At 40.0% G+C, this 139,600-nt stretch overlaps 9 protein-coding genes, 5 long non-coding RNA genes and 21 other non-coding genes across 39 annotated transcripts; 21 read left to right on the top strand and 14 right to left on the bottom strand.

Moving 5' to 3' along the window:
* Positions 1 to 18,329: 18,329 nt before the first annotated feature.
* LOC124189961 lies at positions 18,330 to 19,858 on the top strand. The gene is made up of 5 exons (XM_046582475.1): positions 18,330 to 18,628; positions 18,692 to 18,991; positions 19,052 to 19,204; positions 19,264 to 19,778; positions 19,845 to 19,858. The coding sequence occupies exons 1-5, from the start codon at positions 18,330 to 18,332 to the stop codon at positions 19,856 to 19,858; spliced, it is 1,281 nt and encodes a 426-aa protein (XP_046438431.1).
* Positions 19,859 to 21,681: 1,823 nt separating this feature from the next.
* Positions 21,682 to 24,214, bottom strand: LOC124189917. The gene is made up of 9 exons (XR_006872712.1): positions 23,703 to 24,214; positions 23,211 to 23,633; positions 23,037 to 23,144; positions 22,744 to 22,979; positions 22,485 to 22,684; positions 22,329 to 22,422; positions 22,043 to 22,246; positions 21,820 to 21,978; positions 21,682 to 21,757 (listed from the first exon to the last, which is right to left on the bottom strand). It is a non-coding gene; the product is annotated as an uncharacterized LOC124189917 (long non-coding RNA).
* Positions 24,215 to 38,009: 13,795 nt separating this feature from the next.
* On the top strand, positions 38,010 to 38,800 carry LOC124189939. Its single transcript, XR_006872723.1, has 3 exons — positions 38,010 to 38,173; positions 38,233 to 38,499; positions 38,562 to 38,800. It is a non-coding gene; the product is annotated as an uncharacterized LOC124189939 (long non-coding RNA).
* Positions 38,801 to 52,602: 13,802 nt separating this feature from the next.
* LOC124189960 lies at positions 52,603 to 55,713 on the top strand. The gene has a single exon (XM_046582474.1). The coding sequence runs from the start codon at positions 52,603 to 52,605 to the stop codon at positions 55,711 to 55,713; it is 3,111 nt and encodes a 1,036-aa protein (XP_046438430.1).
* A 6,575-nt stretch (positions 55,714 to 62,288) lies between these two features.
* Positions 62,289 to 65,280, bottom strand: LOC124189988 (scoloptoxin SSD14-like). Of its 2 annotated transcripts, none has more exons than XM_046582497.1 (10): positions 65,016 to 65,280; positions 64,557 to 64,742; positions 64,264 to 64,484; positions 64,001 to 64,193; positions 63,735 to 63,932; positions 63,411 to 63,660; positions 63,147 to 63,337; positions 62,835 to 63,075; positions 62,659 to 62,772; positions 62,289 to 62,582 (listed from the first exon to the last, which is right to left on the bottom strand). In XM_046582497.1, exons 1-10 carry the CDS (start codon positions 65,024 to 65,026, stop codon positions 62,415 to 62,417), a joined length of 1,773 nt encoding a protein of 590 aa, XP_046438453.1. In that variant the 5' UTR covers positions 65,027 to 65,280; the 3' UTR covers positions 62,289 to 62,414. The 2 variants fall into 2 exon arrangements, with proteins under 2 accessions (XP_046438453.1, XP_046438454.1); XM_046582498.1 differs by having other exon boundaries at positions 62,441 to 62,582; positions 62,659 to 62,780; positions 65,016 to 65,198.
* Positions 65,281 to 66,255: 975 nt separating this feature from the next.
* Positions 66,256 to 67,612, bottom strand: LOC124189989. The gene is made up of 5 exons (XM_046582499.1): positions 67,081 to 67,612; positions 66,951 to 67,008; positions 66,755 to 66,880; positions 66,526 to 66,690; positions 66,256 to 66,451 (listed from the first exon to the last, which is right to left on the bottom strand). Exons 1-5 carry the CDS (start codon positions 67,099 to 67,101, stop codon positions 66,357 to 66,359), a joined length of 465 nt encoding a protein of 154 aa, XP_046438455.1. The 5' UTR covers positions 67,102 to 67,612; the 3' UTR covers positions 66,256 to 66,356.
* A 611-nt stretch (positions 67,613 to 68,223) lies between these two features.
* LOC124190087 lies at positions 68,224 to 68,817 on the top strand. The gene is made up of 2 exons (XR_006872819.1): positions 68,224 to 68,374; positions 68,459 to 68,817. It is a non-coding gene; the product is annotated as an uncharacterized LOC124190087 (long non-coding RNA).
* Positions 68,818 to 70,571: 1,754 nt separating this feature from the next.
* Positions 70,572 to 71,126, top strand: LOC124190088. Its single transcript, XR_006872820.1, has 2 exons — positions 70,572 to 70,694; positions 70,768 to 71,126. It is a non-coding gene; the product is annotated as an uncharacterized LOC124190088 (long non-coding RNA).
* Positions 71,127 to 71,838: 712 nt separating this feature from the next.
* On the top strand, positions 71,839 to 72,751 carry LOC124190120. The gene is made up of 2 exons (XM_046582690.1): positions 71,839 to 71,945; positions 72,021 to 72,751. Exons 1-2 carry the CDS (start codon positions 71,937 to 71,939, stop codon positions 72,489 to 72,491), a joined length of 480 nt encoding a protein of 159 aa, XP_046438646.1. The 5' UTR covers positions 71,839 to 71,936; the 3' UTR covers positions 72,492 to 72,751.
* A 155-nt stretch (positions 72,752 to 72,906) lies between these two features.
* Positions 72,907 to 78,026, bottom strand: LOC124190118 (scoloptoxin SSD14-like). 3 transcript variants are annotated; one of them, XM_046582689.1, is made up of 13 exons: positions 76,479 to 77,146; positions 76,202 to 76,296; positions 75,794 to 76,151; positions 75,393 to 75,709; positions 75,199 to 75,306; positions 74,917 to 75,137; positions 74,656 to 74,848; positions 74,379 to 74,576; positions 74,067 to 74,316; positions 73,803 to 73,999; positions 73,490 to 73,733; positions 73,305 to 73,418; positions 72,907 to 73,228 (listed from the first exon to the last, which is right to left on the bottom strand). In XM_046582689.1, exons 3-13 carry the CDS (start codon positions 75,800 to 75,802, stop codon positions 73,064 to 73,066), a joined length of 2,016 nt encoding a protein of 671 aa, XP_046438645.1. In that variant the 5' UTR covers positions 75,803 to 76,151; positions 76,202 to 76,296; positions 76,479 to 77,146; the 3' UTR covers positions 72,907 to 73,063. The 3 variants fall into 3 exon arrangements, with proteins under 3 accessions (XP_046438645.1, XP_046438644.1, XP_046438643.1); XM_046582688.1 differs by having other exon boundaries at positions 75,794 to 76,142; positions 76,202 to 78,026; XM_046582687.1 differs by having other exon boundaries at positions 75,794 to 78,025.
* A 328-nt stretch (positions 78,027 to 78,354) lies between these two features.
* LOC124190117 (nuclear factor NF-kappa-B p100 subunit-like) lies at positions 78,355 to 85,836 on the top strand. Of its 2 annotated transcripts, none has more exons than XM_046582685.1 (20): positions 78,355 to 78,566; positions 78,692 to 78,822; positions 78,891 to 79,066; positions 79,498 to 79,676; positions 79,749 to 79,863; positions 79,958 to 80,096; positions 81,057 to 81,161; positions 81,229 to 81,340; positions 82,328 to 82,452; positions 82,847 to 82,972; positions 83,027 to 83,106; positions 83,178 to 83,588; positions 83,673 to 83,798; positions 83,868 to 83,893; positions 83,954 to 84,288; positions 84,369 to 84,538; positions 84,656 to 84,907; positions 84,980 to 85,154; positions 85,224 to 85,381; positions 85,453 to 85,836. In XM_046582685.1, the coding sequence occupies exons 2-20, from the start codon at positions 78,693 to 78,695 to the stop codon at positions 85,546 to 85,548; spliced, it is 3,036 nt and encodes a 1,011-aa protein (XP_046438641.1). In that variant the 5' UTR covers positions 78,355 to 78,566; position 78,692; the 3' UTR covers positions 85,549 to 85,836. The 2 variants fall into 2 exon arrangements, with proteins under 2 accessions (XP_046438641.1, XP_046438642.1); XM_046582686.1 differs by having other exon boundaries at positions 78,370 to 78,566; positions 78,664 to 78,822.
* Positions 85,837 to 89,106: 3,270 nt separating this feature from the next.
* Positions 89,107 to 89,190, bottom strand: Trnar-ucu. The gene is given in 2 exon segments: positions 89,107 to 89,142; positions 89,154 to 89,190. It is a non-coding gene; the product is annotated as a tRNA-Arg (tRNA).
* A 120-nt stretch (positions 89,191 to 89,310) lies between these two features.
* Positions 89,311 to 89,392, top strand: Trnas-uga. The gene has a single exon. It is a non-coding gene; the product is annotated as a tRNA-Ser (tRNA).
* Positions 89,393 to 90,386: 994 nt separating this feature from the next.
* Positions 90,387 to 90,459, top strand: Trnar-ccu. The gene has a single exon. It is a non-coding gene; the product is annotated as a tRNA-Arg (tRNA).
* Positions 90,460 to 91,263: 804 nt separating this feature from the next.
* Trnai-aau lies at positions 91,264 to 91,337 on the bottom strand. The gene has a single exon. It is a non-coding gene; the product is annotated as a tRNA-Ile (tRNA).
* A 264-nt stretch (positions 91,338 to 91,601) lies between these two features.
* Trnar-ucu lies at positions 91,602 to 91,685 on the bottom strand. Its single transcript is given in 2 exon segments — positions 91,602 to 91,637; positions 91,649 to 91,685. It is a non-coding gene; the product is annotated as a tRNA-Arg (tRNA).
* A 1,194-nt stretch (positions 91,686 to 92,879) lies between these two features.
* Trnar-ccu lies at positions 92,880 to 92,952 on the top strand. The gene has a single exon. It is a non-coding gene; the product is annotated as a tRNA-Arg (tRNA).
* An 804-nt stretch (positions 92,953 to 93,756) lies between these two features.
* Trnai-aau lies at positions 93,757 to 93,830 on the bottom strand. Its single transcript has one exon. It is a non-coding gene; the product is annotated as a tRNA-Ile (tRNA).
* Positions 93,831 to 94,094: 264 nt separating this feature from the next.
* On the bottom strand, positions 94,095 to 94,178 carry Trnar-ucu. The gene is given in 2 exon segments: positions 94,095 to 94,130; positions 94,142 to 94,178. It is a non-coding gene; the product is annotated as a tRNA-Arg (tRNA).
* A 979-nt stretch (positions 94,179 to 95,157) lies between these two features.
* Positions 95,158 to 95,230, top strand: Trnak-uuu. Its single transcript has one exon. It is a non-coding gene; the product is annotated as a tRNA-Lys (tRNA).
* Positions 95,231 to 95,738: 508 nt separating this feature from the next.
* On the top strand, positions 95,739 to 95,811 carry Trnar-ccu. Its single transcript has one exon. It is a non-coding gene; the product is annotated as a tRNA-Arg (tRNA).
* An 804-nt stretch (positions 95,812 to 96,615) lies between these two features.
* Trnai-aau lies at positions 96,616 to 96,689 on the bottom strand. The gene has a single exon. It is a non-coding gene; the product is annotated as a tRNA-Ile (tRNA).
* A 264-nt stretch (positions 96,690 to 96,953) lies between these two features.
* On the bottom strand, positions 96,954 to 97,037 carry Trnar-ucu. The gene is given in 2 exon segments: positions 96,954 to 96,989; positions 97,001 to 97,037. It is a non-coding gene; the product is annotated as a tRNA-Arg (tRNA).
* Positions 97,038 to 97,650: 613 nt separating this feature from the next.
* Positions 97,651 to 97,723, top strand: Trnak-uuu. The gene has a single exon. It is a non-coding gene; the product is annotated as a tRNA-Lys (tRNA).
* A 508-nt stretch (positions 97,724 to 98,231) lies between these two features.
* Trnar-ccu lies at positions 98,232 to 98,304 on the top strand. Its single transcript has one exon. It is a non-coding gene; the product is annotated as a tRNA-Arg (tRNA).
* Positions 98,305 to 99,650: 1,346 nt separating this feature from the next.
* Trnas-uga lies at positions 99,651 to 99,732 on the top strand. Its single transcript has one exon. It is a non-coding gene; the product is annotated as a tRNA-Ser (tRNA).
* A 411-nt stretch (positions 99,733 to 100,143) lies between these two features.
* Positions 100,144 to 100,216, top strand: Trnak-uuu. The gene has a single exon. It is a non-coding gene; the product is annotated as a tRNA-Lys (tRNA).
* A 508-nt stretch (positions 100,217 to 100,724) lies between these two features.
* Trnar-ccu lies at positions 100,725 to 100,797 on the top strand. Its single transcript has one exon. It is a non-coding gene; the product is annotated as a tRNA-Arg (tRNA).
* A 1,144-nt stretch (positions 100,798 to 101,941) lies between these two features.
* On the bottom strand, positions 101,942 to 102,025 carry Trnar-ucu. Its single transcript is given in 2 exon segments — positions 101,942 to 101,977; positions 101,989 to 102,025. It is a non-coding gene; the product is annotated as a tRNA-Arg (tRNA).
* A 120-nt stretch (positions 102,026 to 102,145) lies between these two features.
* Trnas-uga lies at positions 102,146 to 102,227 on the top strand. Its single transcript has one exon. It is a non-coding gene; the product is annotated as a tRNA-Ser (tRNA).
* Positions 102,228 to 105,076: 2,849 nt separating this feature from the next.
* On the top strand, positions 105,077 to 105,149 carry Trnak-uuu. Its single transcript has one exon. It is a non-coding gene; the product is annotated as a tRNA-Lys (tRNA).
* A 508-nt stretch (positions 105,150 to 105,657) lies between these two features.
* On the top strand, positions 105,658 to 105,730 carry Trnar-ccu. The gene has a single exon. It is a non-coding gene; the product is annotated as a tRNA-Arg (tRNA).
* Positions 105,731 to 109,864: 4,134 nt separating this feature from the next.
* Positions 109,865 to 112,749, bottom strand: LOC124189959. Its single transcript, XM_046582473.1, has 7 exons — positions 112,457 to 112,749; positions 111,863 to 112,288; positions 111,735 to 111,794; positions 111,435 to 111,602; positions 111,023 to 111,335; positions 110,500 to 110,511; positions 109,865 to 110,425 (listed from the first exon to the last, which is right to left on the bottom strand). Exons 1-7 carry the CDS (start codon positions 112,747 to 112,749, stop codon positions 109,865 to 109,867), a joined length of 1,833 nt encoding a protein of 610 aa, XP_046438429.1.
* A 7-nt stretch (positions 112,750 to 112,756) lies between these two features.
* On the bottom strand, positions 112,757 to 114,844 carry LOC124189957. Its single transcript, XM_046582472.1, has 3 exons — positions 114,623 to 114,844; positions 113,505 to 114,354; positions 112,757 to 113,436 (listed from the first exon to the last, which is right to left on the bottom strand). Exons 1-3 carry the CDS (start codon positions 114,842 to 114,844, stop codon positions 112,757 to 112,759), a joined length of 1,752 nt encoding a protein of 583 aa, XP_046438428.1.
* A 1,456-nt stretch (positions 114,845 to 116,300) lies between these two features.
* On the top strand, positions 116,301 to 117,077 carry LOC124190116. Its single transcript, XR_006872831.1, has 3 exons — positions 116,301 to 116,363; positions 116,448 to 116,750; positions 116,870 to 117,077. It is a non-coding gene; the product is annotated as an uncharacterized LOC124190116 (long non-coding RNA).
* Positions 117,078 to 139,600: the final 22,523 nt, after the last annotated feature.

Below are 139,600 nucleotides of genomic sequence, written 5' to 3'. Positions count from 1 at the left end.
AAGAATTTTGAATATCAATCAAACATAAGATTTATTATATTGTTTTACTTTCGCTTAATTTGAATTGAATTTAAAACAAATTTGAGTTGTAGATCCCTTTGATTTAACTCAAATAATTCGATGCTATGACTTCATTTTAATTAAAATTTTCAAAAAATAACACCGTTGCCAGTTGTATTTTATTTAATTTAAAAAACTTGGAAATGAGCTTGAGCGAAAGTGAGGTTGAGTGAAGCTCAACTTTTTTTTGTGAGCTTGAGCTTCACCTCCGCTTACTTTGAGGCCATGAGCGGATTATTTCATTGCTAATTCAGCGGTTAAATATAAAATTAAAATTAATATAAAAAATAAATATATAAAAATAAATCATTAAAACGGATTGTCTTTGATTATATATACTACGGGTTAACAGTAAAATAAACTTATACAAGTTTATTTAATGTTCAAAATTGAGGTTCGCTACACAAGGAACGAGTGATAAAAAACGTTAGCTATATTTAATAAATGCAACTCGGCATCCAATTAAGGTCTATATAATTAATTCGAAATATTATGTCAAATTCAGGGTGTAAATAGGTTGGAGCAACGGTGCCAAGTAACAAAATTTGGAATAGGCTTGCTAAAATTTTGTGAAATTTCTGGAAGCACAATTTATCTTAAGCATTGTTGTAACTTGGCAACGTAGCACTTTCCCTCCAAAAAAGTGAGTAGTTCAGTTGGTCTTGAATCGCTGGTCCAGCAAACACACAACTTATGATGCTCTTAATATGTTTGTGTTAATTCTGTATAGAAATATAAAGGGATAACTATTTTCAAATGTGATGAAGGATTGCATAAGTTTCTTACTCGTAAAAACGGATACATTTCGAACACATTTGCAGTAAAAATTTACTATTTACACTAGCAAAAATTTAGGAGCACTACTATGAAGATAGTTCATGCTAAACAAGTTCAGGTCTGCAACAGCTCCATCCTCAGTTAGATGTGCGCCGAAGGTTTTTCCCAAATTTAGAAAATACCAAATTACACAAAAAAGTGCAAAAATACATATTTATAATGTCATGTAGGTCCATTTCTTCCATGTGAGTCTTGTAGTACCGAAAAAGTCTCTCCACCATGTTTGAAATCCATCAGTGGTTTCATTGTAGGACCCGGATTAGCATAACCCTAAAATTCATTTAGGCTTTCATATCATTAATTGAATTTACTCTAGGAGTTGGATACTCTCAAGTTACGCTACCAGATTTTTCTGGTAGGGGTTCTTCATGTTGTAGAAATTCTGATTGGTTTGGCAGATTGCTATCGTAGTAAATATCTGACATCTACATGATCATACATGACATCTTCCTTCTTGAAAAGATTTCCATTTTTGCTCTTGAAAACCACTTCTTCATCTTTTAATGCTTTTTGAAACGAGCTGGGACTATCCACTGCACGAAGATTCCTCTTTTCCATTTTCACCAAATCGCCTATTTAGATTTAAAGAATTAATTATAAGTTTCAATTTAGAGTACAATATTGATAATTTAACTAACCTGGTGTTATTGTCGTATCTAGTAGACGGTCGAGGATTTTGCAAAGTATTCGGGAGGGGGGCGGTTTTTTTTCAAGCCTTTTTTGCGAAAATATGGCTACTCCCCCTTGGCGTTGCCAGGTGTTTCGAAAACGTCCTTCAAACCAAGAAATCTGAGTTTGTACCATGGGGAATAAATAAATGGGACAGCACAATAGATGTCTAGTCTAGAATGTCTAGATGCCTGATATAATGAGAAATTAGAAAAAGGATCAAAACAAATGGATGGATGAATTTGAATCGATTTTGAACAAATTGATGCTAGCTCACCTGGATTTTCCACCTTAATGATCGGTTGGTTGGGTACAAATAAAGTCCCTTCTTCACCAGCTCCAGGGCCATCCAATAGGATCACCGAAGGATTTGAATTTCTAAAGATAAAAAATATGTTTATTTTAAAAGTTTTAATAATTATATTTATAAAAATTACCTTTCCATGTATTGACGAATCAAAGCGTCACAATCGCAGCTCTGCGACTCGAAAAAAGTCTTTGTTACTTTTGGGTGGAGTCTCCGTGTACTAATTAAATTTAATTCAATTAAACTTTAATACTCGAATTGCAATTGTTGGAGATTGAGAAAAATACTTTTTACAGCTCGGTTCTACCGCACTTTTCGTAGTATTCGTGTAGCAGCTTTTTTAAGAGCGCTCGCAACCGTTCAGCATATTTGTAAGACACAGTAAACAACAGAAAATTGAAAAACACGGTTACATTTCTTTTGAAGTTCCTTAAAGTGATCAAAAACAAAATAATATTGTGAACATGAAGAAGATAATTTATAAAAAATATACCGGCTGTGCGTCCGCCAGTAATGGTTGAATACCTTCGCGGAATCATCCATCGAAGTTCCCTAAAGTTATCAATTAGAAAATAATATTTCTACAAATAAAAGGCTTCGTGTATCTATAACATATCTCTTGGACAACTGTATGTTCAAAGTGATCAACGCAGCGAGAGATAACATTGAAAATGTTAATTTCGTATATTAGGTATATAATGCATAGTAATTATACCATATGCTGGTTTGGTCAACTAAAGAATCCCCTGAATTACCTTAAATATGGTGATCGTGAAAATAACATGTTTAAAGTTTATAGTGTTTATACAGTTTAAATATTTATAGTGAAAGTTGTTCGTGGTTAGAATTTGAAGTTTCTGTAAGGAGTAGTTGTGGACTCACAAAATGGTGTGGATTATTTTCCTAAAGAGTTAAGAATTAATATGTGTTTTTTATGGATTCATACATTTAGACATTCACGATTCCTCAGAATTAATGGTGCATTCGTCACTTACTATCAATTTTGTCATTCAATATTCCATTAATGATTATACATGACAATATAATTATTAATACATACCTTCCACTTTACTTCAACTAAGGGAACAATGTATTTAATGGTGCCTGGTGTAGGCGGTGCTGGGTGAGCTGATGCTTTATGGTGTAGGTGAATACATTTTGTTTTTCGTGATTTTCCTGATTGGTGTGTTGATGGTGGAGTATCAGAAAAATGAATGTTTCACTTTGAATCTTTGGGTAACATGCCTAGTTGGTTATTCGGTTCAATATTAACAACTTAAGTACTTGAAGCACATGAATTGACCCGTGGAAAAGGAAATAATCTATGGATTCATATGGAAATACACTTAACAAAACACACACTGATACTGTTATATTAGCAATACAATTTACCAGAGAAAAAATTTATTGATATAAAATGTTTTATTGATGGCTTTTTGGATGCAATATTTATTAGTTATTCTTCAATTTGCTGCTTATCATTTTACTTCAAAGAAATCTGTTATTTATCGTAGACCTTTCAGGCAGAACTGTTTCTGTAGTGTTGCACTCAGACATATTGTTATCAAATTGTTTCAACAAACAACTGCCATTTTCATGTTGTTGATCACTACTAAACTGATGCACATTGGCTAATTGCTGCAACAACTGACTGACCAAAGTACTCGCTGGACAAGATCACACCAAAGTATTCTGCTGAGTATCTGTTTTTGCTCTTTTGCGAGTGATTTCACCTATAAATAGTAAAGAAATGGATACGTCGTATTACATTTCAATAAACAAATAATTATTGGTTGCTCGAGGGATGGCTCGGCCATCCCGATGGGCAACCTGAATTGCACGAAAGTAAGAGAAGAGAACCCTTAAGGGTGTTGATACTGTATTAGCCAGCTCTTTCATAGATGGCGCGATAGCGCACTTTCTTTTCTTCTGACATGGGAGGCCCCAGAACCATCAGACCTGTGACAGTCCGAACGTTTGGGTAAATACAAACAAAAAATGGGAAGAATTCCCTTACAAAATCAAAGAAATGAAATGCGAAAGATGCGCTTGCGCTTGAAAACAAAAACATAAAGTTAGGTGAATCGTTCTGCAATCTCCGCGTCTTCTAATGATTGGCGGGATGCTGGCCTCCCTCGGCCGCGTCTTCCTCTGCCACGGCTTCTTCCTCCTCTGTAAAAAAGAGATAAAAGGGAGGCCAATTAACAAACCGAGCAGAATAAAGACAGAAGAACGGAACACTATACGGGTGGAGAGGGTGGGAAATAGAGACCCTTAAGGGTTTTCTTCTCTTACTTTCGTGCAATTCAGGTTGCCCATCGGGATGGCCGAGCCATCCCTCGAGCAACCAATAATTGCACTCAAACGTTCCGTTCCCCTTAAGGGTGATTTTAAAGCTGTTCGCTGCTGCCGTTATCTTGAAAAGCGATTTCAGATGGGGCAATGGGTCTATGATAAAATCTAGCGAAGGTAGATTCTCTTGACCACTGGGCAGCCGTAAGAACGGATTCAATTGGCACGCCCGAAGCGACTGCCTTTGAGGCCGCTGTACCTCTCGTTGAATGCGCAGAGAAGGTTTGTGTGTCCACTCCGGCCCTCTCCATGTAAGATTTAATCCACCTCGCTACTGTAGATGCCGAGACCGGGCGATATGGGGCGATGTTGCTAATCAATAGCCTGTCTACATTGCCGGCCGGTCTGATGGGGTCTGTGACGTAAATGTACAACCCTAGGCAGTCTACCGGGCAAACTATTTTGTCCGGGCATCGAGGGATCTTGATTGAGGAAAGCAGGCTCTGGTGCTGGGTCTTTCTTGGCTTCGACAAAAAAAGAGTTGCGGCTCCATCGTCGAATCGAACGGAGCTCCTCTCGATTGCCGCGATTTCGGATACGCGCAGCAGGGAAGTGAGCGCTATTAACGTGGTCAGTTTGGCCGACAACCTATTGAGGCGGAGTGATTCGTTCTCACCATCCGCCTTGGCGAAATCTAACACGACATTAGGGTCCCATGTAAAGCTATATTTAGGTTTAGGAGGGTTTAAATTATAGGTGGCTCTTAATAATTTGACTACTAGCGGATGTGAACCTACTTGGAAGTGGTCGATTGGCCTTAAGGTCATCGACAGCATTGATCTGTGAAGATTAATTGTGCTGTATGACTAACCCATCTCGAAAAGATGAGTCAGGTACGAGAGGACTGAGCTCAAAGAGCTAGACATGGGATTAGTATGATGTTCAGCACACCAATCTGACCAAGAGTGCCAGGCGGCCTGGTATGCAGTATTCGTGGCTGGACGGCTTCCTGCCAGCAAAAGGTTGACCACTTTTGACGGAAGGCCTTGGTCTGACAGGCTTGTCCTGATAACATCCAGGTGGATAGAAGAAGCTGACTTTTCTCTGCCAGTGGATGGTAGTCGCCCTGGGCTGAAAGCAAAATATCAGATTTGGGCGGGAGGATGCGCGGGGTATCGCACGCTAATTCCAGCAGCGACGGGAACCAAATTTGGCTGGGCCATACTGGGCAGATGAGAAGCAGTCTTGCTTCTTCTGCTTTCACTTTGGCCAGGCAACGGGAGATCATAGAGAAGGGGGGAAAGGCGTAAGCTTTAAACTCTCCCCAGTTCTTCGAAAAGGCCTTGACTGCCCATGCTCCCGGTTGAGTCCGCCAAGAAATGAAGCGGTCATGCTGGTGGTTCCAACTTGCCGAAAACAAGTCGACGTCTGTCGCCCATATGTTATCGATCGCCTGGAAGGATCGACGGCAAAGCATCCAGTCGCTACTTTCTGACGCCGCTCTCGACTCTTCGTCCGCCTCGACATTAAGTTTCCCCGGAAGAAAAAATGCTTCGAGCGAAATGCTGCGTTCCTCACAGAATGAGTTGAGCAGATTAGCCAGAATCGATAGACCAATCGATCTTGTGCCGCCCCCTTGTTGATATAGAAAACGGCCGTGCTATTATCAAGGTAGAGTTTGATTGCGATTTTCGATGAACTGCCGGCGAACGACTTGACTGCGTGAAAAGCAGCCAAGATTTCGAGCTCGTTAATGTGGCGATTTATATCTGCTGCGGTCCACGGACCTCTGGTTCTAACGTCGTCGCAAATAGCGCCCCACCCTGACAGTGATGCGTCTGAATAAATTTCTAAATGAGGGGAGCGTGGGAAAAAAGGTTTTCCGTTTACAATTTGCAAGTTGTTAATCCACCAATCCAAGTTGCTCCGCGCTTCCGCCGGGAGTATAATTCTTTTTGACAAATCAAGGTCCCATTTGTGCAATTGTTGTATATGGAAATCTTGAATTTGTCTGTAGTGCATCTGCGCTAAAGGAATGGAATGGATGGCCCACGCGAAGTTGCCTAAAATTTTAGAGATATCCCTTAAGGTGATGTCTTTACTTCCGAGCGCCTTTTTGCAGAGTTTCAAAACCTGGTCCATTTTTTCCTGGGGGAGCACGAAGGAAAGTTTGGTGGAATCTACTACTACACCTAGATAGTTTATGCGTTGGACTGGCTGCTTGACTGATTTTGCTTCGTTAATAACGAAACCAAGTGAGGTCAGCGTATCCGCCACCACCGCGCAGTGGTCTAACGCTTCCGAAAAGGAACGGCTCTGAATCAGGATGTCGTCCAGGTAGATGATCAGCCTGATTCCTTTTGCTCTAAGATGGCCCATGACTACCTTCATAACCTTAGTGAATACCCTTGGTGCGGCCGACAGTCCGAAGGGGAGGCAAGTAAATTGGAATTTGTTATCCCCCCAACAAAAACGGAGAAATTTTTGTGCTCTTTTAGCACCGGGATGAACAAATAGGCGTCTTTAAGGTCTATTTTGGTCACAAAGTCTCCCGGTTCTAAAAGTTGCTTGACTGCGTCGAGGCCTTCCATTTTAAAATGGGAGTATGCGACGAAGTTGTTGAGCGCTTTTAAGTTAACAATGGGCCTATAGCCCCCCGCTTTTTTTGGTATTACAAAAAGGGCGCTAAAAAATCCGTCCGAATTGGATGTCTCCTCAATGGCCTTTTTTCTAATAAGCTAACCACTTCCTCGTCGCAAACCTTTTCCATTTCCTCTGCCATACGAATTATCGGTGGGGGAAAAGATTGAAAAGGGACGGACAAAAAATCAATTCAAAGGCCGTTTGAAATGGACGAAAGAACCCACGGGTCCGAATACAAACGCCCCCAGTTTGTTTGAAAAAAGCGTAGTCTTCCCCCGCAAAACGAGGCTGGAGGGGGATGGGGCATGCTAACAATTAAATCATTTTGAGTGGTTACATACCTTCTCCCACGTCCGCCGCCTCGATCGTTGTCGAATGGAAATTGCCCTCTGCCTCCTCTGCCTGATTTTGATCGTGTTACCGGTCCTGCAGCTGTTTTTGGGGCTGGGCCTGGTGGACCACGACGGCTTAGCTTTTCGTCTTGGTCCGCTTCTTTCAACATGGCTTCGAGGAAGCGTATGCCAAACAGTGACGAAACTGTTTGTTTGCTTGAAAAGGATTTGGGGTCTTCCAGCAAGTAGTCGGAGCGAGGGTCGGTATGGTTGAGGATGTTCCGTCGTCTTCTACGGTTGATGTCGTAGGACGCTGCGGCTGTTAGCTCCAGCGCCACCTTAACATTTTCGGACACCTCTTCCATGTCCAGCGGGCGACCCTGCTTCGTCAGCTGGTGGAGATAGACAAGCGGTCCTGCTATGTCCAGCACTTTAAGCTGTACCGAAAGCCACGTTTTCTCTGCCGCTTCGGCTGGTTTGTGGGCGGCGGACTCTTTTAGTTGCCTGGTCATCCAGTCGTCCAGACGTGGAGGAGCCAGGCTGAATTCTTTCTTCTCGAATTCAATTGGGTATTTGTCTGCAAATCCCTTCAGTTCGGCTGGCGTGACGCTCTTGTTCAGCCAGTCGGCGAGGTTTCTCGAATCTTCATTCGAGACCAGGACTTTCCTTGGATGCTGAGATCTTTCCGATGTCCCGGCTGTCGGCGGCGGCGACGGTGGAAGTGCATTTCTCGTGGCGGGAGGCGCCGGAACTACGGGGGTCTGGGACGGTCTGGCTCGGTGCGGGGACCTGGATCTGGATCTGGGACGTGCATCGCGGTTGCGACGTTCTTCCCTCGAACGACGATCGGCCTCTTGCTCTCGTCGAAGGCGATCCTCACGATCCCGCTGCTGGTGGCGTTCTTGCCTCTCCCGTTGACGTCGCTCCGTTTCTTCCTGCCTCTCCCTGTCACGTTGCTGCCTCTCAATTTCCCGTTGCTGCCGCATCCTCTCGATCTCTGCGTAGGCTCGGCGTTCCGCCGACGACTCACTTGGCACTGACACTTCATCATCTTGACTAATTTCACCAACTTTTTCTACGCCAATTAAATCTACAAAATTATTAACGCGAGGGTCCAAGGACGGGACGGCAGACGGTGCTCTTCTACGCCTGCCATTCCCGCCTCTGGCCTCGTTAGGATCAATTGACATCTTAACTATTCCGGAGCTGAAACAGGTCTGAGGGTTCTGGGGCCTCCCATGTCAAAAGAAAAGAAAGTGCGCTATCGCGCCATCTATGAAAGAGCTGGCTAATACAGTGTCAACACCCTTAAGGGGAACGGAACGTTTGAGTGCAATACGTGATTTTACAGCGCATTGGATTTCATGCATTGCAATAATTGATACCTAATAACATAATCAGAAGAAAGTCCTGCCCGGTAGCGATCACTTACGCTGATTGAATGATCCATTAATGAATGAGTCATACATTGTTTCGTTTTTTTAACATCATATGTTGTAAGTATTCATGAAACGACTCAGTATAGTTGTTGTGTCCAGTATCCACTAAATATGAAAACATTTTTGATAACTTTTTAAGATGAAAATCCCAATTTCCTGTTTTTTCTGGTCGTATGAACGTCTGGAAAACATTTCCATTCAAGCTACTGGATCCACATTTTTGCTGTCCTTGACGTCATTAAAGTTGTTAACTTTGAATTAGAAATGGTCTTGATATTGTTAGCATTTTGAGATTCTTTATTTTGAATTTCTTCAATAGGAGTAGGCTCTGCTAATAATTGTTTGATTTCTTCTTTCAAATGCAGTTGTGCTTGAAAATTCAAAGTCATGATTAAATAATTGTTATCTTCAACTTTGAATACATAATTTGGTAGCAGTACGTGTAAGGCAGCGTCTAAGATGAAATGGACACGAATTGCACGTGGAACAGCTTTCCGCTTAAAATGTGGAAGACAGAGTCTTCTACGTAAATTAATCTCATTGTTTCTGTTATCCCAGAACCATCCATGAAATGTCCAATTGATTATTGATCCAAGGAAGTTTAAAACAGTATTAAATCCACACAGCCTTACGACGATGGTTTCTATTATATCGGATTCCTTTATAGTTTCACCATTTTCATTGCTTTTCAATAGAGGGATTGGTCAAACGTAATAACGGGTTTTATTTCATATTTCTCTACTTGATTTATTATAAGTGATAATGTGGAGTACATAGTTGTTTCGTCACTAGCAGGGAAATCTTGAATGAAATAAACACAATAGTCGCCTTTACATGATGATTTTCATTCAATGATCCTTGCAGGATGAATACTATAATATATCGAAAGCTGAAGCTTTGTCTGAAAGTAAATGAAAGAACTTAATTTTGTATTCATTTATGTAATTAATATGTAGTACGCTACTGCTAGCTTCAACTTCATATGCAAATCCATGTAAAGAATCTTTCAAAACAAGTTTTGGTAAACTGCATAAGGTATCACATTTATTTTCCCAGCTCCGTTGATCTCAGCTGAAGATATTTTTGTATTCCCAGGTAATTTTTATCTCGTAGAAATTTTTAGCAGGTGTCATTACAGAAATTATACTGATACCTTTTGAGACTATTTATTAATACACAGAGAAATTAAATACCAGTTATTTCTTTTTATATTTGTTATGAAAAGGTCCTTTCCCATCTAGATTTGCACAGTTGTGGTCTGCATTATTAGAAATGTAGTGGGCGAATGATTTTTCTGTTAAACCATAAAGGTTTGATTTGCTGTCAACTGCTGCATGAAAAAAAGCAACTTCGTTATAGGAACTATAAACCCCAAATTTGTTGAATTGCTGAACTAGAAAAAGTGATGGTGATTGATGATGCAACTAAATGGTAAATCCTAGTTGAAGTAGTGCAGGGTTACTGTGTTAGGCCGAGATGCAATTACAATTTCTTTTTCTTACAGACGAATATTGAAGATTACTAATACATTTTGGAATAAAATATAATAGCTTTTATCTACGCTTTTTAATTCATGGAACACGTTAGTTATTTGATTGCTGTTTGGTATAAGGCCCATAATGTCATTTTTCAAAATTTCTGTAGCTGTATTTCAAATTTATTCTTTACATACTTCGTCGATTTTACTTGCATTTTTTTTCGTGATATGACTTCATCATTTTTGAGTTGCTGTACGAAGGCTTTGCCGAATTTGTCAATTCGGTAATCTGATTAATTTTGGCGTATAAAATGTTACCATCGTGGTAGTGTGATTCTTGTTTTTTTAACAACAGTTATACTTCTATCTTTCCGTCAAGCGATTGCGTATTTACTTCACTGGTTTGCTGCCACCACACCGAGAATATCACGGACTCTTTGGAAATTTTAAAAATAAAAGCGTCAAGCATTTCAACTCCAGTTTGGTAATTAATTATATCCACAGGAACGTGAAAGACGTTATGGATTAAAAAAAAAAGAATTGGGAATTCAAATTCTTGCATTCGCTCCACATAAGATTTTATTTGGTTCCGGATTGTAACAGCCGAGTAAAGCACAGGCTGTAAAAGGAGCATCAGGTTTTCTAGCTGTTTCTGCTTTACAATTTTGTGAAAAACTGGATACAACAGAAGATAGTATAAAAACTGCTGAAAATCAGCGTCTCTCTAGTTTATTACGTATCAAACTCTAATGGTTTATTGTATTTTGCAAACAATCCAAGGCGACCATCGACGGCTTCTAATAGTTCTACTTAAATTTTCCCTCGCGCTTACTAAAGATATTCCTTTTAGACGTCTTAAAACGCACCATAGACTCTGTGCATGCTTTCAATATGAATCCAGAAACCATTTTATAATCAATATCGCTGAACGGACTTCATTCGTTGAAGTTTATTACGTGTTCATCTTCCACCGAGTCGGACAATCGGACTTGCAACAAGTGTTTTCGTCAACGCGTGTTGGCGTATTCGTTTCACGGAGTTGATTAATTATTTTAAATTTTTTTAAAGGTTTTGTTACTTCTTTAGCTGGTCGTTTTGAAGCTTGCTCTTGGGAAGCCATTGGCTGCAATGGCCAATGAACTCCTCGCTGTATGCCGTAAAGGATTTTCTCATCGTCGATTAAAAAGAAGCTAAGTTGGAATTACAGGAGAGCATGCTGGCAGAAATCGGTGGTGGTGGAACTAATAATTACAATATCTTTAGTGACGAAAATACATTTTCCATCTTGAATTAAACAGATTTTTTAAAAACAAATTTTTTTAAGTCAATTGAGTCAAAACGTTAGTTAGTATACCGCAATAATGAAACAAAATTTCAAACAAATGGAACGAAATTCCATCCTTACCATACATATCTCATTAAATGAAGCGACAGGAAAACGGACAATGTATTGGTTTTGAGGTGAATCCAATAGAAAATACATTGGCCGAAATGGTGACTTCTATGGATACTCGATCAGCATGTTGTCACTGACTTCGAACTATGCGGAAACATTTCCCATCTTCCCTTCGATTTATGTCGTGGCGCCTCTTAATGACGGTTTCCACGAGCAATAATGGGAGAATTTATAACAGATACATCATCAACAATTGACAAAATTTACATATTTGTGTAAAAAAAAACAGGTTTCCTCATTTAACTATCCACTCCTCCTGCAAATTCAATTGTTGTTGGCTGTTGGAATAATGGTCCGGGCTAAAAAGAAGGACTTCTGATGTGGAATCTATAACCACTTTAACAATTGAAACCAAACTAGGGGAAATGAGTTGAGGTAAAACATTAATTCTAATAGTTGTTTCACCTTAGTGTAAACGGTAAACACCGACGGCGTAAAAATTTTTCACTCATTCAAATTCTCTGTGTGGTCTTTATTGCTCTCCATTAATGAACTTAATTTTGATGAAAAAGCTAAACACATCGTCATATGCTGTCTGTGGTTCGGTAATGGAAAGCCAAATGTTAATACTTTTCTTGAACTCTTAATAGCTTAGGCTCGAAGGCTTACTAAGAAGGGTGTCTTCAATCTTTCAATTGAAAGATTCATCTAGCAGGAGTTAAATTTCTAAAGTAGCTTTCCCCTTGTTAGTAGCCGATGTTCCGGCCAGAGCAATGTTAACTAATTTCCTGCATTACAATGGCTTTTATGGCTGTGGATTTTGTGAGTCTCTTAGGGTAATGGCACTGTTCAAGTGGATTCTTTTGTCCATCCCATAGCTACGTCCTAAAAGAACACGCGATAAATCGCACGTACAAGCCAAAACTGCAACCATTTCAACATGTTTGCGGATAGTGAAAAGAATGTCACTGTTGTATATGTTTCCATTTTTTCATATCATAAAAGGTGTAGTACCGTCCTAAATGCATTGCATTCTGCTTGGAATAGTCAAGCAATTTCTGAATCGTTAAAGCATATGCTCTTGAAGAAAATATCTCACGCGAAGAAATTGAAGTAGTTAGTTATAACGTTCACCTGTAACAACACATTATTGTAGATTCTATGATTTATTGGGAATGCCCATGGGGTTATTCGCCATTTATGTACGAAGATATAGGCGGGAAACTTAAATAAGTTTGTCACGGGTCCACACAGATCTGAAAACAAATATTCTTCTCCATTTTGAAAAATTCAAAAAACTTCTAATTTCGTTCGCGGAAGAAGTTGTCACAGAAACAGTAGATATAAGTAGATATAAGTAGCAGATTAGATCTCCCCGTGTCAGAAAACCGTAGAGCAATACGAGTGCTGGGTAAAAGTCTACAAACTTCTGCAGAGTCAGCCGGCATTTTGGCAATTCAAAGAAGTTAAGGAAAATAAATGTTTTGCACGTCATGCTTAAGTTATAAACGGCTGGCGGTCGATGGCAAAATATTCCCTTGTATGTCCTATTCCTTGCGTTTTAAACTTAATAACTGTTTTTCATTGTGTTGATTGAAAGACTTATAATATTTTCAGAATTCTGAAATTTTGTTTTTCTGCACTTGTGCAACTGAAGATCGTCCTTGCTCGGTCTCCAACCAATCTAATTGTCTTGAAATCTTTTATGTTTTTATTGGGGAAAAAATTCATTTTAAGAGACACTCTTCTATGCTGGACGAACATACTTTAATCGATTTGGGCACTTTTATAACCAAAATAATTCCTAGTGTCTCCCTTTCCCTAAAAAAAATAACGCCACAAGATGTCATTTCCAAATCTGCTCTTCTTTGTTGTGACAATGAAGTTTATGACAAACGGCACAAGGTTTGAAAGAGAGAAATGTCAAGTTTTTGAAAAAAAATTAAACTTGTCTTTCGCATATACAGGATTGTTATTTTTATTTGATTAGTGAATCTGGTGTATGCAGTGAATATAGTCATCATTTTATTGTAGCGCAACCTAGTACTTTTTTACCTGGAGGCCATCGGAAAATCCATATACAGCAGTACTTTCAGACCGATCGGTTCTTTGAAGACATAATAGAGTGGTTGAATTTTGGCAAGATTAGGAGCTGGTAGTCTTGACTTTATTCTGAAGGACCTAAAAATGGCAATTTTTAAGGGTCGCTGAGTGGCACGGATGAATTTAATGCACAAATTTTGTCTGGATTATCAACCCCAGATGATACAGCCAATATCGTAATTTGGAAAGGAATATGAATTTGTAAAAAGTAGTTACTTTATCTCGGAAGTTGCCTTACGCGAGTTAAAACAGGCAAGGTTCCTGAGTGTTTCCAGTGTTGTGAGAAAAAATTATATTAACAGTTGTTTCCACGTTGTTGTCAGCTAAGCGGCTGTGTTCAATAAAATTTCAAAATCGATCATAGACTTCAAGTTCATATGAGCTATCTCTGAATCATAATGCTACGTGCAGAGAACCAAATCGTCCACGTAGACTATGATTTTGCTGGCGAAAGGAAACTGCCCATCGAGAAGGCTGTACTCCAATATATTTTACAGAAATGGTGACTCCCCTTTGGGCAGTCGAGATCAACCGTATTTAATAAGGTAATGCCGTCAAATGATAGCTCTGCTTTACGTTAGTAAAAGAAAACTGGAGAAAACTGCAAATAATTCATATAATGTGGATTGGGCAACCCTTTCTTAACAACAAGCCACTTAGGTTTCCAAGCAGCGTCAACGCGCTTTTAATGTCAGGAAACGGACAGCAAGTGGAAAATTTCTTTTTTTGAATTGCCTTAAAAAAGGCTGACAAGTGTCGATTCGGCTGTTTTGAAAGACGATAGTGACCGTAGTGATACGGATAGGTTGATAGCAGTTTGGGTCCTCGTAGTGCCAGTTTCATTTAACACATCACCCACCATAAACGTCCTTCCCTGACACACCTGTCGCCGGAAACTTTTGGTGAACATATCCGATGTTGGTCGCTTTTGTGATGTAGCCAATCAATGTTTCCCTTTTTGTAAAATGGACATTTTTTAAATGGTTTTGCAAAATCCTACAATCACACCCTCACCGCCAATTCAAAATTGTTCACGCAATGATGTCATTGCAGTTATTTTCATAGCGTTGGCGTTTCTGTTTTGCGCCTTTTTGCACTGATTTGGCAGCGTAAATGTGTATAAACAGTACACTAAGGTTAAACAACTATTAGAATTCATTTTTTACCTGGCGTATTTCCTTGTCTATTCTTTACTTTTATCTCTACGCCTTGAAAAACGAGAGTGCGTGCAATGGCTGATGTACCTCCTTCCACGGCATAATGAAGAGCGGTGTTTCCTTTTTCGTCTTGCACATTTAGGCTTGCTCCGGCTGATATTGTTTGCATGGCTAGGCGGTAAGCTCCAATTTTCGTAGCCATAATTAATACTGTTTCACTTTGATGGTTGTGATTTCGATTTTCTTTTTTTTCCACCTTTTTAAAAGTTCAGTGCTTGATAGGCCTCTTAGTTTCGTTGACATTCTTTCAATTATTTCACTTTCACTTTTTACTGCAGCTTGCTGCAGCGGTGTTGAGTGGTTGAAGAGTTTATCTAATTCTGCCTTAATATATGATTCTGAGATTTCGTGACTTACTTGTGATGACCTTGAAATGTTCTTCGTGAAAACCTTAAATTATTCCTGCTGACATCCTAGAATTATTCCGAAAACCTTAATCCAGGTCCTTAACCTTGGATCAAAGTTTTTTTTTTTGCATCTTAGAAACCAATGCTTAACGAAATGAATATTATTGTTCACACTGCTGCAGTCTTAAATTAACTTTATTTTCATTCCTGAAACATTAAAATATTTTCACGAAATTTACGAACATACATGTTCGCAAAAACGCGAACATTTTTCTTAGAGAGTATTCGCGGCAAACGGTTGAAATAAATCTATTGTCGATTTGAGAATAATCCTGAAATGACGTCACTCAGCGGAATAAGCTAGACGTCGATGAATGAACTGAATGTATTAGAGACGTGTCAAGTATGGAGGGGCCTAAGTAACGGGTGTGTACTGGGCCTCAGTCGTGTAACTACGGTGACGATGAGACAAAGGGTAATGTCAAGGGGAGGATGAAAGGCTGTCAAGTAGCCCACGGGCAATACATTGTAGCAATATCGCAAGTCATCACAATCCAGTCTGAATAAGATAGCCCATCCCAAACCAATTTCTTGGCATACATGAGAAACCAATGCGTAGTTGATGTAGACAGTCCATGAAGAAAAACAATTGAGGACATTATGGTCGACACGTCACTTAGTAGCTTTCTTCGGGAAAGGCTGATGAGGCGTAGTCTGGGTACCGAATAAGATGTATTAAATATCGAAACTAATTTTCTTGCATTAGAAATCACTGTGGCAAAAAATGGTAGCCCAAAATGGTAGCCAAAAATGACATCCTGTTTCAAATGCATTGCCACATTACTACGGTGAAGGAAAATTAATATTTTAAATAGGAAATGGATTAGGTGGTACGAAAAATTCTTGGCGTTCATCACAAGGGATTTGTGGGCTTAAAGCTGGTTAAAATGACTCCTTCTCAAGATTTTCGGATATTCCAAGCTGTCAGAGTGCAACCTATCCCATCACTACAAGAAATTGAAGGTAAACATGAACCATAGTCTTTGAAAATTTATTAAAAATATATTATGGCCATATCACTAGTGATTCCAGTATTTATAGCATTATCTTTATTATGGATTTATGTCAAACTTTGGCCGATTGCTGTTCCTACAATTCCTGGAGATGAAATAGAGGTGAAGTCTACGGGAGAGTTCTGGCCGTAAAATATTTTCTTATACCCGTCAAAATGAAGCAGGTTATTGGTATTCACAAAAGATTATTCTGGCAGAATAGTGGAATGGTGGAACTCGTTATCCTTAGTAACCAAAAGACATTTGAGTAAATATTTGTTTCTTAAATTCAATTCAACATATTTTTTACAAATATCAATTTTTTTAGGTTGAATGAGTCAAAAAGTTCGTTCTTCTAACACACGAATGGAACAAGATTATATCCTGGCCACAAAAATCTCGTTGAAAGAAGCGACAAGAAATCGGCCAATAAATTGGCCTGGTTTTAAGGTGAAAGCACTCCACCTCATTCAGGGCCGACTTACCGGAAATTACGTAAAAATTCTTGAAGACTATCTGGTGCAATATGCATGGGCTCGTTTTGGACCAACAAAAGATTGTCCAAACTCTATTTGCCCAAGATCGATAACCAATTCATACCAGTTATTTGGTGCAAGCCTGGTTCGAAGTAAAGGGGAAGGAATTTGACGTTTAACCCTGGCCTAAAAAGGAGTTGACTTAAATTCAAAGAAAATGTATGACACGAGAAATTGACATCAATTGATACTCATCATGTTGCCACTGACTTCGCTTCAACATTTCCCATCGGCCTTTCGATGAAAATTGGTGGTTTCTCTAAATTTTGGTTATCACGAGGGATTATGGTAACAATTATCGGAAGATCAGCTTTCATTCATTGTTTCTTGTTACGCATTTCCGGAAATAATTGAAATTATGACCACATATGTTACATTATTCGCGACGGCTAGGGTGGGTTGGGGGTTCATCTATTTCTTTCCCTTTTCCATTGGTTATCGCAATAATTTACACCAGTCTTCCAATCAACAAACCAGTCAGTTAAGGTAAAATCTCTACATTTTTTCATTTTGTCTTTGTATCGTTTTTCTATCGGAAGTTGGTTCGACGTTGGGAAAATATTCCTTGATTTGTTTTAGGTGATATTATTTTTAGTTGTTACTCAACTTTTGACCTCAAACAGTTGTCTGCAGAAAATCCATCAGCAGGTTTTGCCGAAAAATCAAAACTTAAAAAATTATCGCCCGTTTTCATGTTCTTTCAATTTTCACCAAATTCATTAAGGAATTTCGGTGATTGAATTTAGAGATCTCCATTACTAACAGAATGCAGATTAACTTGGTGAAACGGACTAGTGCACTTGGTCACCATAAACCATTCTTTACTCGCATTTCAATTTCGAAGCCTACACATTTTCACCAGTTGTTTTTATTGGTTTTCCAGAGAGATTTGAGCGAGACTATTCCTCTCTTAAATGTCTTTTCTCAACTTTCTTATAACGATTGCGCCTTTTTTCTACAGTGCAATGTTGTGTTTAGAGACGTAGTAGTCGGTATTTAGACTTGAAAGGAAAGTTCCATTTACAGAAAATCCCCTTTATTTCAAAAGTTCTCAACTGTAAACTATTAGACAGTTCCAAACGTTTTGCAGATGTTCGGTGTATCAGACTTGTAACCTTTTCAGTAATACCATTCATTACGTGACAGTGTTAAATAATCACAACGTTAATTTTCGAATTTGAAACCAAGCTGTAGAAACATACAGATTAGTCAAAAATCCTCCTGCATAGAAAGGACCTACCTCGATATTGAAATACCTCGATATTGAAATAAAATCACAAATGATTTATGTAAGCTAAGTCACGTCTGTTGTTAGCATATGCTTCGTGGACAATTCAATCTCTAAACTATTAAACTTAAAATTAAACATTTGGGTAAATTATGTAATCCATTGACTTGACCTATGTTTTGGTGTGAGCATTTTTTTCACTCGTCATACTTGGGTACAATGGCATCATTAGTGGGGAAAAAATTGCGATTTTTTCCTGGTTATTTTTATTTCTTAAATATCTCAGGAAAAAACCAAGGCGACGTCTCACGGAGACCACAATGGCTTTTTTTTGGCTACGACCCTCGTTTACTTTCTGTTTAATTGAATTCTTTTTAGATTACAATCGATCGAGATGGAATCTCCAGACTCAATAACTCCTGTTATTAATGAAGCTCAAGAAGAATTATCTACTAAAGTCGTATCTACTGGAAACAGCGCTTCTCAAGATGCTGCGACAAAAACTGTTTCGGTTAAAAGTATTTTGAAAAAGAGTTTGCCGGTCAAGCCCGCCACGGTGAAAACTGTTTCAGCTCAAATTACTACGTCCAAAACTGGGTTGCCCAAACCCATCTCGACGGAACTGATTGTGACTAAACCCGTTGCGACCAGCAGCACAATCGAAATCCCCAGTTCTCGTGGATTGGAAAACAAGTATGTTAAAATATTATTGAATCTTCTGTAATGATCACTTAATTTAACTTTATATTTTATTAGGTCGGAATCATCTATTATTGATGAAGCTCTAGAAGAATTATCTACTAAAGTCGTATCTACTGGAAACAGCGCTTCTCAAGGCGCTGCGACAAAAACTGTTCCGACTGAAAGTATTTTGAACAAAATTATGCCGGTCAAATCCGCCACGGTGAAAACTGTTTCAGCTCAAATTACTACAGCCAAAACTGGGTTGCCCAAACCCATCTCGACGGAACTGATTGTGACTAAACCTGTTGCGACTAAAATCGTTGCGACCAGCAACACAATCGAAATCCCCCGTTCTCGTGGATTGGAAAACATGTGTGATAAATATGATGGGGTCTACTGTTATTATTATTTAATTCAACAATATTTTCTTAGATCGGAAACATTTGCTCCACAAGAATTGGTGGCCAACACCGTCGTTACCGAAAATTTGATTCCTGGCGTTGCGAATATAAGTGTTCCTGACAAATTCTTGGCGGCCGCTATGGTCGAAATCCCACAGGGAATCGGATCAGAACTTGACACTTTGTATGTGTGTATTGTAGAATCAAATTTGCGATCACTCGATTTATATAGTTTTTTTTAAGGCCAGAAACGTCTGAAATTGAAACTTCGGAACAAAAATCGGACAAAATGGATGCTGCGCCTGAAAACCTTGCTGCAAAAACCGTGGTGACTGAGTCTGTTGCTCCCACAAACGTTGCTAAAAATGCTGCTCCGGTCCCATTCGTTCGTTTCGTTGCGGCCGAATCAATTGCATCGGTAATCGTTCCTCCCAAATCCGATGAAGCAATTAGTCTTGCGGCTAAAACTGATGATCCCAAAGACGCTGTTCCAAAAATCCTTTCGGCAAAATCGATTGAACCGAGAACCGTTGCAACTAGATCTGTTGCAACTAGAACCAAGTCGGTCAATTCTATTGAAACTGAAACAGCTGAAAAAAAGGTGCTGTCAAAATCACTAAACCACGTAAGGAACAAGAAATTGCAAAAGAGAGTGGGCATAATGAGGTTTGCATGGCAGCAACATGTCTTGAGTCTACTACGGCTACGGCCGTCAATTGGGTTCAGTGTGATGAGTGTTCAAAGTGGTTTCATTACAAGTAAGATTTTTCACCATGTCCACACATAAAAAACAATTAACTTAATTTTTGGTTTTGTACTTGCAGGTGCATTGGAGTGAAGCGGGTTTCAAGAAAAAAAAGGTTTCTTTGCCCCGTATGCAAGGTGTAATTGAATGCCATCTGAAGAACATTTTCAATTTTTTTGAAACTCAAATTTTACTAACTCGGATAAATAAAATGGCTTTTAAAATTATTTATTTTTTTTTGTTTTTTTATGAGTTTTTACTGTATTAATACTGTGAAAGATTACAAAACACAATGAGTAAAAATTACGTAGAACACAATGACATTGATTGAAACGAATTACTTTGATATTCACTAAACAACTGTTGTAGTATAAAGTAGGGATATTTGGTAAATCCATTTTTTTGAAACGGTTTCTTCATTTTTCTTTTCATTTCGGAATAAAAACAAGCACAAAACAAAAAACTTCTATAAACTTCTGCAACTCTTTTTTTATTGTTTTCTTGAACAGCAATTGACGTTGCCAAACCAAGCAAATTCTCAAAATTGTTGGTCAAGTAGCCCAAGGGGATATCATGGCCTCGGCCGAACTTTTTGAAACAAAAGTGCCGACTTTTTCCCACTGAATTAAACACAGAACTACGGGGTTAATAATTCTGTCGACAGGTCACTTTATGCAGCACATTACAGTTTATTGAAATATGCAAATATTAATGCCATACGTTATGTAGATACATACGAATGATTCCTTTCAAAAATATGCAATTCGGTTAAATTTGAAATAATTAAATATAAAAAATAAAATACTTTCGTGCATCTAACGACAAAGATTTTTACACCAAAAAATTCAGAATCAAATTCTGATCAGAAAATATGTAAATAAAAAAAAATCGTTTTACGAAAGATTTTGGTTTTTGTGTGCAAAGATTTTGAGAAACGAAATCAAGCCTGCACTTGTATGGAAAGTAGGCGACTTTACGGTGAAAGAAAATTTGTTCCATAACTTCCTGTTGGTCCTGTAATCAACCGATTTTTATGAATTTTTGGATTCTAATGCTATTTTGTATGCTCTTCGATTCTAATAAAATTAGTTTGATTTCTCTTAAAATAATCGAACCAGCGCTTTTACGGAAAGCGGACGGATTTGCGCTGGAAGAAAATTTGTTCCATAACATCCTGTTGGTTCTGTAATTAACCGATTTTAATAAAAATTTGGATTCTAATGCTATTTTGTATGTTCTCTTCGATTCTATTAAAATTAGTTTTAGTTCTCATTCGATCCTTTAAACCATAGCTCTATCTTTTTCGTAAAGTCGAGATCATTTTAATCTGGAAATATTTCTGAATTTGCATATTTAAGTGTTTGAAAACCCATGTGGAAAACCTTTCAATTTTTATTTTTCCGCGACACATTGCCGCCATACTAGTCAGGGTGCGGGGGGGGGGGGGCATTTCGCACCATTTCTAGGCTGAATATTTAAAAATAGCTTTGTTCTTTATGGAATGTGTTCTAATTTTAATAATTTCTAATGTACAATTAATAAAGAAAAACTTTACAAACACAACATATTTCAAATTCGTTTATTGAAACCACACTATTTACACCTTCACTAGAGAAAAATTTCTTCTTCCTCATCCGAATCATCTGAAACATCGCTATCTTCATCATCATCAAACAAGGAGTCTGAACAAGGAATGGGGTTTGAATTGTTAAAATAAGGACCGTAACATAAAGCATCTTCGTGCAGTACTTTGAGACGTGTTAATTCGGATTTTTTTTATATTAATAGCTGCATGATGGATTCTATTCTCCAACACATCTAGAGAGTTAGCCTCTTTATTCAATTCGTCAATTTCTACTTTGATAGAAGTAGTATGTCTTTCAATACACTTAAGAAACTGATCCATTTCTTTTTTCGACTGCACAATTTGTTCCGCATTTCGCTTTCGCAGCATCCAGCAATCCACAATTTTAAAGTTTTCCTTAAAGGAGACTATACGGAAGATACGCGATAATAAAAACAACATAGATAGAATTTTGAACATAGAAACATACGTTGATTGGCTTCGTTCAATGGGAAAACTCCTTCGGAGAAATGTTCCGCCGTGACTTTGAACTCAGTCGAAATATTATTAATTTCGTTGATTACTTTGGCAGCTTTAGTTTTAAGCACGGTCACGCGCCTTCTCATTTTTGTTCTCCATTTACAAGAATCTGTCAGAAAAATCTCGGCAAATGTTTTAATCAAAACCTTTATTATACGCCAAGTACAGCCTACTTGCAACGCTGCTAATGCAATCGTGCACGGTAATAACTTCAAAATGTATGGCTTCCAGTTCGTTCTGTAGATCCGTAAGGTGGGACGGAGCTCTAGTTTTGCTACCTTTGCAAAATTATTACTTTAGTAGCGCATTGACACCTCTTTTGAAGCTTGGAATTCCGAATTTCCACAGAGTTGACGCGAACCAATTGATTTCTTGGACTAAGTAAAACAAACGTTAGTTAAAGCTTTAAACTTTTTTTGTTTTGTCTTTTATTTGCTTTATTTAAATATATGGTTTTACCTGGGGTTTCACTTTGTCAATAGACTCTTTTAGTAGCTGGAATTCTTCCCTCTGAGGAATGACCTCATTCCCGTACCAGGCCCTAGCAGGGCGCCTGTTAAATGAAAATTTCAAATACAATATATATATAAAGAATGAGTCAAATATTCTGCCTACTCGTTTTTGCGGTTAGTCCTGGTAAGCTTGTGATTTCCATCAGGATGGCCAGAGAGAAGGGCAGGCTCCCCGGTATCTAAATCAACACAAACTCGACACAAAAGTTTATCCATGTTCTTAACGCGTGTGTCAACCAAATGCCTCGTAAACTCATGGGCCTGGCTGGCTTTGGCAAACATGGGGCCATTAACTGTTGGACACTGGAAAAAAGGCATGGATTATTCTAGCTCAATAGTACATACAAGATACTAGAATTTACCCTTGATCCTTCCGTTGACATTGCTGATAAACATTCAAGGAACTTTCGCTCGGAAGTACCTGGTGTAAGCAGTTTTAAATGGTACCACATAGTTAAGAGATTAGAACACACCAGAAAAGTAATTTTGTCGGGAACAGGGGGCCAAAAACCGGAGATGATGTAGTCAGCCATTTCGGCTTCTCCGGTGATTTTGCATTTTTCACAGTAGAAAGCGGCGGAATTTAAATCAAATCTTCCTGTCAATTATGGAGATTAGACCATGCAATAGACTAAAATTAATCATTTAGGCCTACCATTCGATGTAATGACACATGAAAATTGTCGTCCTGCAACAAGCGAAACTTGTGTTCATGGAAGACATCCTTTACATGCTGGTGGTTTGAATACCGGCACAGGAACCGCTGAGCATTGCATGAATAAAATTATAAAATTCATAACTGTCTAGTTTAAAATGACAACATATATACCTAGCTGATAGAGAGACCCCTTTGAGTTAATAAATACTTTCAAGTCCAACACTCTTGAGTTCTCATTTTTGTAGAAAATTCTTTTGTGAAAAGGTGATTGATAATGAATCAAGTTGTCACAGCTCCAGCAATAATGATGTCTGCAATCCTCACAACGTATGTGATGGTCTTTGAGCATATTCTTACATCCAACAGCATCACATATCCGTTCATGGCCAGATGAGGCATGTGATGTTAGAACTGTCACATAAACCTCTTCTTGTCTCTCTTCCCACATGTTGTCAGCCTTTGTAAATTCTACATCAGCTGTCTTTTTCTTTTCACAAGAGAAAACATTCCTGGATGATTGGGCTGCCTCAAGTTCAGCACTGGCTTCAACTTCCATTTCCTTCATGCCATTTCCTTCATGCTTTTTTGATGGTCCTTAAATAATGTGAAAAAGGAAATACATAAGCTGTGTCAAGTGCTGAAAACCATAATGTTCTAGCTTACTTTGGATTGGTTTTTTGTCATCATTGTCTTGTTCATTATCCTTGAAGTCCCCATACAGAGATCGTAATGGAAGATTGAGTGGGTTACTGAGCATTCGACGTTTTTCACTTTTACGTTTTAATCTTTCAACCTTCTTTTGCTCTGATAAAGCTGCCTTTTTCTCTGCGGAAATTTTTACTTTATTAACTGCCCCATAATTTTTTTGGAACAACTTTACCCATTCTGTTACACAAATAGGTTTTATCAATGGCGTAATGAGTAATGACCGGTAAATTAATGACAATGTTTTATACAATGTAGACCAGAACAATAACAAAATGAACAAAATTTCGAACAAGTGCAACCGTTCACACAAGTGCAAAGAGTTTATGCCCTTCCACCACCATGAGCGCTAGTTGTATAGGGTTGACAGCGAGAGAAAAAGTGGCGCAGCAGTCACGCAAACGTGTGCACAAGTGCAGCCCAACTTGAGTTGTAGAATTCTCTAACATACCCGAATTGAAGGTAAACGCCTTACTCCAGCGATAGCATTGCACCACAGACCACGCTATTGATAACGCTTGATGTGTTGGCGTCTGCTGTGTGTGTGAATCAATTTGGAATGAAAATGATTCAGAATCGAATTCTTACAGATCAAATGAACCGAAAATTGCAATTCAAATTTTAAAATGATTAAAAATAAAATGTACACATGTTGAAGCTATTTTAATTTTTTTATAAGATTTCTATTTCTTATTTGTAAATTAAACGCCGAAGTTGACGATGAGCAGATGACGCCATCTTCATAACGCTATTGAACCACGCTAGTGACGCCACTATCACCGATAGATGGAAATCTTCAAAACCACATTTGGTATTCAACTATAATAGAAATTTCCTTTTCGTGCTGTATATTAAATCAATTAATGTATATATCATCAATTAAAAAAACAAAACACGATCAATTTCGCCAGGATAGTTCCACACCGCTTTATGCTGTTGAGCTATTAATTGTTCTAAAATATTTTGTAAATAAAATTCTTTATCGACATGGCCGAGATTCGAACACCGGCGCTTGAGATTCATAGACCGAGTATCTTACCACTAGACCAACCGTCGTCATATACGGAGAAGGGAAAACATGGGCGTGTATGGTATGGCCCAGGTAAACCCCCCTTCACTCACCCCACTCCCATGAGTGCTTTCAGCCTCCCCCGCTCGACCACCCTTCTGGCCGGCTTGAGCAGCACCTCGCGTCATAAAACAAGAAACTTAAAAGTGATATCCGTTTGTTGCTTTAAAAAAAACATGAAATTGTTATGGATATGTTTGAAATCAATCCGTAAGATTTATTTAATCAAACATGTTCATTTCCTACTTCACCTGAGTACTGGCATAGGTAGAGGGGGGAGACACGTTCAAGGCTGAGCCGCTGAAGGGGAGAGACGCGTTCAAGGCTGAGCCGCTGAAGGGGGATCGAGCTACGGAACAAATAAATGGCGAAGAAAACACGGAAATTTGTTCATTTTTTTTTAATTAGCGATAGTTAATAAGTGAAAACGACGTTTGTAACAAATGAATTTTACAGTTAAGATCAAGGGGATACGTTCATAAAAAAATAAAGACGGAAATCAGCTACCTAACATGTGAAAAACGAAACGGCAATTTGTGAATTCACTCATCGTGGTTTGAGCTACGGCAATGAATATAAGCGGTGGCGGATCTCTCGTTGATTATTCAGCCATCTCGCTTACGTAGAGTAGGTCGAATTTTTTATTGAAAATATTTCAGAGTACCTTATGGAACTTAGAAATAATTGGGAGAAAAAGGCCCACTTTGACCGCGAAATAGGACCGCTTTAAAAATATTTTAAAAGTGGGCCTATTTCGTAGGGTCCTATTTCGTCCGGTCCTATTTGCCGGTCCTATTTCGTCGGGGTCTATTTAGACCGGTCCTATATCTCCGCCAATTCGTCATGAACATGATCAATACGTCCTGAGCGTATAAATCTCGGTTGGTGTCACGTTTTTCTATCATGCTTTCTTTGTCTTTATCTAAATCTGAATATTTCGGAAATCGATGACAATATCGCGCGTAATGCCCATTAGTTTTAAAAACAGGGTGACAGGATTGAAATCGATGTTGTCCGGTTATTGGTACAGTCTCTTTTCTTGTCGTCGTCTGTCAGAATAGCGCCGCATTCGTCTGTTATGTTATCGTCGTATTTTTTTGCGAAGTCGACTTACCTAATGGGCATTGTTCTTGAGTGGCCACGAATTCCATGTTCATAAATGAGAAAGACGAATCATTGGTAGTTCGGTAAACGAAATCGAAAACTGCGGCCATAATTATTCTATTCCTGTAACAAGTAGCATTCAAATGACTTCCGTTTAAAAATGCTAAAGGCTGCAGTATACGATGCGGAAAAAAGGAAAAAAATAAAAATATATTTGAGTTTCTTATCGAATATTGAATGTACATTTAATATTGGACCCCAAAATATAAATTCTTTCCTGAAAGAAAAAGGATAAATAGAAAAAGGCGAAATTATTGAAATAATTTTTAAAAGGCAGCCTCGTTCTCATGAAGGAAGAAAAGAAAACAACAGATCTAAACTTTAAGATTAAGAAGGTGTGATTTTCATTTAATTTTTGAAGAATTTTGGTTCACTTTTGATTTTCCTTTTTTGTTTAGGAACCAAAACCGACCAAACATCATGATTGTTCTGAACATAAACTAAAAATAATTGGAGAAAAAAAACAATGTGCAGCAGAAGATATGAAAATATTTAAAACCATGAATCCAGTCATAGTAAAAAATAGGAAATAGATAAGGGTCAACCTGGAACAGGCAAGGATAAATGAAAAATACTTCGTAGCAGTTCCAGCTGTTCTTCAAGCTTTAAATGACACTCTGATTCTGAAAGCACATCCAGGTTTTTCACATCTAGTTCGTAGAGTTCTGAAGTATCATCGTCATCTTCATCATCCTCATCTCATAAGTCTCATCAGATAAAGAGAAGAAAGAAGAAAGACTATCAGAAGAAGAAGTCTAGTTATCGGAAACTCAATTTGTATGGTGAATACATTAAATTTGCTGCTGGTAAAAATGCCTATCAAGAAGGAAATAAACATCCTGAAGAAAACGAGGTGGACGTGCGCCGCAGTGGGTGGATGGAAATTGTCGCTGTCCCCGCTGTCGTCTGACAGTTCTCTGACTGAAAGCTTTTGCTCGATACCTTTGTGATGCCGTAAGATACGGGGATCACCAAGTTGACCCATGAAACAACGGGGTCTGATGGGCTTGATGTTGCTGGCTTGTCCAGCTGCCACCACTTTATTTTTTCCATCTTTTATCCTAACTTTCTTTTCTCATGTTCAATCAACGGCGGTTGACGGCAATGTTTGCATATTTTTGCAAGCTTATGTTTGCATATTTTTCTTCCTTTCTTTCTCAAGTAGCCCGGCTGTCCCGAATAAAGAAATGTTCTCGCTTTGTCAGAAAATCACTTCAACGGACGAGGATTTCGCAAAAGTTGGATAAATGATGGTAGAATCACAATACGATTATAGAATTTTCCACAATACGTAAGGCAGCAATGACGTGACGCGATTCGTATACTGGCAGAATGATTAAGAATTTTGAATATCAATCAAACATAAGATTTATTATATTGTTTAACTTTCGCTTAATTTCAATTGAATTTAAAACAAATTTGAGTTGTGGATCCCTTTGATTTGACTCAAATAATTCGATGCTATGTCTCAATTTTAATTAACATTTTCAAAAAAATGACACCGTTGCCAGTTGTATTTTATTTAATTTAACAAGCGATCCGCCACTCAAAGAGACCGTTTTGGGGGTTTTTGATTTAGCGGAAATCGTCGCTGGGGGTTCTAAAAGTAAACAAATAGATGGGTTTTGTGCCAACTGTTTCGCTAAGTCGATTGCTAAAAACCGCAATCGCCTAGCTTTTGTAGTTTGGGAGATACTGAAAAAAAAACTGAGAGGGGGTACTCAAAATTTGGACTTTTTTTCGTTTTTTGTGCAGCAGTTTTCTCGTCAACTGCTACACCTAAAAATATTATAATTTTTTTCAAAATGATGGGATAGCCCACCTCTTCAAACCATTTTCATGTTTTTCGATGCTCGGCTCAGAAGCCGAGATATTAACGATTGAAATTTTGGAAAACATTTCTAAAAATGTCTTCGTTTTTCGGCCATGCCGGGATTCATCCTATAAGCCACCTAGCGCTCGCGAAAGCAAAATTTCCCCCCTTTGCCTTTAGGGTCTGTTGGGGTGACCACCCCCTCTCGATAGGTGTAGGCTGACGTTATTAGGGAGACCACCTCAACAGCAGAGATAAGGAGATGGGACACCTGATAGGAAATGCCGCCATGACAATTTTGTCGCGCCATCTAGCGACTAATGCCCTCTCTTCATCATTAGCAGCCGAATTCCAAGCAATTCTGGCCCCGGCTGATTTGAAATTTCAAGGGAAACCCTCAACCCATTGGAGGACTTGAATAGAGCAAGTTGCCAATCCCCCTCCAGCATAAAAAATAAAGCCCGTCACCATAACAAATATTAACTACTGTTTTTTGCTCACATAGATATTGATATTTTTGTAAGGTAATAATGATCAAGAAGGAAAATGTGTATGTTATGGGATTATGTTATGGGGGTCAATGGGAACGGTCCAACTCAAACCTTTTTCATCAAGTCAAATTGAAAAGATTCAGAAGAAGGGAACGGTCCAACTAAATTTCTCATTCAAGTCCCTTTACAATTGTGAAGTCAGGCTGTTTAGGAGAATTTCAGTTGGACCGTTCCCTATGAAGATAGTTCATGCTAAACAAGTTCAGGTCTGCAACTGCTCCATCTTCAGCTAGATATGGGCCGAAGGTCTTTCCCCAAATTTGGTAAATACCAAATTACACAAAAAAGTGCAAAAATACATATTTATAATGTCATGTAGGTCCATTTCTTCCATGTGAGTCTTGTAGTACCGAAAAAGTCTCCCCACCATGTTTGAAATCCATCAGTGGTTTCATTGTAGAACCCGGATTAGCATAGCCCTAAAATTCATTTAGGCTTTCATATCATTAATTGAATTTACTCTAGGAGTTGGATACTCTCAAGTTACGCTACCAGATTTTTCTGGTAGGGGTTCTTCATGTTGTAGAAATTCTGATTGGTTTGGCCCATTGCTATCGTAGTAAATATCTGACATCTACATGATCATACATGACATCTTCCCTCTTGAAAAGATTTCCATTTTTGCTCTTGAAAACCACTTCTTCATCTTTTAATGCTTTTTGAAACGAGCTGGGACTATCCACTGTACGAAGATTCTTCTTGTCCATTTTCACCAAATCGCCTATTTAGATTTAAAGAATTAATTATAAGTTTCAATTTAGAGTACAATATTGATAATTTAACTAACCTGGTGTTATTGTCGTATTTAGTAGACGGTCGAGGAAATTTGCAAAGAATGCGGGAGGGGGGCGGTTTTTTTAAGCCTTTTTTGCGAAAATATGGCTACTCCCCCTTGGCGTTGCCAGGTGTTTCGAAAACGTCCTTCATACCAAGAAAACTGAGTTTGTAATGGGGAATAAATAAATGGGACAGCACAATAGATGTCTAGTCTAGAATGTCTAGATGCCTGATATAATGAGAAATTAGAAAAAGGATCAAAACAAATGGATGGATGATTTTGAATCGATTTTGAACAAATTGATGCTAGCTCACCTGGATTTTCCACCTTAATGATCGGTTAATTGGTTGGGTACAAATAAAGTCCCTTGTTCACCAGCTCCAGGGCCATCCAATAGGATCACCGAAGGATTTGAATTTCTAAAGATAAAAAATATGTTTATTTTAAAAGTTTTAATAATTATATTTATAAAAATTACCTTTCCATGTATTGACGAATCAAGGCGTCACAATCGCAGTTCTGCGACTCGAAAAAAAAGTCTTTGTTACTTTTGGGTGGAGTCTCCGTGTACTAATTAAATTTTATTCAATTAAACTTTAATACTCGAATTGCAACTATTGGAGATTGAGAAAAATACTTTTTACAGCTCGGTTCTACCGCACTTTTCGTAGTATTCGGGTAGCAGCTTTTTTAAGAGCGCTCGCAACCGTTCAGCATATTTGTAAGACACAGTTAACAACAGAAAATTGAAAAACACGGTTACATTTCTTTTGAAGTTCCTTAAAGTGATCAAAAACAAAATAATAATGTGAACATGAAGAAGATAATTTATATAAAATATACCGGCTGTGCGTCCGCCAGTAATGGTTGAATACCTTCGCGGAATCATCCATCGAAGTTTCCTAAAGTTATCAATTAGAAAATAATATTTCTACAAATAAAAGGCTTCGTGTATCTATAACATATCTCTTGGACAACTGTATGTTCAAAGTGATCAACGCAGCGACAGATAACATTGAAAATGTTAATTTCGTATATTAGGTATATAATGCATAGAAATTATACCATATGCTGGTTTGGTCAACTAAAGAATCCCCTGAATTACCTTAAATATGGTGATCGTGAAAATAACATGTTTAAAGTTTATAGTGTTTATACAGTTTAAATATTTATAGTGAAAATTGTTCGTGGTTAGAATTTGAAGTTTCTGTAAGGAGTAGTAAAGGACTCACAAAATGGTGTGGATTATTTTCCTAAAGAGTTAAGAATTAATATGTGTTTTTATGGATTCATACATTTAGACATTCACGATTCCTCAGAATTAATGGTGCATTCGTCAATTACTGTCAATTTTGTCATTCAATATTCCATTAATGATTATACATGACAATATAATTATTAATACATACCTTCCACTTTACTTCAACTAAGGGAACAATGTATTTAATGGTGCCTGGTGTAGGCGGTGCTGGGTGAGCTGATGCTTTATGGTGTAGGTGAATACATTTTGTTTTTCGTGATTTTCCTGATTGGTGTGTTGATGGTGGAGTATCAGAAAAATGAATGTTTCACTTTGAATGGAATCTTTGGGTAACATGCCTAGTTGGTTATTCGGTTCAATATTAACAACTTAAGTACTTGAAGCACATGAATTGACCCGTGGAAAAGGAAATCATCTATGGATTCATATGGAAATACACTTAACAAAACACACACTGATACTGTTATATTAGTAATACAATTTACCAGAGAAAAAATTTATTGATATTAAATGTTTTATTGATGGCTTTTTGGATGCAATATTTATTACTTATTCTTCAATTTGCTGCTTATCATTTTACTTCAAAGAAATCTGTTATTTATCGTAGACCTTTCAGGCAGAACTGTTTCTGTAGTGTTGCACTCAGACATATTGTTATCAAATTGTTTCAACAAACAACTGCCATTTTCATGTTGTTGATCACTACTAAACTGATGCACATTGGCTAATTGCTGCAACAACTGACTGCCAAAGAACTCGCTGGACAAGATCACACCAAAGTATTCTGCTGAGTATCTGTTTTTGCTCTTTTGCGAGTGATTTCACCTATAAATAGTAAAGAAATGGATACGTCGTTTTGCATTTCAATAAACAAATAATACGTGATTTTACAGCGCATTGGATTTCATGCATTGCAATAATTGATACCTAATAACAAAATCAGAAGAAAGTCCTGCCCGGTAGCGATCACTTACGCTGATTGAATGATCCATTAATGAATGAGTCATACATTGTTTCGTTTTTTTAACATCATATGTTGTAAGTATTCATGAAACGACTCAGTATAGTTGTTTTGTCCAGTATCCACTAAATATGAAAACATTTTTGATAACTTTTTAAGATGAAAATCCCAATTTCCTGTTTTTTCTGGTCGTATGAACTTGCAAATCTAGATGGGAAAGGACCTTTTCATAACAAATATAAAAGAAATAACTGGTATTTAATTTCTCTGTGTATTAATAAATAGACGTCTGGAAAACATTTCCATTCAAGCTACTGGATCCACATTTTTGCTGTCCTTGACGTCATTAAAGTTGTTAACTTTGAATTAGAAATGGTCTTGATATTGTTAGCATTTTGAGATTCTTTATTTTGAATTTCTTCAATAGGAGTAGGCTCTGCTAATAATTGTTTGATTTCTTCTTTCAAATGCAGTTGTGCTTGAAAATTCAAAGTCATGATTAAATAATTGTACGCTTCTAATAGTTCGACTTAACTTTCCCTCGTGCTTACTAAATATATTCCTTTTAGACGTCTTGAAAACGCACCATAGACTCTGTGCATGCTTTCAATATGAATCCAGAAACCATTTTATAATCAATATCGCTGAACGGACTTCATTCGTTGAAGTTTATTACGTGTTCATCTTCCACCGAGTCGGACAATCGGACTTGCAACAAGTGTTTTCGTCAACGCGTGGTGGCGTTTTCGTTTCACGGAGTTGATTAATTATTTTAAATTTTTTTTAAGGTTTTGTTACTTCTTTAGCTGGTCGTTTTGAAGCTTGCTCTTGGGAAGCCATTGGCTGCAATGGCCACTGAACTCCTCGCTGTACGCCGTAAAGGATTTTCTCATCGTCGATTAAAAAGAAGCTAAGTTGGAATTTACAGGAGAGCATGCTGGCAGAAATCGGTGGTGGTGGAACTAATAATTACAATTTAACGATATTCCATCCTTACCATACATATCTCATTAAATGAAGCGACAGGAAAACGGACAATGTATTGTTTTTGAGGTGAATCCAATAGAAAATACATTGGCCGAAATGGTGACTTCTATGGATACGCGATCAGCATGTTGTCACTGACTTCGAACTATGCGGAAACATTTCCCATCTTCCCTTCGATTTATGTCGTGGCGCCTCTAAATGACGGTTTCCACGAGCAATAATGGGAGAATTTGTAACAGATACATCATCAACAATTGACAAAATTTACATATTTGTGTGAAAAAAACAGGTTTCCTCATTTAACTTCCCACTCCTCCTGCAAATTCAATTGTTGTTGGCTGTTGGAATAATGGTCCGGGCTAAAAAGAAGGACTTCGGATGTGGAATCTATGACCACTTTAACAATTGAAACCAAACTAGGGGAAATGAGTTGAGGTAAAAAATTAATTCTAATAGTTGTTTCACCTTAGTGTAAACGGTAAACACCGACGGCGTAAAAATTTTTCACTCATTCAAATTCTCTGTGTGGTCTTTATTGCTCTCCATTAATGAACTTAATTTAGATGAAAGAGCTAAACACATCGTCATATGCTGTCTGTGGTTCGGTAATGGAAAATCAAATGTTAATACTTTTCTTGAACTCTTAATAGCTTAGGCTCGAAGGCTTACTAAGAAGGGTGTCTTCAATCTTTCAATGGAAAGATTCATCTAGCAGGAGTTAAATTTCTAAAGTAGCTTTCCCCTTGTTAGTAGCCGATGTTCCAGAGCAATGTTAACTAATTTCATGCATTACAATGGCTTTTATGGTTGTGGATTTTGTGAGTCTCTTAGAGTAATGGCACTGTTCAAGTGGATTCTTTTGTCCATCCCATAGCTACGTCCTAAAAGAACACGCGATAAATCGCACGCACAAGCCAAAACTGCAACCATTTCAACATGTTTGCGGATAGTGAAAAGAATGTCACTGTTGTATATGTTTCCATTTTTCCATATCATAAAAGGTGTAGTACCGTTCTAAATGCATTGCATTCTGCTTGGAATAGTCAAGCAATTTCTGAATCGTTAAAACATATGCTCTTGAAGAAAATATCTAACGCAAAGAAATTGAAGTAGTTAGTTATAACGTTCACCTGTAACAACACATCGTAGATTCGTAGATAGAACTGAAGATCGTCCTTGTTCGGTCTCCAACCAATCTAATTGTCTTGAAATCTCTTATGTTTTTATTGGGGAAAAAATTCATTTTAAGAGACACTCTCCTATACTGGACGAACATACTTTAACCGATTTGGGCACTTTTATGACCAAAATAATTCCTAGTGTCTCCCTTTCCCTAAAATAAATAACGCCACAAGATGTCATTTCCAAATCTGTTCTTCTTTGTTGTGACAATGAAGTTTATGACAAACGGCACAAGGTTTGAAAGTGAGTAATGTCAAGTTTTTGAAAAAAAAATTAAACTTGTCTTTCGCATATACAGGATTGTTATTCTTATTTGTTTAGTGAATCTGGTGTATGCAGTGTGAATATAGTCATCATTTTATTGTAGCGCAACCTAGTACTTTTTTACCTGGAGGCCATCGGAAAATCCATATACAGCAGTACTTTCAGACCGATCGGTTCTTTGAAGACATAATAGAGTGGTTGAATTTTGGCAAGATTAGGAGCTGATAGTCTTGACTTTATTCTGAAGGACCTAAAAATGGCAATTTTTAAGGGTCGCTGAGTGGCACGGATGAATTTAATGCACAAATTTTGTCTGGATTATCAACCCCAGATGATACAGCCAATATCGTAATTTGGGAAGGAATATGAATTTGTAAAAAGTAGTTACTTTATCTCGGAAGTTGCCTTACGCGAGTTAAAACAGGCAAGGTTCCTGAGTGTTTCCAGTGTTGTGAGAAAAAATTATATTAACAGTTGTTTCCACGTTGTTGTCAGCTAAGCGGCTGTGTTCAATAAAATTTCAAAATCGATCATAGACTTCAAGTTCATATGAGCTATCTCTGAATCATAATGCTACGTGCAGAGAACCAAATCGTCCACGTAGACTATGATTTTGCTGGCGAAAAGAAACTGCCCATCGAGAAGGCTGTACTCCAATATATTTTACAGAAATGGTGACTCCCCTTTGGGCAGTCGAGATCAACCGTATTTAATAAGGTAATGCCGTCAAATGATAGCTCTGCTTTACGTTAGTAAAAGAAAACTGGAGAAAACTGCAAATAATTCATATAATGTCAGGAAAAAATTAAGTAAAAAATTAAGAAATTCTTTGATCCCAACAGTATATGAAAAACATATACAATGGACATACCATCAAGTACATTCACTGAATGTACCGGAAGTATGTTTGGTGTACGTACAGTTCTCATCCAAAAAAGATGAAAGCTTGTGTATTAATATCTATCTAATGCTGCGTCTACACTAGCCGTTTTTACAGACAAGTTACGGTCGAATTCGGTGTCTGTATGTCTGTAAAAACTGCTAGTGTAGACGCACCTTAACGTATCTTCGATTAAATATAATTTTTTTTAATTTTCTTCTTTTACAAGCAGCATTATTTATCCGTTAAGAACTTAACTTTCTAAATAAACATGATAAATGAAAAAATAAAGTTATTTTTATTATTATAATTTACTTATTCCTAAGTTTATTTATTAGTAAACACGCTACGGACTTCTGTACGTAAATAAAAAAAAATGTGCTACAACTGTTAATGTGTATGACAGTTATTAGTTTAAATAAATATATATTTTAAAATGGTCCCCTAATATCTTATATAAAAATCCAACTGTAAAGGCGTAAATCACCCCATAAAAGTAGAAGAAGAACTTTTATATGTACGTTAAGATAAAACCTTACTAATGTGTGTTATGCTATGCCCTTTCTAAACAGTCGATTAAGTAATAAACTACGTTAATAAAACTATGCTAGAGTTCATATAACTATTGTGGCGTAGCTGTACAGCACTGGCCTTCCACTCCGATGGTCCGGGTTCGATTCCCGAAATAGTCACTTCCTTCCTAGTAAAATGAGTTCAGAATGGTAAATCAGAGAGAAAAGTATGGAAAGAATAACAGCTGGAATATCCCTAATATTTATTTCAATTGGAATGATCATCCCAACTGCAGACAATTTTGGACGTACTTCGGATATACCCCACAGTACGTCGAGGGGAAGGTAATTAGGATATTCCCCGTACATCCATTGTATGTAAAATGGGATGTACCAGATCCCAAAATTTACATCCCATGGATATACCATGGACGTCCATGTCTTAGTAGGGAAGAGCGGTGTTTCCTTTTTCGTCTTGCACATTTAGGCTTGCTCCGGCTGATATTGTTTGCATGGCTAGGCGGTAAGCTCCAATTTTCGTAGCCATAATTGATACTGTTTCACTGTGATGGTTGTGATTTCGATTTTCTTTTTTTTTCCACCTTTTTAAAAGTTCAGTGCTTGATAGGCCTCTTAGTTTCGTTGACATTCTTTCAATTATTTCACTTTCACTTTTTACTGCAGCTTGCTGCAGCGGTGTTGAGTGGTTGAAGAGTTTATCTAATTCTGCCTTAATATATGATTCTGAGATTTCGTGACTTACTTGTGATGACCTTGAAATGTTCTTCGTGAAAACCTTAAATTATTCCTGCTGACATCCTAGAATTATTCCGAAAACCTTAATCCAGGTCCTTAACCTTGGATCCAAGTTTTTTTTTTGCATCTTAGAAACCAATCCTTAACGAAATGAATATTATTGTTCACACTGCTGCAGTCTTAAATTAACTTTATTTTCATTCCTGAAACATTAAAATATTTTCACGAAATTTACGAACATACATGTTCGCAAAAACGCGAACATTTTTCTTAGAGAGTATTCGCGGCAAACGGTTGAAATAAATCTATTGTCGATTTGAGAATAATCCTGAAATGACGTCACTCAGCGGAATAAGCTAGACGTCGATGAATGAACTGAATGTATTAGAGACGTGTCAAGTATGGAGGGGCCTAAGTAACGGGTGTGTACTGGGCCTCAGTCATGTAACTACGGTGACGATCAGACAAAGGGTAATGTCAAGGGGAGGATGAAAGGCTGTCAAGTAGCCCACGGGCAATACATTGTAGCAATATCGCAAGTCATCACAATCCAGTCTGAATAAGATAGCCCATCCCAAACCAATTTCTTGGCATACATGAGAAACCAATGCGTAGTTGATGTAGACAGTCCATGAAGAAAAACAATTGAGGACATTATGGTCGACACGTCACTTAGTAGCTTTCTTCGGGAAAGGCTGATGAGGCGTAGTCTGGGTACCGAATAAGATGTATTAAATATCGAAACTAATTTTCTTGCATTAGAAATCACTGTGGCAAAAAATGGTAGCCCAAAATGGTAGCCCAAAATGGTAGCCAAAAAATGACATCTTGTTTCAAATGCATTGCCACATTACTACGGTGAAGGAAAATTAATATTTTAAATAGGAAATGGATTAGGTGGTACGAAAAAATCTTGGCGTTCATCACAAGGTTCCGGAAATCTGTCCGTCCCCAAAAGATAAGGGTTCGAATTTGGTTTGAAAAACCCGAAAATGACATTCCTCTGAAAGTTTGTTTGGCTCGTTTTGATTTCTCGTGTTTGGTGCGAGGCGTAACGCGTAATCAAGTCGGGAGATTCGATCGTGACTGGCTGCAATTAGTTTAGCGCGCGGCGCGCCCTTTGAGTGGCGTCAAGGCCGCGAACAATTAATAATAAGACGACTCTCTGCATTTGCTCTACCTTTATCTGATCGAATTGTTGTGGATGCCTCATGCGATACTTTTGATATCAACCACCCCTGCCGTCTTGTGTTCGCGCTTCTCTCTCTTCTCCATAGTTTCACGGCTATAAATAACTGGGCGGACGCCGGACGCTAAAGTTGTTTCCTGCTCCTTTTTTTCTTTTTCGTCTTGGATTTTTCTTCTTTCTTTTTTCGATTCCCTTTTCTCGAGGGTTTGTTGTCGTCGTCGTCGTCGTTGTTTGTACCCATTTGTTTTGGTTAGGAAAACAGACACGGGAGAGCTTAGAGCGGCGGCCCGCACCTCTTTACGCGGTTCCCAGCAAAGCTCTTTGCTCCTGCTGCTCCTGCTGGTACCTGTTAGACCTGGTTCGATGGTGTGCATATCTTTATTGCACAACTGGGTGTGCACTCTAAGAGATGTTCACTAGTCCTTGTTGTTGTTTTCCTACTTGTTAATAGTGTTACTTACTAGACATCGCCCGTGACTATTAGAAGGGAACTCGATGGAGTATAATCCAATCGCAATGTAGATTACGTTATGGCAGGGAACAACCCCCGTTATGGGGGGTTGTTCCAAAACACCAAACAGTTTTTTTTCTTTTTTCGTTCACAATAATGGCGCGCAACGGTTACTTCTGGTGGCAGTTTTGTGCAATAATGCTTGAAAAATAAAACATTTTTTTGTATATTTTAATAAGGTTATTGAAGCAAATTCATTACATAAAATTTGGAAAAATTTAATTCAATTAAAATTGCTTTATTTTATGACTAATTCTTCGATAAAGTTGTATTTTAAAATTTGATTTCAAGTGTTGATTTGGCACTGTTGCTTTTTTCTGAGTTTGAAAATTCTCTAGAACCTAGAATCGTCTTGTTTCGTTGTTTGTTTGAAGTCTTCACTGTCTTGTAGTTTGATTAGTTTGATTACTCGTTTGAATATGAATAATTCACAAGAAATGTCGAATGAGATATTAAGAATTGTAGAAGAAGCTTCTCAGAAAATTTTGGATTCTCATAAAACCACAGATGGGGATGATTCCATGTCGAGAACAGCTCAGCAGTTTATGGAAGTATGAAACACCTCTGCTTATTATCATGATTCATTCTAATTTTTTTGTTTCGACTTTAGTTGTTTTCAAAGAAACAACAGCCATTGAAATTGCTTTCGCAGGAGATGATGAAGCAGCAGCAGGCACAGAGATTAATCTAAAAGAAGGTAAAATGACTTATTTTGCTTTTGAGTATAACATCAACATCTTCCAAGACCAAATTAAATTTTGCAGATGAAGAGGAATACAAAAAAATTATTCAGGATGTCATCTATAAACGGAAACAAGGAACCAAGATGTGCGAAGACATCCTAGAGAAGACACTGGCCATTGAAAAGAAGGCAGTGGTATGTCTGATCTAATCTTTTATCTGATTAATTGGACTTGATGGTTTCGTTGTTTGTATCAGATGGCTGTGGAGGTCAACCCAGGAGTAGTCAGTGTGCAAGAGTTTGAGAGACAGCCAGTACCATACAAAAAAGAGGAACTCAAAGTTTCATCCAATAAAACTGTGAGCATCATTAAGTCCTCTACATTTAAAGTGCTTGATATAAACCACCGGGTGGAAGAAGAAGGCTTAAAGCCGGTTAAAATGACTCCCCCTCAAGATTTTCAGATATTCCAAGCTGTCAGAGTGCAACCTATCCCATCACTACAAGAAATTGAAGGTAAACATGAACCACAGTCTTTGAATATTTATTAAAACTACATTGTGGCCATATCACTAGTTATTCCAGTATTTATAGCATTATCTTTATTATAGATTTATGTCAAACTTTGGCCGATTGCTGTTCCTACAATTCCTGGAGATGAAATAGAGGTGAAGTCTACGGGAGAGTTCGGGCCGTAAAATATTTTCTCATACCCGTCAAAATGAAGCAGGTTATTGGTATTCACAGAAGATTATTCTGGCAGAATAGTGGAATGGAACTCGTTATCCTTAGTAACCAAAAGACATTTGGGTAAATATTTGTATCTTAAATTCAATTCAACATATTTTTTTATAGCAAATATCCATTTTTTTAGGTTGAATGAGTCAAAAAGTTCGTTCTTCTAACACACGAATGGAACAAGATTATATCCTGGCTACAAAAATCTCGTTAAAAGAAGCGACAAGAAATCGGCCAATAAATTGGCCTGGTTTTAAGGCGAAAGCACTCCACCTCATTCAGGGCCGACTTACCGGAAATTACGAAAAATTTTCTTGAAGACTATCTGGTGCAATATGCATGGGCTCGTTTTGGACCAACAGAAGATGGTCCAAACTCTATTTGCCCAAGATCGATAACCAATTCATACCAGTTATTTGGTGCAACCCTGGTTCGAAGTAAAGGGGAAGAAATTTGACGTTTAACCCTGGCCTAAAAAGGAGTTGACTTAAATTCAAAGAAAATGTATGACACGAGAAATTGACATCAATTGATACTCATCATGTTGCCACTGACTTCGCTTCAACATTTCCCATCGGCCTTTCGATGAAAATTGGTGGTTTCTCTAAATTTTGGTTATCACGAGGGATTATGGGAACAATTATTGGAAGATCAGCTTTCATTCATTGTTTGTTGTTACGCATTTCCGGAAATAATTGAAATTATGACCACATATGTTACATTATTTGCGAAAGCTAGGGTGGGCTGGGGGTTCATCTATTCCTTTCCCTTTTCCATTGGTTATCGCAAAAATGTACACCAGTCTTCCAATCAACAAACCAGTCAGTTAAGGTAAAATCTCTACATTTTTTTCATTTTGTCTTTGTATCGTTTTTCTATCGGAAGTTGGTTCGTCGTTGGGAAAGTATTCCTTGATTTGTTTAAGGTGATATTATTTTTAGTTGTTACTCAACTTTTGACCCCAAACAGTTGTCTGCAGAAAATACATCAGCAGGTTTTGCCGAAGAATCAAAACTTAAAAAATTATCGCCCGTTTTCATGTTCTTTCAATTTTCACCAAATTCATTAAGGAATTTCAGTGATTGAATTTAGAGATCTCCATTACTAACAGAATGCAGATTAACTTGGTGAAACGGACTAGTGCACTTGGTCACCATAAACCATTCTTTACTCGCATTTCAATTTCGAAGCCTACACATTTTCACCAGTTGTTTTTATTGGTTTTCCAGAGAGATTTGAGCGAGACTATTCCTCTCTTAAATGTCTTTTCTCAACTTTCTTATAACGATTGCGCCTTTTTTCAACAGTGCAATGTTGTGTTTAGAGACGTAATAGTCGGTACTTAGACTTGAAAGGAAAGTTCCATTTACAGAAAATCCCCTTTATTTCAAAAGTTCTCAACTGTTAAACTATTAGACAGTCTCTAACTGTTTGCAGATGTTCGGTGTATCAGACTTGTAACCTTTTCAGTAATACCATTCATTACGTGACAGTGTTAAATAATCACAACGTTAATTTTCGAATTTGAAACCAAGGTGTAGAAACATACAGATTAGTCAAAAAATCCTCCTGCATAGAAGGGACCTACCTCGATATTGAAATACCTCGATATTTAAATACCTCGATATTGAAATAAAATCACAAATGATTTATGTAAGCTAAGTCACGTCTGTTGTTAGCATATGCTTCTTGGACAATTCAATCTCTAAACTATTAAACTTAAAATTAAACATTTGGGTAAATAATGTAATCCATTGACTTGACCTATGTTTTGGTGTGAGCATTTTTTCACTAGTCATACTTGGGTACAATGGCATCATTAGTGGGGAAAAAAATTGCAATTTTTTCCTGGTTATTTTTATTTCTTAAATGTCCCAGGAAAAAACCAAGGCGACGTCTCACGGAGACCACAATGGCTTTTTTTTGGCTACGACCCTCGTTTACTTTCTGTGTAGAAGCGGGAGTTTTCTTCTACTGAAAAGAAAAAGGATTGAAAAATAGTTATGCAGTTCAGCTGGAATGCCTATCTCCTTGGGTGTGTGTTCATGCAATGGCTCAATTCAATGCAAGGAATGAAGAGAGTTGTTGTTTTGTTTGTCTTAATTCATCTTGAAGGTTGAGTTGGGTTGTTATCGGAATTGACCGGTCGGTGGAATATTTCATTTCCGCTTGGCGCTCCTTCCTTTGGAATTGACCGTCCTCTTCCTCTGGTTGCTTGTGGTGATCGAACTACTTCCGGTGCAGTTTTAGCAGCCCCTTCCCAAAGCACGACGTCTTCTTCTATCTCGTTGTTCTCTTCTCCTCCTACAGCTCCTTCTTCCTCTCCTTCCTGCGCTCGTTCTTCCACTTATTCCTGGATTACTTGTGGCTGATGTTGTATATTGGAGCAGTTACCTAACGGCCTCCTTTGTCCCTGACCAAAACGAATACCTCCGCAATATCTGGGTCTTAGGTTCAGTTCAAGTTCAAGAGCGAAGTATGGTTGTGAATGATTGGAACTAATCCGATATACGGATTTTCAGGTGCTCTCCTGACTCTTGCTTCCTATCGGAGCTGTTTGTTCTGTAAGTCTTCAAGATAAAGTGGGCGAATCATTGTGCCGTATTCTACCCTGGATGGCTCTACAATTGGAAGGCGATGAAAAGCTTGAATTTTTCCCTCGCGTGTGTTCTTGTAGAGTGTGTGGGAGGGGAGGATGGGGCCTGTCCCCCTCGGGCATCTGTACCAGTCTGCGGGCCTCGGCCCCTTTGGGTTTTTTTTCGCTACAAATGTTGAGAATAGAATAAAAAAGTTCTAAATGGAGCTCCACTAAAGTGCTAGAGGATGAAAAAGAAAGAAAATGTAGGCTATCTACTTCAAGTTTTAAGTTCAAATGAACAATTTTATTACTTTTATAGAAGAAATCAGAAATGTTGTTACAGTCGAGTGTCTGTGTGTGAAACGGTTCTAACGCTTCAGGCCGATGCGGTTTTGTTAAAAATGGCGATGACGACTGGAAAATTTCACATACACATACACTTAACTAAAAATGTTTTAATTCTACGAGGTAAGATTAGAAAAAAGCTCATGATGATAGAATAGGGTTTTTAAATTAAAGTTTGGGTTTTTTAAGTTTTGTTCGTTTTAGGTGTTTAAGTTACAAGTAAACGAAATACTTCACAAGTTCAAATTATAAAGTGTGATGGGCCATGTTTGGCAGGGAATAGTGTGAACTTTGCTTACCGAATTGAGATGAATAAAGTAGTTGATGATAAGTTTTAGTATCTGCGATCCGTTTGTATTGGAAGACTAATCAGTACAAGACAGTACAATACACAATCAGTACAACACAGGAAGAAAGGTGCGACGAAAAGGTATGAAACAACGAGCTGTCAATACGAGTGGCCACCTACGGTATTCCCGTAAATGGACCGGAAGTGTGATGATACGGCTGAATCGCGTCGTCGGCCGTTTGAAACGAGTTTCATTTCTAACAACAGGTGACGTTAGTGATAGGAAATTTTGTAATAACTGTGTCACTCCCCATCAAGCTGGAACACTCGGTACAACAATGCTTTAATTATGTTTGGCAGAATATCCATGATTTTTACGCCAATGATTGCAACTACTGTTTCGTTTTGTAAAAATTTGTCTTTAATGGTGGTGTCGTTTGCATCCAGTGCATGTCGTTGACTAGAATCTGGTAAGAGCAAGTTTTTTAAATTGACGTGTAGTTTGGATTTTTGAGGAAAGTTACCTTATTGATGGAGTTGTTTTGACGGTTGACAATGGATAAGTGTTCCGGGTGTCTGACGTTCAGGCCCAGTAATTCGGGCCCGCGTCTTTCAGGACCACTTTTATTGGGTCTGAACGTCGTAAAAATTGAGCCTAAATGACGGAGTTGAATGTCATTCAGGCCAAAATATAATTTTTTATATTTTTTACAGAAGTTTGTCATTATCATTTTAAATCATAATAAAATGGAACTGCAATACAATGCGGCCCAGTGATGCGATAAATAAGTCAATGGTTGAGCATAGGTTAGATGCATAGCTTTGTCTGCGAAAGGACCGAGGTTTCAATCGCGATCTGTCAGATGGAAAAATTATGACATGATTGGCTTCTCATTTTCATGAATACATTCAATTAGACGCTAGGTTGAGAGGGGTAGTGAAATGAAGAAAAACAAAACGACCATGAAAGAAGACAAGAAAAAGATAAGACATTCGCTACAGAGACCTAACAGAGATTGAAAATTTGTTTTACATGATTTGATTTAAAATTTGAGACTGGAGATTACATTCAACTGATAAATCTTGAACAACAATTTTCCGGCGCAATTTTTCAAAAAGTTGCCAGGAATGGGTTTAGTAAAATATTCCGTGAGCTTCTCTTCTTTAGACAGATAGTACGTGCAGGTAGTATGTGAAGGAATCCATCATTCTGCTTTTCACGAAAAAAGTGGTGCTGAACTTCGATATGATTATTAGTTCGCTTGTGAAATTCAGGATTAGTCACCAAACGAACATCACTTTGGTTGTCGCAGAACAAAGTGGTAGAATCAATTTGCTCAAAAGATTGCACAGCCAAACCATTATCTCCTTTTCCGTGTGGCAGGCAGAGGCAGACAGAGGCAAGATACTCTGCTTCCGTAGAGAGCCACACTTTTTTGTTTCATACATATACGTTTTCCAACCTTACAGTGCGACTTTCCGGGAATAGTAGTGAACTGAGCCACTTGGTCCTCTGCAAAGCTGATCTCAGGTCTTATGGTAATATCAGCATGCAATATAAGAAACTACATACTGATCGCTCCTTGGAAAGGGAACAACTTGCTTGAATCTGCAATTGAAGAATTTTAGTCAGTCTTTTAAATTAATCGGCTGGTGTAGTTTTAGAGTGACAAATCTGCATGCTAAATTTGGAAAGATTTGTTGATATAATTTGTGTAGAGATGTAGACACTGCTTTTCACGATTTCTGTTGATCAACAGGCCAACAAAAACTTAGCCGGTCTTGGCACAATTTCGAACTGGAGCTGTTGATACTTGATGATTTATGAGACGATTTTCTTACTGCTGCTTGCTACCAAACCATAGGGCTACCCAGATGCTCAAAATAGTTGCCTCTGCACTCTGTCGAAGAAAATAGACACTCGAATTGGCTTGACTAGGGACAAATCCAAATTTGATCAAAAATTCATCAAATTCTTTCATTCAAACTTCCTTCAAACCGATTTTGCAATGCCCGTTTTAGGGCATTGCAAAATCGGTGTGACCTAATAGCGGTTTTGTGAAGACGATATACTGGAGTTTCTTTTCCAGTGATGATATAGCCTTCTGGTTGAGTAAGATAGTCTTCCTCTTTCAAAACACCATGAAGAAAAGCCGTAGTCACATGTTACACTGACGAAACAGACTCACTCTACCTTGATTCAACATTACCGGGTATATTTTATCGAGTTGAAAAAAGATAGAATGAATAAATAAGTCACAAAACGCAAAATTTGAAGAAACATCTACAGGTAATTATGCAATCTAATTATTATGTTCTCATTGATATTGTTCCTCACAATTCCAGTTTAATGTCTATCTAAAGGCATAGATGAAATGAAATTAGGATTGGAATACGTTTTTTTTCGCTTTTTTTACTGTCTTATGACAGTCACAAGAAATGTCTCGTTTTGCCAGGTTCTAAAAAAGGCCGACTACCTCATACCATTCCATTGCATAAAGCAGGAGCACGGCCAATACGTCGGGACTTTCCCCGATGCGTACCACTTCGGGTACTAATTGCGCTGAGGCCATCAACTTTTTCATGCCTCAGGGGCTGCATTTTGCCGAGGAAAAGGAGTGCGAAAGCACCACTGTCCATTGACTTTACAAAGTGCGTAAGCTCTTTAATCTGCCAGCGGTGATACTTGCTATTCCCGAAGCAAACAAGTTGTCCCCGACAACGCAGTTGACCCCACACAAAATGACCACAGTGGTAATGTCTTATGGGTTATCATCATAAAAAAATTTGCACTCCACCTGTGAAAATTCAAGTCAATCGTCGAAAGCAGCGTCAAGCAAATTTTTCGTCGGCACAATCAGCTACTACTTTGCTGTATGTTCCAGAAATAGTATAAAGAAAACGTCTAAAGTGGCCGCATTGTTAGGTGAACTTCTAGATTCTCGATCACTGTCGGTTGAAAATGACGCATTAAAAAAGGAAATTGCTTTGTTTTTGCATGTCAACTCTTTTAATTTCAAAAAAATATTTTGATTCGTTTGATTTGTTTAATTGGTGGAAAGTGCTCAAAGACCAATTTCCTCTTCTTTTTGTGGTGGTTCGTAAAGTGTTAGGTATTCCTGCCACGCTTCCTGTTGCAAAAGAATTTTTAGGGTGGAAATATTTTGTTTTCTTTACGAGCCAACATTTCACCACATAACGTGGATATGACTATTTTCATTCTTTTTAAGGTTTTTAAGGCTATTTTCTTTTGCTTTTTTAAGTCTTTAGAAACACAACTAATACAGTTTTTTTAAACACAATAATTTTTTTTACCGGACACAATCCAAAAGAAAGAAAAAAAATACTCTTTCTTTTCGCTATTTTCTTTGTTTTCTAAAAAAACCAAATCGGTAAAATATTTAAAAAATTGTAAAAATACAAAAAATAAATTATTTAAAAATGGGATCCCTTTGATTTGACTCAAATAATTCGATGCTATGACACCATTTGAATTAAAATTTTCAAAAAAATTATACCGTTGCCAGTTGTATTTTATTTTATTTAAAATACTTGGAAATGAGCTTGAGCAAAAGTGAGCTTGAGCGAAGCTCATCTTTTTTTGTGAACTTGAGCTTCAGCTCCGCTTACTTTGAGGCCATGAGCGGATTATTTCATTGCTAATTCATCGTTTAAATAAAAAATTTAAAGTAAAGGCTGTGATGATAAATAATCTCTCAAAACCAAATGTGTGACCAAGAAGGGGGAATCAGAAATGTGTTAAAAAAGGGATTGCATTAAAAGGGATTGTCTTTAATGAATTATACTACGGGTTAATAGTAAAATACACTTATACAAGTATTTTTAATGTTCTAAATTAGGGTTTCCTACACAAGGCACTAGAGATATTAAAATGTTAGCTTACATACATGCAGCTCAGGCTGCTCAGCATTTAATTCAGGTCTTTATAATTAATTCGAAAATTTTGTCCAATTTAGGGTGTAAATAGGTTGGAGCAAGGGTGCCAAATATTGAAAATTGGAATAGGCTTACTAAGGATTTTGTGAAATTACTGGAAGCACAATTTATCTTAAGCATTGTTGTAACTTGGCAACGTTGCCCTTTCCCACCAAAAAAGTGAGTAGTTCAGTTGGTCTTGAATCGCTGGTCCAGCAAATACACAACTTATGTCGCTCTTAATATTTTATATTTCGAAGAAATATAAAGGGATAACTAATTGCAAATGTTATGAAGGATTGCATAATTTTCTTACTCGTTTTGGGTTAAAATCCTTGGTCTTATTCTTTATGTACTATACTATCTGTGTCTATACTTCTTTGTCTGTGGTCAAGAAAACAACATAATGTTTCCACTATAGGTTACTACTTCTTGAATTACTTCTCAATACCAAATTACACATTTACACGGGTTTAAACGGGACAAATATCGACCATTTTTTTTTCCCAAAACTCAACACGCTTATTATTATGGACCCTAATCCATTTTTAAAACTGGGAATATCAAAGTAATATCCATAATAATCGGTAATTCCACTGTTGGAACGTTTCGATAAGTAGAAATTCAGCGACTTCTCCCCTGTGTTGACCAAATGAAGAATTTAATTGAAGAATTATGTGCAATATAACAATACAATATTATATATATATTCTCAATACCAAATTACACTTTAAAAAAGTGCAAAAAAAAACATATTTATAATGTGATATTGGTCAATTCCTTCCAGTCCATTTGGGGATTATTATTGGGAGTAATTTAGTACCTCGTGTTAATTTCTGCCTTTTCACAGACATCCCTTTCATGTTGGCTTCTGAAATTCTTGTAGCGTAACTTAAGTATCTCCAACTCCTAGAGTAAATTCAATTATTTTAATGACGTATAAGTATTTGTTTTCTTTACTTGCCTAAGTCAATTCTTGACTTGTAGATTGGAGCGGAAGCATTTTAAAAGATTCCATGGGTGAATGGGTGATCTTTTGCTAGTTTTAAATAGTTACATTAGGTATTTAAATTAAAGAATATTGAATACATTACTGTTATAGGACTTATAGCTTTTTCCGGTAGCGGTTCATGTTGTATAAATTCAGGTTGGTCAGGCACAACGCATCAACATTCAGCTTGCGTTTAAATAGACTGTTCTATTACTCCTTCAGTTGCTTTAGTTTGCAAATTCTTTTGTCCAGTTGATCTTCATAGACAAGCAGGTTTTTATCCGGCAAAATAATGTGTTAGGTATTGAAGCATGATATAGGGAGTAATGATGTTAGTACCTCGTATTAATTTCTGCCAATTCACAGCTGTCCTTTTCATGCTAGCTTTTCAAAATCTGGTCGCGTAACTTGGGAGTATCCAACTCCTAAAGTAAATTCAATTATTTCAATGACTTATGTAAGTATTTGTTGTCTTAACCGTTTTCTTTACTTGCTTTAGTTAACTCTTGACTTGTAGATTGAATTGGAAAGACTTTCACAGATTTCAAGGGTGGATTTTCTGATTCCTGCTAGTTTTAAATTGTTAATTCATAGAATATTAAGAATTACTGTTATAGTAATGACAACTTTTTCCACTGAACTTCTTTAGTCGGCGTAAAAGAACTGAATAATGGGTAAGGCCCAACAAGCAAATCAACAGTGGAATATTCTGAGTACAGGTATGACTGAACGGATAGATGCAAATACAAAGAGAAATTTATTTATTGAAAATAATCCGGTCTGCGTCGTCGCAAAGTTGCTCGGCTCGAGACGGATGAATCTCGAGCTCTACTTCGTCGACCTCAATTGGTTCCGGGGTCGGTGGATTGACCGGCCCGGATTTAGGAGGAGATAGTAGATCGTCCTCGTCCTCGCTCATGGACCCAAACAAACTCCCAAGGTGTAGATCGTCCTCCACCAGCGGGTTCCTTAGAGCAAACACGCTTGACGCTTGACTTGCGCACCTTTGCAGTCTTTTTCTCCTTTTTAACTTTAACCTTTTTGGGAGTCTGGAAGTTTAGGATCTTACAGATGATTATTTCGTCTGAGTCGTCCTCTGACCCAATCTCGGTTGGGGGTTCAGCGGTGGACTCTGGACGTCACGCTTTCCCTAGAGAGAGAAGGAATTAGTAATTTCCCGGTAGGAGAACTCCAAATCTATTACCTTTGGCTTTTGCCCGAGAGGGTGTAGCCTGATCTGTTCCGTGCACCGGTGATGGAATAGCTTGGTGCTTCTCCAAAGCTAGGATGGTCTCCTGGGTGGGTGCAAGTGAGCCGTATCCTAACGGTACTGCAGTAGGCGACTGTGACGTCGATGCTAAAAAACATCGAGAGATATATAATTTACCCGATTGACGGATTTTTATTTTACCTTGGTCGTATCTCTCCAATACTGGTTGGAGAGTTTTTCCGTCGATGGTGAACGGAGGCTTTGTTGGGTCAACTCCACCCCGTGGCACCTGCGGCCGGATGGCTACTCGGTCCGGCACCCACAGACTATCGATCACGAACTGGGCCGGGGGCACGATCCTGCTTGTTGACCGTGTGCGGGGTCTCTAAACGTCCGAATTAACCGGGAAATCTTCAACGGGCACAACGTCAATACCAGTGATCGCCGACATCTCCCTTGATACGCGTTTCAGCAGCGGGCTGATGCCTACTGGAGCTGAGAGTTGCTTCCCTTTGGAAGGTGGAAGATCCTTGCTAGGGTCGGTGCCTGCTGACTCCGAATCCCACTGCACTTTTGGAGGTTGCAGATCCTTACTAGGGCCGGCGCCTGCTGACCCCGGTGTTGAATTTAACTTTAGTATTAAGCTAACAAAAATAAGATACAAACTATTGAATAGCACTTGCTGTATTAATACCTGAGTAATTTAACAAAGTGGGTACAGATTAACTTGCTTTTTACAAAACTCCAAGTCACCTTTTCGGACAGAGACAGGTACACACCAGTTCAGAACACGTGAAGTAAGCAAGTCATCGCAGACGACGATTGTGTAAGACCGTCAAACCTTGGGAAGGGAGGTGTTGTGGGTTTCCGCAACACAAATAGGTTTAGGCAACAGTGTGAGAATAATATTTGAAATCAACACCCGGACCCCCACTGCACTTTGAGAGGTTGCAGATCCTTGATGTACGCTCCTCTGAGTAGTTCCTGTCTGCTCGTAACCAACTCTCGGCGGAGATCTGCCGTGTAAAACCACTTACCTCTGCGTGGGCTCGTGGGATTTCCAGCCGGTTAGTTGTGGTGTTGGATTGGACAGCGTCAGCCTCGGCCTCGGTCCTGCGACGCTTGATATTAAGCGCTTGGCGTTCCCGTTCAAGTTTCGCCTCTTTGACCGCGAACTCTGCTTCTTGGAAGATCAGGAGCTTATATTTGGCCGCGAGCTTTGAAGCCGCCTTGTGAGAGTCTACTAGGTCTGAGTGTTCTTTAAGAGTCTCCTCACACACTCTCAACTTTTGTTGGACCTCCGGAGGTAAGTCCTGGATCAGCCGAGCTTTGGCTGCTGCCGCCTCTCTGCCTGGACGCACTTGCAGAGAGTACGAGGCCGTGAGCTTGAGCAGCTCAAAGAACGGGAGTTCGAAAAGTTTTGCCAGTAGTTCCCAGCACGTTTTGGTGTCCCGGGCCTCTACAAAACACTTTGCCGACTCACGCACTAGATCGATGGCTGCTGCCCACTGCGCCTCCTGGTTGTCACAGGTACAGTCCGGGAGTCCCACTAGAGAATGAGAAAAATGAAAATGTATTAGTTTTCGGTTTTAGTTCCTGAAACCGGTTCGAAGGACCATTCGTCTGCTCGCCTGCGCCGTTAGTGGCTGCGGCGATTTCGGCTCTCGACTTTTTGTCTTGTTTATACGTGGAAAAGTGCTTCTAGTTTCGTGTGCTTTACATTTCTGGTGAGGTTAATTCGTCGTGATCCTGTTTTAATCTATCTAGCTGTGGTTCTGCCCCCCCACTTGCTAAATATTTCGGTATTTCGCTGGTGTTGTTGTTCCATACCCAATGTACCTGTCACTTACCTAAAGTGCCTGAGGCATATACTCGGCGAAGCCTCTTCTCTCTTCGACCGTCCAATTCTAGTCAGATAAAACTCGATGATGCTGTACTTTATATCATACGCAATCTTGGCATCTCGCGTGAACCGGGTATGGGCCTGGGTGTTGTTTACAACTCTTGAGTCAAACGCCCGGGTAAGCGCGGTGTCAGAGCTGGCAAGGCGGCGAGGAGGGCAAGAGCGGCGAAGAAATTCGTGCCCTTTGCTCTCGTTAACGCAAGATCCCTACTCAAGAGGGTTGACGTCATCACTCATCATCTAATTACTTATGATCTGGATCTGCTTGCCGTCACTGAGACCTGGCTCACCGAGCGCCACGGCGACGATGACCTGCTGAACATCTGCCCCACTGAGTTCAGCGCCGTTCACTCCGCCAGACTGGGTGGAAGGAGAGGAGGAGGAGTAACTCTCATCTACCGTGAATCTTATCGGACCCATGTTGTCTCCTTTGGATACACTGCCACATCATTTGAGTACTTGATGGTGCTTCTCCAGTGCAATTCTACCTGCATCCGTCTCGTTATCGTCTATCGCCCCCCTTCTCAGTCTACGAAATGCAGCGACGGCCAATTCCTGTCGGATTTCTCCGGCTTTCTTCAATTGCTCGTGGTATCTAGCGGCAAGTTGCTAATTGTTGGCAATTTCAACATTCACGTCGACGTTGCGGGAAACTCCACTGCCTGTAAGTTTCTCACCCTTCTTGACTCTTTTGGCCTCTCCCAACACATCCGAGGCATCACTCATCTTGATGGCCACAATCTCGATCTTGTTATCTCACGTTTCTCCAACAACGTCATCTGTGAATGCATGGTATCTGCTTTAATATAAGATCACTTTGCCATTCATACGCTCATTCGTGCCCATTGGCCTGTGCGCCCACAGAAAAGAATTACGTATCGTGAGCTAGACCCATTGATGCCGACTGCTTCATGTCTGATTTGCTCAGTCTCTCTCTTTTTACTGATCCATCTGATGACCTCAACATACTGCTTGAACAATACAATGCCGACCTTTCGCTGCTACTCGACAAACATGCGCCTGAGCGTTCGAAGGTGATAACTGTCCGGCCGGCAAATCCTTGGGTGTCTACAGATGTCTTGGCTATCAGAAGAAAGTGCAGAGTATCGGAACGTCGATGGAGAAATCGGAAGAAAAAGGGTCTAGCACTCGAGATTGACAGGGAGAACGTCCGTAACCTGTTAAAGGAAAAACGCCATCTGCTCAAGAAAGAGAAGTCGTCGTTCCTCAACGAAAAGATCGCGGAGGCTGAGGGAAAAAAGTCACTTTTCAATATCGTCGACTAGTTTCTCCTTAAGAAGCCGGGTCTTCAGCTTCCTCGCCACGACTCCCTTCCTGATCTTGTCAGCCGTTTCAGTGATCACTTTCTGAAGAAGGTGACCGATATCAGGGCCAGCCTTGACGACGTTGCTTCTTGCTCCTCTGCCACTGCCACTGCTGATGCTGATGTGTCCATTGACATCCCCTCTTTCTCTTCGTTTGAATGTGTCTCGGTGTGTGAAATTGCTGCTCTCATTAAAGAATGTCCTTCCAAATCCTCCTCTCGTGATCCGATTCCCACCTCTCTTCTAAAGAAATTTGCGGATGTACTTGCTGTTTCTATTGCTTCTATTGTTAATCTGTCGCTCTCCTCCGGTATTTTGCCTGGTGAAATGAAACTTGCTTTTGTCTCTCCTCTACTGAAGAAACCGAGCCTCTGTGTGTTGTGTATTTGTGTTGATCATGTCTGTCAAGTGTGTATGTGTGATTGTGCTGGCGCAAAGAAACGCCGCTAGAGAAGCGGCGAGCGTGGTGGCTGAGGCGGCCATTCGGGCTCGCGTTCTGATGCGAACAAGTTCTACTTTCATGTCCGTCTCATTTACATTTTCGTGTTGATTCCCCAAGTGTCGTTTTAATACAGTGGCGATCCTTAAATCGCACCAAGACACAACATGGCGCAGTTGGCATAACCTTTTCCTCAGTTTCGACTTTGTGATTTTTCGTTTGCTGTCGTCCCATCGTTGGCCCTCACGTGTTCAGTGTGTCGGTGGGCGCCGCCATTTTAGTTTTGTGCTCCGTTTCCCCGAGGCATACGTGTGGTTGGGCGCGTCTCAGTGGTTTCTCTGGCAATCGAATAGAAGTCGTGCAGACATTTTTTGTGTGAGATATTTTCGGCATCTCAGATTATATATACCGTCGTTTTTCAGTGACACGCGGTTCATGTGCATCCCCTTTTTGACTTGTTAACTTGATGAACACTCCATATTTTCTTCGCTCGTCCAAACATCGGCTTTCACCTACTTCCCCCCGCATTTCGATCCCGGTCAGCATGACAACGGCGGCTGATGCGTTGGCTGCGGCCAATGCGGCGACGGCCGCCATTACGGCTAATGACGCTCGCATCGACGCCATAGAACAAGGCCAGACGACCATCGCAGCCCAGCTGACGACCTTGACGGCTCAACTTCAAGCTTTTCTCACAGCCGGTGGTGGCGCTGGTGGAGGTGTTGGCGGCGGCGCAGGTGGTGGCGCTGGTGGAGGTGTTGGCGGCGGCGCAGGTGGTGGCGCTACTGGTGGAGGCAGCGGTGGCGCTAGTGGTGGAGGCAGCGGTGGCGCTAGTGGTGGTGGCGCCGGTAGCAGCGGTGTCGGTGGTGGTGCCGGCGGAGGCGGTGTTGTTGGTGGCGTTGCTGGGCATGCGGTTCCACATCCAAGGCGGCGGCTCGATCCATCTGGAATGGATAAACTTCACGGTGACATCACTATTTCGTTACTGCGTTCTTGGAGAAATCGGTGGAACGATTTTGCGGAGTTGAACCAGCTTCTCACCTATCCGGTCACGGAACAGATGGCCGCTTTTCGCATAACCCTCGACTCCACGATGCAACAGGTGGTAGAAGTGGCACTGGGGATCACACCCGCAACCGTTACGACCCCCGACCAAGTTCTCGACCTCATCGCGGATTACATCCGTGCGAAACGCAATGTGGCACTCGACCGAGTGGCGTTTGAAGAACGTCGTCAAGGTCCATCAGAATCTTTCGATGATTTTTACATCGGCCTGCGCCGTCTAGCAGAAGCGGCAGATTTATGTGGTGCGTGTTCTGAAACGCGATTGGTGACTCGTATCATTGCCGGGACGCGCGATGCTGAGACGAAGAAGAAACTATTGGCCATCAGTCCTTTCCCCTGTTTGCAGGTGGCGGTCAACATCTGCCGCAGTGAAGAGTCGGCCCGTGCGAACGAGCGCACTCTTAGTGGGCAATCAGGTGTTGCAGCTATTCATCCCAAGAACGGCAAGGTTGACAATCGGTCATCGAATGAGTGCGGCGCGTGTGGCCGCTCGGCTCATGTGAATGGTGCGACATGTCCGGCGATGGGCAGAAATTGCCATGCGTGTGGAAAGCCAGATCATTTCTCTCCCAGATGCCCCAATCGTGACAAAGGGAAGTTCGGCGCAAACGGAGGAATGGGCGGCGGAGCTAAATCCAAAATGGCTCACATCACCATCGGAAATGTCCAGGATACTCATCGACGGCGCTGTTCTCCGACCATAGTGTTGAACGTGATTTGTGACGATGGCAGTGTCGGTGCTCAAATCAGTGACGTTATTCCCGATCCAGGCGCTGAGGTCAGTGTCGGCGGCCGTGATGTTATGGCATCTTTAGGCCTATCTGAAAAGGATCTGGCAGCTTCGTCTTTTGACTTAGTGATGGCCGACAGATCCTCTCCGTTGTTATCGATTGGACAGCGCGACATTCACGTCCGGTATGGAGATCGGAGCGCTCATATCACGATTGTGTTCTGCCCGGAGATTCGCGGCATGCTCTTATGCCGGTTGGATTGCGTTGAATTAAATATTCTGCATCGACAATACCCGAAGCCGCTGTCTCGAGTGCGTTCGGTAACGTTGTCGTCGCCGGAGGAAAGTCCACCACGTGATTCAACTTCACCTTCATCGGGTGGGACATTTCTCAAGGATATTTACATCCCTATGGAGCCTACCGCGGAGCAGATTTCGACCATCGAGGCGGCTATCAGCGCCGAGTTTGAAGTGGTTTTTGACCAGGAAGAGGGGTTACGCCAAATGACAGGCCCGGACATGGTAATTCAGCTCCGCGACGATGCAGTCCCATTTTATGTTAATGGTGCGCGACCTATTGCTTTCGGGGATCGCGCTGACGTGAAACGTGTGCTCGATGACCTAGTGGCGAAAAAAGTGATCATTCCAGTCAGTGAGGCGTCGGAGTGGGCCGCTCCATTAGTCGTCATTCGGAATGCAAAAACTGGAAAAATTCGTATATGTGTGGATCATACACGTCTAAACAAGTTCGTGTTACGCCCTACCCATCCAACGCGTACACCACGCGACGCGGTAGCGGAAGTGGATAGTGAAAGCCGATACTTCACCAGCTTCGATGCGGCCAACGGGTATTATCAGATACCCCTCCATCCCTCCTGCCAACATCTCACTACGTTTATGACCCCCTGGGGTCGCTACAAATTCCTTCGCGTGTCCATGGGATTATGTTGTTCCGGGGACGAGTACAATCGGCGAGCGGATGTCGCGTTTGCAGCGTTGTCTTACACCGTGAGAGTGGTGGACGACTTGCTGCGATTTGACCGGACATTCCCAGCTCACGTCGCGGGAGTATGTGCAGTATTGCAGGCAGCGCGGACGGCAGGAATCACCTTCAGCAAGGAGAAATTTCGGTTTGCTCAACCCCGCATTTCTTGGGTCGGATATGACATCCGGCACGGTGGCATCACCATCGAGGAAGAAAAATTAAAAGCGCTGTCACATTTTCCCAAGCCAACCAACGTATCTGAGCTACGGTCTTTCATGGGATTGGTCGAGCAATTGGCCGGCTTTTCTACCGAAGTGGCGGCGGCAAAGAGTCCCCTTCGTCCCCTGCTCAGCACACGCAACCCTTTCGTATGGACCGAGGATCATGATCGGTCTTTCGAGGCTGTAAAGCTGGCCCTTGTCTCTCCGCCAGTGTTGGTGCATTTCGACCCTATGCGTGAGACAACAATCCAGGTCGATGCATCGCGCAAACACGGCATGGGATATGCGCTACAACGCCATGGCGATTCCTGGAAGCTGGTGGACGCTAACTCACGCTGGTGCTCGGATACGGAGTCGAGATATGCAGTGGTGGAACTTGAGTTGGCGGCGGTGGAATGGGAAATCCGGAAGTGCCGACTTTATTTATCCGGATTGCCCAATTTTACATTGGTGGTTGATCATCAAGCATTGGTGGCTATATTGGATCGATACACATTGGACGCTATCGACAATCCCAAGATCCAGCGCCTGAAGGAGCGTCTCTCCCCATACGCATTCACAACGGTATGGCGAAAGGGGAAGGACCACGCTATTCCTGATGCGTTATCGCGAGCGCCGGTGAATGATCCGGCGGCGGACGATGAATGCGTCTGAGCGGAGTTGGCGTATTCTGTGCGTCGCATCACTCTTCAAGACATCAGCAGCATTTGCAGCCCACCTGACGAGTCGGATTTATCGAGCCATTTGACGGATAGTTTATGTGAAAATTTGCGAGCGACGGCGTCAGCGGACCCCCATTACGTCGATCTTGTGGCCGCCGTGGAATCCGGATTTGCTGTCGACCGTGCGCGCACCCCCGATCACATTCGGCAATTCTGGTCGATTCGCAACCATTTATCGGTGGATAACGGAATCGTCCTATACGGATCAAGAATCGTCGTACCTATGGCGGCACGCAAGGACATGTTGAACAGGCTGCATGCGGCTCACCAGGGCATTGTCAGGACAAAAAGGCGTGCCCAGCAGACTATCTACTGGCCTGGAATCACCAATGACGTGACCATGCTCATCGAGCGATGCGCTATATGCCAGGAGCGTTTGCCGAGCCATTGCCAGGAGCCGATGATGTCCGACCCGCCACCAACGTACGTTTTCCAAGACGTGTCGGCAGATCTATTTCAGCACGGGTCGCTGCATGTGCTGGTGTACGCCGACAGGCTATCCGGTTGGCCGGTGGTTCATCAGTGGCGACGCGATCCGACTGCACGTGAAGTGGTGCAAGCCGTCGTAAATAATTTCGTGGAACTGGGCGTGCCGATGCGCTTCCGATCGGATGGTGGACCCCAATTCAGCGCCGGAATTTTCCTGGAGGCTCTGAAGCGGTGGGGGGTCGAATGGGGCAATTCGTCGCCACATTATCCCCAAAGCAACGGGCACGCGGAGGCGGCGGTGAAGGCGGTAAAGGAGTTGGTGGCAAAGCTCGCACCGTCAGGCGACTTATCATCGGAAGCCTTCCTCACCGGCCTCCTAGAGTTCCGTAATATGCCGCATGAAAGTGGTTTATCGCCGGCTCAAATAGTATTTGGTCATCAACTTTGTTCCATCCTACCAGCCCACCGGTCATCGTACGCGAGTCAATGGAAAGAAGCGATAGCAGCACGGGAGATCCAGGCGGCAGCTGATGCCGCGGTCCGATTTCGTTACGACGCCCGGACGCGCCCTCTCCATCCGCTATCCATCGGTGCGTCGGTGAGAGTGCAAGACCCGGACACAAAGTTATGGGACCGTGCTGGCGTAATAGTGGCGATCGGGCGATACCACTCGTATCGCATAAAATTTGCGAGCGGCAGCGTTTTATGGAGAAACAGGCGATTCCTCCGCTTGTTGGTTCCAGCGACATCGGCGGAGGAGGCGGAATCATCTTCCCCGGGCGATGATGGAGGCGAAACGGCGGCAGGCGATCCCGATTCTACGTCTACTGGGCAGCGACCATTACCGGCCCCATCGGCAGCGTCACCTCGCAGAAGCACCCGCACACGCAAGCCGCGAGTTATTATTTCTGTTTAATTTGGCATGTGAAGAATGTATTCTTCCCCGCTATTATATCCATGTTATGTTCCCACTATCCTCCAATCCCGTCGGCGTAAGCGACATTACCCATATATCTTTGTCGCCTTCATTTATTTTTTTTTTATTACCTTGGACCCACTTTGCGTCCGGCGCCGCCATTCGATGACGATCGACCATCACCGGAGAGCGGCGGCTCGGGAAGGGTTGTTGTGTATTTGTGTTGATCATGTCTGTCAAGTGTGTATGTGTGATTGTGCTGGCGCAAAGAAACGCCGCTAGAGGAGCGGCGAGCGTGGTGGCTGAGGCGGCCATTCGGGCTCGCGTTCTGATGCGAACAAGTTCTACTTTCATGTCCGTCTCATTTACATTTTCGTGTTGATTCCCCGTGTGTCGTTTTAATACAGTGGCGATCCTTAAATCGCACCAAGACACAACACTGTGTGGATGATCTTAATAACTATCGACCTGTATCTCTGCTCTCTTTCCTATCGAAACTGGTCGAGCGTGTGGTTGCCAAGCAACTATCAAGTCACTTACTGGCCAGTGACCTCTACGTCCCTGTCCAGTCGGCATACAGGCCGAATCATTCAACGGAGACGGCATTGCTTAAGGTTGTCAATGATCTCTTGCTGAGTGTGGATAGTGGTGATGCGGCTGTTTTGGCCCTGCTGGACCAGAGCGCAGCCTTTGATACCATTGACCACTCAATTCTATTGAGGAGACTAACGTGTCGATTCGGCATATCTGGCTCTGTCCTTACCTGGTTTCGGTCATATCTTTACGATCGCTGTCAATCTGTTCCAACTCTCTGGAGTAACTTCTGCTGCTGTTTATCTTTCATTCGGCGTGCCCCAAGGATCTGTACTCGGCCCCGTCCTTTTTACTCTGTATAACAGCCCTATCCATTCCATTTCGCTGAAGCACGGTGTGACGGATCACTACTATGCCGACGACGACCAGAAGTATGTTTCATTCCCCCTTACCCCTGACTACTCCGAGTAGCGTCGGGCTTTCTCCACACTCTCCGCCTGCGTTGGTGAAACTAAGCAGTGGATGGCAGAAAATCGGATAAAGTTCAATGACTCAAAGTCTGATGCGATCGTCGTGTACTCGAAGACCAGCCGATGTAAACCTGCTGATTTTCCTCTTGCCATTGGTGATGCGTCCATCACTCCGTCCGATTTTGTTCGAAACCTTGGGGTCACCATTGATAAGCACTTGACTATGTATCAGCAGATCACCAAGACGTGTAGAAGTCCCTTATTCCACCTGCGCAGGATTGCAATCTCAAATCTCACGATCGGCTGTCGTCCAACTGGTCTCCGCATTTGTCCTGTCTCACATTGACTATGGGAATTCTCTTCTCTCCGGACTCCCGTCATCTCGGTTGGAACCTATAAAGAAGGTCTTGTATGCAGCTGCTCGAGTCGTCACCGGAGCCCGACGTCGCGATGCCATGACCCCTCATCTGCGGGAGCTTCACTGACTGCCAGTCCCTTATCGGGTTGAATTCAAGATCGCGGTGCTGACGAACCGCTGCCTAAATCGTTGTGCTCCCTTCTACTTGTCCAGCCTAATATCTCGCCGTGTACTCGACGGTCGAGGTGGTCGTGTTCTGAGGTCCTCCGTTGTCCCCTCCGCTCTTTATGATCTTGTTCCGCCTTCGGTTCATGTGAAATCTTACGGCAATAGCGCATTTTCTATTTATGCACCCACTGTTTGGAACAAACTCTGTGTGTCTGTTCGCTCAGCCTCTTCTCTTCCTCGCTTCCGTACTGCACTTAAAACTCACTTTTTCTGTATTGCGTAGCCAAAAGGCTCCTTTGATCATCTGTGCTTATGTAAAAGTGCGCCTCATAGAAATGCAATATATTATTATTATTATTATTATTATTATCAGCTGTCAGTTTATAAAGGTAGTTTGAGCTTTGGAATTTCAACGTGTTTCTTCTACACTAACCTAAGGTAAACTTTTTAATAGACTCTGTGCTATAACTCCGTTAGTTTCTTTAGTTGACAATTGATTTTGTCTAGCTCCACTTCATAGACGACCAGGTTTTTCATTCTGAAAAATAATGTTTCAGATATTGAAGCATGATAGGGAGTTATTCAGTACCATGTATTTCTGACGATTCACACATGTCTTTATCGTGCTGGATTTTCAGATAACAAGAATAATAATAAATTAATAACAAGAAGAACCAACAGTAAAAAAAGGTGGAAATTAATTTTTGTGTGACGGGAATATTCGAGTTGTCATGGAATGACCCTAGGCCAGTTATTTTTTTCTGTTCAAATGCCAACCATGTGGCGTTTAGTTTATTTTTAGCAAAAAAAGCTAGAAAAAGCGGCAAATTTGCTAGTTCCCATAGTACGAAACTATAAAATAGATGGGTAAACATGATGTACAAATAAAGGCGGATGAACTAGAAAAATTTAAATGAACAAATGATTCTTTTGAAAATCCAACTTAACGCAAGTATTACCAAACTTCAAAAAATGAAAATTACACATCTAACTCAAATTTTTACGCTGAATCGTAATATCAGGTCAGAATAAGCCTAATATGAACATACGCATGTGTATTTAACAGCGGGAGGGGGGCGGGCGGGGGCGGGGCGAGCTATATCGATTGAATTTGGAATGCAGAGAGTATAGTATATGAAGAAGAAGAGTCTTGTCTCGGATCACGTCTCACAGCCTATATGGCTTTATATATAAATATAATAAGAAAGAAAAGAATTTGTGGTGGTGACTCGGTGGCGGTGTGAAAGAAGAGAGGGGGGTGCTGGCAGCAACAGCAACGGCACATATGCCTATAACTATAACTGTATACATACATATACATGGATACTTTGTCTTCTTCTTTCAACACTAGTCTATATAGGGGAGAGTTGTACTAGTTGACGTTTTATTTGTTTATGAGCCCCCACTTCTTTATTTCTCAATATTTTTTATTCCCGCTAGGCTTAAAAAAAAGAAAAAATTTGCTATCAAAAGCGTATTTTTAGTTTGTAACAATTTTCTTCGTTTACAACCAAAAGCGCTTTGAAAATTAAGGAGGGTTGGTCGATTCTCGGGGCAATTTGCTGGAGTAAACGGGGCAGAATGGCCCATGCTATTCTTATGGGAAAAAAACACACCTAGCGATGGCGTCATGAACTAAATTTTCCGAAAAATTTTCCCTCCCATCTCTAACCCAGCAACACAAGTTTCCCCCAGAAAAGGTGTCTTTGCTATTATTGCGTTTTCAAGCAATACTCTTCCCCCCGTCACTACTAAACCCCTTTGTTTCAGAAAGACGTGGGGGAGAGTAAGCAATTCCGTATACCCGGCAGCAGTGCACGGCTCTCAGAAGTGGAGATCTGAACGAAATCAATTTTGAGGGTGGGTAGGGAAAGAACACAAATTGTTTTAAAAATTCGTGACTCACGGGTGCCATAGAAGAAACGCAGATCTTTTTTTAATACCATTTGCGTTGCTCTAGCATTTCCCAGTGAGTCACAATTGGAACCTAAAGTAAACCCATTTACATATGGGCCTCTTTACTGTCTGGACACTTTTAGGTTCGCCAAACTCCTACCCTTCCCATTATTTTAAAATTCTAAAAAGAATTAGGATTGTTTCTGGCACCCGAGAAAACCTACAGAACAATTTTCATTCACATCGAATGAAAATTTGACCACTTTTTCGCCTTGCGAAAACAGCGGTTTCCCGTAAGGTTCTCTCGGGTGTCCGGGCACTTTTGGTGCCTACTGTACAACCATTATTGACGTTTTCGGTGTTTCTGCTGAAGAGCGGTCGGTTCCCAAGTTCGAAGTCTTAGGTTCAAATCTGGGTCTAGAAAATGTTTATTTTTTTTCCGTTTTTTATTATTTTTTATACAGAATTGATAGAAGACCTAATTTTGTTAAAAAATGCGAGTTTAATCACATGTTATTGAACAAAATTCGAATGTTTTTCCTTTGGCCAGGGAATAGGAAAAAAACTGTTCTTTTGCTTAGTCTAGTAACGCTACGCGTGGTGGCAGTAGCTGCTCTGATGTCGTTTTCTGGACCGTCCGCACTTTCCTTCTCCCCCTCTCCCCCTCTTCCACCCACCCGGAGGATCTCACTTTGAAACACAGCCTCAAAAAGCTGTGACGAGGCCTTACGGCCAAATCCTACAAGATGACGGTACCATCTCCTCATAGACCATAATCATGTTTTAAAATAAACACCAAGGGCGTCCAAGAGGCTTTATAAATAATGGCAGCGTTGCATCGAATCCGTGAAATTCAAATTTTCGTGTATTTTGTGCAGATATCCTATAATTCTTAGTAGTAAATCTGAATAAGTCGTAAACTAAATTTGAATAAGATAATCTAAGTATTGAACTATTGATTTCATGATTTACATGAATTGTTGATCTTTGAGCTTGAGCTTGAGCTTTCAGAATGTGTAAAGGAAGTGGATATGTCTTGATTAGTTTAAAGACTACGAGAAAGCGCTGTTTTTCATGGTGAAATGGCAAAATAATGGAGTGGCACTGACGATTCTGTTTTCCGATGGATTTTCTCCGTGGAGAAGAAAGAAAAAATTTAAATCTTACAAAATATTGAAGGAAAAATAATGACAAACAAAATAGTCGGGGGGTTTTCCTATAGTCGTATCAGTCAGTCCCACATAGCTGCAAAGTAGGATCAGTGTTTTGTGTTTTTTTTTTTTATTATCTATAGCGAATTCTACGGGTAAATTTGAATTTTATATTTATTGCTTATTTTGAATGGCCTACTTTGCCTTATACGTTGCGATTTTTGTAAGGGAGAGTTTCCAGGAAAAATCGGGAAAAATTCTCGCATGCATGGGAGACTTGAGGGGAACCTCAAGGAGATTAAATAATTAACTGTAGTCAATCAGCAATTAGGATCTATGACTATTCAAAACAGAAAAATGGTGTTCATAATAAACCTCATCAATCATTTCAATTATTAATTACATTCACTACTTCTTTTAGATAATAAGGGGATGTTAACGGGATTAGCAACACCAACCTATAAGGTAAATTAATTGGATAGAAGAAACGTATTATAATGATCCAAACGGGTTTACTTACCTGTAGCCTATACAGAATACCTATTAGAACTAACAGAAAATAGCCAGTATAAAATCAAGGTTTTCTCGAGTTTTCTAGGCACTTGTAATATTAAGATTAACGGTTGACTCGTTTCTTGTATAATGGTACATGTTTTACAAATACAAAAAGGTGATATGATAAATTCAAAATAAAACTATCGTCCCTTGATTCTATGAGTTTACTGCGTCGATGCCATCGACACCTCCACTTTTCCCCCAGTCAGAATTTGCGTAAATGAATCCGTCCTTTTCCACCGTAACGCCACACACCGTAGCCCCACCCGTGTACTCGCCATCGGTTACATTGTGTCCTCTTTCCACCATGTCCTTGATTATGTCCTGTCATATAGATTTCAATAATTAGCACAGCTTCAAACTATCCGGTAATCGATGTCCAATAGTAAATAAAATTTACCGCTGAAAAACCTTTTTCATATTGAAAGTTCATGGGAAACAATTGGTGATGGATCCTCGGACTGTCGATGGCTTCTTTGATCGTTTCACCAAACCAGAGATTTCGAATGATTGCCTAATCAACTCTATGAGTTAAAATATTTGATTTCTTGAATATTCCTTATTGGATCTTATTACATAGGCTGTTGCTGTAGTGATTTTAGTGCCACCGGCCGCTCCTATGACAGAACGGACACGGCCAGTTGTCGAATTGACGAGGATGGTGGGCGTCATGGAAGACAAGGGCCGTTTACCCGGTTCAATGAAATTCACTGGACTGGGAGGCATCTCGTATTTGTGGACGTTCGGGGTAGAAAAGTCATCCATCTCAGCGTTCAGGATTATACCAGTCTGCTCTGAAGCAAATCCAGCCCCAAAGCTGCAACAATTCAATTAACTATTTTAGTAGCTATTTTCTTTTGGTGAAGTGTGCATTGTTTTCATGCTTACAAGTGATTCAAAGTTGACGTGATGGCGACGGCCATTCCATTACCATCCAGGACAGAAATGTGAGAAGTGCCATGATCCTCCGGACTGTAGGAAACTGCGCCGTAAAATTCTGGGTTGTTAGAAGTAAATGAGTCGTTGATTTTAGCGTAGGTTTCAGAAGCCAGAGCTTTAGACGACAGGATATCAATCAACTAGAACCAAAAAAAAAAATAGGTTTAAGGTATACTCTACGAATGATTTCGTGACTTTATGATTTGATCTAACCTCGTTTACTTCAGGAACGAAATTAGGGTCGGCCAATTTCGATCGTTGTGCGAAGGCGTGCTTAAAGGTCTCCGCAATCCGATGGTAATTACTTGGATCACGAGACGACCTTCCAGTGTTTTCGCTTTCAATGTGACCGTCTAAAATGTTGAGGATGAAAGCAGTCAAAATTCCTGATCCTGGTGGTGGCATAGAGTACACTGTAATTTTGTTTTTCAATTCCACTTTGATGGGAGCCTTCCATTCGGGGCTGTTGAACAACGCAACGATTTAATAACTGCCTTGATATAGAAACGGCAAATCATTCGCCATGATTATAATTACCGATATTGCATCAAGTCTTCTTTGGTTATAATTCCACCTTTCTTCTGTATATTCTCAACTAATGTGTCGCCTAGGATTCCATTGTAAAAACTGCCAACACCTTCGCTAGCGATCGTTTTCAATGTCTGAGCGAATGTTGGATTCTTCACGACTTCGCCTAATTTCTTTACTTGACCCGTCTCTTCATTCAAAAAAACTCTAATTGTAAACGACATCACAGTTTGTAGCAAATTAATACAGCATGTAGGGCAATATAATGAAATTACCGCATTGAAGGCTCTTCCATGATCAATTGCTGTTCCACTTTCAACGCGTTGGCGAGGTGACTGTTGACTTCAATTCCTTTTTCAACCATTTCAACAGTTGGTAGAACTAAACGAGACCAAGGTAGTTTCCCGTACTTCTGATGGGCAGCCCAATATCCAGCTAATTCCCCCGGAACCGCAACGGCCAAACCACCTATACCACACGCAAGAACAACAAGATAAATTATTTTAATCACGCGGGGGTTTTCTACCAACTCTCTGACCATATTGAGAGCTAGATGGCTTCTTTTGAAACATATTTTTGGTGGCGGCGATAGGCGCTACTTCTCGTGCGTCGAGACATTGAGCTGTTTGGTTCACTGGATCGTAGAGGGTCATAAAAAAGCCTCCGCCAATTCCGGCACTCTGGGGATTAACTGCGCCGATGCAAAAGGCGGTGGCGATCGCGGAATCGACTGCATTTCCTCCGTCCTCCAACACCACACTGCAAAAAAAGAAGAAGAATTAAGAGAACCACTCAAATGTTATTAATTATAATTGTAATCTGCGATAATACCGTCCGATTTTCGAGCAAGGTATGCCGCCAGAGCTGACAGCCGCTTTCTTGAATTTTCCCAATTTGGATGGGGTCGTGACCTTCTTGAGATCGAAAATTTCGAATATCATCCCAACGCCCAGTAAGGCCATTAATACCAAAGCAACGGTTGTCCAAAATATTCTTGTCAACAACTTTTTTCTGTTTCTGCATTAAAAAAATAATAATAATAATAATAACAATAGTTTGAAATCGTTAATTATTTATCCGCTGGTTTATACAACAATTTCACAATTCAGTTAAAATGCGTCTCTTTGTAAATGATGATGTTATTCCGACTTATAGGCAAACACAGCACAAGAAACAAAACGCAATGTAAATACGTCATGTCTACACTATTCAAAAATCTGTTGTTCGCAAAACTAGGAAGTTGTCAAGTTGTCTAGAAAATATCGAGGAATGTGATAAAAGGTTTCCTACTCTTTTGCCATGATGTGTTGCAGAAGATACGTTGCACAGATGGAACAACGAAAATTAAGAATTTGAAACGACGTAAAACGAAAAACACGTGAAATCAAGGAAGCAGATTTCGTTCGCTGTGATTATAACTGTTGTGCGCTGGACTTTCAAAGTTGAATTCTTGTTCGGCTGTATACCTTTTTCCAACTGAAGACAAATACAAAGAGAACAACCGGTTTGCCACACTGCTGACCTTGCAGATATACACACTTCACTTCTTTTGTTCACGATTTCGTCTTTCAGCTAACATGTAGTTGTAGCCAATCAAGGCTACCTTTTCTATTGATTTAAAAAAAGTGATTCCTTTTTTTTTTAGATTTACTCACGGCGTTGACCTTGAGTCGAGAGTTTTCAGGTTTCCAAATCTCCGACTCCCCCACTGCACTTTTACTTTTACTCTGCAATAATTGCGTAATGCGGCGTGATGTTTACATCGATTTTTCTGAATTGAATTTTCTTAATGGGCGCACAGAATTCAATTTTGTCCCAACAATGCACTGGGTTAGCGCACGGAGTCACGGTCCTCACGGGCTGGATGACTGGATCACTAAAGTGACGTCTGGTTCCCGTCCACTCCTCAACCTTCCTTCTCGCGTTATTGCCGGCTTTTATTGATACATCACGAACACTTCTGGTGTTTTCTCTTTGGATTGAGAAAAAGGGTGTGGCTGTTACACTCATAAATGAGGAAACCTTGACCTCTCTACAGACACTTATGGCAAAAATATGTCAGTTTCAGAGCACGCAAAACTCAGGTCTTTGAGAATGCATTACACTTCCGTTTTCCGCGGAGCCGGTGAGTTTCCCAAGTCCTTCGTCTGGGTAACCAGGACAGACAATGCAATAATCATTAATAACCGAAGTTATTCCCTGGTGACACTCCAACAAACAGTGGCCAGTATCAAACAAAAAGTAACACTATATGGACTAAAGTGTGAATTTCGACACAAGAACGATGACGGTTCAGGCCTTGTGAAAACCTTGACCGGTATACTATTTTTACCCGAGCCACTTCAGGAACAATTACAGTTGTTTCCGGTCAATACAAGGGCAAGCTAATAGATTCAATATTGGGTCAACTCACCAGAAAACTGATAGGAAAATGAGATCATCAAACCAATTGACGACGTTGTTGAGGTTTGAGGTTCACCAATGAATTCATTCAATCGGAGATGATGAGATTTTGAGTTGCAGACCATGAAACATTGCGTTATAAATTTATTTAAATCTTTAAATAAATATTACTGAATTAAATATCTCAAGAAATGCATAAATAAATCGCCATAAATAAATTTTTTTGTCTCAGCCGCTAACTTGAGGAATTCCGCTGTAGCAATAATTGCACGCTTGTGATCCATGATTATACAAATATTCTTCAGCATTAAAAGCCGAACCACCTAGTCCGAATTGTTCAACATAATAAAATTATCAACTCGTGTAATTCATTGTTAAATAAAAAATTGAACCAAACCGTTCGACGTTGCATCACAGCATACACCGCCAAGCCTCTGGCAGGATTCAGCCCCTAGACTGTCTTCAGTTTTCAACAAATCGTCGGTGCATTTTACGCTGATGTTGCTGTTATAGCAAGTGTAGCACAGAGCACTGGATTTCATCTTTCTTGGGTCTTCGTTAGCTAACAAATGTAAAGAATAAGATCAGGAAAAAAATAAATATCAAGTAATCTATTTTAATTATACCTTTGTCAATGGCAGGTTCGGTACCGCAGCATGTGCCAAATAATGAAATGCATTTGCTGGCTGTCATAAATTCACCTTTTTCCAGCCTGTCAACTCTGAGTCCTTCACATGAACCCAATGAATCACCTATTCATAGAATTATTGATTAGTTAAACAGAAGTAATTTTTAAGGGTAAAATGACAAATTCAAACTAACCGGAAACAGTTGATGATTCAAAGCTAAAGGTTATTATTAGCACACAGGCAACTATTGGCTGCACAATAAAACACCAGAATATAAATTGGTATCTAACTAACTTTAAAAATAATTCCAAAATATTTCTTACCTTCAACAAGGAAATTGTCATTTTTGCTTCGGGTTCCGTAAGTATTTTATTTTTCCTAAAAAGGTTTCAATATTTATTTCACACTAGCGAGCTCAAATATTTCCCTTGAAGATTTAAATCAAAGCGTATCTAATGTAAATAAACTTTGTCTAAAACCATGGTTCAAAAACAAAAGAGCGGGTTGAACAACAGCAGAACGTAAAATAAAAGTCTATGAAACTTGCTCCCGGACTCGGGAAAGAATAACGGGACTTGATCAATGTATAATAAAAATTCAAAAGAAGCTATCACCCCAAGTCCGTCATGTATTGCATCGGTGCCCCCGGGCTTAAACTCGTGAGTGTCCCGATCGACACACCCAACTAAAGCAACAAAATGATTATGAAATCATTTTTCAAAAATTCAAAAAAAAATCTGATTTCATCAGATGGATATACTGGGTAAATTAAATCTACATCAACGAAAAACAAACGTAAAATAAAAAGTTTGGACCGTTTGTGGACACTGACCTTCTGGGAGATGCGCAGCGGGCAAAGTAACGTAATGGATAGTGCCGGAATCTTTTTGATATTCAAGATTCACTCACGGATGTATGAGAGCCTTGGTTTTTTTTCCGTTAGATTTTCCGTACCTACCCTTTTATCTGGTATTGGCGGACAGTGCCGCCCTATAGGCAACTTTTAAAACAGGCATACTGTTTGCTATTCATATCATAATATTTTTCACGTTTCTTCTTTTTGGTTTGGTGCATAGTATTTTATCACAGGCGATAATGAATTAAAGTTCACGGATGTGTTAGTTATTAAACGATTTCTTCCCCATAATTCAAATGAATTAAATCGCTTCAAAAAACCGAAAGTTTCGGTTTCATCACATCGATACGTAAATAGGACATTTTCACGCCGGTTTTTGAACCGGGAAGGAATTCAAGGTAAACGTAGAATAAGAACGCGAAAATCAGTAATGGGGTCCACACTCATGCTCGCTTAGATTTGTTGGCTAATCTGTTTACAATGATAGTGAAGCGTCAAGCGCGCTTCCGAAATTCAAGGTTGGCAAAATTAAAGCCAGACTCGTTTCGGGGTGGAGTAGCCCCCGAGCATCGGAGTGCCGATAGCAGAAGGACGAGTACGATCCACTCCCATGAGAACGCGAGAAGATGGCCGTGAAAGGACGATTACCGTGGATCACTTTCAACGTATAAAAAGAGCGCGTTTCTTGCACTAATTCAGAGCAGTTCTCCGCTTGCAATCAGTCTTCAACTCCCAAAAACTTCCACTAAAAAATGTACAAGGTATTTCAGCATCATTTTTCTAATTCATTTTTTATTTTAAGTAAAGATTAAAGAAATTAATTTTGTATAACTTTGTGTTTAAAGGTTTTCGTTTTCCTCGCTATCGTCGCCGCTGCCAGCGCTATGAACTTCGGCTTGGGAGCTCCTCTCCTCTCCAAAGTCAACTACCAGCCAGCTGAGTACACTCACGTCCGACCGGAAGTGACAGTTCAGCAGCCGGAATATAAATACAAGAGCGTGCCTGTTCCAGTCCCAGTTGCCCAGCCGTACTACACCGCTCCCGTTGTCCGCAACTTTGTCGCCGCTCCCCAGTTTGCCGCTTACCCCGGCTTCGGTGGCTTCCCATTCGGTTATTAAGCGAAAATTTTTATGATTCCTCCACGTACATTGTTTCTATACTCTTCGACCCTTTGATCGCAACAATAAAAAAGATTTTTTAACGACGTCAACTGTCAACTGTCAACTTCCGTATCGAAAATCGTAAATCGAGCTATTTTGGTTTATTTTTATATGAGCTGGTATCAAGGCGGGTTAGATCCATTTCTCACAATGGATTCGCGGAGTTAATATGCCAAGTTTAGCATCGAATTTCATTCAATCAGCATTCAATACATATAGTCAGCTGAACTAAACGTGGTTTACTAAGAATAAAAATTTTATTTCAAAATCGTGAGAATAGTTTATATACGATTTAACTACAATTGTGGGAGTCAACGAAATACCCCCTCGATTTTCATTCATCGAAAATCTCTCCATTATACTTATGGGAAAACCTAAGTCCCAATAGACGCTCCCATTTATACAATTTAACACCCAAAAATACCCTTAGAACTCTCTTTTAAAATCTATTATGCCTAGAATTTCTGAAGTTGGTTATATTCTTACAAATATTTTACTGTAGATTTTATATCACAGGATCGTTTTTTTTCATTTATTCGTACTTTTCAAGGGGTTTATACACTGCACTATATGCTATATCATACTGATTAATGAATAATTTAATAGTGAAAATTTATTTGGAATAAACCCTTTTATTTGCCTATTTCAACTATTCTTAAGGTGCTAAAATGAACCAAAAAAAGAAGGTGGTAAAGTCGACCAGAAGCTATACCTACAGGTGTGCTGAGTGTCACTATACAGGTTAACGACGCACGCACCAGTCGTTCTGCTTTACTGCTATGCATAAAATATACTACCACTAATTCGAGCGAAGTTGTCCACCAACAGTCAGTCACAAGGTTCTAAAATTTCCATGCAAAAATGTATAAGGTACATCAATATTCTTCTCAGTAGATTGTTAAAAAAAAAAGATAATTATATTAAAAGAGACGTGTTGCGTTGGAAAGGTTGTCGTTTTTCTCGTTATCGTTGCTCCTGCTAGCGCTATGAGCTCCGGTTTAGGACCTCCATTTCCCCAATAGTCAAATGACAGCCAACTAAGTACACCCACGTCCGACCTGAAGCACCAGTTCAGGAGCGTACAATTCAATTTACAAGTACAAGAGTGAATGCAAATTCAAGAGCGTACCTGTCCCAGTTCCATCGCCCAGCCGTCCTACATCGCTCCCGTTGTCCGCAACCTTACTCCCCAATTTGCAGTTTACCCCGGATCGGTGGTTTTCCATTTGACAAATGGGTTATGATTGGTCAACGGGTGCGTTATTCACGACATAATCGCACGGTATTAATAATATGTCATGCATCAGGTCTAGCGTTATATTTTATTTTGTCAGCTGAGCTTAACGTGTTGGTTACTAAGTATAGACATTTTATTTCATAATCGTGAGAATAGTTATATGATTTGACTACGACTGTGGGAAATAAACGTATGATACCCGTCAATTTTCATCCATTCAAAAAATGTCTTTTTTTTATAGCATTCACACTTATGCTGTTTTTCTCCTCTTTTTATTGTTTTAAAACAGACGATCACTGAGTTTCCTGCAGTAATTTTATTCCCAAAGGATGTACAAAATAGAAAAAAATGTTGCCGAAGATAAATGACGTTAATATTTCCACCTCTAAACATTAAAAGTGAAGTTCATCAAACAACATTCAAGAATTTGAGCACAGGTTGGAAGAATCAAAGCCAGACTCGTTTCGGGGTGGAGTAGCCCCCGAGCGTCGGAGTGCCAATAGCAGAAGGACGAGTATGATCCACTCCCATAGGAACGTGAGAAGATGGCCGTGAAAAGACGATTACCGTGAATCACTTTCAACGTATAAAAAGATCGCGTATCTTGCACTAATTCAGAGCACTTCTCCGCTTGCAGTAGTTCAGTCTTCAAGTCCCAAAAACTTCCACTCAAAAATGTACAAGGTATGTCGGCATCGCTTCTCGTAAATTCTTTTAAAATTAAGCTAGATAATTAATTCTAGCTTTATGTTTGAAGGTTTTCGTTTTCCTCGCTATCGTTGCCGCTGCCAGCGCTATGAACTTTGGCTTGGGAGCTCCTCTCCTCTCCAAAGTCAACTACCAGCCAGCTGAGTACACCCACGTCCGACCGGAAGTGACAGTTCAGCAGCCGGAATATAAATACAAGAGTGTGCCTGTTCCAGTCCCAGTTGCGCAGCCGTACTACACCGCTCCCGTTGTCCGCAACTTTGTCGCCGCTCCCCAGTTTGCCGCTTACCCCGGCTTCAGTGGCTTCCCATTCGGTTATTAAGCGAAAGCGTTTATGATTCCTCTACGTACATTGTTTCTATAGTCTTCGACCCTTTGATCGCAAAAATAAAAAAGATTTTTTAATGACGTCAATTGATTTCAAAATCGTAAATCGAGCTATTGCGGTCTATTTTATATGGTATCAAGGTGAATAACGGGAGCGATTCATTTCTCACGATTTACACGGAGTTAAAACGCCAAGTTTAGCATCGAATTTCATTCAGTGCGTGTTGTGCTGTTGTCAGCTGAACTAAACGTGATTACTAAGAATAAAAATTTTATTTCAAAATCGTGGGAATAGTTAGACGATTTGATTACGTCTGTGGGAATAAACGTAATAACCCATCGATTTCCATTCATCGAAAATCTCTCCGTTATACGTATGGGAAAACCAAAAACCTATAATAACGTGTCCCATTCATACATCAATATAACACCCCAAAATGCTTCCTTTCTTTTATTTAAAAATTAGTTATGTCCAGAATTTTTAAAATCGTGATTATGTTTTAAAAAATACAATATTTGAACAAGTAGATTGGAATTGGATAAAAAATTTTAAGGATTTTTATATGACGGGATCTTTATTTTTTTATTTTTTTTTCAGTAGGCATTATCGTAACACTATAATATGAATAAAGTTCACGGAAAAAATTACTTACAATTTATTTGCAGTACACCTTGCTTGGAGTTGTTACATTGACCTCCTTTATCTGCCAAGTTTGACTATTCTAAAGGTGGGAAATTTGATCAGAATCGGTGCAGATGTGCGGTACGTCACCATTTAGGTTAACGACACGCATTCGCTGTTCTGTTTTGTATAGCTGCAGTGCTGCACTAATTCAGAGCAGTTGTCCGTCAGCAGTCGGTTCAATAAGGTTCTAAAATTTCCACGTAAAAATGTATAAGGTATGCCAATATTCTTCTCATAGATTCTTTTCAAATAAAGAATAAGGAAATTAATCCTTTAGCTTTGTCTTGTAGATTTTCGTTTTCTTGGTTATCGTTGGTGCTGCCAGCGCTATGAACTTCCGTTTGGGAGCTCCTCTCCTCTCTAAAGTCAGCTACCAGCCAGCCAAGTACACTCACGTCCGACCGGAAGTCACAGTTCAGCAGCCGGAATATAGATTCAAAAAAGTGTCTGACCTGCCTATCCTAGTTATGGTCGCCCAGCCGTACTATTACACCGCTCCCGTTGTCCACCCTCTCCTATCCCCTATGAACTTCGGTTTGGGAGCTCCTCTTCTCTCCAAAGTCAGCTACCAGCCAACCGAGTACACCCACGTTCGACCGGAAGTGACAGTTCAGCAGCCGGAATACACACATAAGAGCTTGCCTGTCCCAGTTCCAGTCGCTCAGCCGTACTTCACCGGTCCCGTTTTTCGCAACTTTGTCGCTGCTCGCCAATTTCCAGCTTATCCTGGATTCGGTGGTTTCCCATTGGGTTATTATTAAGCGAAAAAATTATTATTCCAAAACATATGTTGGGCTAGCATTTTAATGATGTTTATCAATAAGGATAACGGGTGCGCTTCATTTCTTACAATATAAGCTCACGGTAGTCATAGATCAGGTTTAGCACTGAATTATATTGAATACGTGTTGTCAGCTGAGCTAAACGTGGTTACTAAGCATAAAATTCTTATTTCATAATCGTGAGAATAGTTATATGATTTGACTACGACTGTGGGAAATAAACGTATGATACCCGTCAATTTTCATCCATTCAAAAAATTTCTTTCTTGTATAATTTAACATATGCTCTTTTCTTTCCTCTTTTTATTGTTTTTTAAACCAGATGATCGCTAAAATTAGATTTCCCGCAGCAATTTTTATTGCCTAACAATGGGCAAAATAGAAAAAAAATATATTGCCGAAGTAAAATGACGTTAATATTTCCCCCTCTAAACATTACAAGTTAAGTCCATCAAATAACATTCAAGAATTTGAGCAAACAGGAGAAATTGTTAAAAGATTGGCATTATATGTTTCTTCCACACTGTTGAATCGAAGAAGAGAGGGGTCTTCTACAAGTCAACTGGGTCGATGCCTTGGACATCGCCACTTTTCCGCCAGTCAGAATTGGCGTAAATAAATCCATCCGCTTCCACCGTAATGCCGCAAACGACGGCTCCGTTCCCAGGGAACTCGGTTACGCTGTGTCCTCTGGTCGTCATGTTGTTGACAATGTCCTGGGATTTTTTTTTTTTAAAAGCGAATAGCGAATATAGAATTCAATCTTTCTTATCGTCAAACGAAATTATTTACCGATGGGAAACCCTTTTCGTATTGAAATTTCATCGGGAACAGCTGGTGGTGCATCCTCGGACTGTCAATGGCCTCTTTGATCGTTTCGCCGAACCAAAGATTTCGGATAATTGCCTGTAAGTTAATAAACTCGGTTGAATGAATTCAAATATTTGGGTGAAATATCTTATTAGGCTCAAATCTACATAGGCGGTCGATGTGGTGATTTTAGTGCCACCAGCCGCTCCTATGACGGAACGGACCCGTCCAGTTCTCGAGTTGACGATGATGGTGGGCGTCATGGAAGACATGGGCCGTTTGCCCGGCCGGATGAAATTAGCCGGACTGGGTGGGACTCCAAAGTAGTTGATGACGTTGGGTGATGAGAAGTCGTCCATTTCGTCGTTCATCAGGATTCCGGTTTGCTCCGAGATCCATCCAGCGCCAAACCTGCGAGACGAAATGCAAGAAATTTGTGAAAACGTTTGAGCTGATTGGTTTGTCTTGTATCGTCCGCACTTTAAGTTGACAGTTGAAGTCACCGAAACGGCCATTCCGTTGCCATCAAGGACGGACATGTGTGCAGTGCCGTGGTCCTCCTGATTGTAGGTAACAGCCCCGTAAAATCCCGGATCGTTGTAAGTAAACGAATCGTTGATTTTTGCGTAGGTTTCAGCAGCCAGAGCTTCCGGATCTGCCATCAGAGTTCTAGTGAACTAAAATTATGCAATCAAAACGGGGTTTAGGTTATTTTCGTTATTATTATTATTTTTTGAATTCCACCTCATTCACTTCCGGAACGAAATTAGGATCGGCTAATTTGGTACGATGGGCGTAGGCGTGTTTGAAAGCCTCCGCAATCCGGTGGTAATTCGTCGGATCGCGGGATGCCTTTCCATTTGTCTCTCCTTCGAGGTGCCCGTCTAAAATGTTGAGGATGAAAGCGGTCAAAATTCCTGATCCGGGCGGAGGCATAGAGTACAGTGTGAAATTGTTGTTCAATTCCACTTTGATGGGTTCCTTCCATTCGGGGCTGTAAAATAGTGATTGCGTCAATTCAGAAAAGGTATAAATCTTTGGTAAATCATTAATTACCGATATTGCATCAAGTCCTCCTTGGTTATGATTCCGCCTTTCTTCTGGATGTCCTCAACTACTTTATCGCCTAGGATTCCGTTGTAGAAGACGCCAACGCCTTCGTTAGCGATCGTTCTCAATGTCTGAGCGAATGGTGGATTCTTGACAATGTCGCCTAATTGTTTCACTTTGCCGGTTTTTTCGTTCACGAAAATACTATTTCCCCGAGAAGGTTGAAATGATAAACCATTACTCTCAATTTCGAGTGATATAAGATAAACTAGTGTGCAATTACCGCATCGAAGGCTCGTCCAAAATTAATTTCTCGAATTCTTTTAGCGAGTTGGCAAGGTGACTGTTGACTGGAATACCTTTCTCGGCCATTTCAGCAGTCGGCAGGACTAAACGGGACCAAGGTAATTTCCCGTACTTCTGATGGGCGGCCCAAGAACCGGCCAGCTCTCCCGGTACTGCCACGGCCAAACCACCTTCATTGACAATTAATTGAATAGTAAAGGAAATAGTTGAATTGCTCAATCCGGAATTATATCCGCACCTCTTTGAGAGATGGAAGCGTTTCCTTTGAACATGTCTTCGGTAGCAGCAATAGGTGCCACTTCTCTTGCATCGAGGCTTTGAGCTACTGGACCAACTGGATCGTAGATAGTCATGTGGAATCCTCCGCCGATTCCGGCGCTCTGCGGATTAACTGCTCCGATGCAAAAGACCGTGGCGATAGCGGCGTCGACTGCGTTTCCTCCATCCACCAATACATCACTGCGAATAAATCAAATCATAGAAGCGATTGTTCGTTTCAAATTCGAAATTCAAAATTTACCGCCCAATTTGTGAGCAAGGAATGCCATCCGAGCTGACAGCCGCCGTTTTGAATTTGCCCAGGCGGGAAGGTGACGGAGCAGAGAAAGGTTCGTCAGCATCCGCCAATCTAAAAAATATTCAAGCACAAAGTACAAACCACACAATGGAACAAAAATAAATGAAATACAATTAATTGTAATTCTGACAACTTACTTTGGTTGCTCAACTTTAGGAGGGCTAGGCTGTGGCTTTCCGGAAGTCTCGACTGTCTTGACGACATTGGGTACGAAAGGAACGTCCTGTTGATTGGCGTATCGATAAGTGTAATATGGAAGGGTGTACGGGTAGTTAAGGTATGGATAAGCGTTGGGGTAGGCAAGAAAAGGAGTGGCCATAGAGTGGGGGGACACTCCTCCCGGATAGAATCCGGCATACGCATTATTATTGTCAACGAACCACCCGAAATTATTGTAGGGTGCCGGAATTTGGACGAATGCTTTGGCACCCAAACAAAACAAGAGCAGCGTAATCTGTTGTAAAATATTATTTTAAAAAACATATTTAAATGAAATCCAAAAATAGATCAATGAAAAAATAATATAAAATTAACTTACAATCTGCATGGTAACAGATAGTTTCCCCGATGAACGTGAAAAATAAGAACAAGATCACAATTCGACTAATGTGGGAAATACCAGGCAGTTCTCCTGCCAGCAGCAAAGCCAACTAACAAATACTTCAGCTTGTTTTAGGTTGGTTTCTTTTTAAAACATTGGCACGGTTTTCTGTCCAATGAAGTGACATGACAACAGCGTACGGCGAATTATAGTTAAAACATAATAAACTTCCTTGTGGGCTATGCAAATTTTTCGCAATGACCTTGCTAAGAGCTTCACATTTTGATCTCTCCGTCAACGCCTTGTCAGGGTTATCACTATTCTGTGTTATGTTTTCGGGTATATCCTGCCAAAACTAAAAGTCATTTATAATTAATTTAGTTACAGGCCTTGAACGGAGGACACCTGGTAGAATTCCCCGTTCTTTCCTGGCGAGCGAAAGTAAAAGTGTATATTGAGATGTTCACGGGTGCACTGTAAGGATTCACGAACGACGTTCCCTGTCGAGCGAAAACGTGAAAGGACTTATTTGCCAGTGGGCTTGGGCCAGTCTGTATTATAATCGTATTTATAAACAATTGAACTATTGATAATCGATACTACTGGTTTTCAGAGGCACGTGACTGGTGTTAGTGTAAGTACACGCACAGCGGAAGACCAAATATTTGAAAAATTTAATCACGTTTTTTCGTCGACCGTCGTCGACAGACAGGGTGTGGCAGCCTAGCAGTCACAAGCTTGAGGGTTGGGTGGGGTTGTGAACAATGTCACCTGGACGAAAATGCTCCAGTTGCTGAATCTAGGAAACAAAAGAAAACTCCCTCAAAGATTAATCAATGGTTCCAGATACCCGGACGTCCTGGTGACCTTCGCCCGTTGATCAGCTCGATTTGCGATCGTCTGTTTTTAAATCTAGTTAGCTATCAAAGCAATCAATGCCAAAGGTGAGCAGCTACAGTTCCCGTTACACTTGTTTTCCCATGCTGCATGAACTACATTCTTCATTTTTTGTCAGCGACTTGAAGCCCTCATTTCGATTTCCTTAGAGATGCGCATAAATGGAAGGCTACGTCAGTCGAAATTGTTATCAAATTACATAACAAATTAAGTGACGGGAATTTGATTGGAGAGATAGCGATATCGTTGTTCTGGCCCATCGTTATTTTGGCATGGAACTTCCGCCTCCCTCTCTCGTTTGCAAAGACATTTTCTCATAGAAGTATTGAAAATAATATATTTACTTCCCACAGAGAAGCAGTAACGGGCGTGCAGCACAAAGATTTTAGGAGTCTATAGCTCTAATTTAAGCATAGATAAAGAAGACTTATGGTGTCTTTATCTGTGATTTAAGTACCTGAAAATCTGAAATCTTTGTGCTGCACGCCCGTTACTGCTTCTCTGTGGGAAGTAAATATATTATTTTCAATTGTACTTCTTTCTATACTTCGCGTGCGAAGCAAGGGATCTGCATTCCGTTTCTTGCACCAAAAGCCCGGAGGGAACCTTGCTACGCAAGTCGCACGGTGCAATGTTATTCGCAATTTTTTAATATTTTTGTACCTATATTTAAGTATTTCCCACTTATTGCCTGTACCGTTAGATGTGTTACTCAATTGGTCATCTTTTAATTTTTACTTCAAGCCCAAATACAATCTAGTCTATTTTATATTAAAATTATTCTTTAGTTGTTTACCCTTCTTACATGCTATCCCCGACAAGATTATGGCGGTCATTTTGATGATAAGCCTTAGAAGTGTACTGACCATAAATTCTTAATTCCCTAGCAAGAATCTAAAACTATTTAATTTAATTTATTAAAAACAAACGAGTTAAAAAAATTCAAAAGAGGTCAGACCCAGACCAAGTTGGAAACTCGAAAGCGAACGAGGGGTCTGATTATAAACACCTGTAAATAAATTTTGTTATAAAAGTAATTGTAGCCTATTTTAAAAATGAACGTTTTCAACGGTATTGTGCATGGAATATTCTAAATACCATACTATATTATTTTAAATATTGCAAAATTTGCGCACGTCATTGCTGTTTGCATATAATATTCGATAACATTTGATTTAATGAATGCACCAGCGACTTGCCATGCTAATCTTTGGTGTTGGAATCAAAGTCGAGATATGAAACGTAACATGTGCATACCACCGAAAGTTTGTTTATTACACATTTATGGACTGGGAAAGTGGACGTCTCTCGAGTGCAACATGAGGCAATGTATCCACAAATAAAGGGGAAAAACCCACCAGTTTTCGAAAACATAGCGTATGGAATTAGAATGTACATTTAAGAAGCGGAGAGTTATGGCGCTGTCCGCTGCGGCAGATTTTTTTTTGTGTTGTCAAATTCACATTTTTATTTATCCAAAGAAAAACTACGGCTTCATATGAAAGTTTAAAAAAATATTAAATATAAATTAGCTGAGAAATTAATTTTTTACTTTAAAGGTTTTTAACTTTTTACAATTTATAATTGTTTGTGTTTCAATTTTACGCCGACAGAGGTCTTAGGTTTTACAACTCCGACTATGGAATATAATCGAAAGTTTTGTTTATACACATGGGTTTTCCCCTTCTGTCATATCAATGAAGCTTCAGGCTAAAGATTGCGCGAGCAGTGCTAAATTTACTTATAAAACTTTGTAACTTTGTGAAAGGCTCCAGTTTGAACGGTCTTTGTTGAATATAACACGCAAATCGAAATGATTTTTAGCTAATTCGTTTGCGTTGAATTAATACGAGAATTCTTTCGTGTATTCAAGGTTAGTTCCGTTGTGTATCTTATGAACTGTGTTGACTGTTGATATACATTATATCATTTATATCTCTTTAACATATAATCAAATGTTATTTAATAAGTATGATTATTAAAATTAAAATTATGAAGAATGCATCAACCAATTGGTAGTAGTCCTTACTCACCTGAATCATCACATTCCTCAAGTTCTCCGATAAGCCACAGCTTCTCCAGTGGAAACTCTCCTATGATGTGTGCCTCACCAAACAGTGCCTACATGGGTAATCAGCAGTTTTTTAGAATGAATTTATGTTAAAATTGTGTAAAATATGGATTCATTTTATTACAGGAAATTCTCCCAGTTCAATTCCTATCAGACCAGGCAGGCTATCCCCATGTTTATCTATACTTAATCAACCACAAGGGAAGTTTCGTTTTCGTTATGCCTCTGAAATGACTGGAACACATGGATGTCTTATGGCAGAAAGCAAGGAACGGAACAAAAAAGAATATATTCGTGTTCAAGTATGTTTCACTTGCTAATGTAAATATTTACCAACTCATCCATAATTTCAAATCTGGAATCTTAAGTATTTAATTATAATTACTAGGTTGTAGTAAATTATATATGGGTTGAATTATCATTCAAAACTGTTGATCTTTAATCTCCACTTTATAACTCAGAAGTCAGAATACCTTAATTTAAAAAGAGAGGTAGGGGTTAACGCCAAGCGATTCCTGCTATTGCGTTTAATGTTATGCCGTTGTAAAACAGTGTACGATAATTCCACCTATAGAACTGTATTTCAACTTTTTCAGTTGACACTTATTTCTGTCACACATATTAGTTGTGTTAGAATTAGTCAGTTTTGTATTGGTATATTTTCATTTTGCCAATTATTCACAATTATTTAGAATTAATATTAATGCCAGTATTACTAAATGACTGTCTTTAGTTGGAAGGCTGTCAAGATCGAGAAGCTATTATTCGTTGTACATTAGTTACAAACAGTTCAAAACCTGTTCCACATGTCCATCGTCTTGGAGGGGAAGGAAACTCCAATGGGAACAATGGGAACGAAGGAGAATACCAAGAAATGATAGTCTCCGCTGGTAAAAACGAATGGACTGCAACGTATGTATAGGCTACTCAATAAAATTGTTAATAATAGTAATAATAAATTTTTTTAAATATTTTGTTTTAAAGTTTCTCCGGTTTAACAATTATACACACAGCGAAAAAACAAGTCCGTGAGGTGGTTGAAAGGCGTTTGATAAATGAACTGGGGAATGCACCCATGAATCGTAACCAAGGGCAACAGGTATGGAGTTTTCAATGATTATATTCTATTTTAAGTAGTCTTATTTGTTGTTGCATTAGTAAAGTTATTTAACATTCATCCCCGGTCATTATAGTTGAAGGACGAAGCAGACAAGATAGCCAATACAATGGATCTTCATTCGGTTAAACTAAAGTTTGAGGCCTTTGTGGAACAAAACGGTTTTCGTGAACAGATCTGCCCACCTCAATATTCCCAAGCTATTCACAATTTAAGTAAGTTTTAAAAGATATCTATAGTAGTGGAAAATGTTGCTAATTAAAACTACCGCGTTAAAGAAGCGTGAAAGGAAAACGGAAAATCTAATTCGTCGTCCTAAATTTCGTATTTTTTTATGCACGTACTGTAGTTTTTAATACTAGCTAAGTATATTAATGGAAAAACAACAATAACCGAGGAGTTTGAGCGTTATTCATTTTTATTCCATTTTCTATTAATTAACGGTGACCTCTCTTTTTTTTATTGTTTCGATTATTTCTCTCCACTTTCAGAAGCGTAAAAAATGACGCCTTCGAAATCCAAGTAGCAAAGTCATTTTTAAATAGTTAAACGTAGGAATCCACTCAAATCAATTTACATGTGAAACCTCATTTCGGATTGAGAATTTTTGTAAAAAAATCACATTGATTTGATTCAAGTAAAAAAAAATTAATTTAAATCGATTCGAATCAATTTATGTTAAGATCTTTATCCACAAAACATTTGTATGGTTAGTACAGACAAAATAAATTACTTTTTAATCATTTAAAGAATAAAAGCACAAAAATCGAAATTTAAAAGGTTTCCATAAAATTGTTATCCTGTCTGTGCTTCTTTAAACGATTATAAAGTATTTTGAATGACACACATTTTGATACTTTTACATATGATTTTATTTAAAAAAATTACGGAAATCAGCATTAATGTACACATAAAAAAATATCCGCAATAACTTCAATGAATATTCACCTTCAAATTTTCTATTAATTCAATTGACCCGCGAATTTGGATTTTGTCAATTTAAGTTAGACTTCATCTTAAGTTTCGAAAAACTCGAATTCGAATTTCGATTTATACGAGATTTGATTGGAAGTCCTAAACATGAAGTGGATGTTCAGTCTTTCTAAACGAAGTGGAATTTTACTAACGCAGCAATACTGTTCTAACCTAATCTTACCGTGTTTTTCAAAATCTAGAAAGCACTCATGCTGGAGACTTACGCATCGTCCGAATAGATAAGGTCTATAGTTGTTGTACGGGACAGGAAGAGATTTTCATCTTCGTGGAGAAAGTCAATAAAAGTAAAATAATTAGATTAATTTCATGCAACATTTTCCATCTAACATCCAATTCAAAATTTTATTACAGAGGACATCAAAATTCGTTTCTTCGAGACAGATGAAAACGAGCAAGAAATCTGGAGTGCATTTGCCGACTTTTCTGAATTGGATGTTCATCATCAATATGCTATCGCATTCAAGTAAGTTATTACGGAAATTGTGTAGCCATCTTACAAGTATGGAAAATCTTTTTTTAGTCCACAACTTTTACTGTAGTCAAACTACCAGCTATGTTGATAATAATTTAATGAACTCGACAGCAAAATGCGTTTTCATTTTAACAAGTAGTCCCCCATTCCAGTTCAAGAAAAAAAAAATATGTAGAAGCCGTATTGCAACAGGAATCAGGAAAGGGATTTTAGAAATCCGGACCGGGTCTTTCGTTTTCAGCACAGATCGGAATTAAATTAGCTATAGTTTGGGATATATTTTTTGGCCGCCAATCATGAAATCGTTTCAAAAGCGAATGAAAAAAAAAGCTAGCGAGTGGGAAGGGGGTATAACGTGAGTTCCCAGAAATAATTTTTTTTTTTTTTTTTTTTATCATTTGAAAGGCGGCCTACTGTTAAAATAGATGTAATATAAATAACCTATTCTTCAATTTCACACTTTTTATTACGCGGTATTTTTAAGCTTTGATAATATAAGAGTTTATGATTGAATTTATTTTCCCGATAGACGTCGTACTTGCCACTGCAAAGATACTGTCAATTGTTTACTGCAACATATTTTGCGGCAATAAGTAAAAAAATATGTCTTTTACCACGGGACGAACTGAAACATTTTCAAATTTCGTCTCCGACATTCTTCTTTCAAACAACTAATTTTCATACATATGTAAAACATAAATTTATTTGTGGTGTTAAACTTTGATTGTATGTTGCTTGAAAATCTTGAAAATTCCTTTACATATCCGTACAAGAAGTGGTATGAAGAGAAATGTTAGACTTATAAAATTTTTAATGGCATTTCATTCTGGAAATAGTCACGAATGTAGTCATGAACGCAATATTGCCTTTCAGTCATTTGAATAACTACAGCCTTTCATGACAAATGATACATTTAACCAGTGATCCATATAATATTAGCTTACTTATATTTTGACTACAAATATTTTTCTACTTTAGGACTCCCGCTTATCAAGATCCGAATATTCAATCAGATGTGACTGTTCAGTTCCAGTTATATCGGCCCAGCAATCAATCTACCAGTGAAGCCAAATCTTTCACCTATACTCCAAGAGAAAGAGTTGGTAAACGCGGCTATTTTGCATTTCTTACTTCAAAAATATCATGTCGATATTACCTGTCACTCACTCCTTTATTATTAAAAAATAATATTAAAGAAAAGCTGCAATCAATATTAAAATTTTGTGTTCAACGATGTCCCAACGATGTTATCAAGGGTTTCAAATAGTCGTTTTCTACGTTAAATGGCTATTTGAACGATCATGTTTAGCCTTGTAGCACTGAAATCCTATTTGATTTCAAGAAATGCGCCAATTCTATTAAAATTTTTGTTTACTGGGGTTTGATTATATTAGGTTAGCCCACTTAAGCAAGACTTAGAAACATATCATAATGTAGCCTTGTCCGTGCACGTCTCTATTTCTTTACAGCCTCGCTTAATTGTTATTAACGTTTTAGGTATGAAGCGACCACGACGAGATGTTCCGTTAAACTCCGATTCTAATACCAATAAAAGAGATTATAATGCGACGCGGACATTACCGAATAATGATCCTGTTGCTCCTAATACATTTCCCTCAAATTGTAAGTTTATCAATTTTCAATTTCTGAAAAGTGCTAATATAATTCTCTTTCCAGGCCCTTCTGGTGATGAAAATGGAACACCAAGCTTTACGTCTAATTTCGCAGACCAACAAAGGAAATGTTATGAAACCTCGGTAAAACATTAATAAAGTGTTATTATTTTATTGCCAAATGATTGGATTGACTTGTTAATGTTTTAATAAAGATGATGAATCCTTGTAACATTTTTGAAACTACGCCGCATATGATGGAGCCATTCAATTCAGTATATCCAAATGCAGCTATACCTGATCTACAATGGCCGACAATGTCGGCTACCACAATTCCCTATTCTGAATCAAATGATCAACAATGGCGCTCACAATTAACACAAAGAGGTGCTACTGACGAACCGCTAAGGGTGCCCTTTGAACTGGAAAATTTAGCTTGGCCAGAACTCAACATTGAACAGGCTGATGACGATCTTTTGGCAGAACTTCTAAAATTAGATACTTATGGCTCAGATGCATCTGGATCAACTATCGATGCACTTACTCCGCAACTAAAACATATGAAGATATCACCAAGGAAGTCTCCTTTCAGTGATTTTAAGCCTTCCCATAGGATTAACCCATTAGTAAGAGTTTTTCTGTACACTTATTTTGTGTTATCTTTTGAAAAGTGGTGCACTTGTTACATATTATAAATCTATGCATTGCAGGTTTCATCACCAATTACAACATCCAAATTAATGTCTGCTTATTCAATGAACATGGCCCGGGCGATTCGCTGGTACGCCACGACTGGGGATTTGGGTCATATTTTGACTCGTATGCGACATCTTATGGTATGTCCATTAGAATTCCTCTTTTAAAATCACCTTTTTATTTATTTGTGTTTTTTTTTCCTTCTTCAGGCAATGCAAAGTGAAGATGGAGACAAGTAAGCCAATTTTCGCTAATATTACTTAAGTGAGTTAGTTTAACTGGACAATTTTTGTAGTGCACTCCACGACGCTCTTATTCACAATCAAACCGATGTTGTGCGCGCTATACTGCATGCGGCTTCCTTTCATAACACAGAACTGAATTTCGTCAACGCTCAAAATAATGCAAATCTGACACCTTTACACATTTCTGTTCTTAAAAACCAAATCGAGGCTACAGCTTTGCTTTTGCAAAGCGGAGCAAACCCTGGATTGGTTGATGCTAATGGAAATTCCCCAATTCATCTTGCTGCAATGGACAAACATCTCATTGACTGTCTTCAATTACTTTTAAATACTTCCAGCTGGAAGCCAGCCCACGCTCTGAAGTTGAATATGAGAAATTACGCTGGTACGCATAAATTAAAAATAATTGATTGCGGCTTTAATGAAGTAGGCCTACCGTACTCAAATTCTCGTTTAAATATTTAGGTCTTACTCCTTTACACATTGCGGTTAACGCAATGAACGTGAAAAGCGTAGAATTGCTACTTGCCAAAGGAGCTGATGTCAATTGTCATGAAACAAAGCGCGGGAGATCAGCTTTACACATTGCCGTTAAAAAGCAATCGGAAGAGATGGTGACGTTATTGCTGAGCTGTGTATGTATTACCGTACTCTACCATGTACTTAAATTACATGGCTTATTGTTTTATACCTTTATTAGTTTATATTCATGCAATAATTTTATGGCCTTGTTTTTTTTTTTTTCAATTTAGACATCTTTGAATGTGAATATGCAAAGCTATGATGGAATGACTGCTTTACATCTGGCTGTGTTGGACGAACTTGATAAAATCTGTAGTTTATTATTAAAGAGCGGGGCGGATCCCTCAATTCTTAACTACGTGAATTCTTCCGCATCGTCGGAAAATGAAGAATGTGACGAAAGTGACCACGAACACTTGTTGGGAGAAGGTAGTGTTGAAAAAGGACAAAGTTCCTTAGATTTGGCACAGTGCAATTTAACGGTATAACAATCAAGAGGAAACACTATCAAGATTAATTTATTGACTCATTAAACTTAATAACTTGAATTTTAGATAGCTGAAGTGTTACGTGATGGTACTCGCTCGTCAACGAGCTTGGCTCTCTGCGAAACTAATTTTTTGGTGATGGATGAAGATGAGCGGAAAAGTACCGCATCGGACGCTACTTCAAATAGTAGAGTTTTAGACTCGGGCATCGATTTGATGACTAGCAAAGAGTTGCCTAAAGGTAATTTACCAATTCACTACAATATATTCACATCATCATTTTATAATATGAATAACACGCATTTTTCAGAGCTGGACAAACGTATCATCAGTGACTTGGCTAACATATTAGATTCTCCCAACAAAGAATGGGAACAGTTGGCCGATAGCCTGGATCTCTTATTGAGCATGCGAACCGTTTTGGACAAGCAGCAAAGTCCAACCACGTATTTGCTATCAAATATGGATGTAATTAATAGAGTAAAAAAATTTCTAGTCGTCTGTTTGTAACACATGATTTTTCTTTCTTCAATTTTTAGCTTTGGGAAGTGTCGACTCAGATCGTATTGGAAAAACTGCATTTCCTCAAGTTCACAGATGCTGCGACGCTGCTTGAAAATTATTTGGCAACTTAATAAAATAATAACCAATTAAGTATTTGCTAGTTAAAAGAAATGGACTAAATTGTTCACTTCTTTGAAACAACGCTGTAGCTGTATTTCTTATATCCATCGGGTAACAATTAAGATTATAATATGCGTTTAAGCTGTTATTGTTTTGGCAAACTGCGTAATTTTTTTGTTTGGGATGATATATAACTTTAAATATCGTCGGTTGGACCAAATAAGTTAGTTTTCAAATATTTTATAGATAAGGTGTTGGAAAATAAAACGAAAATAAACAAGATTCTTTTCAGTTACTAACTTTCGCCACCCAACGTCGCACTCTTTTTTTTAGCTTAAGCTCTAGTAATACTTAAGGTTACCCTAAAAACTATATAGGATCACCACGAAAATTGTTCTTTAAAATGGCGTTGAATAAAGGTGCAGATGATATCCTGTTTCCATGGTATAATAGCTCTAAGGTAGGAAGACTTCATCAGAAGTTCCCTATGAGGGGGGGGGGGGAGATAGGCGCGTTTTTCAGGAATGTCCTTAGGATATGGCAGACAAAGGATTCCTCCCCGCCATACCCTAAGGCCATGCCGCGGGTAGGGACAGGCCATGCGGCATATTTTTAGGGTGATCCAATATTTATGAACGGTTAATTTAAATACAGAACCTCAACACTTTTTTAAAATTAAAAATCAGAAAGATGAAAAATATTTCTTTATCTTTCTGCAAAAAAAAAAATAAACCTCGTACGACCAATCTAAGTATTTAAAAAAAAATCCAGCACGAGACACCGTTAGGCCTATCTCGCGCGGGTTAAAACGCCTGTTTTGGACCGGGGTGATCCAATACCTGTGGTGGGTACTGTATGCAGATAATAATCCATTTTTAATCATTTTTCCTTGTTTTTGCTATATTTTTAAAACGAGATAGATGGAATGCCGAGATTCTGTAAAAAATGCGAGTTTTTTCTAAGGGTTCCCGTAGAGCTCAAAAGTCCCCATGGAAAGAAATGGGAAAAGGCGGAGCTAAGAAAGAAAAACTACCCCCACGTGACCGAAATTGGTTCGCGCTATTGGCTCCGTCTCGATTTACCGATCGATTTAAAATCAGAAATTCAGGGAAGCCTATACTCCCTGCGGACCCTGCCACGCGATTTTCAACCCACGGTCCCAGATTTCTTAGTTGCCGCCGAAACAGAGTTACACTCATTCGAGTAATACGTCGATAATACGCGTAATATAATTTTCCCTTGTGGCAACGACTCTGCAGAAAAGTTTGGGAAATCAAAAAATGATTTTTATAATATTTTGGCTGTCCAACTCGAATTTGCATGAACATTTTTACTTCAAATGAACTGTGAAGATGTAAAGAAGCTAAAATGACAATAAAAACGTGTTTGCTGACTTTTGCAGGGGAAAATTTGATAGTAATTTGAGTAAAAAAATCGATAGCATAAAATGTGAAATATTTCCCAAACAAAAAATTACATGATTCAAATTTTTTGAGAAAAAACGCATGTTTTGTACTTTTAAAAATAAAAAATATTACTTTAAACTAAAGCTAAGAGTCTGAAATTTCGACCACACAATACTATAAGCCTGTAAGACATCTTCACCAATTTTCGTGAACCTGTGTTTATTTTAACTTAATTTTTTTTCAAATCAAATTCGATAATTTGTTCACTTTTTAAATTTCGCACCACTAAGTGGCGCAACCTTCGATTTAGTGGCGCTTGGTCTTAAAAAAAAGTTTATCCTTATGACAACATGTTCTGGTAGATAAATCAGCCAATCAACGGATTTCAATATGCTCAAAAGAATTTTAATGATTATATGGTCAAGCGGACTTCTAAAAAATTCTTACGTTCGCGCCAGGCGAACGCGTATTTTTTTTTCAAAATCACTCTAGGAAAAATTTGTTTTTATTGTTATGAATTGAAAAAGCCTAGTGGCGATCAAATTCGTGAGATGGTCGCCATAGGTTTTGGTCGTTTTCATATCGAATCACCCAGGTGTGAAATTACATAAACATTGTAATGTTCTATGCACAAATTTCTCATCATTAGGTGCTATATGTCGAAAAGCTAAAGTGTTTTCCACTGTAAAGTGTTTCCCACGATTTATTTTGAATCTATGTCAATTGATTTAATGTCCATAAGTGAACACTGGACATAAGATCTATTGTCCTAAAAGTATATCTTACAATTTAATTTATGATTATTTTTTCGATGTAATTCACAATGATCTCTCTTTTTCTTTTTTTTGCATCATTCGTTTCTTGAACAAAAGGTGTTGATGCTCTTTACGTGAGACGCCAATCACGGGTTAGAATTGAAGCTCTGCAAAGCGGAGGTGATCAGGAAAGAGGGATACGTAGTGGTACAGTTCCTACTGCACTGGGCACCTAAAGTGTCCGGACACCCGGACAAGTATGGGAAACCACTGTTTTCGCGAGGCGAAAAAGTGGTCAAATTTTCATTCGATTTCAATGACAATTTTTTCGTAGGTTCTCTCGGGTAACAGGAACAATCCTAAATTTTTGTTGAATTTAAAAATAATGGGAAGGCAAAGTTTTTGTCCGGGGCAAAAGTGTTCGGACAGTAGAGAGGCCGATATGCAAATGGGCTTACTTTAGGTTCCAATTGTGACTCACTGGGAAATGCTAGAGAAACGCAAAAGGTCTTAAAAAAAGATCTGCGTTTCTTCTATGGCAGTCGTGAGTCACGATTTTTTAAAGCAATTAGAATTCTTTCCCTTCCCACCCTCAAAATTGATTTCGTTCAGATCTCCGTTTCTGAGAGCCGTGCACTGCTGCCGGGTCTACGGAATTGATTATTCCCCCCCCACGTTTTTCTGAAACTTAAAGGGGTTTAGTAGGGACTGGGGGGAGAGTAAGCAATGACTTGTCTTGTCCAGGGCCATCACATATACTAAAGACCTAAAGACCTTTCGTTCTTCTGTCACTGTGTACTCCCCTACTGATTTTAAACTTGGATGTTCTCCCAAAAAATGACTAGAAATCACTTCTGGCGTCACTTGATCAAATGTTGTGTAGTTACATTCACCAATAAAATGCCACAAAACGCAGATAGTAGGATTCGAACCTACGCTTCAAGATGGACACTGATTTCGAATCAGTCGCCTTAACCACTCGGCCAGATCTATATTAACTATTTTAGCAAAATATTTCGAAACTATCAGTACCTTTTTAGAGTGAAAAATATTTAATGGAAGAATTACAGTGGCCCGTAAGAGGATCGAACTCATGACCTCCGCGTTATTAGCACGGCGCTCTAACCAACTGAGCTAACAAGCCTATGAATGATTAATTTATTAATCAAAGGTTCATTCATCATCAGTTAGGTATACTCTGTGTGTCTTTAGAGAGAATGATTTAAGTTATCTACCAATCTACGCTGTATCAGCAGCCAATTTCAATCGTTGCTGCGAAGGCAATGCAAGCCAGTGATAGTCATTGAGTGTTCGAGATATATTTGTAGTTTTATTGATCTGGCATGATTCCCCATGGTTTGTGGTTAACTTCTACTCACCATGAACTAATAATTTCGTCATATGCTATTAATCGTGGCGGGACTCGAACCCGCAATTTTCGGATAACTACTTTCATAGAAGTCCGACGCCTTATCCATTAGGCCACACGACCTACATTTAAAGAAAGTGCTAGGATTTTGCAAATCTCATTTAACCTGCTCTTCAGTAAGGTAAAACGGAATTTTCGGTAAACCAAAATAAATATCATCACTAGATTGTCTAAACATTTGTGGCAGTTGTGGCCGAGTGGTTAAGGCGATAGACTTGAAATCTATTCCTCTCTGAGGGCGTAGGTTCGAACCCTACTAACTGCGGTGAATTGCCATTTGTTTCACATGCTAGTATTTTCTAGTGGAACCACTCATTTTCAATCGTTTACTAATATCTCAAATTTACGCATGATTACAAATATGAACTGTGCAGTCATGGGTATCCTAGGTCCCGGGATCTATCTCGGAACCGTGGAGCCATGACCTGTCAATTGGTGTTTCCAGAAACGTGTCTATTTTTCAGAGGCCAGTTCCGAAATGCATTATGGCGGTCTTTAAGTGTAGTTTACAAACATCAAATGTAGTCAGAGACAAATTATATGATGAAAGAATGTGTACCCATTTTGTTTACGAAGAATAGAAAAACTTCCATACTTCCGTCCGTAAAAGATCTATAAGCAATCGTAAAATTTAAAAATGAACTCGAACCGGAAATTATTGCAATCCCAATTATCAAACCCGGTTAGCTCAGACGGTAGAGCGCGGGACTTTTAATCCTGAGGTCAAGGGTTCAAGTCCCTTATCGGGCGGCTAGTCTTTTGATTTTAGTTAGTATTGGTCGTTTTCCACCATTAATTATCAAGTTAATATCATTTGAAATCATTCACCATTATGGGCGGAATTCATAGATGTTCATAGACGACAACACGAGTTCTCGTGGTGTTTCTTTATGTCCCTTCGATGTAGGGAAAGTGCGAACCAAAAGGAAGTACATTCAGATATAGGTCGTGGAACATACACAAATAATGAAATGAGATAGTGAGAAAGAGTATCCCTCATTGTGAGAGTAGAAAGCCTTGCTATTTGATACAACTAATTGCAATAGTAAATGTATGTCCACTTATAGAACTCGAAAGCTGTAAATAGAGTTTGTAGTTAAGATTATTCAAAAAAAACATGGTTTTCAAGAGTGAGACGATGCCCACAGACGGTAATCGCTGATTGTTTATATAATATAACATGGGACGTTTGGCTATCTTCTAGGGAAAAGCTTTGCAATATAACGTCATTCATCGAATAGGAGATTCATTATTACTCTGCCTTTGTGGCCTAATGGATAAGGCACCGGCCTCCTAAGCCGGGGATTGCGAGTTCGAGTCTCGCCAGAGATAGCGAGCAACCGAAACTATAATGATCGAAAATCGTCGTTAAATTGGCAATTACTTTTCTTTTGTTTTACTGTTTTCAAGCGAAAATTTTCATTTGTCCAAGTGTTGGGAAATCGCTGAAATGGCATGCTTAAACTTGGAAACCTTTGCCAGCGACAATTACTTGGCAGCGGAACTTATTCTGCTGTTTTACAGGTGAACTCTGACTCTCTCATCCTCCTCTGCCGTCTTCACTGGTTCCTGGAGCAACAACGCGCTGACTTCAAGACGCTGGTCATGATGGTAAGGTGCATTCTCGGCAACGTGTACTTGTTGTCTCTCATCTACTTTTAGAAACTATCTAAACCTGGCCTACGATCACAGACCTCGACTTTGATGAACCTGACTGTTCTTACCACTCGTACGGATCATTGTTGAGAGCATGCCTTATCCAGGGTCACCCCGTTGATTATTTTGTCTTGTCTTGACTTATCTTGTCCAGGGTCATCACATATACTAAAGACCTAAAGACCTTTCGTTCTTCTGTCACTGTGTACTCCCCTACTGATTTTAAACTTGGATGTTCTCCCAAAAAATGACTAGAAATCACTTCTGGCGTCACTTGATCAAATGTTGTGTAGTTACATTCACCAATAAAATGCCACAAAACGCAGATAGTAGGATTCGAACCTACGCTCCAAAATGGACATTGATTTCGAATCAGTCGCCTTAACCACTCGGCCAGATCCGTATTAACTATTTTAGCAAAATATTTCGAAACTATCAGTACCTTTTTAGAGTGAAAAATATTTAATGGAAGAATTACAGTGGCCCGTAAGAGGATCGAACTCATGACCTCCGCGTTATTAGCACGGCGCTCTAACCAACTGAGCTAACAGGCCTATGAATGTTTAATTTATTAATCAAAGGTTCATTCATCATCAGTTAGGTATACTCTGTGTGTCTTTAGAGAGAATGATTTAAGTTATCTACCAATCTACGCTGTATCAGCAGCCAATTTCAATCGTTGCTGCGAAGGCAATGCAAGCCAGCGATAGTCATTGAGTGTTCGAGATATATTTGTAGTTTTATTGATCTGGCATGATTCCCCATGGTTTGTGGTTAACTTCTACTCACCATGAACTAATAATTTCGTCATATGCTATTAATCGTGGCGGGACTCGAACCCGCAATTTTCGGATAACAACTTTCATAGAAGTCCGACGCCTTATCCATTAGGCCACACGACCTACACTTAAAGAAAGTGCTAGGATTTTGCAACTCTCATTTAACCTGCTCTTCAGTAAGGTAAAACGGAATTTTCGGTAAACCAAAATAAATATCATCACTAGATTGTCTAAACATTTGGGGCAGTTGTGGCCGAGTGGTTAAGGCGATAGTCTTGAAATCTATTCCTCTCTGAGGGCGTAGGTTGAACCCTACCAACTGCGGTGAATTGCCATTTGTTTCACATGCTAGTATTTTCTAGTGGAACCACTCATTTTCAATCGTTTACTAATATCTCAAATTTACGCATGATTACAAATATGAACTGTGCAGTCATGGGTATCCTAGGTCCCGGGATCTATCTCGGAACCGTGGAGCCATGACCTGTCAATTGGTGTTTCCAGAAACGTGTCTATTTTTCAGAGGCCAGTTCCGAAATGCATTATGGGGGTCTTTAAGTGTAGTTTACAAACATCAAATGTAGTCAGAGACAAATTATATGATGAAAGAATGTGTACCCATTTTGTTTACGAAGAATAGAAAAACGCCCATACTTCCGTCCGTAAAAGATCTATAAGCAATCGTAAAATTTAAAAATGAACTCGAACCGGAAATTATTGCAATACCAATTATCAAACCCGGTTAGCTCAGACGGTAGAGCGCGGGACTTTTAATTCTGAGGTCAAGGGTTCAAGTCCCTTATCGGGCGGCTAGTCTTTTGATTTTAGTTAGTATTGGTCGTTTTCCACCATTAATTATCAAGTTAATATCATTTGAAATCATTCACCATTATGGGCGGAATTCATAGATGTTCATAGACGACAACACGAGTTCTCGTGGTGTTTCTTTATGTCCCTTCGATGTAGGGAAAGTGCGAACCAAAAGGAAGTACATTCAGATATAGGTCGTGGAACATACACAAATAATGAAATGAGATAGTGAGAAAGAGTATCCCTTATTGTGAGAGTAGAAAGCCTTGCTATTTGATACAACTAATTGCAATAGTAAATGTATGTCCACTTATAGAACTCGAAAGCTGTAAATAGAGTTTGTAGTTAAGATTATTCAAAAAAACATGGTTTTCAAGAGTGAGACGATGCCCACAGACGGTAATCGCTGATTGTTTATATAATATAACATGGGACGTTTGGCTATCTTCTAGGGAAAAGCTTTGCAATATAACGTCATTCATCGAATAGGAGATTCATTATTACTCTGCCTTTGTGGCCTAATGGATAAGGCACCGGCCTCCTAAGCCGGGGATTGCGAGTTCGAGTCTCGCCAGAGGTAGCGAGCAACCGAAACTATAATGATCGAAAATCGTCGTTAAATTGGCAATTACTTTTCTTTTGTTTTACTGTTTTCAAGCGAAAATTTTCATTTGTCCAAGTGTTGGGAAATCGCTGAAATGGCATGCTTAAACTTGGAAACCTTTGCCAGCGACAATTACTTGGCAGCGGAACTTATTCTGCTGTTTTACAGGTGAACTCTGACTCTCTCATCCTCCTCTGCCGTCTTCACTGGTTCCTGGAGCAACAACGCGCTGACTTCAAGACGCTGGTCATGATGGTAAGGTGCATTCTCGGCAACGTGTACTTGTTGTCTCTCATCTACTTTTAGAAACTATCTAAACCTGGCCTACGATCACAGACCTCGACTTTGATGAACCTGACTGTTCTTACCACTCGTACGGATCATTGTTGAGAGCATGCCTTATCCAGGGTCACCCCGTTGATTATTTTGTCTTGTCTTGACTTATCTTGTCCAGGGTCATCACATATACTAAAGACCTAAAGACCTTTCGTTCTTCTGTCACTGTGTACTCCCCTACTGATTTTAAACTTGGATGTTCTCCCAAAAAATGACTAGAAATCACTTCTGGCGTCACTTGATCAAATGTTGTGTAGTTACATTCACCAATAAAATGCCACAAAACGCAGATAGTAGGATTCGAACCTACGCCACAAAATGGACATTGATTTCGAATCAGTCGCCTTAACCACTCGGCCAGATCCGTATTAACTATTTTAGCAAAATATTTCGAAACTATCAGTACCTTTTTAGAGTGGAAAATATTTAATGGAAGAATTACAGTGGCCCGTAAGAGGATCGAACTCATGACCTCCGCGTTATTAGCACGGCGCTCTAACCAACTGAGCTAACAGGCCTATGAATGTTTAATTTATTAATCAAAGGTTCATTCATCATCAGTTAGGTATACTCTGTGTGTCTTTAGAGAGAATGATTTAAGTTATCTACCAATCTACGCTGTATCAGCAGCCAATTTCAATCGTTGCTGCGAAGGCAATGCAAGCCAGTGATAGTCATTGAGTGTTCGAGATATATTTGTAGTTTTATTGATCTGGCATGATTCCCCATGGTTTGTGGTTAACTTCTACTCACCATGAACTAATAATTTCGTCATATGCTATTAATCGTGGCGGGACTCGAACCCACAATTTTCGGATAACTACTTTCATAGAAGTCCGACGCCTTATCCATTAGGCCACACGACCTACACTTAAAGAAAGTAATAGGATTTTGCAACTCTCATTTAACCTGCTCTTCAGTAAGGTAAAACGGAATTTTCGGTAAACCAAAATAAATATCATCACTAGATTGTCTAAACATTTGGGGCAGTTGTGGCCGAGTGGTTAAGGCGATAGTCTTGAAATCTATTCCTCTCTGAGGGCGTAGGTTGAACCCTACCAACTGCGGTGAATTGCCATTTGTTTCACATGCTAGTATTTTCTAGTGGAACCACTCATTTTCAATCGTTTACTAATATCTCAAATTTACGCATGATTACAAATATGAACTGTGCAGTCATGGGTATCCTAGGTCCCGGGATCTATCTCGGAACCGTGGAGCCATGACCTGTCAATTGGTGTTTCCAGAAACGTGTCTATTTTTCAGAGGCCAGTTCCGAAATGCATTATGGCGGTCTTTAAGTGTAGTTTACAAACATCAAATGTAGTCAGAGACAAATTATATTGGTATTGGTATTGGTAGGATTAGGTGCGTCTGCTATGTTTTTTTTAGCAGACATCTGGTCTTCATTTTAGATGACCTTCTTGCACCGACGAGATGTTTGTCTGTTGATTTTTGGGCGATGGCATGAGCAGTGTAAATGTTGTGTTGTGTGGAAGAAGCCCCAATGGAGGGGGATGGGAGTACCATCATTGTGTACGTTTTTGGCCTGCGTTTAAGGAAGAGATCTGTATTGTATGTGTAGTGGTATTGCCCGGGTATGGGAGCAACTGTGCTCACCAGGAGAGTCGAACTCAGGTCTCCGGTGCCCCCCGATCACCAAGTGACGCCTTATCCGACTCACCTACCCGCCCCCCAGACAAATTATATGATGAAAGAATGTGTACCCATTTTGTTTACGAAGAATAGAAAAAAAGCCATACTTCCGTCCGTAAAAGATCTATAAGCAATCGTAAAATTTAAAAATGAACTCGAACCGGAAACTATTGCAATACCAATTATCAAGCCCGGTTAGCTCAGACGGTAGAGCGCGGGACTTTTAATCCTGAGGTCAAGGGTTCAAGTCCCTTATCGGGCGGCTAGTCTTTTGATTTCAGTTAGAATTGGTCGTTTTCCACCATTAATTATCAAGTTAATATCATTTGAAATCATTCACCATTATGGGCGGAATTCATAGATGTTCATAGACGACAACACGAGTTCTCGTGGTGTTTCTTTATGTCCCTTCGATGTAGGGAAAGTGCGAATCAAAAGGAAGTACATTCAGATATAGGTCGTGGAACATACACAAATAATGAAATGAGATAGTGAGAAAGAGTATCCCTCATTGTGAGAGTAGAAAGCCTTGCTATTTGATACAACTAATTGCAATAGTAAATGTATGTCCACTTATAGAACTCGAAAGCTGTAAATAGAGTTTGTAGTTAAGATTATTCAAAAAAACATGGTTTTCAAGAGTGAGACGATGCCCACAGACGGTAATCGCTGATTGTTTATATAATATAACATGGGACGTTTGGCTATCTTCTAGGGAAAAGCTTTGCAATATAACGTCATTCATCGAATAGGAGATTCATTATTACTCTGCCTTTGTGGCCTAATGGATAAGGCACCGGCCTCCTAAGCCGGGGATTGCGAGTTCGAGTCTCGCCAGAGGTAGCGAGCAACCGAAACTATAATGATCGAAAATCGTCGTTAAATTGGCAATTACTTTTCTTTTGTTTTACTGTTTTCAAGCGAAAATTTTCATTTGTCCAAGTGTTGGGAAATCGCTGAAATGGCATGCTTAAACTTGGAAACCTTTGCCAGCGACAATTACTTGGCAGCGGAACTTATTCTGCTGTTTTACAGGTGAACTCTGACTCTCTCATCCTCCTCTGCCGTCTTCACTGGTTCCTGGAGCAACAACGCGCTGACTTCAAGACGCTGGTCATGATGGTAAGGTGCATTCTCGGCAACGTGTACTTGTTGTCTCTCATCTACTTTTAGAAACTATCTAAACCTGGCCTACGATCACAGACCTCGACTTTGATGAACCTGACTGTTCTTACCACTCGTACGGATCATTGTTGAGAGCATGCCTTATCCAGGGTCACCCCGTTGATTATTTTGTCTTGTTTTGACTTATCTTGTCCAGGGTCATCACATATACTAAAGACCTAAAGACCTTTCGTTCTTCTGTCACTGTGTACTCCCCTACTGATTTTAAACTTGGATGTTCTCCCAAAAAATGACTAGAAATCACTTCTGGCGTCACTTGATCAAATGTTGTGTAGTTACATTCACCAATAAAATGCCACAAAACGCAGATAGTAGGATTCGAACCTACGCTCCAAAATGGACATTGATTTCGAATCAGTCGCCTTAACCACTCGGCCAGATCCGTATTAACTATTTAAGCAAAATATTTCGAAACTATCAGTACCTTTTTAGAGTGAAAAATATTTAATGGAATAATTACAGTGGCCCGTAAGAGGATCGAACTCATGACCTCCGCGTTATTAGCACGGCGCTCTAACCAACTGAGCTAACAGGCCTATGAATGATTAAATTATTAATCAAAGGTTCATTCATCATCAGTTAGGTATACTCTGTGTGTCTTTATAGAGAATTATTTAAGTTATCTACCAATCTACGCTATATCAGCAGCCAATTTCAATCGTTGCTGCGAAGGCAATGCAAGCCAGCGATAGTCATTGAGTGTTCGAGATATATTTGTAGTTTTATTGATCTGGCATGATTCCCCATGGTTTGTGGTTAACTTCTACTCACCATGAACTAATAATTTCGTCATATGCTATTAATCGTGGCGGGACTCGAACCCGCAATTTTCGGATAACTACTGTCATAGAAGTCCGACGCCTTATCCATTAGGCCACACGACCTACACTTACAGAAAGTGCTAGGATTTTGCAACTCTCATTTAACCTGCTCTTCAGTAAGGTAAAACGGAATTTTCGGTAAACCAAAATAAATATCATCACTAGATTGTCTAAACATTTGGGGCAGTTGTGGCCGAGTGGTTAAGGCGATAGTCTTGAAATCTATTCCTCTCTGAGGGCGTAGGTTGAACCCTACCAACTGCGGTGAATTGCCATTTGTTTCACATGCTAGTATTTTCTAGTGGAACCACTCATTTTCAATCGTTTACTAATATCTCAAATTTACGCATGATTACAAATATGAACTGTGCAGTCATGGGTATCCTAGGTCCCGGGATCTATCTCGGAACCGTGGAGCCATGACCTGTCAATTGGTGTTTCCAGAAACGTGTCTATTTTTCAGAGGCCAGTTCTGAAATGCATTATGGCGGTCTTTAAGTGTAGTTTACAAACATCAAATGTAGTCAGAGACAAATTATATGATGAAAGAAAGTGTACCCATTTTGTTTACGAAGAATAGAAAAACGTCCATACTTCCGTCCGTAAAAGATCTATAAGCAATCGTAAAATTTAAAAATGAACTCGAACCGGAAACTATTGCAATACCAATTATCAAGCCCGGTTAGCTCAGACGGTAGAGCGCGGGACTTTTAATCCTGAGGTCAAGGGTTCAAGTCCCTTATCGGGCGGCTAGTCTTTTGATTTTAGTTAGTATTGGTCGTTTTCCACCATTAATTATCAAGTTAATATCATTTGAAATCATTCACCATTATGGGCGGAATTCATAGATGTTCATAGACGACAACACGAGTTCTCGTGGTGTTTCTTTATGTCTCTTCGATGTAGGGAAAGTGCGAACCAAAAGGAAGTACATTCAGATATAGGTCGTGGAACATACACAAATAATGAAATGAGAAAGTGAGAAAGAGTATCCCTCATTGTGAGAATAGAAAGCCTTGCTATTTGATACAACTAATTGCAATAGTAAATGTATGTCCACTTATAGAACTCGAAAGCTGTAAATAGAGTTTGTAGTTAAGATTATTCAAAAAAACATGGTTTTCAAGAGTGAGACGATGCCCACAGACGGTAATCGCTGTATGTTTATATAATATAACATGGGACGTTTGGCTATCTTCTAGGGAAAAGCTTTGCAATATAACGTCATTCATCGAATAGGAGATTCATTATTACTCTGCCTTTGTGGCCTAATGGATAAGGCACCGGCCTCCTAAGCCGGGGATTGCGAGTTCGAGTCTCGCCAGAGGTAGCGAGCAACCGAAACTATAATGATCGAAAATCGTCGTTAAATTGGCAATTACTTTTCTTTTGTTTTACTGTTTTCAAGGGAAAATTTTCATTTGTCCAAGTGTTGGAAAATCGCTGAAATGGCATGCTTAAACTTGGAAAACTTTGCCAGCGACAATTACTTGGCAGCGGAACTTATTCTGCTGTTTTACAGGTGAACTCTGACTCTCTCATCCTCCTCTGCCGTCTTCACTGGTTCCTGGAGCAACAACGCGCTAACTTCAAGACGCTGGTCATGATGGTAAGGTGCATTCTCGGCAACGTGTACTTGTTGTCTCTCATCTACTTTTAGAAACTATCTAAACCTGGCCTACGATCACAGACCTCGACTTTGATGAACCTGACTGTTCTTACCACTCGTACGGATCATTGTTGAGAGCATGCCTTATCCAGGGTCACCCCGTTGATTATTTTGTCTTGTCTTGACTTATCTTGTCCAGGGTCATCACATATACTAAAGACCTAAAGACCTTTCGTTCTTCTGTCACTGTGTACTCCCCTACTGATTTTAAACTTGGATGTTCTCCCAAAAAATGACTAGAAATCACTTCTGGCGTCACTTGATCAAATGTTGTGTAGTTACATTCACCAATAAAATGCCACAAAACGCAGATAGTAGGATTCGAACCTTCGCCACTAATTGGACATTGATTTCGAATCAGTCGCCTTAACCACTCGGCCAGATCCGTATTAACTATTTTAGCAAAATATTTCGAAACTATCAGTACCTTTTTAGAGTGAAAAATATTTATTGGAAGAATTACAGTGGACCGTAAGAGGATCGAACTCAAGACCTCCGCGTTATTAGCACGGCGCCCTAACCAACTGAGCTAACAGGTCTATGAATGTTTAATTTATTAATCAAAGGTTCATTCATCATCAGTTAGGTATACTCTGTGTGTCTTTAGAGAGAATGATTTAAGTTATCTACCAATCTACGCTGTATCAGCAGCCAATTTCAATCGTTGCTGCGAAGGCAATGCAAGCCAGTGATAGTCATTGAGTGTTCGAGATATATTTGTAGTTTTATTGATCTGGCATGATTCCCCATGGTTTGTGGTTAACTTCTACTCACCATGAACTAATAATTTCGTCATATGCTATTAATCGTGGCGGGACTCGAACCCACAATTCTCGGATAACTACTTTCATAGAAGTCCGACGCCTTATCCATTAGGCCACACGACCTACATTTAAAGAAAGTGCTAGGATCTTGCAAATCTCATTTAACCTGCTCTTCAGTAAGGTAAAACGGTATTTTCCGTAAACCAAAATAAATATCATCACTAGATTGTCTAAACATTTGGGGCAGTTGTGGCCGAGTGGTTAAGGCGATAGTCTTGAAATCTATTCCTCTCTGAGGGCGTAGGTTCGAACCCTACTAACTGCGGTGAATTGCCATTTGTTTCACATGCTAGTATTTTCTAGTGGAACCACTCATTTTCAATCGTTTACTAATATCTCAAATTTACGCATGATTAAAAATATGAACTGTGCAGTCATGGGTATCCTAGGTCCCGGGATCTATCTCGGAACCGTGGAGCCATGACCTGTCAATTAGTGTTTCCAGAAACGTGTTTTTTTTCAGAGGCCAGTTCCGAAATGCATTATGGCGGTCTTTAAGTGTAGTTTACAAACATCAAATGTAGTCAGAGACAAATTATATGATGAAAGAATGTGTACCCATTTTGTTTACGAAGAATAGAAAAACGTCCATACTTCCGTCCGTAAAAGATCTATAAGCAATCGTAAAATTTAAAAATGAACTCGAACCGGAAACTATTGCAATACCAATTATCAAGCCCGGTTAGCTCAGACGGTAGAGCGCGGGACTTTTAATCCTGAGGTCAAGGGTTCAAGTCCCTTATCGGGCGGCTAGTCTTTTGATTTTAGTTAGTATTGGTCGTTTTCCACCATTAATTATCAAGTTAATATCATTTGAAATCATTCACCATTATGGGCGGAATTCATAGATGTTCATAGACGACAACACGAGTTCTCGTGGTGTTTCTTTATGTCCCTTCGATGTAGGGAAAGTGCGAACCAAAAGGAAGTTCATTCAGATATAGGTCGTGGAACATACACAAATAATGAAATGAGATAGTGAGAAAGAGTATCCCTCATTGTGAGAGTAGAAAGCCTTGCTATTTGATACAACTAATTGCAATAGTAAATGTATGTCCACTTATAGAACTCGAAAGCTGTAAATAGAGTTTGTAGTAAAGATTATTCAAAAAAACATGGTTTTCAAGAGTGAGACGATGCCCACAGACGGTAATCGCTGTATGTTTATATAATATAACATGGGACGTTTGGCTATCTTCTAGGGAAAAGCTTTGCAATATAACGTCATTCATCGAATAGGAGATTCATTACTACTCTGCCTCTGTGGCCTATTGGATAAGGCACCGGCCTCCTACGCCGGGGATTGCGAGTTCGAGTCTCGCCAGAGGTAGCGAGCAACCGAAACTATAATGATCGAAAATCGTCGTTAAATTGGCAATTACTTTTCTTTTGTTTTACTGTTTTCAAGCAAAAATTTTCATTTGTCCAAGTGTTGGGAAATCGCTGAAATGGCATGCTTAAACTTGGAAACCTTTGCCAGCGACAATTACTTGGCAGCGGAACTTATTCTGCTGTTTTACAGGTGAACTCTGACTCTCTCATCCTCCTCTGCCGTCTTCACTGGTTCCTGGAGCAACAACGCGCTGACTTCAAGACGCTGGTCATGATGGTAAGGTGCATTCTCGGCAACGTGTACTTGTTGTCTCTCATCTACTTTTAGAAACTATCTAAACCTGGCCTACGATCACAGACCTCGACTTTGATGAACCTGACTGTTCTTACCACTCGTACGGATCATTGTTGAGAGCATGCCTTATCCAGGGTCACCCCGTTGATTATTTTGTCTTGTCTTGACTTATCTTGTCCAGGGTCATCACATATACTAAAGACCTAAAGACCTTTCGTTCTTCTGTCACTGTGTACTCCCCTACTGATTTTAAACTTGGATGTTCTCCCAAAAAATGACTAGAAATCACTTCTGGCGTCACTTGATCAAATGTTGTGTAGTTACATTCACCAATAAAATGCCACAAAACGCAGATAGTAGGATTCGAACCTACGCTCAAAAATGGACAATGATTTCGAATCAGTCGCCTTAACCACTCGGCCAGATCCGTATTAACTATTATAGCAAAATATTTCGAAACTATCAGTACCTTTTTAGAGTGGAAAATATATTTAGTGGAAGAATTACAGTGGCCCGTAAGAGGATCGAACTCATGACCTCCGCGTTATTAGCACGGCGCTCTAACCAACTACGCTAACAGGCCTATTAATTTTTAATTTATTAATCAAAAGTTCATTCATCATCAGTTAGGTATACTCTGTGTGTCTTTAGAGAGAATGATTTAAGTTTTCTACCAATCTACGCTGTATTAGCAGCCAATTTCAATCGTTGCTGCGAAGGCAATGCAAGCCAGTGATAGTCATTGAGTGTTCGAGATATATTTGTAGTTTTATTCATCTGGCATGATTCCCCATGGTTTGTGGTTAACTTCTACTCACCATGAACTAATAATTTCGTCTTATGCTATTAATCGTGGCGGGACTCGAACCCGCAATTTTCGGATAACTACTTTCATAGAAGTCCGACGCCTTATCCATTAGGCCACACAACCTACACTTAAAGAAAGTGCTAGGATTTTGCAAATCTCATTTAACCTGCTCTTCAGTAAGGTAAAACGGAATTTTCGGTAAACCAAAATAAATATCATCACTAGATTGTCTAAACATTTGGTGCAGTTTTGGCCGAGTGGTTAAGGCGATAGACTTGAAATCTATTCCTCTCTGAGGGCATAGGTTCGAACCCTACTAACTGCGGTGAATTGCCATTTGTTTCACATGCTAGTATTTTCTAGTGGAACCACTCATTTTCAATCGTTTACTAATATCTCAAATTTACGCATGATTACAAATATGAACTGTGCAGTCATGGGTATCCTAGGTCCCGGGATCTATCTCGGAACCGTGGAGCCATGACCTGTCAATTAGTGTTTCCAGAAACGTGTCTATTTTTCAGAGGCCAGTTCCGAAATGCATTATGGCGGTCTTTAAGTGTAGTTTACAAACATCAAATGTAGTCAGAGACAAATTATATTGTCACGTACAGTTTAGTACAGACGTCGAGCTTAGAGACGATTCTGGGAAATGACGACAAGGGGACGACTGACGACGATGACATAAGGTCACCTGGGTTCCCTCTACTTTAAAGACGACCCCCTGTAGACTTAAGGTAGACGAGTTTGACCCTGACTGGTGTGTGGGTCTCCCGTTTTGACTGGTGTTGGGCACTGTCGTCGGTCTGTAGTGACGGCAGTGCATGTGCTTTGGCGGAGGCTGGGCTCGTGCAATCGTGGAGCCAGCTCCGTGAAACTGCAGCACTGGTCGGCCACAGCAACGTGAAGCCCGCATTGAACCGCCCGTGACATTTGGTGGAGATGCAGGGTAGGCGGATGCTTTCACGTGTGGCTCGACCAGATGCGTTTAAGTGAGTTTTCGAACGATCTCTTCGTTATCCTGATTGGACGTGGGCGACCCGTTGGAGACAGCGATTCGAAGACGCGCATTGGATTGCCCTGGATGGAATAGCTGACTCCCAGAAATCGACGGACAACGGCTTGCGTTCCGTGGCCTAAGAATAAGTTTATTTTATGTCCAGTTGTTTTTATCGTTGTCATTGAAATACGCGAGTTGTCATGCTAGCTTCTGAGATTGAACTGTTGAAGCGCTATTGAGAATCTGCTGATATTCGGTCTTGTAATTAACGTAACGCAAAAATGGCAACTAGAGAAATTCGCGGGGCCAAATATTTGGGAAATAATGTTTGCGTTCGATGGAAACCGTTAATTTTGATCTCAAGACTAGCACAGGGTTAGTTTCAGCTGTAATTACGTTGTTGATCTGAACATCAGTCAATTATTCCCAAGTTCTCACGACGGACTATTGTTATTCGTACGTTGGACCCACGTTTTTACATTAACGGGAGCGTATACAAGCGTGTAGTATTTGGGAGCATGGGATAGCAACGCGCGCTCGACCGCGCGTTTTGATGTGCGATTTCTGGCTCGCTTAGGAAACAACGCCACTCGTGCTTAATTTTGTCTGCGGCGATGTGCGAATTCTGTTAGGCCGAACCAGGTCGAGGGATGCTGAAAACTAATGCGAAGTTATTTCGAATCATCCTGTTTTTATGGTCCCTCCGATTTTGTATGGATTTCCAGAGTTAAATGTTTTGGGAGATTCCGTCTAACAAGCGTTAAGCGTCCGTTTAAGCTGAAGTAAACTGCGCGACTGAACCGATGTGATGTTGATGTATGAGCGAATAGAATTTATGTGTTTCAAAGGATTTTAGATGCATCTAAGCTAACGGCTGAATTGGGATTGTGTATAGGCCTAATAAGATGCTGAAGCTAATAACAAAAAAACCACCAGTGTTTTTGAGTCTGTTTCAGGTAGAATGATAGCCGATGGAGCCAGATGTGACGGATGGCGTTCGATACCTGAAGTGAAGCGGTGGGACGGCCAATAACAACCGGAATGTACCAGAACGGATGCAAATGAACCAAGGAGCTGCCGGATCAAGATCGCGGCGAGAATAGCCGAACCGAAGTCGTGGTCGGACTGACGTAAGGGTCGTGTTGAAGCATAGTGCAGAGCGCGGAGCAAGACGCAGAGCGCAGAGCACAAGCGTGCAGAGCGCAGAGCGCAAAGCAGGGCGCAGAGCACAAAGCTGAACACAGAGCCCGGAATTGAGTACAGAGCTCGAAAGAAATGGTGGCCACCAAGCGCGTCGCGAACCATGGTTGAGAGACCTCATTGCGTGAAGACAAAGCGAAGGCAATGATTTCGCGAAAGTCCGTAGCTGTAGCAGTGCGCCGTACGGAAACAAAAAGAATTGACCGAATTGAGCTGCAGAGCGTCCGGGCGATTTCCGTAAAAGTTTATACAGTTGCGTAGAACTGTACAGGGCGTCGTCGTAGAAGCGCTCGCCGAAATAAAGTCGTATAGTTGAGCTGCGTACAATTATGTCACAAGCGGTGTGACCGGCACGTCGAGTTGCGAGAAAGTTATCGAGCGAAACAATCCGAAACCGTCGCCGAATCTAAAAAAATAAAAAATACCTAATGCGTCGTAGATTTAACCTTCCGCCGTTTACGATTCGGATGATCGAGGTCGATCATTCCATTAAGGAGGGGGAAAATGTCACGTACAGTTTAGTACAGACGTCGAGCTTAGAGACGATTCTGGGAAATGACGACAAGGGGACGACTGACGACGATGACATAAGGTCACCTTGGTTCCCTCTACTTTAAAGACGACCCCCTGTAGACTTAAGGTAGACGAGTTTGACCCTGACTGGTGTGTGGGTCTCCCGTTTTGACTGGTGTTGGGCACTGTCGTCGGTCTGTAGTGACGGCAGTGCATGTGCTTTGGCGGAGGCTGGGCTCGTGCAATCGTGGAGCCAGCTCCGTGAAACTGCAGCACTGGTCGGCCACAGCAACGTGAAGCCCGCATTGAACCGCCCGTGACAATATGATGAAAGAATGTGTACCCATTTTGTTTACGAAGAATAGAAAAACGCCCATACTTCCGTCCGTAAAAGATCTATAAGCAATCGTAAAATTTAAAAATGATCTCGAACCGGAAACTATTGCAATACCAATTATCAAGCCCGGTTAGCTCAGACGGTAGAGCGCGGGACTTTTAATCCTGAGGTCAAGGGTTCAAGTCCCTTATCGGGCGGCTAGTCTTTTGATTTTAGTTAGTATTGGTCGTTTTCCACCATTAATTATCAAGTTAATATCATTTGAAATCATTCACCATTATGGGCGGAATTCATAGATGTTCATAGACGACAACACGAGTTCTCGTGGTGTTTCTTTATGTCCCTTCGATGTAGGGAAAGTGCGAACCAAAAGGAAGTACATTCAGATATAGGTCGTGGAACATACACAAATAATGAAATGAGATAGTGAGAAAGAGTATCCCTCATTGTGAGAGTAGAAAGCCTTGCTATTTGATACAACTAATTGCAATAGTAAATGTATGTCCACTTATAGAACTCGAAAGCTGTAAATAGAGTTTGTAGTTAAGATTATTCAAAAAAACATGGTTTTCAAGAGTGAGACGATGCCCACAGACGGTAATCGCTGTATTTTTATATAATATAACATGGGACGTTTGGCTATCTTCTAGGGAAAAGCTTTGCAATATAACGTCATTCATCGAATAGGAGATTCATTATTGCTCTGCCTTTGTGGCCTAATGGATAAGGCACCGGCCTCCTAAGCCGGGGATTGCGAGTTCGAGTCTCGCCAGAGGTAGCGAGCAACCGAAACTATAATGATCGAAAATCGTCGTTAAGTTGTCAATTACTTTTCTTTTGTTTTACTGTTTTCAAGCGAAAATTTTCATTTGTCCAAGTGTTGGGAAATCGCTGAAATGGCATGCTTAAACTTGGAAACCTTTGCCAGCGACAATTACTTGGCAGCGGAACTTATTCTGCTGTTTTACAGGTGAACTCTGACTCTCTCATCCTCCTCTGCCGTCTTCACTGGTTCCTGGAGCAACAACGCGCTGACTTCAAGACGCTGGTCATGATGGTAAGGTGCATTCTCGGCAACGTGTACTTGTTGTCTCTCATCTACTTTTAGAAACTATCTAAACCTGGCCTACGATCACAGACCTCGACTTTGATGAACCTGACTGTTCTTACCACTCGTACGGATCATTGTTGAGAGCATGCCTTATCCAGGGTCACCCCGTTGATTATTTTGTCTTGTCTTGACTTATCTTGTCCAGGGTCATCACATATACTAAAGACATAAAGACCTTTCGTTCTTCTGTCACTGTGTACTACCCTACTGATTTTAAACTTGGATGTTCTCCCAAAAAATGACTAGAAATCACTTCTGGCGTCACTTGATCAAATGTTGTGTAGTTACATTCACCAATAAAATGCCACAAAACGGAGATAGTAGGATTCGAACCTACGCTCTAAGATAGACACTGATTTCGCATCAGTCGCCTTAACCACTCGGCCAGATCTTTATTAACAATTTTAGCAAAATATTTTGAAACTATCAGTACCTTTTTAGAGTGGAAAATATTTAATGGAAGAATTACAGTGGCTCGTATGAGGATCGAACTCATGACCTTCACGTTATTAGCACGGCGCTCTAACCAACTGAGCCAACGGGCCTCATACTATTAAATGGTCAAGAGCAAAGAAAAACCGATAACCCTCCAAAAAAATCAAATGTAGATAGAATGACAGAGAAGGGATTCGAACCCTTGCCTCCAAAGAGACTGGGGCCCAATTCTAGGGCCATAGACCACTCGGCCACACTATCATTATTGAAATTGTTCCCTAAGGTATCAAAATTATTCCATCCCTGCAGATTCTTCGTGAGATTTTTCACTTTTTGGAACTCAAAGGGTGAGATTTATTTTCAATTTTTTTTAATTGGATGGAAATTTCTTCGCTTGTTATTGCCTTGATATTGTTTGCATGTGCACACTGAAATCCTATTAGAAACAGTATGTGTAAATATTATTGTATGTAATAAATGTAGTAACCATGTTTTCTATGGTTTTAGACAAAGAATTTGCACAACGGCTTGTAGAAAAATTCTAAAAAGTGCTGAAATTTCTCCCTGTGAGAGAGATCACCCTGGGTTCCCTATTAAAGATACTGTCAGACCCTCCACCAGCACTTCTCTACCGGACATTGCAGCCATCACTGATTCTGACGTAATTATTTATATCTATGAATTTAAAACATTTATTTTAACAAAATGATTGTTGATGTACATCAGAATACCAGGAAGCCTACTACTACAATTGCTGATAATAGCAGAAATGTCGCAGGTCATGGCCACAGTCGTGCTGGAGTCAATGCTCTAATTCAACGTGGTAAAACTGAAGTGCGTGGACGTGGCCGTGCCAGGGGAGGAATTAGAATCAATGGAGGACGTGGCTGTGGTAAATCAAATTGACCAACCACTACGCTCCCTTCCAATAATCAAGACGAAGTAGAAGAAACAGATAGACTTGCTTGGTCTGGTAAAGATCCGGCGCAGTATGCAAACAATGAGGAAAATGCTGAAGATGGAAAAGGTCTCTATTGGTTCAAGGAAGCAAGAACAAATCTCCTTCTTGCAACATACAAACCACTTGAAAATAAATTTGCTGGACATCATCAACCAATGCAAATGTGGGAAAAAAATAGCTAGCACACTACATAAGAAAAAGGTGCAAAAGGTGTTACTGCTCGAATGTTTCGGGACAAATAATTCAAAAACCTTAAAGCCCACTACAAACAGATTCAATGCCGCCAAAAAAGCGTTGGTGCAGCTGGGCAAACTAAATGGTCTTTTTGGAACGCAATGGATGACTTACTTCGCAAGGATGTTGCTGTCAACCCTGAAAATATAATCGAAGTTCTGGATACCGGGCTATTAAATGGCGATGGGTATCAAACATTTTCTTTTTTACCTTCTCATTGGTAATAAATTTTTTTAAAATTAGGGCCATGCAACAAAGAAGACGTGGAAGATAGGCCCAATCCTAAAAGGAAGCGAGTAACAACAAGCGATATCATCAAAATTCTTGTTGAAAACGAAGCTGAACGTGAAAAATCGAATACAGCTTTTTTGGAGATCATTGCGGATTTGCGTGAACAGGGTCAACAAAAAAACAATTTACTAGAAAGACTAGTGGTTCTTCAAGAATCTAAATAACATTCATTCGAATGTATGAGAAATGAAATAGATTTCTTGAAATTGTGTTTAGTCATCATTTTTTGCATACTACATTAAACGTGTGCGTTAATTAAAAAAACGCGACCATAACATCACAAAACCAATTATAAAGAGACCAAAATTCTATTTCGTAATGCTGTAGTTTTATCTTCTTCATCTTCATCAGACTTGTTTTCTTTAAATTCAAATTCGTCGTCACTGTTATTATCAAAATCGTCATCGTACCTTTCATCGCCTTCAACATCCACTATTACATAATTGTGCAATACACAAGCGGCCACAAGAATTTGGGGGAACAATAGACAAATTGGTAGCGTCTAAATATTTACGTTTCCGCCATTTCCCCTTAAGAAACGCAAACGTAGTGGAGAGCGGGGTTGGATGGGACAAAAAAAATAACACTTCCTCGTGTAACTTAATAACACGTCCGAGTGTAACTTCCTATATCTTTTTAAATATACTAGTACTCTTGTGCCAGGTGTAAGCTAACAGAACGGAAACACGTGGATTCGTGTTTTTAGTAAGCAATTTGGACTTTTACTATTCCCGTCGTTCGACAATACTTCGCAAATAATCCTATAACTTATCCTAACCTAACAAACTAATTTTCACGCCTTCGCCGTGCTGATCCCGAAATTGATTGGGAATTGGTTAGGTTAGGTTAGGGTTGGGTTAGCCTAGGTTAGGTTAGATTAGGTAAGGTAAGGTTAGGCAGTTATTTTTTCATTGGCAGAGTGGTCAATCTTACAATTTTTGGAGTTGCTAATTTTGTATTCAGAGTGATTGAAATATTTTTTTAACTTCAGCTTCATCTCATTCTCTATGAATCAGAATAGGGGAGAGGAGGGCTAGTTGGCAGGGTCACTTTTTGTGAATTTATTTGAATTTTTTGACCACACGTTTTGCAAATTGAATGAATGAATCAGATTCAGATTTCAATTCTCTATGAATTGATCGTATTTGTTTACAATGTGCATTTACACGAAATTGTTAAATTGAGAAAAACTGCAAAAAAGTCTGCCAACTTGCCCCACCTACGGGGTAAGTTAGCAGCTGTTGATTCTCCATTGCTCAAAAATTTCTAGGTCGAATTTTGAAGACTTGCAATCCAGCATCTAGTGAGAAATCTGTATGCCAACATGCCCCTCAAAATGTCTGCCAACTAACCCCACAGGGTGCTTTTCGAACAAATAAATTGATAACTAAATAACTTTTTAATGCAGATATGTTGGGTTTCTTTTAAAAATAAGACAAACATTAATTCTTGTTTGCCTGTGTTTTCTAACACTCTTAGAGTTTTATACTATGAGAAAAATGAAAAGTGCTGAGAGGCCCAAAAAAACTTTTTGCCGTTTTTTTTTCTTTTTATTATAACTCCTGTTGGGGAAGTCGTATACTTTTGAAATTTTAAAAAAGCAATTTACCTCTGTAATGGCTGCCGTTCGTATTTCTATGTTTTGTAAATAAAGATTGATTATTGATAACGAAAGATTTTATTGACTCTCAATTACAATTTTGAATATTTCGAAAAAGAGTGACTCAAATAGGTAATTTTGGGCCTAACTTGATTTTGAATAGATTATTGAAATATTTCGTAAATGTTGACTGAATGAGTTATTTTTGTCGGTTTTGATTTCATGTTAAATTTATGAAAGGACTTCGTAATAAACAACGTTTTGTGTGAAGACCTTCTTTTTAAAGTGGATCATCAGAATACTTCAGCAATTTCCCTTGGTTGGTACCGTCCACGCAAAGTACCTTAATCCCTTCTCTTGAAGTGGCCCTAGAGAATGCGACGTATAATTGACCATGGCTAAAGACGGGTTCTGGAAGGTATATGCCGACGCGATCAAATGTCTGGCCTTGCGATTTTTTGATAGTAACAGCAAATGCAAGCATGATAGGGAACTGCTTTCTGTTTAAGATGACTGGTAAGTCAAATTCACCTGGGGACATGATGGTTATTTGAGGAATAAACACTTTTCGTCCTTTATGTTTTCCGGCTGCAATGACTGCGAGGATGACGTTATCGCGAAGTTCTTCAACAATCAACCTTAATCCATTACACATCCCCTGTCTGGAATTAATATTCTTCAACAGCATAACAATGGCTCCAATTTTGAGTTTTAACTCGTGTGGCGGTATTCCTGATGCAGAGATGGTGTAAAGAAATTCGGTCGGGTAATTAGCAACTTCTCCAGGATCTTCTGATGAAACTGTGTCCACACTCTTGTAGATTTTCAAATTGGCGGGCATCTTATTAATGATTGAGTTGTTTATGTTCAAACAATCTTTGTTTTTTGGGCAAAGAATTGCGCGGTTCGTAATACTCTCCGCAACGTCTGTTCATTAAAAAATGTTAGAACTTATTGATGTTAAGTTATGAATAAAATATTGCATGCATTACCACGATCGAGAAGACGCGCAGGATCACCAAAAACGTGGTGAATAAGAGACTCCAATTTTTGATCCAATATGAGAAAATCCTGCGGAATTTGGATGACACCTGGACTCATCGAAGGAATCCCGGAAACAAAAATAATGTATTTGATTTGAATCATCTCTTTTAAATGTCTTCATGTCTCGTTACCGAGGAAGAGTCCCATTTCCTAGTTTGATGAGCCAGTCAGCGTGCTCTTAACTCCCCGCCACGGTCCGCATATTTTCATGAAGTTTAAGTTGATTGAAACGGGGCCAAGTTTCGCAAGTCTTGATCGTAATTTCAACCACTTTGACTCTATTGCCATGCTTGACGACCGGTAGACACTGACGAAAATCCCCTCCCAGTAGAAAAACTTTTCTTTCGTAAGGTGAGTTGTTTCTCATAACTTTCCTAAGAATCCTTTCTATTGCCTTTAGAGCGTAACGTGACATCATTGTTGCTTCGTCACAGATTATTAGGCTAGCATCACGAATCAATTGTGCGCCGTATTCATGTTCTTCTATTCTTGATGTTGTGGTCTCGGTAATGGGCGGGTAGATTTGAAATTTGGAATGGTAAGTGGCTCCGTTTGTTAAAAGCGTAGCAGCGATTCCAGTTGAAGCCACCGAGATCACTTTTTTCCCTTGACCTTGCAGGACGTTGATGAGGGTGTTGTACAGAATCGTCTTCCCAGTGCCACCTGGACCGTCTAAGAAAAATGTACGTGGCTGAATCAAGTTTGTGCTGGGTGCATTAATAGAAAGCATAATTTAGTCGAATGCTTCACGCTGGGATGTGTTTAGTTGGGCCACCATTCTCTCCCCCATTAATCTTCTTTCTTGCCTTCTTATCACGCTATTTTCACCGTTTTCGTTAGCAACCAGCTGATTAATCATTTGAAAATCTGGCAACGGCAGATTGAAGTCTTCTGAAAGTCGACCGTTCATCTTCAGACTGTCTTGAATGCACTTGAGCGCCAGATTCTTCGCGATTTCAGCTTCGTGTCCACTTCTAGTGTAGTCCTCAATCATAAACGGAAAATTGTTTTCAAAAAGAAGAAAGGCGTTCGTCGGCGAACACAGACAGCAAATGTCAACAAAAATTTGCCTCAATTCCGTAGGCATTTGAAATGCGGCAGCCTACTGCATGACTCGTTCCCAAGTACTGTCGTCTTCAAGAAGATTCCTCGAGATGGCGGCAGCCCTGAAACACGACATATCATAGTGATTTAGAGAAATAATAATGTAGATATATAGAGCTTAAAAACTTACTTGAACGTTGGATGCTCAACACCCCTGTGAATTTTTAGACTCTGAAAGCTTGTTGCCCCTTTGACGTTCAAAAGAAGCAAGCGAAGACAGAATCGTTCAATTTGCCGAATGCTGACAGAGTAGATCCTGCTGAGTAAGTTGGTTTTTCTTTTGTGAGGCTTCCGAGTACCGCCAAAAACATAATGCAGGGGGATTTCTCTGTAGAACATGTCTCTGGCAGCAGGAGTCGTTCGATTCGAATTAAACCAAGCTGTCAGAGGGGTGTTTTTCGAGGCAGCTTTGTCGACAGCCTGCTGTTCCAATCCAATTGTGAAGAAGACTTGCTCTTCTCGTGGAAGATCAACTGCTAGTCGTTGGATTGAATGGGATTTGCAGGCCAAGGGGAACTTTGACAAACGCCAAAAGGCTTCGGGTGCACTCACGTACCTATTGTCCCGGTATTGAGCTATTTAATCCCACTTAATTGTAGATCCAGGACCTTGTGCTTGCGCACCTTGGGCACCTTGTTCTTGCGTACCATGGGCACCTTGTGTCCCGGTGATTGTTTTGGTTCCTTGACAGTCCAACCCCTTATGTACGTATTTGAAAAGATACCTAATGCTTTTGATGGATGCGCAGTACTCGACGTTGATGTGCGCGTTGTATTTCAAACATAGGTATGGAATGTAAGGGACAACCCATCTGTTGTCCACCTGATAAATCTTGTTGTTTCGCTTTAATGGATGTGTTTGTCCAGCTCTTCTGCGATACGTAGAGAACCCGTTGTTGCTCATGACAGTCTCAGGAAATAATTCTTTTGGGAAGGATTTGGTACATTCACCATCATCCATGCACGGTGATTTGTCATTTAGATCTTTCCCACACGGTCCATGAATCATGTTGGACATGATAATTTCATAAATTCTTGGGTGGGTTTTCCTTATCAGGAATTTCTGCACAAATAGGCCTAGTTCGGTCGATGTCGGCTGATGTTCTGGGTATGTCGGGTTCGTCGATCCAGATGAGCATATGGCAGTGAGGGAGTCCACGCTTCTGAAATTCGATAACGTGAGTTCTTGCAGTAACTGCGCCGAAAATTTGACGTTTTTGAATGTCTTCGACTATCTCATTTTTCTTCAAGTTATAAACTCTTGCTACGACATCAGGTCTTTCCGAAGCAGAGTGGTACCAAGGGATGCTGTTTGTGATTTCTGGCCACTTCGGGTTACACGTAAATGTTACAAAGAAGGTCGGTTTTCCAAATTTCGCGCAGATGGCCATTGAGTCCTGATATGCTTGCTGCATGAACCTAGGACTTCCTATGAAATTTGATGGCAGAATGTAGGTCATTCCTACGGTAAGATTTTCTCTTTCCGCTCTGTTGTTTAAAAAGTCCATCAGGCCGTTGTATTTGGCTACCTGTAGATCGGCCTGATGTTCTTGTAGATATCTAAGTCGGTTTCCTTCCGTCTTAATGAAGGAATACGTCAAATAATGCTGGAAATGCTGCCCAGAATAAAGGATGATGTTAAAATTGCCCCGAATAGACATCCGGTAGAGGTAATAATCACATTGCGTGACTCTTGTCCTTTTGCCTTGTTATTAAAAAGCACATTTATTAATAAATTAAAAAACAAAATAATTTTTTGTAAAATTTCATTACCACGTCTTCTGCTTATGCTTTGTTCTTCGGGATCACCAACTGTTTCTTCAAAATCAAATTCTTGATCCTCAGCCTCCTCTGTTGCAGTTTCACCACCTGGTCCCCTTTCATTGGATACCACATCTGGATCTTCTTCTTCGTCGCCTTCTCCTTCTGCTTCCCCCCGTTCATCATTCGTTCTGTAAAGTATGTTTGGGTTCCATCCACTGTCACCGTTTGGAAAGAGCAAGGGATAGCTCATCGGGTCGCACATTGATTTGTTTGGGTCAATTTGGATGAATCTCCGTCCTCCTGTCGGAATCAGAAGATGGCCGCAAATGTCTCGATCTGAAGGAGGAGCTCCATCAACGCTTTTGAAAACGACACCAATCTCATTATTTGTTGGATTATTGTATCGCCTTTGATCTTGGCTTTTGTACTTGTGAATTAGCATTGCAACAGCAAATTGTTCTCTATTCTCAGCTACGGCATTCCGCTGTTCTTCTTCAAAGAGTTGGCGCATCAATTTGTACAAATGCGCGTACGGATTTACTTCGCGAAGCATAGTGTCCAATGCAATCATCACCCATCGCTCGCAGCCTGAATTTGCCTCGTTGTGCAGTCGGATGTTTGTCGCCTGAGCCGAATCCATGAAGTAAAGATCAGCATATCGTGGGGTCTGTGAATCTTGACCAACAGAGCTCGTCGTGTGGTACATCATTCCATGGATACGACAGCAATATGGTCCCTTACCAGGCGGAGTAGTAACTTTGGCATGGATCGAGGCAAACGCAAGTGCACAATTGTAGTTCCGTATTTTCTTCATAAAGTTTGTTGCATGTGGGTGACTGTTAGCCAAAAGGGCTCTTCCCTACCAAGACAAGTTTTCTGCTATCGAAAAACGATTAATACAGGGTTGTAGATCTTTTTATGCTGATCATTTTTCATATATGGTTTAGTGTGTGCAAATGAGCGGGAGTGCCCGTAAAACGCGTTCAAAGTTTCGAGTTTTACGGGGCTGACGCGCAGCCCACGCCGGCCAGAAAGGGGGTCGAGCGGGGGGGTGGCGCGTACCCATGGGAGAGGGGTGAGTGAAGGTCTGCTTCTGAAGGTTGCTGGTCTGCTTCATCTTCGCTTACTTCTCCTTCCTGGACCGGTGGCACAAAGTCAGCTTGCGCAGCTCTTCTGTCAGGTTCCGCAGGATTCAGTCGCCGTCTTTTTTCACGTTTATGCTTCTCATATTCTCGTCGTTCCGCCAATCGTTTCTCTTTAACGGCAGGAGATTCGTTTTTTCTTCGTTCTCGTTGTTTTTGAGCTTTTGCATTTTTCTCCTCTTGTGTAAGAGTTCGTTTCGGAGGCATTCTCCAATTGATGCCAAAACACTTCTAAACCAAAACCTGGTCCAAATGCAAAAAAAAATTCATTTTTATTACAATTGTTATCATTAAAGTACATTTTGGAACATGATAGTATAAACTGTGACATTTTTTCAAGAAATTATTAAGTTTCTGAGATTGTATAAATTCGTGAGAGGCTTAATAGGCTACTTTAAACAAAATTAAATCTCCAGAGCACTCCTAGATGGCTCACCTTCACAACAATCATTATAAAAGTGGCGCATCTAGCGGTCAAAATTTCCACTATAGAAGTTCAAATTTTCGAATTCGTAACAAAATCCTATAAATATTTTACTTGTGATCTTACGGATCTTGAAAATATTTGTCACGCGCAACACATTGCTTAATTCGTAATGCTTAACCATATAAATATCTTAATTCTACAAATTTAATTTTTGCTACAATTGTTATAATTAAAGTACATTTTCGATTTATATAGCATTGACTGTGAATTGTTTTAATGAAATTATTTAGTTTCTGAGATTGTAACGTTCGTGAGAGTCTAAAAAAGAGACTTAAAACAAAACTAAATCTCCAGAGAAATCCTAGATGGCACCTTTGCTACAATCTTCATAAAATTGACGCATCTAGCGGTCGAAATTACAACTCTAAAAGTTAAAATGTTCGAATTCGCAATTCAAAATCATAGAAATATTTTACTTGTGATCTAAATCTTTATATGTCTGGTAAAATATTTGTCACGCGCAACACTTTGCTTAATTCGTAATGCTTAACCATATAAATATCTTAAATTCACAATTTACCTTTTTGCTACAATTGTTATAATTGAAGTACGTTTTGGATTTATATTGCATTAACTGTGAATTGTTTTAATGAAATTATTTAGTTTCTGAGATTGTAACGTTCGTCAGAGGCTAAAATGGCGACTTATTAAACAAAATCGCCAGACCACTCCTAGATGGCGCACTTTACTACAATTCATAATAGTGGCGCATCTAGCGGTCAAAATTACAACTCTAAAAGTTAAAATTTTCAAATTCGTAATTCAAATTTACATAAATATCTTACTTTTGATCTTGTAAAAGATAAGCCACGCACAACACTTTGCTTAATTCGTAATTCAAAATCATAAATATCTTACTTGTGAGTTAATAAATCCGGTAAAATATTTGCAACGCACGACTCTTTGCTTAATTCGTAATTCAAAATCAATAATATTTTACTTGTGATGTTTTTAATCCCGGTAAAATATTTGCCACGTTCAACACCATTGGAATCGAAGACACGACTGAAGATTTGAACAAATTTCCCCCAAAATAATGTTTGTACTTTCGTCTGTTTTATACGCAATAAACTTATAAATCGATTACGTTAATGTTGCCTTTACAAATATTTCATTTAGATAAATTGCAATATGATTATGACAATGTTGCATTTACAAAACGCCCTCTGCTTTCTTGCTGATTCGAAGCATCAACTATAACTAAGTTTTACGAAATGACTGAAACAGGCAACATCTCCGGTAAGTGAAAAAATGTTTTGTATTCGTGTTGTAATTCTAATTAAATGTAATATTAACAAAATGTTTATTGTTTTTATTTTCTAGATTCCGATTTGGCTGAGGGTTTTAGCGAAAACGATGAACTGGACAAAACCCTCAGCCAAATAGACTTCTCCGTCCTCACCGCCTCTCTCAGCACGCCGAGCGCCTCAACTTCCCTCCCCAGCACTTCTACAGCCTCCCCCCGCCCCGCCTCTCCAAGCCTCGCCAGTACGCCAACAACAAAAAAATTCCGCGCGGACTGGTTGGAGCGAGAGCGGGAGCGAGTGGAGAGAAAATAAAAGAAGCAAGAATTAAAATGCGCCAAGGGAAGGAGAAGTTGCGGAAATGGAATAACAACGTAAAATAGTAAGTATTTATTTTTTCCAAATGTTTCATACACATTTACTTTTTTACGTTGTTATGCCATTTCCCCAACTTCTTGTCGTGTTCTTTAATTTTCTAAATCTTTTCTTTTATTTTTGTAGTGCTAGGGCCACCTTATCCCGCCATTTAAAGGATGAGGCGGCCGCTAGAAAAGAGTTGGCGCTGGTGAAGGAGCGGTTGGCCAAAATGGAGGCCAGGGAAAAGGAGATGTTGTGCTAATTTTTAACTGTTTTTTTTTATTATGTTTTGCCTTTTTTTTAAACATTCAAAATTCAGAAAACAATAAAACATTCTTTTAAACATATCCTTTTCCTTGATCTCCATATTTGCCTACCGCCCCTTCACCTTCCTTCAACATTGACAATCATCGTCATCATATTTACCATCGACACATTCATAAAAAAATAAAAAAAATAAATATAAATATAAACAAAATAAAAACAGTTGAATCACTAAGGGGTGGAAATTGTAGGGCCATGCAAAACAGTTGTGTACTACTTGTGATGTGTAAGCTTCATCGTGTTGACGCTGGATATATATAATTGGTGGCGACAAGTCACCATACCAATGGACAGCCACTCCTGCAACATATTAACATTACCCGCATTAAAAATTTTATTTGTGCCTTGGTAGTGTAGTACTTGGGAGCTTCAGTGTAATAGCTGGGGGCAGCGTAGGTTGCAGTGTTATATTCGGGGGCCTTGGTGTAGTAAGCAGGCTCTGTTGTGGAGTAATACTTGGGTTCTTCGGTGTAGTATACTTGGGCATCGTACGTGGTTGTGTAAGATTTGGCCTTTTCTGTGTAGTACTTGGTAGCCTCGGTGTAGTAGCTAGCTGGAGCGTAGGTTGTGGTGTAGTAAACTGGAGCCTCGGTGTAATAGCTGGGTACAGAGTAGTACTTTGGAGCATCGGTTAAGTAAGTTGGCGCATACGTAGTTGGGTAGTACTCCGGTGCCTTGGTGGTGTAGTACTTGAGAGCCTCGGTGTAGTAGCTTGGTGCTGAATACGTAGTCGTGTAGTACTCCGAAGCCTTGGTGTAGTACTCGGACTCTTTGGTGATGTAGCTCGGGGCAGAGTAATACTTCGGAGCTTCGGTGTAGTAGGTCGGGACAGCATACGTTGTGGTGTAATAGTCTGGAACCTTGGTGGTGTACTACTTGGTCGGCTCGGTGTAGTATTCAGCCGCTTTGGTGGTGTAATAAGTTGGAGCCTTGGTGTAGTAGCTGGGAGCTGAGAAATACTTGGAAGCCTCGGTTTAATAGGCTGGGGCAGCTTACGTAGTCGTGTAGTACTCCGATGCCTTGGTGGTGTAGTACTTGGGAGCCTCGGTGTAGTAAGCTGGAGCATCGTAGGTTGTTATATTACATTTTAGATGCTGAGTCAAATGACTCATCGTGAACTGCAGGATATTCTCCTTAAATCCGGGGAATTCCAAATACTCTACACTCACGTAATAACTAAACATTTTTATTTAATTTAAATTTACTAACCATTTTTTTTTAATTGTAGAGATCCTGGGAGGACGACACTCTAGTGCCGTATTTGGAGAGAAAATTGGCCCTGTCCTGGTCCAGCAGCAGCAGCAGCAACTACACAGTAATTATTAAAAATTAACATTTAGTGTGAATCCCCTTACTCTTTATTGTGTTCCTCTTGTTACTCATTGTGTTCAACTTTGTCCTCGATTCCAACTTCTTCTTCTCCTCCCATGGCTTGCCTCAAACCTTCTTCTTCTTCCTCGAAGGCCTCTCCCATGTTTTGGTCTCTTCTTCTTACTCGCAGTCCCTTCTTACCAGTATAACCAAACACTGTCATCACTTTCTTCGCAATCCAACTTTGTAACCCAGTAGGGATTCCTGTTCCATTTCTGATCTTTATATGTTTTTTTTTCCAGGACATGCTTCCATTGGAGGACATTCCTGCCAAATGGAACGGCAAAACCAACTGGGTGCCAAAGTTAGATGATGATGAAGATAGTGATGACAGCGCCTCGAAAATTTGGAGCTGGGACTGCGAGCCAGAAGAGGAAGTCCAAAACATGGGAGAGGCCTGCGAGGAAGAAGAAGAAGGTTTGGGGCAAGCCATTGGAGGAGAAGAAGAAGCTGGAATCGAAAACATAGTGGAACAAAATGAAGAGGGAGGTGAATTCAAGTTGAAATGATGTATGATGTATGATGAAAAATTGAAAAATACATGAATTTTAAAAGTGTTACCAGTGTTTGTTTTGCTTATTTTCCTCTTTTCTTTTCCTGTTCTTCTTTTCATCTGTCACACGAACACCACTGTTATAAGAGGTGAGTGATTTTAAGTAATTTTTCATCTGTCACACGAACACAATTGAATTAAAAACTCATTCAAAACTTAAAATTTCAAACTTAAAATCATCACTCACCTCTAATAAACGTAATGCCACTGAAAAGAAGCAAAACAACAAACCAGACTTAGTGTTTGTCTGCTTCGGTTACCGTGGCAACGCAACTCTGCGGCAACCCAAGGCCTTCTTCCCTGAGGGTAAAGAACCCAAAACAGGTAGAAACCCCCCAAACCAATCAGCGCGTGAGCACAAATTTTTTCGCCCCGCCCAAGAGGCTTATTCTTTTATAGTATAGGATAGAATAGAATTAAGAAAATGTTTCAAATGAACTTTAAAGGCATCTATTTAATCTTTCTAAATCGGCTAAAAGAAATGTTTCTGTCATTACAGGAACTAACATATAACCACTCTGTCCCATCCAACCCCTATCCCATCCAGCCCCGCTCTCCCCTACATTCAATTGTAGATCGTTGTTGGCTATGCTGGTGATTGTAGTTGAGCTGTGTCCAATAAAAAAATATTACCGCTTTTGCTTCTCAAATATCTTTTTCATACTTTTATACCTGGTTTAGGAAACCATCATTTCTGTATTGTTTCATCAGTCGTTCACTCAGGGGATATTCAGAGTCTCCTAGTATGTAGAAATTTTTGCCAGCTAATTTTTCATCTATAGCAGCAGAAAGGGATGACACGCCATAAATCCTGGCATCGTGCATTGAACCAGGCCAGTCTGCACTAATGCCCAAGAAACATTTTCTAGAGTCACATACAACCTATATTTTTACTGATGTTGTGGCTTTCCGATTGGTATAGGCTGCCAAATGCCTTAAAGGTTATTTTATTAATATATCCGTTGTGTCAATCATCCCTAAAATCAGTAAAGAAGCAGTGAAAACAATGAACACATAAGATGAGGTACAGTTCCGGTTGTGCAAGTACCTATTGTTTTTGGGAAATTAAGTTTTAATACCACTGCTTCCATCTCTGCTCCATTTGGCTATTTAATACAATCAACAGCTCGTTCTCCAATAACTATTAGAGTTGTTTTCACAATATGATGGGCGTTCCCTGGAATAAGGTTAAGGGACTAGTTAACATCTAGCTTTGGCAACTACAATGCCAATCTGGAATAAAGGTCCAAACCTATCTGCAATTTGGCGGAAAGTTTCTTGATTCCCTAGCCACCATATGGTTACTAACAATTGAGAGAAAAGGGAACTTCAATGTGTTCTCCACGTTGTATGACATCTAAACTTACGAATTCCGTCAAAATATGTCCTGTTCATAATAAGGAAAATATATTATTATTATGTGAGACACACACCGTAAAACATTATATATAACTACATGGAAAGAAGTTCGTGACATTCTAAAGTTTTAAATAAATTGTATGTCGGGATATCTAGGCAGCGTTTGTTGGATGAAATTCAACATACCGATTCGAGTATTTCTCAAAACTCGTTGCAGAGTTCCTCTTTCGTCTTTTAACCACACTTGTAGTGGAGAACGTGACTGGATGAGACAGGGGTTGGTTGAGACATCGCCCTTTTTTGTATGTTGTATACATTTTAAAAATTTAATTTTTTTACAGATAATAAAAGATAGTGCACCGCAGTTCTTTATAAAAAATTGTAAACCATCAACTCATAGGTTTGATCTTAAGTACTATTAGAGTTTATGAAAAAATACTCAATTTTTTTACCTTTTCTTAAATTAATAAAAACTATAAATTTATTCAAGCTAACTTAAAAACTTAACAGAGTATTCGAATGGTCATGCATTTTACTATTTACTCTATAAATGCTAAGTTTTATCTGCTTTATTTTAGCTGTATTAAATAGAAATGTAAAGAAACTTCATGAGGGGTTGATTGGCACAACGGCAATGGGGCTGTATGGGACAATTTTGACCATCCCAGTGAGAGGAGCCTAATTAATTATCGATAATGTCCCCTTCCCGGCCAATTCACATCGATTACTAGTTTTTCGAAATCTCAAACGTAAACATCGTGACTGCTAAGTTGAAACAAAAATGTTGGAATAGTTTTACGTCACGTGGGATATTCCACAATTCCAACCATGGAAGAACTTTCAGTGATAGGCTTGGATGATAATGGAGAGTGCATTGTTCCTTCGTTTACAGTGGTTCGTGAAGGATATGGGAAATGTTGTACACACCTACCAGGTGTATTTGCTAACATCCGTGAAGACCCACGATTCTTGACTCTTGATTGTCTAGTTCCAATTAGAGGGACTTGTGGGAAAGGAATAACTTCCGCTGGTGTCATATGCTGAAAATTATCTAGGCTGACATGTGAAGAGCGTTCTTCATTTGGAGGAGTACACATAGTTACACTGGAGTTACACTAGTTACATACTAGTTACACATAGTTACACTTGGAGTTACACTGATCACCTTTCCCAAAGACGAAACTGTTAGTGTATGTATTAGTAGGAAGTCTTTCATGTGGAACTAATACAGTATTAGTTCCACATGAAAGACTTCCTCCTTGACTAAATGTGGCCGAATTTGCATTTTGCAACGTCTGTTTAACTGTAAATGTAATAAGGAACCATATATATAGTTCTCTATGAAATTTAGTTTAACGTAACGCTTATTACATGGTAAAATAATATTTAGCTGTAGGACAAGGTCATTTGGAAACTCTTCCTGAGTTAATCTTTGTTGACAATTTTGAGTAACTTCTACTTCTTGCACTTGAACAGCTTAAAAAAGAAAAGAATTAATGAAATGTTCCTACTCGTACCTTTAGGTAAATCGATGACTTCTGAAAGAGCAAACATATGTTCCGGAAATGTATGTCTATTAAGCAGAAAAATCCCACATGCTGCATAAAGGCCGACTTGATGTTTATTTAATTTAATTCAATTGATTTATTATTTTAATTGATTTTAATTGTTTATTAATTAAACCTATTATTGTATGGATTGATGGTTAATCCACGGACGTAATATACAGAAATTCGCTGTCCAGGGTGTTGCATAATCCAATCATGATGTTTTTTTTTAAAGTCTTGTTTCAGGGTCCAAACAAACAGCTTTCGAGGGGTTGTGTAACGTGCGATGTGTGAGATGGTATAGTGAAAAGAACAATCCATTCTTTTTGGCAAAATCAACAACAAGATCTTATATGACTAACATGATTGTCCATAATCAAAAGAATCGGTTTTTCTGGTGAACATCAGCTAATCTGTTTCTCGAGATGCTGAAGAGAAACCAAGAGTTATTCTGACGTCATCCAGCCAGTTTTGTGTGCAAGTGGAATAATCCTTCTGGCAGATTGATCAAGATTCACATTAACTCTTGGAAACACAAAAACCCCAGGGAAGTAATTTCCACTAGCGTTTACAGACGCCAGCATGGTTTCATTGGTCCCCTGTTTTTTACTTTTGGTTGTTGAAACCTGAATAAATCATAGAATACGTGCTTTATTATAAATAGTGGGGACAAAGTTTAAAATTAAAATACCACCTTCACTCCAGTCTCTGCAACAATCTTCTGTGGCTCAACTACTGATGTTGGTTTCATCGCAATTGAAAATATCTTCTGCTTGGAATTTGTTATTATTAATTCTAACAAATCATCGTAGAACTTATCAATAACAGGGTGATTTACAGGAGCTGCTCTGGCCTGACTAGTTCGTTCTGGCTTTCTAATGGATAGTTTATTTATACTATTGCAAATACTTTTCCATTTAGAAAATGGGTAAACCAGTCACAGCGTGCTGCGTTGTTTGAAGTCCACTGACTAGGCATTGTGATGTTATTGGCTTTTCCATATGAATATGCCAATTTTCTTGTATCAATTGGTGTGAGAAAATGGTTTAACTTCTGGGCTATTATTAGATATTTTACCAATTCTCCTTCTTGTTGAGAATTAAACACTTGTCGATTGTGATGACTTGCAAGCAGTTAGATCAGTGAGATTAAACTTTTTCGATAAAAGATGAAGAGTGCTTCGAAATTCCTTCCTGCACTGATTTTCTAAAACTAATCCCTCTTGAATGCTTTAGATACAATGCTCCTTGGATGGCAGATTCAGTTGATGCTGTCCCTCCATTTTTTCTTTTATGTGTACGGGTCATGTATATCTAGTTTGTCCTGCAAGAGAAAACAAATAGCTTAAAGTTAGTTGGCACATATTTTGTTTTATTGTTTATGTATAATTACTAGCTTAAAGTAAAAAAAAACGTATAGAGCTTATTAAGATCCAAAGGTATGGGTAAAGCCGACCCCTTAGCTTCGCGTTGCAGTGTGAAGGGTTGCCGTGAACAGCAGATTTTTATTTGGCTCGCCCGATTTGGTTGCAAGCTAGGCTTTTCGGGTAAATCGTGCCCGAGGGAAGAAAAGGGAGAAAATTAAAGTCTGGTCCCCTCTTTTTTTCATTCTTTCCTTTCCTCCCTTTTCTTCCCTCGGGCACGATTTACCCGATTACCCGATAGTTCAGCTACTTTTGCTGGACTTTGGACGCGCCCCAGGTCACACAAACCAACTCGGCCATGTTGCCGATTATCACTTCCATGATGCAGACGAATGGCCCTGCTTATTTTCATCACAAAGAGAAAAGGATCATGTTAGACGCGAGTTTTCAGAGAAGATAACGGGAAAGCATTAAAGAAAAATTTTGAAAATTAGCAGTAAACAAAAGTTAAAGTTGCTCCGGGGTCATCAGGAAGAATGTTGGGAATAATCGTAATATTTCCTTCCAGACTTCCAGATTATTTCAAAAATTTTAAAAGTTTTCAAAGTCTTTCTTGATTCTTTTTCTGTTCGTCAGCTGTAAAAGTGATCACTTCTTTTTTCGACTCTTACGTTACGCGTGTATACATATTTAACGCAAATTTTCATTAGTTCATACTGTTCATACTGTAATAAAATGTTATTTGATTATAAACCATATGCGAACCGGGGATTCCGTCTGGATTCCAACGTCTTTTCAGGTTTATTCCCGACTATTTCACTATTTCATGACGTTTTGGCGATCGCTCTCATGTTTGCTTATAAAATGGAGTTCCCTTGAACGGAAGAGGGAGAAAGAGAAAAGGTATAGATTTTGGGATATGGCAACACTGGTGAGGGAAAATCGAGGGAAAATAAACGAAAAACTTATAATTCGTGTTTTCAATTTTGATTTCATTACTATAAATGAAACTTGAAAAATGTGATCTTATGACCACAAATAGAGCTAATGCAGCTCTTTTTTTAAGAACTTTCCACCCTATAATATTACGTAGATACCGAATGACAGGACTCCAAAGTAAGCCCATTCCCTACTAGGCCTCTCGGCCGTACGGATACTTAAACAACGCGATAAAAACCACATATCGCGTTGCTAAAAAATTCTCAAAAAAATCACATAAAACCCCACCCTAATATTAAGCTTAGAAATTTTTTTTGTTGAATTCTACCGAAAATTCAATTAATGGGAGCGTTTTGAAAAACGCGTTTATACTAAGACAGCGGTGGTTTAAGAAGTATATTTTACCTTAGAGACGATATGAGGACACACCAGAATCTGGATTCGAGTGAGACAACTCAGACAAGACTTACCCTCCCCTTCGTCTGCTCTTTTCTACTAGCATTGCTAGCGACCAAGTCTATTCATACCACTTTTTCCATCCCAAGGAATTTTAACGCAGGCCTTTTTGTGAGAAATTAAATGGGTTGTTTCCAATGTGAAAGAGAAAGACGGAAAAGATTGAGTAAATGAAAAAAAAATAGGCTGCATTTTATGTTGCTAAGCTGGATATCACTGGGGTGAAGTTCGCATCCTAGTGGATTTTTCTACTGCTTCCTGCGGAGGTAGTCGTCTATTGCGTCTGTGGGTTTGAGGAGCCGGCTCCAGATCTCGTGATTGTGGTGCTGATAGTTCGGGGGTTTCTTCTGGTTCCCGTGCTGTTGGTGGAGTCGGTGGGGCTATCTGCGGCATTCCGACCCTCGGCTTGGATCCTTCTGGCATCACTGCAAATCGCTGGCGGAGGAAACGTCGATTCTGACGAAAGACACGTCTTGCCGCCGTTTTGATGAAGTAATCGCGGAAGTCACCCGTATCGACTACCACGCCTGGAGTGATCCAGCGTTTTGTGGATGTGTCTTGGATCACTACGTGATCAACTACGCTAAGGGCTGGTAGGGCTTTGGTAGTAAGATTGTAATGCATAGTTTGCCGGGCCATTGTTTGATGGGCGCGAGCCTCAAGTGTCTCTGCCAACTTCAGCCATTCGGGAGCGAATGATCGCCGATGCACTGGCAAGCAGTCGCGAACTGGGTGATTGAATACTATTTAATCTGGCGAGGCTCCTCCCATGCGCGGGCCGTTGCGGAATAATAAGAGCGATTTTGCTAGTTTATTGGCATCGGGCCGGTCGCCCATTTTGCAGCCGATCACCAGCTTCTTCATTGATTTAATGCCCGCTACTGCTCTACCGTTAGACTGGGGGTAGTGTGGTGAAGATGATGCCCATGAGACGTCCCAGTCGGGTAGAAAGGCTTGGAATTCGGCTGCTTAGAAGGGGACGTTGTCCTTCCACAGCTTTACTGGTGCTCTCCCGGTTGCGATGGAGAAGGTCTCGATTAGTCGTCCTGGTGTGGTATTTTTCTTTTGAAACATTGTGACGTGGGGCCAACCACTAAATTGGTAAATTATAACCAGGAAATGTCGACCGTCGTCCTCGCCGATGTCAGCATGGAGAAATTCAAAAGACCGGCTGGATGGTGCATGTGGTTGAAGCGCTTCGGCGGGAAGAGATGGTAGTTCGCTAGTACATTATGCACACTGGGTAGCTGGGTTGGCAATGTCAGTGTCGATATGCGGTGATATGCGGAAGGGGGCGGTGATCGGTGACGAGTTAAAATATTTGAAGCCCTTCTAAAAACTGCCGTTATTGTTTCCTTGCCCATGATGATGCAAGACATTCGAGCTCTATCATCGCGTAGCGTGTCTCAGAGGGTCAAAGAAAACGCGAACCGGCCTGCACCATTTGCCGGGTTCCTGATGTGGCGCGCTGTTTTAAAATAAAACCTAGTCCGTTGAGGAGGTAAACATCGGTGAACAATGTGGTTGGTTGATTTGGATCGTAAAATGCCAGCTCAGGCATTTCAGCCAATTCGGTTCTGGCCGCTTTGAATGATAACTCATGGTCAGGTGTCCAATCCCAGACGATGTTTTTCTTTAATAGTGGGGAAAGCGGGCCGAGTGTTGTTGCCAGCTTGATACTAAAATTTCCAACTTGCTGGCACAATCCGAAGAATGAACGGAGGTCGGTGATATTTCCCGGCCTGGGAAACTCCCTGATTGCTCGAGTGAGTTTTGGGTTTGTGCAGAATCCGTTTACGATACGACGTATCCTGCAAAAACGCCGCTTTGAGTGGCGAACACCGTCTTCTTCCTGTTGAAGAAGACGTTGTTATCACTTTCTGTCCGTAATAAAAGACGGAGAAGATTGATGTGTTCGTCGAAGGTTCTTGAATACACTATTAAGTCTTGCAAGTCATGCAGCGCACGGTATTGGGTATATCACCGAAAATATAAGAAAATCGCCTGCCATAGTTGTCTCCAGCATGTGATATGCCCATTGGCAGTCTGGGGTACTGATGAAGGCCTTCTGGGGTTGAAAAAGTAGTGAGGGCCATCGATTCTTCGTCCAACGCGCATTGGTGGTAGCCTTTTAATGCATCCACTACTGTGAAAAAGCGCATCCCTTGAGGTATTGACCGTACGGCCTGGAACGGGGTGGGGTTATCGAACTTTTCTCCCATTAGAATCTTGTTAAGCGGGTGGTAATCAGGACGAAACCGTATTCCACCTTGTTTCTTTGGGAGGACGACGACGCCGTGGATCCATGGGGTGATGGCTTTGGGTGGAACTTTTCGTATGGTGCCCTGCTTGGCTTGTGCTGCCAACTCTTCTTTAGATGGCCCTTTGAGTGGCTCTGATACGTGACGTGAACCCCTGAATTTTTCTGGGATTGCTCCCTCTTTCAGCACGAAATGGCACGGTGGTCCTTTCATGACGCGGTACACACCGTCGAATACTTTTCGATATTCTGCCATTAATGCTTCTAAGTCAGCTGGTGGGCTGGTGAAGGATCTGCTACACCCTGGGATGTCACCGAGTTCTCTCGCGAATGGGGACATCCGTCGTGGAGCATGCCCAGTTCTCGCTGGGAGGCTGAGCTGATCACTGCTTGTTGAAGGCTTTCTAGAACATGAATGAGTGTAGTTACTGGACGTAGGGTCTCGCCATCTCCTGTCAAATTTATTTTTACTGTGAAGGCGCCGAAGCAATGGATGGGGTTCCCGATCGCCGTTTTTTCTGATCTGCCAGGCTGAAATGTGATGTGGTTGAAATAGGAAGTATACGTAGAGTGTGGAATCGCGTCAAGTGCGGAACCTGTGTCTGTAAGACCCTGAATAATTATTGTTCCGTCCCGTGCTGCTTGATCACTTAGCGCGATTTAGAGTTCCACTAACTCGCTAACCCCCGATATTGACACATAATGAATGTTGATGGCCTTAATTGGTTTTGCTGTGCCTTCACATACTTTGGCAAAGTGATCTTGTTTACCGTAGTGGTCACACGTTTTACCGCTGTCTGGGCACTGGCTTTTAGGATGGCGTCGTAGACCACCCGGTATCGGCATGATATTGCGTATTTTTCCACTGGCGACTTTGTTCCAGGAGCGAAACGCAGTTTGTTTCCCCATCTTATCTTCTGCTTTTCCTGTTTTTTACGCTGATTGTCGAATTGCATTTATCGAGTTGTCTGTTGTCTGAAGGCTGGCTGCTTGTGATTGGGTGGTTTCGGCTGTCCTTAGGATAGTGAGCGCCTTATCCAGGGTGAGAGCATCTCCTTGTTAAAACAGCTTGATCCAAACCGCGTTATTGGCCACTCCGGTGATCAACTGGCCTAGAAAGCGTGTGGGCTCACAGTTTGCGCAGATTCTTGTTCGAAATCGCATTTTCGGCTGACGTCGCGAAGGCTACAGAGCCAGTTGTCGGCCGTCTGGTCCGGTAGCTGGTATAGTACCGCGAATTGGTGTCGCCACACATGCCGGTTTCTTCCGGTATTACAGCGTTTGCGGAGGAGGTCGATGATAGATGTGTGGTCTGTGAGTTGTGCTGCTGTGAGTCCTGCTGACAATACAGCTTGCAGTGTTGGGGTAGATAAACAAGACTTCAATTGGTTGGTCTTGTATGCTGGGCGCAGGGCTGCGTCTAAGGGCTTCGTCGATTGTAGAGAGAGCGAGAAAAATATTCCATCTTTCTTCCCATATCGGAAAAGTGTCTCGTTCGGCTTCGATGTCGAAAGGTGGTGAAGATCCGTTTGGTTTAAAAGCTTGTTGCTGAATTATGGGAATGGCCGCTAGTGCTGCTGCTGCTGATGCCGCTACTAATCCTGCTGCCATAAGGTTGCTCTCTAGGCTTGATGGCGCGTTTCTAGCGAGAGCGTGGGATGACCAAAACCAAAACTAGTGCAATTTCAATAGCGCCGCCGCTGCTGGACTACCCGGCACACTGAAGGATAGAAATGTTGCTTGTCGGAATAGCTTGAAGGAAAACGAACTGTAAAAACAGTGGGAGGGGCGGAGGGGTGGTAAAGATCGCGACCGGAAATGTACTTTGGTGTTGCGTGCCTGGCAGCAAAAATGTGTGACACCACGTGAGACCAATCCTCGTTAGTGCGTTTGCGAAATAACGATGCTAGGTACACGGAATTTTTTTTAACGATCTATTAGTTAGGGGTTTAGGCGGTTACCAACTGCGCCATGTTTAGACTAAGGCAGCGAAGTTTACACAGCATATTTTACCTTGTATCGGAGACGATATGAGAACACACCAGAATCTGGATTCGAGCGAGACACAACTAACCCTCCACTTCGTCTGCTCTTTTCAACTCTGCTGTCGGCAAAGTCAATACAGGTAGCTTTAGCCGACTCCGCATTGAGGACACGGTTTTCAAATGTTTGACAACGCGAACGCTCTTTTTTCAATTGCTCATGCGAACTCAAGTTTTCGTGACATTTCAAAGTTTTCTTCGCTTCCATTCCACGAATATGATCGATGCACTTCTTCATCTGCTGCTCCCAGTGACTTTGTTGATCATGGATGCTGAGAAACGAATAACACATGTGTACAGCATTCACAAATTTATGATGAAATATATAACAACTACCTGCTGATACTCGACCAGAGCAGTTGTAATTTGAATATCCGATGCTGATTGTAATTCCAGTGGAGGCCACGAACAACGAGCGTTATTGAAAACCACACCAATTTCAAACGGCACTTCTGATTGTGGTTTAGAAATTCGACCAAACAAATTATAATTAAGTTAAATATGAAACTAATAGACTTGTATTGAGACTCGTCTATTGAGACAAGTCAGATAATTAAAACGAACGAGGGATGTCAAAATGTAATCAATTTGTCTTGGCAATTTTTTTTGGCCTTTGTCGATATTCGTTTCGTTTCATTCATACTGAGAGTATTATCCGTGATGCTGATTGCTGAGAGACTGAGAGTCAGGCTATCATTGGCTATTGTCATTTCCTGAATAATCCCCCTAAAGCATTGCCGTTCTTTCCCTCCAAAAAGTAAGGAGATTGACATGTTGCGACAAATCGCAAAAAATTGAAAACTACTAAGACGAGGATATCTACCATCATAGTGGAGAACAAATAAATGCAAATTTTGAATCGTACCTTTTCCGTTGTTAAAAGCCGGTTTAATATGGGTCTTTTGCTTTCCAAGAGGAAAATGTACGATAGGTTAGAAGGCAAGTCTAATTCGGAGCCCCTTTACTGAAAAGGCTGAATTCCTACTATTACTGTTCAGCTAGCCACGAATTAGCAACCAACGCAGTCAATACTCTGCCTTGGATCTTTACGGACTGTATCCGCCGCTCTTACGTAACCTGTCGTCGATAGAGAAAAGTAGGATTAATGGGCTCAGTCAACTGGAAGCTATTCGTTCTACACTACAACTTCAACAACAAACTGATCCTCTTGGAAGCGAGTATTCACCATATTTATCCAATCACTTATGTGCAAGCAATGAAAGGCTTGAGCACCTTAGAGATATAAAACTGGGTAAGTCTACCGCTTAAATACCAACTATATATTAACCATAAATAACTTTCTATTTGAGGATAGTGTGCGTCTTATCAGATTTTCCTTTTGGAGACTCAAACATGTATTCACCTGGAGTGATGACAGGAATCAAATCTAAAGTGTTGTGCAATGATGCTTTGGGAGTCGTTCTCGTACGACACGGGTTTCACGTGTTTCTGAAGAGCAACTTTAACCGCAAGAAAAAGCAAGATATAAAAAAAATTTCTGCAAAACCAAATCCGCTACGGACACACCTAAATCGATGAGGTTAGGATTAATGTGCATTCCTACCGTCCCTTACACAAATAATGTGCTATTTTTTTAGCAACTTGCGTTTGAGCCAACAGAAAACCAGAATGAGCATATGTTCGTAAGAATTGAGATTCCCAAGAAGTTGAGATTTTTTCGAAGCTTTAGCTGGAGCAGTGTTTGTTGACAGTGGATGTTCGTTTGCAACCATGCGGGATGTTTTTCTCCATTTCTTCAATCTGGACTGGGTTAAGAAGTTTATTTTTTTTTATTATTATTTTTTAATGCTATTTTGTTTTTAGCTAACGCCGCAAACAAAACCCAAATTCTGTCATTGAAGAAGTTGAAAGGCTCCATCCTTCAGCAAAGTATAAGTAATGTTACACCCCATTTTTTAAATAATAAATTTTTAAATTGTTTTGAACTACAATTATTAGATACTTGGGCGTATTTTGCAACAGAGCATCCACGGGACTCGTGGTTGGAAACCTTCAATTCAAAGAAACTGGTTATAATTTTAAGACGGCAAAGTAGGCGTCCGCTACCTATGCGATGAAATATCTTGACGTAAGAGCATATTCTTAAAAAAAGGTGACGCGTTGTTTTTTTTTCTTTTTAAAGCCATGGTTTTATAACACTGTTACGGCCTCACTCCAAGGAGTTTAAGTGGTATTTAATACTTGACTTCTGCAAAATAGTATTCAACCTTTCAAAAAAAAGTTCGCATACATCCATACAACAGATCCACAAGTATCCTAATAAGAAATTTTGGTGGTTCTGTAAATGTGGGTATTGTTTTTTTTCGAAAATCTCGTTGAGGCAAAAGTCAAGTGCGTCGTCTTCTTCTTGAGAGTCATCGTCCTCCATCGGAATTGAGCTTTTGACTACAAACGAATTAGTAGCGAGTTGAATAAATAATTCAGTAGTGTACACATCAACAATTTTCATGTTTTAATCTCTTACCTTTCAGCAGAGTAGAAGAAACTTGAGATATTGGTTCAGAAGTCTGACGCTGCGGAGGAGGAGGGACTGCCAGAGTGGATATGGGAAGTTCTTTCGTGGTGACTCTCTTTTAATGCGTCGTTTTCGGAAAAAACTGCGCGATCATCCTTTTTCGTTGATTCTCCTGATGCAGCATCATCTGTCATGAAGGCTGGTTCAACGGCCTTCCTTGGTGTGCTTAACTGATCCGCGGCTACTTCGTCCATCCCAAAAATAGCAGCGGGTTCTTTTTAATACCAACGAATCCCATCAAAAGTTTTGTAATGTCTCACAGCAGGCGTGGTGGAGACCTATCTTTGATTGTAACGTAAGTGTAAGTGTACTACTTCCATTACTCCCGAAAGGTATGTAGTAACTCAATTTTTCTTGTCATGTCTGTGTGCGGTGACGGAGGTAGTAATAAATATATTTGGTTGCAATGTACAGCGCGGTTTGTAGTTTTATGTGTATTGCCACAGAGCAGAAACTGTAAGTTTCCTCATGCGAACCACGCTTCAGCTGACGAAAAAATTGCGATGAGACTGACAGGGAGACGAAGAAGAAGGGAGAGGTAAAGAGAGGCGCAAAATGCAATGAAAGGTTGCCAGATTGGGACAATACGGGTTTCGCCGATTCAATTACTTTCAACTTGAGTCTTCAAATTTGTGTCGAGTGAAAACGCATGTCAACACCAAGCAACACCAGCTAACAAACAGTATTGCAATAGTTGATACACACAACTGCACAATTCAGACTTTTGTTTTTTGGTTTATTTGTTTACTATCTGCAAATGAATTATTATTAATAATCGGGACTCTATTTATTTTTATTTTTGTGTTTGCCAAAACGGTTACGTTATCTTTAAATTTAAAATTTAAGAATTTAAGAAAAGAAATCTAATCTTAAAAAAAAATTCACATATCAGTTAAATGTTGAAATTTTTTTTAAATTTCATTTCCTCTTTTTCCAGTCAAATATTTGACTAGATTGTATAGGAAAGCTGTTGTCAACGCCCAGCTATTCACCGCCTAGAAAAGGAGATGGGGGAAAATGGTCAGCCATCGAATGTATGTCATCTCTCTTCCTTCTGCCAACGGACAACCGTTTCCATTTCTTTAAACAATTTCTTTATATGGTAATCGTGAAATCAAAGAATGTCTGAGCTCGACACGAGTAGATACTTGCACGAAAGAGGGAAAAAGGATACGGTAAATGTAAAACAGAAAGCAATGGTAAGCCAAATACAAATTTTCTAGTTAGAAGTGTGGGATCACGGATCGCCCTTCTGCTGATTGAAGTACAGTTTCAGGGGAGAAGATTTAAATCAATTTATTACACACACAGATATAAGGATTAGGAAAAGAGCAAAAAAGGGAAGCTACAACAGGTATGCAGATTAGTCAGTACAGTAATTCCCCAAATGTAAAAAAAACTGAAATGACGGGAGAAGATGGAGTCATCCAGTTCAATTTTTTTTTAGCATTTTCCCATAAGATAAGGGTTCCGAGGAAAGCCAATTGCCGGCAAAGGTAAGAGGACGGATTTCGGGTGGAGTAGGGTCGCCCGTCGCGTCCCGGCCGTCCTCAAGAAAAGTCTCCGCTCTCTGCAGAGACTCGCAACTTTGCTCTAGCATATAGTTCGACAGCAAGCAAGATGCTAATGTTTTTCAGAGCTAATTTCTAAAAATTACACTCGTTGTATTTTTCCCTGTAAAAAACAAACAAAAACGATTTGACAGTTAATATTGACAATTAAGAAATGCTCCTTGTAAGTGATCTCGTTCAATGCAATGCAATGCAATGCAATGCAATGCAATGCAATGCAAGAATTTCTTGTCTGGTCATTTGAAAACTTTTTTGAATGATACGGGTACAGCAGTAGTACATGCGGGTCATTCCATGCGAGCACAGCCGTACGTCGTTGTAGGGCAGTCCAGGAACCGGGACGGATGCCTAGGGCGCCAGTGATGGAGTTGTTTGACGGGAGCCACGAGCCAAGACCTCCGATCACGAATGGAATAGTTGGCCCCAGCTTCCCATATTTTTTCACCTTGCGGTTGTAGCCAGCTACGAGGGATTCAGGGGCGTCGAAGGGTATGGTCAAGTTGATTATGGTAGGTGGCGTGGTGGAGGAGACGACGTTGTCCGGGGGGAGGGAAGATTCACGAAATACCTGGTTGACCTGAATTACGTGGCCAGCCTTCCGGATGGAGCACACAATTTCTCCCAGCACTTCATCGTAACGGCGGCCGATGGATGCTAGGTTGACGCGACAGTGGCTGGTGACGTGAGCAGTTGTCTTGATGTCCACCTTGCAACGACGGCATCTTCGGTCAGGGGGAGCAATACCAGGGGCACCCAGAAAGGGGGATGTCAAGTCGGCTCTGATGAATGAGTTTCCTCTCATCAAAGGAGAGCGAAGTGCGGCTGGAAGTAAGTCTCGCCATATCATTGGACGAGTCCAGTAGGAGGCCCTTGGCGACTCTTCTCCGGTGCGGCGCACTGGCAAGTGAGGCAGTCCAGTGATTCCGGATGACCGAACGGAGACCCTAGACGGCTTTGGACAAGGAGCAAGAGAAGTCATCAGCATCCACTTTTGTAGATTCGTCAACGGATACATCAATCTTGACATTCAGCCTTCGGGCCACTTGCCTAGCCCTAAACCAGGTGTTAGGGCCGCACTTGTAGAATCAGCTGTCATAAAGAACACCGCGCGTAGAGCCAGATGAGAAGTCAGATAGGGAGGGGGGAGGTTCCACGTGTGAGCTACCCAGGCCTCTCGAGATGTGTTGCTCCAATTGCGAGTGGGCAGAAAGGCGGACGACCGGATCCTGGCTGTCCAGCAATAGGGTAGCACACGCAATGGTCCAGATATCCGCGTCCTGTTTGAGTTGGGAGGCACCAAGCCCACCCGCCCGTCCATCATCAAAGAGAAAGGCCGAGTGGGCTGAGTTAGGGACGTTGGCTATGTCGAGGAGGAAGTCGACGCATCGCAATTCGAACACGTCAAGAAAGCCTTGCTGGCCAGGGGGCAAGATCGGAGTCGGCTACCAACGTAAGCTTTCCAGGAAGGGAAGAAGCCTGGCGGAACGTAGGGCATGGGGCGAATGGAAAAATGGAAAATGGGAAATGGAAGACGTGGCCCATGGGGATATTATATTATTCATGCTCTACCGCGGCCATTGAGCGAATCTCAAATCCACGGATAAGCAGGCTGTCAGCGGGGTTCGCCTTGCCCTTGGAGATAGTAAGAGAGGAATACTTGGCCACATTATAACGGAGACCGAGAGCAGCCGCAACCATCAGCATGGCGTCCAGATTTTGTTGTAGGTCTCCTCGGAAGGAACCGACCAAAGAAATGTAATGGTATATCAGTTAATGGTACGCGTATTCCCAGAGACCCTCGTCTGCGAAAACGGGACGAAAACTGGAATGAGCTGCTACTGGCATGTTCCTCTATTTTCCACTTCAAATTTAGATCTACTTTAAAATGGTCAAAAGCAATTCCTCGTAAAGACTACGTTTTACGAAATATTCAAAAGTGTGCATTTATCATTTTGTTGAAAGTGACATTCTGAGATGTTATACACAATACATTGGTGGAAAGCCTAACTTTACACCATATAAAAAAATACGACTAAAATCTGATGTCATTCCAAGTGTTTTTCCAAGTAAGAAAATCAACAAATTATATTTACTTTACTTCTTTTAATTGTTTATGTTTTTTTACAGACAGTCCAGGTTATTTGTCTAAAAGTGGGAAGAAAAGAAAACCCCCAACTCTACGATGTGATCTCTCAACAACCATCACAAAAAAGCCCAGAATGGATAATACATAGACATCTTTGAACTCTAAAGTCCACTCATGTGATGTTGAAGATGACTCAACTGATATTTTTATTTGCTCAACTTGTACAAATCCCAAAATCTGTGAACAAAATGAGTGTACTATTCCAATGGCACAGGGCAACACTCATTCAACAAACTGTGGAATTGCATTGGAAAAGATTTGTCTACCTCAATTCTGGACTTATCAACAGATTGGTTAAGAGTTATTTACTTTGTTTCAGACAAAAGTTGTTGATGAAACGATCAAGATTGTCAAAGAAATTACTCTAAAACAAATTCAGTTACATTTTGTGTAAATGGAGAAAGCTGTACACCAAAGGATTTTTCAAACTTATTGTCAACAGTACTGGAATAAGAAAAAAAGGAAATTTGATGAGGCGCAAATCTGTACCGGGATTTTCATTAAGGACAACTTTAAACTGAAGTGCAAACTTCTTGCAAGTGACACTTGCTACAAGGAAGATAAAAGGAGTAACATTTGAAAATCCTACGAATGCGATAGCCTAATTTTCAATTCTACAGTGCAAGACAACCCATGCAACAGTGCACAGTTGTTTGTTTGGCAGGAAATTAAAGGGTTATGTTACGAAATTATCATGGAAAGAGAAAAATCAAGTTATTGCAAAATGTGGTAAGGTGATAAAAAACTCAAAACGAATACTTTCGGGAAAAGTAACAAAACTGCAGGTTAGTCTGTCCTAAAATATAAAAATAAAATGTTGTTAATGCGTATACTTTTTTTTATCTTCAGAGACTGAGAAATGAAATTAAGGCCATACAAAAATCAGCCAAGCTGACGTCCATAAAGGTTGTTGATGAATATCTATCCAAACTTGACGACAGAGTACTACTTTTGTTATCTTCTTGAAGTCATCAGTTCTGAAATACTAATTAAGTACACAGTTCCGAAAAACTATTTTCTTTTACATTATAACAACAAGAATATTTATTTTTTACTTTCATATAACATTGTCTTTTTTTTTAATAAGTAGTGTACCTTTGTCTTGAAAGAACTAAATCTTTCCCACCTTTTTAATTCATTTGGGGTAGCAATAGAAAATGATTTGTAGTATAAAATATCAGTGACTAACTGACCAACAAAAATCTTGACCGTTGTACTATAGTTTTTTGTTTCTTTTTGAAATTTTTCTATTTTCTTATAAAATCATCAATACTTATGTAAGACATGTTTATGAAAAAAAATACAATTGATTGTACTTAATTATTATTTCACTATTTATTCTCTACCAAGCTCCAAAGCAAAGCAACCAAGCTTGGCTTTCCATTTTCTGGACTTTCTAGGATCGGCTTGTAATAGAAACTATAGTAACCAAATCTGAATGTTCTTCAAAAAAAGCAATACGCTATCAGGCTAATCGGCTATTGGAATGCCTTATCTTAAGAATTAAAAGCCCAAAAGCGTATGACCACTTACGGCAAGGTTTGCTTCCTTTCCACATCCCGATACCCTAAGAAGGTTGATAAGAGGAATTCCAGGAAAATTCGGCCTGAATCAGTTCTCCATAGATTCTATTGGTAAAAATTTTCAGGGAAAGCCAAGATTTTTGAGAAGGAGATCCCTTGTCTAGGATGAAATGACCGTCAAAAAAGCAGTTAAATTTTCAAGTCAGAAAATGAAGTTTGGTGGATTTCCAGACTATGGAGAAGATGTTGTTGCTGAGCGAAAAACTTGCGGATCATGCCCTTGAGCTCATGTTTCGCCCATACAGGGCAAGATGGGTACAATCTATAGGTGTTTATGCGACAAGTGGTGCCGCAAAATCGTCAATGCTTCAGAAATTGGTGATTAGAGCATTACAGCCCTTCACACAGTTGATGCTATTGTTTCGAATGTTACTTGTGAAGGCCAACAAACGAATAAGGGTGTACATGGTCTGTTTGGAATAAGTGGACAATTAGAAAATCTCAAATCATGGATTGAATATCCTTGTAATCCAACCGAAAAAAATCATTTTATATTTGATGTTCCACATATTTTTAATGCATACGAAATTATATGATGTCACCAAACATTTTCAAGTAAGTTTCTCTTTTATCTGTATAGGTAAAAGTTAATGAACATTTTTTATTATTGCAGTTCGGTGGAGAAGAAATATCTTATTACCACCAGTTTAAACTGTTGATACAATTAGAGGAAGGTTTTTCTACGAAAATTTGCCCAAAACTGACTCTTTCCCACATTTATCCAGACAACTGGCAAAAAATGAATGTGAAACTAGCCACCCAAGTAATTAATAACATAAAAGGATTGGATTATTGATGATAAATGAACTATTATTTGAATGATAGATAGGAGACTGGCTTACGTCAAAAAATGGCTGATAAACTTTTATTAGAAAAAAAAATGATGTTACTAAAAAGTCTGGCTTATCTGTCTGTTAACGTGTTTTGCCTACCAATTCAAATGTAACAAGAAAATATAGAGTTTTGGCTCGGCGCGCATATATAATTTGTTCTGATCTTGATGAAATTTAGTGTGCAGGTTTATAGCAAGATTAAAAACTTATGTGCAAGCGTCGTGAAAAAAATTACTATTGGAAAAAAAGTTATTTGAAAAAAAAATGCGAAAAAATGCCAATTTTTGGAGAAAATCGACAGGCGCGCATATCAAATTTTAGTTTTTTTAGCTCAAACTTGGTGGATAGTCTCATTATATCATAAGAACATATAATCTGAGCGTCCCCCCAAAATTTCAAAAAAAAGTCAAATATGAAAAAAAAGAGCCCATGTTAAAGTAGCCTTCACAGTTACACACCTGGCCAGAGTTGTCAATTCAGAATATTCCAGTTTTCGTCGCATTTTTGCCCTCTCATGAATGCCTAACATTAATCCTATTCCATGGAAATGTCGTCAGCATAAGTGCTGGCTTTACGGTAGGCGCAGAAAAGTAGGAAGGCGCTATTCAGTGGACCTTTGGCGCAGCGTAAGAGAGGCTCAGCTGCAAGATTAAAAATCATAGAGATCAGGCCATCTTCCTGACGGACACCAGCAGATGTGGGCCTGATGGAAACGATTTAACTCCCGCGACAAATTGGAAGATGTTGTCAGAGTAAATATCCATGAGGATATTCCTGAGGGCATACGATATGGGCAGACTAGAGAATAACTGGAAGAGGAAGTTTTGCGGAAGAGATCCAAACGCGTTAGCCAGATCCAGCCAGCATATGGTAAGATTTCGTTTCTTCAGTTTGGCCTGTTCTATGGCGCACTCAAGGAGCATAGTGTGTTCTTGAATGGCAAGTGCTTCTTGGAGAAAACCCTTCTGCTCCAGGTATAGCTACGAGTTGTTAGACGCGACCGTTGTAAGTCTAGACGAGATGGAGCTGGAAAAAAGTTTATACAGTGTAGACAAGAAGGAGATGGGGTGGAAATTGTCGTAGTCGTCGTTTGCTCCCTTCTTGTATTGCGGGCAGCTTTCCATGAAGCCGTAACGCCAAATCTCCAAACCGCTTTGTAGAGTAATTCTAGCAGGCAGCCATCAGGGTCAAGTCGGCTGATTTTCTTGTATTCAACGCCATCGGCGCCGGGCTTTGTTTTGGACGCACGCTTGAGCTTCCAGGTAATATCTTTGATATGGGCGTTGCTGTTCATAAGCGCCACACAGGAATGCTGCACACAGAATGCAGGGATGCTGACTCAGAAGAGCCAGTATAGAATTGTGAGGACTCGTCTAAGACTATCCTAACGGCTCGCCGGGGGTAGCGTTTGAACATGGCTTGAAGCTTGCTGGCCGTTTTCATCGCTTGGAGTTGTTCTTCTTTCTGATTCTTTGTTGCTGTCTGTACTGGTCGCGCCTACGGTGTGATGGGCTTTTCGTTGGTGGGTTGGTAGGGTGGGGTATTCTGTCAGCGGATGGTACCGATGCATCAGCTTTCACGGTAAGCCTATGCCAGTCAGCAGCGAGGCCACCAGAGATAAAATTTAACTCCTCCCTGGATGAACAGTTTAGAATAATTGGGGCCCAATTATTGAAGAATAGACCACGCTTCGATGTCTGAGGTAGACCGGCTTGGCTCCCCAACAGAGGGGTAAACCACAGCAGCAGCAGCGGCGAGAGGAGAGCCTGGAGAAAGGTGACACGGTAGCATCGCGTGAGCTTCAGTGTCCTCAGATGTTTGAATGGATGGAAATTGAGTTGCCTGCGTGAAGCTGGCGTCAAATACGGCGTCGAAGTCACGTGTGTCTGGAGGAGCGGATGTGGCATCTTCCTCAGATGAGAGATGTGGACTGCAGGCCGGAGGTTAAATTGCCGGAGCGGGAGTGAAACGCCCTCCTGAGCTGGAAGCGCG

This window comes from Daphnia pulex, chromosome 3, assembly GCF_021134715.1.
Source record: "Daphnia pulex isolate KAP4 chromosome 3, ASM2113471v1".
NCBI classification, from domain to species: Eukaryota; Metazoa; Arthropoda; class Branchiopoda; order Diplostraca; family Daphniidae; genus Daphnia; species Daphnia pulex.
This window is presented reverse-complemented; position numbering and strand designations above follow the sequence as displayed.

Excerpts from the sequence above, each read along its gene's own strand:
- LOC124189961 (XM_046582475.1), top strand. The coding sequence starts at position 18,330 with ATGGAATCTCCAGACTCAATAACTCCTGTTATTAATGAAGCTCAAGAA. Across the intron at positions 18,992-19,051 it reads TCTCGTGGATTGGAAAACAT|ATCGGAAACATTTGCTCCAC; the intron begins GTGTGATAAATA and ends ATATTTTCTTAG. Across the intron at positions 19,205-19,263 it reads GGATCAGAACTTGACACTTT|GCCAGAAACGTCTGAAATTG; the intron begins GTATGTGTGTAT and ends GTTTTTTTTAAG.
- LOC124189989 (XM_046582499.1), bottom strand. The coding sequence starts at position 67,101 with ATGACAATTTCCTTGTTGAAG. Across the intron at positions 66,881-66,950 it reads TGAATCATCAACTGTTTCCG|GTGATTCATTGGGTTCATGT; the intron begins GTTAGTTTGAAT and ends TTCTATGAATAG. Across the intron at positions 66,691-66,754 it reads CGAACCTGCCATTGACAAAG|CTAACGAAGACCCAAGAAAG; the intron begins GTATAATTAAAA and ends TACATTTGTTAG.
- LOC124189957 (XM_046582472.1), bottom strand. The coding sequence starts at position 114,844 with ATGCCTCCGAAACGAACTCTTACACAAGAGGAGAAAAATGCAAAAGCT. Across the intron at positions 114,355-114,622 it reads CACCGGTCCAGGAAGGAGAA|GGAAGAGCCCTTTTGGCTAA; the intron begins GTAAGCGAAGAT and ends TTGTCTTGGTAG. Across the intron at positions 113,437-113,504 it reads AAGCATAAGCAGAAGACGTG|GCAAAAGGACAAGAGTCACG; the intron begins GTAATGAAATTT and ends TTTAATAACAAG.
- LOC124190117 (XM_046582685.1), top strand. The coding sequence starts at position 78,693 with ATGCATCAACCAATTGGTAGTAGTCCTTACTCACCTGAATCATCACAT. Across the intron at positions 78,823-78,890 it reads ACCAAACAGTGCCTACATGG|GAAATTCTCCCAGTTCAATT; the intron begins GTAATCAGCAGT and ends ATTTTATTACAG. Across the intron at positions 79,864-79,957 it reads ATCGTAACCAAGGGCAACAG|TTGAAGGACGAAGCAGACAA; the intron begins GTATGGAGTTTT and ends CGGTCATTATAG.
- LOC124189988 (XM_046582497.1), bottom strand. Across the intron at positions 64,485-64,556 it reads CCTTGCTCGAAAATCGGACG|TGTGGTGTTGGAGGACGGAG; the intron begins GTATTATCGCAG and ends CTTTTTTTGCAG. Across the intron at positions 63,076-63,146 it reads ACGTCAACTTTGAATCACTT|CTTTGGGGCTGGATTTGCTT; the intron begins GTAAGCATGAAA and ends GAATTGTTGCAG.
- LOC124189960 (XM_046582474.1), top strand. The coding sequence starts at position 52,603 with ATGACAACGGCGGCTGATGCGTTGGCTGCGGCCAATGCGGCGACGGCC.
- LOC124190118 (XM_046582688.1), bottom strand. Across the intron at positions 74,849-74,916 it reads CGCTTCCATCTCTCAAAGAG|GTGGTTTGGCCGTGGCAGTA; the intron begins GTGCGGATATAA and ends TTGTCAATGAAG. Across the intron at positions 73,734-73,802 it reads ACTTCAACTGTCAACTTAAA|GTTTGGCGCTGGATGGATCT; the intron begins GTGCGGACGATA and ends TTCGTCTCGCAG.
- LOC124189959 (XM_046582473.1), bottom strand. The coding sequence starts at position 112,749 with ATGTCCAACATGATTCATGGACCGTGTGGGAAAGATCTAAATGACAAA. Across the intron at positions 111,795-111,862 it reads GTTGAGCATCCAACGTTCAA|GGCTGCCGCCATCTCGAGGA; the intron begins GTAAGTTTTTAA and ends GTCGTGTTTCAG. Across the intron at positions 111,336-111,434 it reads GAAAATAGCGTGATAAGAAG|CACAAACTTGATTCAGCCAC; the intron begins GCAAGAAAGAAG and ends TAATGCACCCAG.